Source organism: Telopea speciosissima, chromosome 4 (genome assembly GCF_018873765.1).
Source record: "Telopea speciosissima isolate NSW1024214 ecotype Mountain lineage chromosome 4, Tspe_v1, whole genome shotgun sequence".
Taxonomy (NCBI): Eukaryota; Viridiplantae; Streptophyta; class Magnoliopsida; order Proteales; family Proteaceae; genus Telopea; species Telopea speciosissima.
In genome coordinates this window covers 56,400,095-56,544,273 of record NC_057919.1, presented here as the reverse complement: position 1 = coordinate 56,544,273, position 144,179 = coordinate 56,400,095, and the positions used below count along the sequence as shown (strand labels likewise).

At 39.3% G+C, this 144,179-nt stretch overlaps 3 protein-coding genes and 1 long non-coding RNA gene across 5 annotated transcripts; 2 read left to right on the top strand and 2 right to left on the bottom strand.

The window, feature by feature from the left end:
• Window positions 1-6,380: 6,380 nt before the first annotated feature.
• On the bottom strand, window positions 6,381-20,658 carry LOC122659646 (CMP-sialic acid transporter 2-like). 2 transcript variants are annotated; one of them, XM_043854742.1, is made up of 16 exons: window positions 20,290-20,658; window positions 19,289-19,507; window positions 18,937-19,053; window positions 18,374-18,430; window positions 17,169-17,246; window positions 16,981-17,025; window positions 14,406-14,465; window positions 14,071-14,193; window positions 12,137-12,214; window positions 10,081-10,150; window positions 9,300-9,407; window positions 8,983-9,116; window positions 8,825-8,904; window positions 8,203-8,248; window positions 8,013-8,084; window positions 6,381-6,719 (listed from the first exon to the last, which is right to left on the bottom strand). In XM_043854742.1, the coding sequence occupies exons 1-15, from the start codon at window positions 20,326-20,328 to the stop codon at window positions 8,034-8,036; spliced, it is 1,305 nt and encodes a 434-aa protein (XP_043710677.1). In that variant the 5' UTR covers window positions 20,329-20,658; the 3' UTR covers window positions 6,381-6,719; window positions 8,013-8,033. The 2 variants fall into 2 exon arrangements, with proteins under 2 accessions (XP_043710677.1, XP_043710678.1); XM_043854743.1 differs by having other exon boundaries at window positions 8,024-8,084; window positions 19,289-19,562; window positions 20,290-20,656.
• Window positions 20,659-31,000: 10,342 nt separating this feature from the next.
• Window positions 31,001-91,331, top strand: LOC122660453 (U11/U12 small nuclear ribonucleoprotein 35 kDa protein). The gene is made up of 8 exons (XM_043855759.1): window positions 31,001-31,191; window positions 31,290-31,387; window positions 31,491-31,542; window positions 48,762-48,832; window positions 88,715-88,805; window positions 88,887-88,962; window positions 90,771-90,849; window positions 91,063-91,331. The coding sequence occupies exons 1-8, from the start codon at window positions 31,053-31,055 to the stop codon at window positions 91,192-91,194; spliced, it is 738 nt and encodes a 245-aa protein (XP_043711694.1). The 5' UTR covers window positions 31,001-31,052; the 3' UTR covers window positions 91,195-91,331.
• A 20,582-nt stretch (window positions 91,332-111,913) lies between these two features.
• Window positions 111,914-113,321, bottom strand: LOC122657841 (serine/threonine-protein kinase OXI1-like). The gene is made up of 2 exons (XM_043852634.1): window positions 112,921-113,321; window positions 111,914-112,814 (listed from the first exon to the last, which is right to left on the bottom strand). Exons 1-2 carry the CDS (start codon window positions 113,319-113,321, stop codon window positions 111,914-111,916), a joined length of 1,302 nt encoding a protein of 433 aa, XP_043708569.1.
• A 7,862-nt stretch (window positions 113,322-121,183) lies between these two features.
• Window positions 121,184-143,875, top strand: LOC122659959. Its single transcript, XR_006332588.1, has 3 exons — window positions 121,184-121,196; window positions 139,993-140,011; window positions 143,724-143,875. It is a non-coding gene; the product is annotated as an uncharacterized LOC122659959 (long non-coding RNA).
• The last annotated feature ends 304 nt before the right edge of the window (window positions 143,876-144,179 follow it).

Below are 144,179 nucleotides of genomic sequence, written 5' to 3'. Positions count from 1 at the left end.
AGTCCTCCAAAGAAGCCACACAAGGAGATCTCCCACCCAATTTCTCCTAAGGGGATGACACCATATTAAAATCCCCACACACGGCCCAAGGAGAAGAAACAACAGCAGCAAACTCACCAAGCTTTTCCCGCAGGCTTTGTCTTTCAAAAAGATTGCAAGAAGCATGAAGAGCAGAAAAAATCAAATTACAACCAGATCCAGAGAGATTACATGACAAGGTAATAAACTAAAAATGACACTCCAAAACCTCCACTTTCACATGATCTTTCCAAAATATCTAGATTATGTTAGCACCATCCTCCCTATTACTCGTGCAGTGGTGCATATTAATTTTCCTCATAATAAAGGAAGTTTTAGCAAAAGGAACTTTGGGTTCCGCTATGGCAACCAGATCCAAGGTAGAAACTTTAACCAAAGATTTTAACCGCCTAACAGTAGGCTTATTACCCAACCCTCAACAATTTCAAAATAAATAATTCATGATATATAGTGAGCGGGTTTTTTAATACCTGGGCCCATCGACCTAGTGATGCGTCTCCCTTCACGGTCGGGCCGTGAGGACCCGTCGCCAGAGGCACAATCTCCTCCCCTTTGGTGTTCTCTTGAATAATTTTGGTCTTCCTATTAACCCTGCATTGTAGAGAAGAGCTGAAAACTTTAAGAGATTGCATCGTAGATTGTCGGTCACAGGGTTGTTTTAAAAAATCCTCCACAAAGAAATCGTCTTTGGATTCGCCAAACAATCCAGCAAAACGATAAAGAGTACGCACAGGTAACATGCTCAAGTCATCCACACCACCCTTTTTAGATATCATTCCCAGAGAAAAACCTTTTCCCTTTTCCTCCTCGTTTGGGCTCTCCTCCTCCTCACTTTCACTGTCCTCGTCTGAAGAGACCACCGTGTTTAATACGTTAGCATCCTGGATCACCATGCCCGAGATAAAGGGATCCCCAACATGATCCTCCTCCAACAACCTACAGTAGGGCGCCAAATCGCCTTGGGCGCACCAGCCAAGGCTTCCACGTGAACAGTACTATGCAACGCTGCACCCCTATCATCATTAAGGCCAGTTGCAAACTATGCCTGCTCTCCCAGATTTTCCTACAGCCTAGTGAAAACATTGGCACGAGGGACTAAGTTTCCACCGATCTCTCCTTCCTTCAAAGCAAGCCCTTTTGTGGCAACAAAAATCTCCCCCTCCTTATCAATAGCCAAGGTCTGTGCCCCGTACTCTTAACCTCCAACGGCTCCACTGCACCAGCAGTTTTCGACGCCTCCTTACCTTGATCCCTTGATTTCTCTATAGCCTTCAAAGGCCTTTTTCTATAATTCTCGACAGCATGACCCACTTTGGAATAGCTAGTGCAGAAGAACGGTAGCCTTTCGTAAACAACCTTCTAAAAAATATCCTTCAGAACCACATCCAATCCATATTTTCTTAGGGTGTTGATCTCGCAGATCCAACTCAACACAGGCTTTGGCTACCACAGTTCTAGTGGAACCCATTGCTGCCCCATCCACACGAATCACCTTACCAATCGCACCTGCAATCGAGAGGAGGTAATTCCCTTGGTAAAGATTGACAGGCAAGCCGAGGAAAGAAACCCACACAGGCACAATAGGATACTCAAATCCAGATTTAAAATTGCGAGACCACTTTAAGAATCTGAATAGGAGTCCCTTAATATGAATCTGATCCTTCAACCAAACTTTAACGAAATCAGATTTGTCCACAAATCGAAGGATATGATGCTGATCCAGACTCGAAATCGCTACGTCTGCAGCCAGATAGAACAAAGCCATTAAACCAAACTTAATTTCAAATAAAGATGGCATTCCGTAAGTGCACTTCGCTATCAGAGAGAACTTGAATGGAGCTTCAGAACACACTATCTTATCTTGGGTGAAGAATATTGTTAGACAACCCATATGAGAAACAGGCGACTTGATCGGGATATCAGCAGGATTAAAAGAAAGGTTCTTAGAAACCATAGCCGCAAATGAGCGACTCTTGCCGTTGGCCTCATGAGGATCTTGAGGGCGATCCTCCAAGGGGGACAATGAAGTAATCAACGACTAGGGTATTTTGCGAGAGAATATGCTACCATGCGCCTGCAGAGCAAAACGATGCTTAGGATCAATAAAATGGGATTTTGATAACACTTGTGAGGGAGATAATGGTGTAAGGTATGATGTGGTAATGATGACTGAGATAGTGGTGAGGAAGATAATGGGGAGGGATGATGGGAGAATGATGGCTGGTATGATGGGGTAAAGATGAATTAGGAATAGTGGGAGAAAGATGGTTGGTATGATTGGATAATGATGAATGAGGAAAGGAATAAGAAAACCAGAAATTATGGAGAAAGATGGGTGGAATGAAGGTATTGATGAATGGAATGGGGTATTGAGAATGATGAAAGGATGTAGTTTGTGGTTAGGAAGAGGTGTGTGGTAAAGGCTTAATCCAGGCACAACACCAAAGAAACCTTCATGAACAAGGATTGGTCCTTCACGAACATGACACCAATTTCAAAGAGAACTCCTTGACCAGAATATTTCATTGCATCCAACCAAAGAACCCCCACATGAATCAAATCTCCAATACCATCAAAACCCTAGGCAAACCTCCACCGTAAAATCCTTCTGCAGCAACCAATTCGAAACTTCAAAAATCTTGAAACAAGACTAGAAACTCATCTTCAGAAAAGCGATGGCTTCTGCCGGCGACAGTATGAGACCTAAACCCAGCCCAACCGGTCATGTTTCCTCTCAGATTCCATCTCAGTTGGAAAACACTATCCAGGACATTTTATAACGTGCTTCCAAATTCTCTGACCCCTAAGGACTTGCTAACAAAATCATAGTGGGCTGCTTCTATGGACTTAGGCTCGAAAGGTTTCTTGTATAAATGTTGGAATAGTTCATAATGTTTGGTGCATCCAAGTCTGAACCCATGTGTCATGTGATATTTATTATGAGAGTATTCATAATGGGCTGCTTATATGGACTTCGACCTGGAAAGTTTCTTTGTAAAGGTCTAGAATGGTCCACAATGTTTGATGCGATCAAGTTTAAACCTATGGACCTAGTCTCCAATCTTGTCGACAGGATTCCATGACTTGAGTGACGATGCTTCCGTTCAACGGGCTAGTTCTCAGGGTATGGCACCGCGACCAATAATGTTTTATAGATTTTCCTCGAGGAGACCATATGACGAACGTCGTGATCTTGCCACCACAGATGAATCTTCATTTGGTCAATCCTGCTCGATCCAGTGAGGGTGATGTTGTTGTGCTTCACGGAATCGAGAGTCTTTGTCTTGCTACCATAGGTGACGGGAATTTCGAGGAAGTATTATTTCAGGCATCTCGTTTTGCTCAGAGAGTCCATTGCGTGATGGGGGATCTAGCCACCACAAGTGTAACCCCAATAATGTCGGATCTTTCATCCAATTCTTTTTTGTTTTTCTATTACTTTATTATGAAAACGAGACTACTAGAAATCTAATCAATTGCCCACTTGGTTAGGTTTATTTATTATTATTAGTGGTATCGTTGTAATATATGTTTGATTATGCATTTTGTTTGGTAAACTAATGTTTGTGTTTTCCAACTTTGACATCCCATCTTGTGTCTATCAAGGCACCCAATGCCACAAATTATGAGGAGTGGCTTGAATCTCTAACTATGACGCTAGAAATCATGCTATTAGATACTGTTTACTGACTGATGAGCCTCCCAAACGCACAGTTGAAAGTACTACTGAAGCAAAGGCTCTCTCTAAAGAATGGGAGGAATCAAACAGATTGTATATTATGATAACAATGCATGAAATTGACAAAACTACCAGAGATAGCATTACTGAACAAAAGAAATCAAAAGAATGCCTAGAGGCAATTTGCCAAGAAGTTTAAAAAACATGATAAGGTAAAAAGGGGAACATATTTGGAGATGTTTTCAATTACTCGGTATTATGGAGTGAGTAGTGTTCAAAATCATATTTTGAAAACGACTAAGTATGCCAACAAGCTATCAACTATGGAAGTAAACATTTAAGATGCATTCCTAGTCTAGCTCAGCTTGATGTCCACAATATTCTATAATGCAACTAGTCTGGAATGGAACATAGAGCAGGTGACTTCAATCCTTGTGTAAGAGGAGGATTCATATAAAGGAAAGGCAATATAGTGCAGTTGGTCACTCATGACACTAACAATACTCCGAAGTTTGATCAGAAAGACAAGAAACCTAGAGGAGATTTTGGAAAAGAACATTAGGCAGTTTTATAAATCTTGACAGGATAGCTTCAAAGGTCAAGGGTTCAAGGGTTTTCAAGGCAAGTGCAACTATTACAAGAAGATTGTCCACAAGAAAGCGGATTGTTATAGTTTAATTAACATGAATGAAAAGGTGGCCGCTACAGTGTATACTTAGCTTCAGGAAGTATTGAGAGAACTTCAGAAACAGAAAGAGACCAAGTATTGGGAAAGTAATTACGTAGAAGTAATTAATTTTGATTTATTTTATCTATTAATTTTATTTTGGAGTTGAACATTGTTGCCTATCACCATCAGTGAGACGAAAACTCATTTCATTTTTAACATTGCTAATAGTATTATGATATGCTAGTTTGGATTTCGCTTGATTGGTTCAACTTCATTATTTGATGACTTTTATAAATTTGTTTTTCATAGCCATGTTTTGTCTCTTTCATCAAAAAAAAAAAGGCCAAAACCCTTTTATGTCCACTCTAACACCTACAAGTTTGGGGATGTACAATGAAAGTGTGGTGGCCCTATAACCCGCAGGTCCTAGGACCAATAGTGGATATTTTATTGATTATTCCGAGAGCTAAGAGTGGACTCGTCAAACAATGGAATCTAAAATTCGATGAGGTTTTCACCTTTTGGTTTCAAGGAGAATGTTGTCGATCAATGGGAGTACTCGTTTCTTTATGTTAATGATATATTGTCATGATGGCTGGAGGCAATGTGTCATGGAAGATTTAATAACAAAGGATTAGTTGGATCCTTGATGTATTTTGGTAGTGGAAAGACAGTTTTACTGATACAGATAGTGTTTGTTATCTGTTGATTTCAATAATGTCTTGCTTTTTTGTTTTATTATTGTTGTTTGATGTTTATGGTCATATTATTTTTGTTTTTTGTGCATGCTCTTGTTATTTGCTTTGAATGATAATAATGACAACCTTAATAGATAATAAAGACAGTACACAGTATTATCCCCCTCATGTGCCAAAGGTTGTTTAGAAGATACACATTTCGTGCAAGTTAGTAAAGCTACTTAGTTTGAGGACTTGGGCTGGTTGAAGTAACTATAATGGGCTTTTGTATGAAGTAGCTAATTTCAGTAGTTCTAGTCGCAGTTTGCCATGTGAAAAATGACTCCATTAAGCTCCCAATGTTGGAGTAACTAGTGATTTCAATTGGAAGTTGGGACTAATTTAGATTTGATATGTTCGATCACTATGACATGCAACTTCCATATCATTTTTTTACACATGTAGCCCAAAAGCGGGTGAGAGTGTAGGCACTTTGACATCCAGTGTCTCATGTTGACTTAAGATGTGACACTGCTTACTGTTAGGTGTTTTGTGTTCTTACTATGACCAAAGGTATAATGTTTTAAGATAAAACCACTTTCAACACTCGTATATGTGATCACACTTTATCTAATCCAAGATTGGAACAATGACTTCCTCCTGCCCATTATTATTGAAGGGTTCCAACTGTACTATGTTTCAATGTTATTATGTTAGTCTGTGCTCCCATTTATATAAAGGAAACAATGCTCATTAATTGCAACCATTAATAAATTATACAGAGGAGCAGACAAAACTAACAAGAGAAGAAGAGCATTTGAAAATTTCTTCAACAAACGATGTGGATCCGAGTATGGTTCCAACCAAATACATTATTGTTATTTATGTTCTTTGATCTATCATGTTGATCCTATGACTCTTTTTTGCATTGAATTCATTCAAATATTATAAGTAGAACTTTCGGGAATCAAATATGATCTTAACTGTCTTCATTACTTCAGTATAATACCTTGATGGATTGGGTAGTTGTCTCCCCAAGACTCAAGATATGTTCCAATGAATTGTTACAGACAAAGTCATATTACAAGTTCAAATGGTAGCCTCCGTAGTTTTTGAGAGAGCAAAAATCATAGAACCACAAAAAACCAAAAAGGAAAATAACTGAACGGTTTTCCATTTCCTTCTCTCTTAACCCCCCCCCCCCCCCAACCCCCTCCCCCCTCCTCAACCATAACAAAAAAATTTGAGCAACAACTGCAATACTAGAGTCTGAAAGTAGAATATAAAACAAAGGGAAAGAGGCACCAAAAGGACATATAAGAACTAAGTAAATTTTGATTCCTCTATAACTGATCTAGGAAGAGTACATTTAACAGTAAAACAACCGCAACAGTATGTTCAAGGCCAGGAACAAACCCCTGCAGCAACTCTATTTAAATATATTTCTTCAACCAAAATGCTTGCTTGCTGGCCCCTGTACTCCAACATCATTTTCAAGCAGCCACATACCAAGGACAGGGATCCCAATGGCTAAAGAGAACCCAAAACAAAAGAATTTCGCTTACATCATCTGACTTATTGAGTATAGTGAGAACTGGCTTGTCTCCATACTGCACAGTAACCCAGCCAAAAGAATCTCTTTCAATGAACATTCCTGTTTTGAGAATTGAGAAATAATACAGCTTTGAATTTCTCCTTTCTCAATAGTCTTCAAAAGTGAAAATGGAGAATATTAAAAAGAATTAAAGTATCCACATCAAACAACCACATTCTACTCGTTCACCTTTGTAACACAAAGGAGATGAGAGGCGAATAAATAAAAACCACAAAAATGTAAAGACAACAAAATTATTAATAATGAAATTAACTTAAAAAATAAAAAGCTTAAATGTATTATGGATCGGTCTGATTATTTAGTTTCATTAACGTCATGCATCTTTCCTATTTACATCAATATGTTGTTATTCATTACTGACATAGTTGTTAAGGCATCACCTAGGCAACACCAAGGCGACGCCCAAATAACAAGGCACTCCTTGAGGTCCAAGCCAACCAAATGCCTATATATGCCAAGATGCCCGACAAACCTGATGATCTTGCCTTTCAAACACTATTAATTTCTAGGCAAAATGATCTTTGTGCAACCTGCTTAGGAAGGGGTTCTTGTTCTACCCACTCTCATTGTGCCATGTGGACAGATGATATGGGAATTCCAACTATTGGATAGAAAAAAAAAATGTTCTGGATTAGCCATGTGTAAATTGCAAACCCTAATTCCATCAAATACCCTCCCATGTGTATTGGCATGCATCCTTAGGTATGTCCCTAGTGACACACTCCCACAGTACTGATTTTCCAATGTTCTATTTTGCCACTTGGCAAACTCCAATTTAGGCTGAAAATTGATATGTGAGCAGGGGACCTTGAGGTCTAACTGTTCAATCCCTGTATGTTTCCATCATCTCACTTTTACCCCGTATGTTATATATATATATAAACACATTTATAGGATTAAAAAAATCTGGAAAACATGGCCTGGGATATAACATAAGGTGCTAACCTTGGGTGCTCTGGCCTCACCAGCATTAAGGCAGTTAGCCACCACTGTGGCTCACCTTGGTGCCAAGACAACTATGATTACTGCCCTCCAAAAGCTAAAATGATGATTATTTATATCAAATCTGTCTCAGTTTCTTGATTTTACTAGTTCATTGAGATTTTCTGTTCTCCAAATGACATTAACTACCTTACCATAGCATGCACACTCATCAAGCAGGAGACTAGAAGCCAAATATTTGGCACAATTTAAAGGTGGATTGTTCATATGAGCATCTACACAATAAACAAAACCAATCAAAGGTCCCAACCTTACTATGGATACATCTAGAGAGAGACCATGCAAGCAAACATTTTCCCCAATTTAAAATTTTAGGATTTAGTACGATACCTTAACAGTACCTCTAGAATTTTAGGTGGGAAGAAGTGGCTCTCTCTCATCGGATCCAACACGATGACTAGCCTGGAAATTTGCGAGAATAGAATATCAGAGGTGGAAGGATGAAATTCTCCCAATGAGATTGGAAGCCAGTAAATAATTTTCTCAGGAATCAGAAGAAGAAAAAAAAATTCAAACTCACTTCTTCATTAGCTCCAGCTGCCATATTTATGAAGGAATCCTTTGACCTGATGATGAAAATACCAATGTAAAAAACTCAAATGCAAGAAATTAAGCAGCAGATTCGAACATCAAGAAAAGAAAATTCAGACCAATAATATATTGCACTAAAAACAAACAAAAAATCCAAATTAGAAGACTAGAATCAGATTAAATAGAACTAGATCTTATTCCATGCCAATAATAAGTTGGACCCATACATGGGGATTCAGAGCCACCAATTAATGGGAACAATCTAGGATGCCTTTGTGCAGCCAGTATGACCAGGTTATCACAAAGCATCCAGTTTAGATCTTTAATCAGGAAAATTTACTATATTAGCATCCATATATATTGAATAGATTCAATGGTTGATATTTGTCAGATTAGTCTAATATTGGGTTCCACATAAGATGCATTTCAACAGTTGGGCACCAAATGGCACAGCACAGAGCAAGTCGGTTAATCCCATCTAAGAGCACACACCAAATAGGGGAAAAGATGCACAGGGAGAATAAGTTTCTGTCATGATGCAGGTATCTCTCTACCCTTTACAATATTGATCAGGCTAGTCCACAGAAGCCGAAGTATACTCAAAGACATACTTGTGATTATTGTGTACATCCATCATTTCCGTGGTCCCATTTTGTGGTTCATCCTTGACTTTCGAAAGAGGTGAAAAGAACTGAAGAGGAAAAGGTCGCATAAGTCTCACAAAAGGAAGTGATTAATAATAAATGAATTACAAATGTTCATGAAATACCTGGTGCATGGAGATAAAAACAATAGAGATACCCAAGACAAAGTTTATCGTCAGAGTATGACCAAATAAAGCTGCAGATGCTATGCCCGTAAAGATTGTGGCAACAGTTGACGAGTACTTCTTCAAAATTGCATCTGCATCAATGTCAATGAAAGAAATCCTTCAATAAAATATCTGCAGAAAAAATCGCTCTTAGGGAATATGAGAATAATAAAAGCCAAGGATGAAATAGGACAACAGTAGACACATTGTTTTCTCAAAAAATTTCCAGATAGATATTCAGGTTAGAGTATAGCAATTAAGCAGGAAGAAATAACCTGCATATTTGAAGAAAAAAGAGGACAGGATTCCTTGTGCTGCATTGTTGCATATTAAAAACATGGTGGCCTTTGAATGCCCTTCCAGAATATTGAAGCTACTGGGACCTGGAAACCATCAAGATATAAAAATTAAACATTAGTCTCACACTGAAATCTTTTATCTACACAAACAATAATAGGAAGAAAAATAAACTCATCTGCAGAACGCTACTATTAGTCCTCATCTTTGTTACTTCAAGAAGGAAAGTGCTCCCCCTCCCCCCCCCCCCCTCTCTCTCTCTCTCTCTCTCTCTCTCTCCAAGAAAAGTTCAAAAAAAATAAAGAAATACTGATTTCAGGTACCATTATCTAGAAATCTTACTCTCCAACTTGCATAAAGGGCGTACCTAGTGCACGAGGTGCACGAGGCTCTCGCCATTGTGGGGTCTAGGGAGGGTCATAATGTACACAGCCTTACCCCTGCTTTCATAGAGAGGCTGTTTCCAGACTCGAACCCGTGACCGCTTGATCACAATGGAGCAAACTTTACCATTGCACTAAGGCCCACCCTCGCTCTCCAACTTGCATATATAAGTAATATAAAGAACCAACAAAGAACTCCAAACACCGGAGGGTTAGGATAGGATTCCAGCGAGAATGAGCCCTTGTGGCAACTCACTAGAATCCAATATCAAATTATAAACAAGAAAAATACCAAAAAAAAAGTAGTACATTCTTTCTTTTCCCAATTCCAAACACTCACATAGGATTGCTTTGGACCAGCAATTAACTATCATACCTTTGAAAATGACAGTTACAAGGATGCCTAGAAAGTTGAAAATAGCACCATACCCATATAAGAATAGGTTCTGCAAAACAGAAAGAAATTCCCCAAGTTATCTAACATAAAACCGTTGGGGAAATGAAAATCACTGCACAGCTTCGAGAAGCTGTCCCAGGCAAAGCATGAACAGATAGCAATAAATGCAGCATCATCACTAGGGCAGATCAACCAGAAGACAAAATTCAAAGCCAGTGATAATCAATTTAAGGTTCAAATTGAGGTCTATGGCCCATGATGGGATCCACAGTGATGCATGTAGGAACTTCAATGTGAATTGAAATGATGGTGGATCATTCACAAATCAAACTATATAACAAGATGTCACAATGATTCTGTTATCACTTGCTAAGTAGGAACCAAGGTTCCAGGTTTCGGTTTCAAGCCAAATGCGAAACAGCGAAATTTCGGTTGAAACCTGGAAGGCCAGGTTTCATTCGATGGTTTCAAAGATCAAATGGCCAAATTTGGGGTCCCTAGGAAACCTTATTTTAGGCCCCTTTAAACATAGTGAAGCCCTCAGATTGTAAAAAAACACACTTGAAATGGTAGTTTGACTTCAGATCCTAAGTTGGTAGTATAAGCTATACGCTGTTGTATACATTCTCTAATAAGGTCTATTCCCACGACTTTGAATCTTGCACAAAACTTCCACAAATGCAACAAATCAATGCTTTCGATGCCTTCCACTACTTCCCTACAACTTGTCCATGCTTGTATGAGAGTGACTTGGCAAAAAATTACAAAAAAAAACAAGTTTTCATGAATCTTAAGAGTCGAAACCTGCAAAACCAACGAAATGGGTCAAATTTCGACCCATTTCATTTGAAACTATACATTTTATATATTAAAGGTTTGTATTGTTTCAGCGAAACCACACATCATTGAAATTTCACTGAAACAGTGAAAATTTCAACCGAAACCTTGCACTTTTTACATATCACATGGAGTCTTGTTTCGACATCTTGCGAAACCGAAATATTTAGCAAAATTTTGGCAAAACCTTGAACATTGGTAGGAACTGTGAACTCCATGGAGCATGTAGGTGGCATGAAATGTGTGCTGGACCAAACACTTCTGCACACAGCATCCACTTCATTCATTCATTCACATGTTCTATTTCAGACAAGGCCATCTAGCTGAATTAGATCTCTAATTCAATTGAATGAGACCAGAATAACAAAAGTATCTCATGAGAAACTACATTATTGAAAAGAAACCATAGTCCAGATCCCATAAAAGATAAATGAATCAATGATTTAAATATGAAACACAAGAACAGAAGCACAAGATAAAAAGATGGTCACATTCCAAAAACATTAGAACAATAAGGTTATAAGTGTCATATTAATATCTGCATGTTCTAGACAACATAGAAGCAACTGCAATTAAAGGTTTCCTAATCTGAAAACTAGTAAAAGAGTAGCTAAAACCTGAAAATAAAATAATTTATTCTAAGAGACATGTACAATTATGGCCCTGTTTCTGGGACACCTAAAAAATCCTAATTCTTACTTCTATTTCAACAGAAATCAATAGAAACTCGTTCCTAAGGGCACAACCTCTGCCAGATGCATTAGCCTTCTCTTAAAGAACAAGAGTAGGAATTTTTTTACTAGAAGAATTTTACAATTATCCATTGGGAGTAAAAACTTTGACAGTAACAAAATGATATTGGAATCCAAAAACGGCATGGCCCCATTATCCTAATATTTGAGACAAAAGGATCAGAAATAGTCAAACACGTCCACAATCTACAGAAAACCCATATAACAAGGTTTTTGATATTAGATAAAAAGAAGAAAAAAAAAAAAAAAAAAAACAGGTTCAACAGTGAGTGATATAAGATGTGGAAAAAGAGGTTATTACCAATCATATAAGATGAATTGGAGTCTGGAAGTAACGATAATTCCTTTCGCTCATAGAAAACAAGATGCAAATATACAACCACGGAATTCCAGCTTAATTCCTAGCACCCAACAGTGAGTGATACTAGTTATCATTGAAGAATCACCTGAAGATAAATGCTTGTCTCGAATTGGCTCTTCAGAGCATACTCATTGTAAACTGAGGCCAAAGACGGAACAGTCACCTGCACATGAATTTTCTAAAAATAAGTCTCCACCATACACTAGCAGTTCTTATTTCATGAGGATAGCAATAATACTGCTAAACAATGTCTCCTTCTAGTTCCCATTTGCCTCAGAAGTCATACCATATGAATTCTAATTGGTTCACTGGTTTTCCTGTTATATCTCTTAACATAGGGAGGAAAACAGAAATAACAAAAGAAAAGTAGTTGCTACTAAAAAAGTACCACATGCATCTATGTAAGGAACAAACTAGATATAGTTTAAGTTTAATAGGAATACAAAGAAGAAACTAAATATAGTGATGTTAGGGAGTACATAAACAATTTTCTTATGGGAGATTTATTCACCGTCGTGATCAAGCTCACCATAGAGGTGATGCAAATCATGTACAACTTTAAAACATACAAAGAGGCCATAAAGGCCTAGGCTAATGTACTTCCTTGGCAACATTTATTCACTCTTGAGAACTTAAGTGATGGCCAATGAAGTTGGAGGCAAGCAAGGGAGATATATGAACAGGAGGGGGAAAAAAAGGAATAGGTATGATGTATGCTTATGCAGTGGCACATGTAGTTGGAAGCTAACAAGGGAAATCCAAGGATCAGGAAGGTGAGGGAATGATTAGGTATCTATGACTGTCAGTTAAGAAATATTCTGAAGTACTGCTTCCATTACTGGAGTAAATACTATGTGCGGACCTTCACAGATAAATTTGCAGAATCTTGCCAGATAATAATTGGTAGCTGATAATGATGTTGACAAGTCTGATCCTGTACAGTACACATACTTGAAAGGATGGTCAAGTGTGGAATAAGAAGTCCATATAGCAAAGGCAGATGAACATGCGGTCGTCTTTTTCTTTTTTTTTTTAAATGTAACATGCAGCCCATATAAACAAACTAAGTGTAGATGAAATGAGGATGTTGAGATAGATGAGTGGTAAAAAGAAAAGCTAAAATAAGGAATGAACAAATTAGAGCTAATTTAAGAATAGCTAATAAGTTGCGAGAAAGTCATTTGAGGTGGCATGGACATATGCATCGGAGGCCTTTGAATGCTCCAGTATGGAGGGGTGATTTGATTCAGATTGAAGGAGCTAAAAGAGCTAGGGGTAGGCCTAAACTAACTCTAGGAGAAGTGGTGAGGAAAGACATACATAGCTTAGGAATTGTAACAAGTATGGCTTTGAATAAAGCTAATTGGAGAAAAAGGTTTTTATGTACCCAACCCCATTTAGTTAGTATAAGGCTGAGTTGAGTTGAGATTCCTCAGGTTGAAGCAAATGGCAATGAGTTTTACAGAAGATTGAAAAGGGGATTAGATTGAAGGAGACAATAGCTATGTTAAAACTGAGGATGTAGACAAGATGTCAAGGGAAGTTCTCTGGCTATTTTACTGGTGTGAAAGATTTTTGTCCATAAAAGCCAGCAATGGACCATTCTACAACACCCCCCCCCCCCAACAAAAAAAAAAGGAAGAAAAAGAAGAGTCACTCTTCAGTAATAAGATTTTTCAAGCAGATAAGCTCCAGATAGTGTCACCATGTTGGGATCCTGTTGTGGAAAAGTCATGTTTACTTTCTCCATGTTTTTCTGATGGTGAAGTTGAGCATGTAGTTTTAGTCTTTCTATTTTGTAGGGCTCATTTCTAGGTCAGAAGCACAACCATACCTTCTTCAGAGCTTTCAGGGATGTCTCATCCCTTGGACATGTTTTACTTATTCATCTTTTCTAATGTACTCTTGTTAAATATGTAAAAAGCGGTGGACAGGGTAGGGGGTAGGGCAGACAAACTATCCCGTAGAAAACCCACAACAAGCAACCATGACCAAAGAAACAGTGAGGTAGTCACTTACAAAAATTAACGTATATACGTATGCACCAGTTGCAACAGGAAGACCCAAAGCAGTTGTGCCCTCAGGAAGTGACCGAAGCTGGTTCACACTGATTCCGATGAGCAACAGGGCAAGAGCCTCCCACTGTCACAACACAATGAGTCAGATAACTCAAACAGGTTAAAGTAAAATTAGCATCTTAGAATGCACATGCTCATATGTACTCTCAAATGAATTCAGATGAATCAGACCTAAACTTCTCTATTTAATCAATATTCTCAATTCTCATAAAACTTGGACAGTAGACAATAATGCAAATTTAAAGAATGTCACTTAGCTGATTAGTTTCAACTGACCTGAATGATTGAAAACCGCCGTCTCATGACCATCTTTAATAAAATAGCAATAACCAAAACCTGCATATGTTCGCAGTTCCCAAAACAAATTATAGAATAATCAAGACAAAACAAAGAAGGGACTAATGTGTGAAAAAGATAATTCTTCTTCCACAGGTTCAAACTTTATGATTGAAAACAAGATGAATGTGTGAAAAAAGAAATGGGAGTCTTAAGATTTTGAAGCTAATAAACAAGAAGGAAGTTCTAAAGAACTGAAAAGGTTGAGTTTTTTAACCAATGTCTATGCCAAAAGACAATAAACAAATTAAAAAAAATGGAAGGTCTCTGGAAGAAGAAGAATTATTGGAAAAAATAACATATTCACGAGATAGTTCTGAGAGATAGTTCTGAGTAGATGGTGTGTTATTATTATTATTATTACTGCTATTGTCATGGTTATTATTATTATTATTATTGTTGTTGTTGTTAGGGAAAATTACACCCCCTCCCGTGTTTTCAACAATTGCACGAACCTTCCCTACAGTTTAAAATGCGATAAAAACAGCCCGAGTCTGTTACTGTGTCTCCGTTAAGTGATGACGTCAGTAAGGGCTAATTTATTTAATACCCAAAATACCCTCCTGCAACCCCACCCCTCTGCAATCCCACCCCCTTCCTACATTCATGCAGGAATGTATCCTCTTCGTCTTGGTCCTAATTACCAGCTCCTAATTACCAGCTGCAGATTGCCGTTGAAGAAGATTACCACCACTGCAGATTTCCGGTGTGTTTGGTTCAAGTCTTCAAGACAGAAGCAACGATTGCCTTGTCTCCAGGAAATCTCACCACCGCTGCAGATTTCCGCTATGTTTAGTTCAAGTCTTCAAGACAGGAGCAACGATTGCAGTGGTTCAAATCTGCAGCGGTGGTGAGATTCCCTATGGTAGCTGTGCGAACTACAGGGATGGTTTTGGTGGAGATAGGCCACAATAATGGACTCCATTTTCTCAATTCTCACTCACCTTCCATTTCTATTACTACAAATTACTGAAGTGGCTTCTGGTTCTTCCAATGCTTGGGATGTTTGGTGCACCGGTCATCCTTTAGACCGTAGTGCATAGAGTAGAGAACTTAGTAGCCCTCTTGCGAAAACCATAAATACAAATGGTGATTGTGCAGGCTGGCAGTCTCTCTCTCTCTCTCTCTCTCTCTCTCTCTCTCTCTCTCTCTCTCTCTCTCTCTCTCTCACACACACACACATACACACACACGCACATATCACAGAAGAAATGTAATGGAGAGTTCAGCAATGAAGATGTGGAGAAGTAGCAGCACGCACTGATTTCCCTCTTCCAAACTGGTTCATTTTTTTTTTCTCTTGCATTTTTTGAATTTCTGGCTGCTGCTTCTTTCCTTTCCTGTGATTTAGATTATTTTGAGATCTTTTTTTGAAGGAACAGACTTTAAGATTATCTGTTTAATTTGTTTTGCTCAATTCAGTTTTATAAATCTTGGGAATCATGGCCGATCCGGCATCCGTTTGTTCAAGCGGAATGGGGAAGAAGGGAAGCTGGTTCACGACTGTGAAGAAAGTATTCAAGCCGTCTTCTAAAGAGTTGCTGACTGGCTGAGTTCTACACGTCTCTTTCCCTTTCTCTTCAAAAGAAATTGAGAAGTGTTCGTTTGCCGCCTCCCATGCGATGATCCCCCTGTCGAAACTCATCATCACAGATTCAGGCTATGATAGGAATGAACACGGAACACCGGTCATCCTCCTGAACGCTGCCGATGAAGAACAGAGGTTGGGGCTGGGGCTGGGTAGCAGGGGTAGAGGTAAGGCGGTGGATTGGGATGAATAACAAGGATTGGGGGTGGGGCTGGGTTGCAGGGGTAGCAACTTTACAGGGTAACTCAAAGCCGATCTCTTGCGCCGGCAACAGGGGTGGGGGTGGGAATGGGATTGCACTACTACTACTACTACTACTACTATGGCTATTATTATTATTATTATAACCATACTAATAGTATCATTATAATTACAGAAATATGCCACTTCACTGCCCCATCAAGATAAGCTTCCTTGGATAGGCCACTTGTTTGTTGAGACATAGTAAATTTGAATGTGTTTTTGGGTGAGTCTAACTTGTGTTTGTTCGTGAAAAAGCCCAATAGCATTGGTAAATCTAACTACCCTTTCAAGCACCAAAGTATGCATGAATGCTACCAAAGCAAGTGGAAGATGTGTTGACAAGCTACATCAAATTGGAAGACTCAAGCTTGGTCAACATCTTTGGCATTAAGTGGTGTATTTATTGGAAGATCATAAGCCACCTCAGTCCATTAATGGCATGAAGAGGCAAATGCATTGGAAGATCATAAGCCTCTTCAATAAGTCCATTGGAGGCATGAAGTGTCTACACAAATTGAATATCAAGACATTTCAGTAAGCCCATCTGTGGCATGAAGTTGAGAAGTCAATTGGAAGAATCAAGTCCAGGAAGAAAAACTATAATACAATAGTGCCATCATACCATGAAAAATATACCTATCAAAAAAATATTGTGCAAAAATATCACACAAGGGAGAAAAATACCTTCAAGTTACTCAGCATCTTCACAGTTGCAGGATTAAAGTAAAGCTGCAAAGAATAACATAATTCATTAGTTGAACCAACCAGAAAGACACCACCTTCTTGTTTATAGAGTAAATGATTAACAATTTAACATAGTAAACACCTGTCTAAGAAGAAAAAGAAATTGAGATGTACAGAGAGACCTATACCTGCATGGTGAACTTCAAATAGTTATTGATAGCATACAGAAAAGCAGGAACAGCGAGAAGTGCATTGTTGCGAGCTGCCTATAAGAAAATTCAGAGAAATTTTCAGGATAAAAGGCAAAACTTGAAATTCCTGTCCTCGAGAATCTTTACCAAATGGTAATCAACATATCTCAGCTCACAAACTAGAAACCATGAAACCGAAATAACAAATACAACCTTTAAAAACAATGAATCTCACATTAGTTGTATACAAATTATAAGCCACAGTGTTCAGTATTAGATAGAAGGCACGTGGGTGTATCTACGTAGATGCAGTCTTGTACGAGGGCGTGCCCAGGAAAGGTCAATATCATTTGAATAGGTAGCTTCACTTCAAAGATTCATATCAGAAACCCTTCCTAGAAATCCTCCTTACAAAGAGCTAACATCCAGGCCTTAGGTTTTGAGCCACAAGGTCCACAACTTCAGGACTAGCTACAAAAGCCCTAGGAGTGGCTACTCCAATCCTTAGACCTCTTGTGTCTTGACTGCTTTTGTTTACGGGAATATGTTTGACCGTACAAATTTGACATCCATCACATGGGCCGACAAGCTCTCATGTATGTTCTGTTGAGTCGGAGCACCTTCAATTTTGTTAAGAGTCTTTTCATCCTTATTTTGAGTTGTAGGATTCAAACAGAATTAATAAAAAAAAGTATTGTTCCTTTAAGTCAGAGCCCATTACTAGTTACTTTGTAATTTTCCACAGGGGTCAAAACAGTTTCAGGCCTGGCCTAGCAGTTAAGTGCGGCCTAAACTTTGCAAAAAACTTGCTATCACCGAATAATACAATGGATTGAAGTTTGGTGCTTGATTAACAGCATCTGATGGCTTTCCATGTGCTTCTGGATGGCGTGCTTAAAAGGTAAAGGAAGTTCAGGAAATAAGGGGAATCAAGGCAATGAGTCAAGGTGAAGTGGTAACTGAACAGGTTGGCAAGGCACTTTACCCATAATGAGGCCCATTAATAGTACTCCCTTTAGGTATAGATTTATCATGATTGCAAAGAATTACTGACAAAGAAAATATCCAACTTTTGATATAAGATTAATTACAGAAATTATCCAAATGCAGAAAATATCCAACTTTAATATAAAAAAGTAAATTTACGTAGAAGACAATAGTGAAAACAGAGATTCTTTTTTCTGTAAGTGAGAATCTCATACCTGGATAAATGTAGAAATTGAGAGAAGCGGCTTCTCGCCAACCTTCTGACGCCTAGCCTGCAACACAAATAAAACCATAAGAAGGTTCCACCTGGCCTGGGCATGTCAACAAAAAAAATAAAAGTAAATTCTTGGCAAAATCAGCCAAAAAATTCTGACTATGACAGATATGGTCAACAAGCTACATAGAAAGGCTCAGGCTCAGCCAATGTCTGCCCTGAGGCCAGCTAAACTATAATTATGGGCATTAAAGGCCGGCCCTGGACATCCAGCCCAGCCCAGCCTGCTGAAACCTTGGTGTGTGAACCAAATTCCGGGCATCAACAGACATCAAGTGATAGGTTTTGTTACTATGGATGAACTCCAGTCAACCCTCTTGGTTCACCCTACGTACTTGAAAATGCTTGCAGAAGTATAGACCCAAAGCAAAATAAGAATTCATTTTCAGCAATTTATCCTTAGAGGGATATTACTTCTTGATTCCTCCAATGATGTTGAATCCATATAAAACACATGAACAAATAGAAAAGAAAACCACAGAACAGAAAAAGAAGTAAACAAACCTGCAACGAGAGCATTACAATTGCAAAGATAACCTTCGTAACTTCTGTCAAAAAGTTAACACTAATAGGGCTAAATTTAAAACTCCCATCAACCTTGGACATATAAACCAAAATGGGCTGCACCAAAAGGAAAAAGAGCATGTCAAAAATGTGCAATAACAGACAACCCATTAAGTAGCAGAATCAGACAATGTATGTATCAAGTATAAGTCGGATTATATGCTTAAACTATGCTTTCTTCCGGAAAAAATGGTCAAAACGGATGGAACTCTTTTTTATCATACTTTTCCTAAATTATATTGGGAACCAAAATTGGAAAATCAATGAGATAAGATTAGACAATATCAATCACCTGTAGACCAACCAACATGCAATCCCCAACAACCAAGAGAACATTGAGGGCTCTGTACTTTGATGATATCTTGCTTCTGTGCCGATCATATGCCTTAGATACCGTTTTGCTAGTTGGAGACACCAATTTGGAATGGCAGACACTGCATTCTACCATGCCATTCATTGTTGCCTCACTCCTCAAAATGCCACCAAGTATAGAACTATACGTACGATATACTTAGATGACCAGAATGAAGCAGAAAGAAAATCAGGAGAGCCCCTCAAGCCGCCATCTGATAAAAGGAATATCATAAAAATATTAAAGCTTGCCCACTGAAGTAAACCACCAAAGGAAAAGCACATGTAAGCAGCTAAACCGCTGAAAATTTGTATTTTACATTTTATTGAATAACAATTGAAGATGCATCTCTGTTCAAATAACAAAAGAGAATTAATAAAAGTACATATTCGACAAAAAGGAACTAGTTTTTGCGGGTATGTTTATAGATGCTAATAGATCCCAGAGAACCACGGGTCTTGGGACTGAAATACAGAATTCTCTCTACTGTAATTCAATAAACAAATGAGAAAGAAAATATGGTCGGAACTACGTACTAGCAGCAATCATCAAACAACTAAGTACTGAATTCAAACCAAGCATAAGCAAATCCACACAATGTTTCACTCCATAATCGAATATCACACGCAATTCAACCAGATCCCGTCATCAAAACTCAATAAACTACGTTCTCTAAAAGCTAAAACGATCTGAACCTACTCGTGATCATTCTAGCATTGAACAACCAAATTCAATAATGCGAGATTACATACAAAAAAACCGAGATCTTGTCACTTCGACTCCAAAATTGAAATTCTCAATAGATTCAAACCAAAAAAATACAATTAAAACAAAAAAAAAGCGCCATCCACCTAGTATGTGAATACCAAACGAGCATTGTCAAAGCTCAATTCAATCACCATAACACAAGAATTCATCATTTTGAGCCAAGATTCACGTACCTGGAGCGCAAGATTAGAATATAAGCAGTTAGATTTCATGAATTGAAGTAACGAAACACGGAAATTCTTCGATCCGGTCCGAAACTGAGTTCTGTGAAGGAAAACAGAAGCCGAGTTTCTGGATCTGATATAGAGATCTCTTTAGGTCATTGAAAATGGAGATATGGAAGACGCAGAGATGCGAAGAATATGCAGAGAGAAGCTTGCGAGGAATATTTATAGCGGAGACGTCTCTCTCTCTCTCTCTCTCTTTCTGTTTGCTTTAAATTTACAACACAGCACACATTGCAGGTGGGGATTGTATGTCACGGTAGTATTTCTTCTGTTTGGAATTGGAAGGATGACCAAAATAGAAAAATATTATCCCGAATATACACTTTATTATTTTCCATAGATGTGCCCTTCCTCTTTTGTTCCCCTTCACCTGTCGACAGTCGACACAACTCCCACCGCTTCGGTCCACCCATGGTTTTTGTGCATGGTATAAATGGTATTGGATCGGGTATCTATCACCTTCAAAACCGAGAAGATATCGATATACTACCGGCACAGGTCTGCCGTATCAGGCAAGTTTACCCCTGCTTTTTCTTAAAAAATTAATTTTTTTTATTATTTTATCTCTTGTTCATACCGCTTAATCGATAAAATATTGATCACCTTCAAAACCATGCAGTATCGGCGAGGGATCCAATACCAATACCTCAAACCATGGACCCACTCCATTTGATTAAGGCAAGTGACTACAGGTCTGATTGGACATTCAAGAGACAGACCGGGCTTTAAACCGACAAAGGAACTGGTTTGTTTGTTGTTCAACAATGGTTGGTTGAAATTTTAAAACCAGCTCAAGTCATCTAGTCATCTAATTTAAATGAACACTTTGGGCCAAATATTTTGCCATGGATGGGCACTTCCTATATGTCAGTATTATAAATCAAAATATTTCTTTCCCTTAATCCAAAATCTAAGAGAATCAGAGTGTATTTCTTTCTTTTTTTATTTCTAATTGATATAGAAATACCATTTTCCCTTTTTTCTAATTTTTATGGAAGTGGGTTGTATCATGTATGAGCTAGAGGGAGTATTTCTTCCCTTTTTTATTTCTAAGTGATATAAATATTTCATTTTCCCTCTTTTCTAATTTTTATGGGAGAGGGTTCTATGAGCAACAGGGTGGACCCAGCGCAATGGTAAGGTTGCTCTGTTATGACCTGATGGTTGTGGGTTCAAGTTGGAAAACAGTGTCTCCGTGAAAACAAAGGTAAGGCTGTGTACATTATGACCCTCCCAAACTGCGGGAGCCTCGTGCATTGGGTACACCATTTTTTTGGGTTTTATGAGTAAGCAGCCTAGAGGAATGCATCAATAAGGGGGACAAAACAATTTCGTACATAGGAGGGTAGTATGGTCATTTCATGTGAGGAGAAAAGAAAGAGAGAGATCCCTTAACAGCTGAATGAATATTTTCCCAATTTTTATTTAGTAGCATTGTAATTTCACTCTCCTTAACTTGTTTGTAAATGGTTTTAATATGTTCTTATCTTTCTTTTATTTTTTTCCTTTTGTAGTACTTGCCAAAGTACCATATTAAAATTGGAAAAGTTAGTTGTCAAAAGTGTTGTAACCTAATTTTAATTATTTAAATTACTCATGACAAATACATGATTGATCATAGAATAAATCATAAGGTAATTTCATAAGATGGAGAGAGAGAGAGAGACGAAGAGAATTTTCCCAATTTTTATTTAGTAGCATTATAATTCGGCAAAAGGTTTCATGCATAGTCGTGTACGGTATTGCACCGTGCAACATGCATAGTCATGTATCGTGCACGGTCCTGCCCCCCTCATTAAGGCTTCGTACATTATGACCCTCTCAAACTGTTAGAACCTCATGCACTAGGTACACCATTTTTTAACGTTTTATGGGCAAGCGGCATAGAGGAACGTATCAATGAGGGGGACAGAATGATGTCGTACATAGGAGAGTAGTGTGGCCATTTCATATGAGGAGAGAGAGAGAGAGAGAGAGAGAGATACTCTGACAGTTGAGCTAATATTTTCCCAGATTTTTTTTAGTAGCATTGTAGTTTCACATAATTTCTTTCTTTATCTTGTTTGTAAATGGTTTTAATATATTCTTATCCTTCCTGTTTTTTTTTGGGTAAAGTACACGTACCCTCTTATAATGCACCCAATATTCCTCGTATCCCCCTAAGCGATTCAATATTCCACGTACCACCCCTGCTTCACACCCCAAATGCCGGATAGGTCCAATCCGTTAATTACCATCGTTAGATGCCAAAATTTTGACCATTTTACCCTTTGCTCCATTTTCTTAAATCTGAAAAGACTTAATTACCCTCACTTATTTGTTGCCCTAAACTAATTAAAAATGACCATTTTACCTTTTGTTTTATTATTATAAATGAAAAGACCTAATTGCCCTAATTTATGTATTACCCTAACCTAATTTGAAAAGACTGTTTTACCCCTAAATATTTGTTCCTAAAAACCCCAAAATGCCCTCATCTTCCCCAAATCATCATCTTCTTTTACATACCCACCACCGCCACCACCACCACAACCACAGTTCAAACACCTGAACCGTCTTCAACCTCACGCTAATCTGTTCATCGTCGTTTGATTTGTGAAATTTCTCCATTTCATCGATTTGCATTTTGGATCCGATTTTACGGGATGCAATGATGGAGGAGGTTGGTGTGAATCTCCTCTGGACTTGGATATATGGTCACCAATGTCGACTGACTCAATCTGAAAGCTTGAAGCTTTGTCTTTCTGAATTCCTTAGCTCCTCCTCAAGTTCAGAACTTGGGTTTTGTGTTGAGAGAAAGTGAAAAGAGAAGAATGGTTTGGCAGAGTTGTGTGAAATGTCACGGGACGTTCAATTTGACTAATTGTGGTGTTTTGTTTTTTTTAATTGCAGGTTCGAGTGAACTAGAAGAAGGCTAGTTTGAGACTCTCTGGAATAATTGAGGAGAGGGAAAAAGGGAGGAAAGAGGAGCGTGAAACCCACTTGATTAAGAGAGAGATTCACGCACAAGCTTTGCCTTTTTCTCCTATTACGTCTTATTTTTAGGGTTTTCTTCTTCTCAGCCCTTTTTGGAGTTCGAAAAGTTGAGGATGGGATTAAAGGTCGGTGCGACTTATTTACATTGGTCGCAACCAGTAGGTTCTCACTCCCCCTTTCCAGCTCAGACTGTAGCCTTTGCAACCATCATTTAGCGTGAGGTTGAAGACGGTTCAGGTGTTTGAACTGTGGTGGTGGTGGTGGGTATGTAAAAGAAGATGATTTGGGGAAGATGAGGGCATTTTGGGGTTTTAAGGAACAAATATTTAGGGATAAAATAGTTTTTCAAATTAGGTTGGGGTAATACATAAATGAGGGCAATTAGATCTTTTCCTTTATAAAAACAAAGCAAGGGTAAAATAGTCATTTTCATTAGTTTAGGGTAACAAATAAGTGAGGATAATTAAGTCTTTTGAGATTTAAGAAAATGGAGCAAAGGGTAAAATGGTCAAAATTTTGGCATCTAACGGTGGTATTTAACGGATTGGACCGTGTAAAACAAGGGTGGTACGTGGAATATTGAACCGCTTAGGGGGGTACGAGGAATATTGGGTGCATTATAGGGGGGTACATGTACTTTATCCTTTTTTTTTTTTTCCCTTTTGTAGTACTTGCCATATTAAAATTGAAAAACCTACTTGTCAAAAGTGTTGTAACCTAATTTTAATTACGGCAAGAGATCTCTACTTGGTTGCATGGTCTCTACACAAGCATCTTGGCCAGTGGGTGAGCACACCTGGGTATCTACCCAGCGGGCAAAGGTGGATCATTATTTGTTCCATTTCCTTGCTTAGTCCATTTCCCCAAGTTCCTCTAATAGGGGATGAAAATGACCACCCTACCCCTACCCGAATGGGGTCCACTCCCCCCTATTAGAGGAACTTGGGGAAATGGACCAGATAGGAAATGGAGTAGATAATTTTTCGAACAGAAGTGTTATCTCACGGTGTCTGTGAGAGGACGTACGAAACACCACCAAGTAGAGATCTTTTTCCCTTTTAATTATTTAAAGTACTCATGACAAATACATGATTGATCATAGAATAAATCAAAAGGTAATTTCATAAGGGGGAGAGAGGGTACTCTGCTAACAACTGAGAGTGTTTTCCCAATTTTTATTTAGTAGTACTATAATTTGGCAAAAGTTTCCATGCACGGTCCTGTCCCCCTCACAAGAAGGGACTGAAATGACAAAGAGCCCCCTATTTGACGAATTCTTTTTTTTTTGGTAACATCTTTTTGACGAATTCATAACCCCTTCCTCCTCACGTGGCTGTGCATAAAAACCTCCCCGTTATAATCTCACATAATTTCTTTCCTTACTTTGTTTGTAAATGGTTTTAATATGTTCTTATCCTTCTTTTCTTTTTTCTCTTTTTGTAGTAATTACCATATTAAAATTGGAAAAAGCTAGTTGTCAAAAGTGTTGAAACCTAATTTTAATTACTTTTTTTATGCAAGAAATAAAAACTTTAACTAAGGGAGGAAAGAAGATAAATCATCTGACATACAAATACTATGCTTTTCTACCATAGCCCAATTTGCCATGATATGGCCTATTGATATAGGATCCCTACCCAACTTCAACACGTGAACATAATTTCAATTGCTTTTTTTTTTTGGTAAACAAATTTTAGTTACATAAAATACTTTAAGAAAGACATGATCGACCATAGAATAAATAAAAATGTAATTTCATACCTTATTGCCAAAATGGAATTATCTGGCTACTCTCCCTTATCTCTCTTGAACCATGGGTCCTCTCTCTCTCTCTCTCTTTAGAGGGATGTACGATTGATCTAGGATTTGTCCCAAAAAAAAAAGAGAGGATTTATCACAATCCTACAATGGTTTTTTTTTTTTAAATATAAAAAGATATGGACAAAAGTTTATGCAAGTGTCGTGTTGTTGGATTTCTTGTATTTGATTTATGTATCTATCAAACCCAATTTAATTTGATTAAATTAATTAATTACATTTCTTATTTAAGTGCATCTGTTTGTAACCAAGCAGGTTATAGTAACCGGACTTTTTAACTTTTGATATATCGACATGGTGATACAAGAAGAAAGTTATTGATAGGATTTCACAACTAGGGAGAGAGGGCGTCATGTGATACCCAACAAGATGGAGAGGGAAAGTTGAATGGGGAATGATGAGCACATTTATGTGTGAAATCTTAAGGCATAAATCATACATTTTATCACATTGGACAGAGTTACTCGGTGTTTTCTTGTGCTTTTCAGGTTTTAGGTGAATTCTTGAGAAAATGGAAGAGATGATGCTAAAGAAATGTTTTTAAGCTGTTTAAAGGTGTTAATGGCTTGGATGTGTAGCCCATCGAGTCAGCTTCGTAACGGTTCAAACGACACTTGATTCCGAGTTGAAACGAAGAAGTTACGGCCGTTTCCGTAACGAAGCGTGAAAATGGTCTGTAGGGGTTTATTTGCAATTATTGACAGTCGGCCGGAGATAAAGTGAAGCGAAAGTTCGGATTCTAGGGGCCTTAACGCAATAACCAGAAGTTATATTTCCTGTACCCGAAAGATTCCATTTGGAGGGTTCTGGACAGTCCAACTTCAACTTGAGATATCTTGGGCTCCCGAACTCCAAATTGGACAAAATTTGGGTCTATTTTGGGTGATTTTTCGTAAGGAACACAGTGGTGAGGCCTATATAAGCACCCCATGCTCCACGTTTTTTGAAGGACAGAATGGGTATTTTATTTATTGTTGAAGGAATCCTAGTCATCACCCTTACTCTCTCTCTCCTCCAACTTCTCAAGGGCACTTCTGAAATTCTATTTGGGATAGATTTATTTTGAAAGATATTCTCTCACCTATGGAAAGTTGAAAAATCAAAGATGCTTTGATTTTATTGCTTGGAGAAGATATTTACAAAGAAAATGAAGCACTTGTTAGAATTGGAAGTTTACTTTTCTAGAAATAGAAGGTCTATGTAAACAATTTTCTCTTATTCTTCTTTCTATTTTTTTCTTTTTTTTTAGGATTCAAGGCATTGTAAAAGAGGAAGGAGAAGAGAATATTCTCTTTTCTTAGGGAATATTTCTCCTATATTTCCCTCTTCTCTCTTCTTCTCTCTTCCTCTTATAAATACCCCTTACCCTCTGGGTTGTAAGGAGTGAGTAGTTTTAGTTCAGTTTTTAGTTAGTTTCTAGTTCAATTTTAATTCAGTTTTTTAGTGTAATTTTTATTTCATTCACTTAGTGAAATTTTCTCTTCTTTTCCTATTTTTGGCTTAAGTTCTTGGTTTTGATTTCAAGTTCTTAGTTTTGATTTCATAAGTCTAGTTTAATGATTGTAATAGTTTTAGTTTAAAGCTTCCTAGTCTAAGTTCCTATGTTGATGACAAGACATGGAGATTTAGAAGAGGAAGCCATGGTGAGTTTATTTAAGTATTCAAGCACATCAAGGTATCTCATTCTCTAAACCCTTAATCTTATTCTCCCTTTCCTCTATCTCTCTCTATCTTCTTCTTCTTCTCCCTCTATTTCTTTTATTTTTTTTATATGGTTGTGGTATGTGGATGCACTTTTATTCCCTTATTTCTTTTTATGTGATTATGAAGTGTGGCTGCACTTTTGTTATTCCTTTCAATTCGCTTGAGTTTGATAGGTTAGATGCTCATGTGTTAGGACGTCAATTTAATCCCTTAATTTTGTTAGATGCTTATAAGTTAGGATGCATTAATTTTCATTAGTTTAATTAGTTTAATTTAACATTTTAATTTGGTCCACTATGCATTACTTTTAAGTTAATTAAATAGAGTGGCGTATATCTCCTCGTGTTCGACCCGTAGCTACGATTGACCCGTACGCTTGCGGTATTATTTTAACTCAAACAGGGAAAAAGATGGGGATGGAGCGAACCGCAATAAGGTGGTGATAGGGGTAGCAGACTAGCAGAATCAAGAAAGTACCGTCGGATATCTGGGTCCCTACCTCTGCCACAATCTTTGCCTCCAAATCCGACATATATTACTCTCTGCCTGATATGATGGACTTCGAACATCATTGATCGTTGTCATTGCGTATGAGGTGGTTGTGGCGAGTCACGAAACCCAAATGACTGGCAAAATGACCTTATTTTTTGCATGCAAGACCAATCCACCCTTGTTTCTGCTCTCCCATAGCCCAGACAGGTAGAGAGACTAGAGGCTAGTTCAAGTCTGAGTTGGAATTATTGGAGTGAACAAGGCCATATAATTGGTGGGGTTGGAATGAGGAGAGCAGTTCCTGGTTCTCATAAGGCATGAAATTGCCTTTTTATTTATTAGGACACCCCTCAATCACACACCATTGATGATGAAGACTATAAGGTTTGAGAGGCTTTCAAAGAAAAGGACGCTTTGACGACCAATTATATTCTTAGCTACATTGACAAGAGCTTGTAAAGTACTTGTGATGATTTAGACTATGCTAAAGAGGTGCTGAAACACCTCGAGGATATTTTTGACATGCAAGATCATCGTGCATGATAGAAATTATCTTCGGCGTTGTTATCTACAAAGATGTTTGACATGAAACTTAGTAAGTAATTCTAGGAGCTTGAAGCATTTGGACACTTTTTGATATTCAGTTCAAGACTGAGATCATATTCGCCTCACTGCAGGAAGCATATAGTTCATTCATTAACTATCACATGAACAAGATAAGCGTCAACAATGTCCCTAAGTTGACCAATATGCTTACTGAAGCAAAAGGGACACTTAAGAGAAACAATGCACAAACACTTGTTATTGAGAAGAAGAAAGCTAAGAAGGGAAAGTCCAAGAGCAAGGGACAGGGTGTAAAAGAGGGTGGGGTATAGAAGAACAATGGCAAGGGTGCAAACGGAAATTGCTTCCATTGCAACAAACCAAGGCATTGGAAGACGAACTCCCGAGAGTACCTTGATACCTTAAAGAATGACAAGGTAGAGACAGTTACTTTTGAATCTTTTGTCTTGACTGAATCTCATATGTTGGTGGGACCAACTGACTTGTGGTGTGTAGACTTTGGGTCCACTGCACACGTTTGCAATATATTGCAGGGGTCAATATAGCAGAAGGACAAGAAAGAATGAGATCACCCTTCGAGTTGGAACTGGAGATGAGGTTGACGTTATTGTAGTCGTCACTTTTGTTATTTGTTTTAGTCATTATGGAACTTTAGCAAATATTTTATTTTGGTTTCATGACTCATTGATGATGATTCCAGTATTTCATCTAATGATGATTTGATCATTAGTTACTGTGGTGACTTTGTTGCTTCTGATTATAGAATTGGTGGACTATACTTTCTTAAATCTGTCCTAAATGAATCCAGTAGTTCCAGTATGACTGTTAATGTAATGAAATGAAAATGTTCTCCAGAAAACCAAACATACCTCTAGCATCTTAGGTAAGGCACCTTGGTGTAGATAGAGTTAACAGGTTAGTAAAAGATGACCACCTTGACTGTCTTGAGATGCAACCTTCTCCAACCTATGAATCATGTCTATAAAGAAAAATGACTAAGATGCCCTTCCTTGATAAGGGTGGAAGAGCCATCGATACATTGGATCTAATTCACTCAGATGGTTGTGGATCTATTAATGTCCCTGCTAGGCATGGATATCGGTACTTACATCACTTTTGTCGACGTCTATTTATGAAATGGATATATGTACCTAATGTATAAAAAATCGAAAACTTTTGAAAAGGTTCAAAGATTTCCAAGCGAGGTCAAGAACCAATTAGGTAAACGTATCAAATGCTTGAGATCTGATCGAAGTGGTGAATATTTGTCTAACGAGTTTTTGGACTATTTACACTTAAAGGGTATTGTATCTCATCTGAGTGCACCCAGAAACACCACAACAAAATGGTGTTTTAGAGAGAAGGAATAGAACATTGTTAGATATGGTACGATCCACACTCACCTACTCTCAATTTTCTCTATCTTTTCTGGTGATATGCCTTAGAAACGGTGGTCTACATTTTGAATAGGGTTACTAGCATGAAATCTATACCAAAGTCATCTTATGCGTTGTGGAATGAGCATAAGCCCAATTTTCAACACCTATGGGGTTGTTTGGCACATATTAAACAACAGTCGACAGATAAACTAGAACCTAGGACTGATAGATGTCTTTTCTTAGGGTACCCCAATGACACCATAGCTTATTACTTTTGTAACCCTATGAAGCAAAAGGTGTTTATTAGTAAACACACTACATTCCTTGAGGATGACCACATCCCCATGTTTGATCCTGTGATAATCCAAGAGTTGGAAAACCCTAATGTTCAGACAGTCCTAGTAGCATCGACCACTGATATTCCACCACTGGTGGATAAACCTGTAGATCCTAGGCGCAATAGGAGGATGGTTAGACCTCCAGACTATTTGACTTTCTACTGTGAAGAGTCAAATAAAGTAGGAAAGTTCTACATGGTCAGCGATTCTTCAAATTTGGATCCCAACACTTATAAGGAAGCTATAGGAGATGTAGATGTTAATAGATGGCTTGATGCTATGAAGATGATATTGGATTCCATGTATACCAACAACGTCTAGACTCTAGTGTATCTACCTGAAGGTGTTAGACCTATTGGGTGCAATTGGATTTAAAGAAGGAAGAGATGCACTGACAGAATCTTGAAATGATTCAAAACTAGACTGATTGCTAAAGGTTACACCCAACATGAGGATGTTGACTATGACGAAACCTTTTCTCCAGTTTCAAAGTAGAAATCTATTATGATTTTATTATCCATAGCAATATACTTAGATTATGAGATCTGACAGATGGATGTCCAAACAACTTTCTTAAGAGGACATCTAGAGAACATTTATATGTGTCAGTCTGAGGGGTTCACTTCTCCTAAGGAACAAAGTGTGCATGTTGTTGAAGTCCATATATGGACTCAAGCAAGCATCTAGGAGTTGGAACATCAGGTTCAATAAAACCTGGAGAAAAGGTTCGAGTGCACCAACGATGTGCAATAAAATGGCACTATGCTTTGGAGATACAATGAAATCATTTCAAGTAAATAAAAAAGAGAGGGAAAAGAATTCTGTCCGAGAGCATGGCTCTTGCCTCCTGCACCTAGACATAGGACGGGGCCAAATGAACACCCCACTCCTATGAATGGTGGAGATCCTGCCCCTCTTGATGGTTCTACATGTGCTCTCATTGGCCCCTGTGTTGGCATAGGGGCCACACTCCCATACAAAAAACTCTTCCCCATAAAAGAGAGATGGAGTGACGTTCTCTACCCGGAGTGCACGGGGGCACAGGCTGCGCCTAGACACATGGGGTGGGATAGGGCGGTCATTTTGCCCACTCCCATGTGTCTAGGCGCAAGTGCGGAGAACATTTTCCCAAGAGAGATACACAACAGTCATTTAAAGAAAGGGGCAAGTGATCTTTACTTGGTCGCATGGTCTCTACACAAGCGTCTGGGCCAATGGGTGAGCGTGCCTGGATATCTACATAGGGGGCAGAGGCGTCATCTCATGGTGCCCTGTGAGAGGGCGTAGGACACAACACCAAGTAGCGATCTTTTTTCCCGAAAGAAAATAAAAGAGGGTGCTAGCGTGCACCAGCGGCTCGGAGAACATTTTCCCTTCTCGTTAAATTAACAGACGAAGAGGACAGAGGAGAGAGGCAGAAGAGAACAGAGACGGAAAAATGAGTGGGAACAAAATAAATTCTGTGTTCTACGCAGTCGGCTACCATCCAATCCAATCAGGAAGCATCGACGGCACTGATATTGTTCTTCACGACAACGCTGTTTATAGAGCTCTTCTCTGCTCTTCTGCTGGCCTCTGTAAGTTTCCCGCCAAAAAAAAGAAGGAATTAGAGATTTTCCTAATTTTTCCGTGTCTTTGTTTTGATCATTGAACCTCTTTTGAGTTCGATTTGCAGATGACCCATTTGGGGATCCTAAGGTTATTGGAGACCCTTATTGCACTTTGTTTGTTGGACGCCTCTCAGACCTCACGACCGAAGAAACACTGCGGAAGGTGAAACTTCTTCCTATTTTTATGTTCTCCATTTTTCTTCTTCTTCTTTTCTTTAATTAGATACGGTGAATTTCTATTGTTTTTGTGTGTTTCATACTTGCAGGTTATGAGTAAGTATGGAAGGGTGAAGAACATGCGACTAGTTAGAGATATTGGTAATTTTTCATTTTCCGCATGGTCAAAGCTGAATTGTGCAGCCTAGGATTGGTTTTATGTATGTGGAAGTTGATTTGTGCTTTTCTTTATTTTATTTCCTTAACTGTAATACAGTTTATGCCCAGAGTTGGGTATTTCGAAGTTTTCTTATTTAAGCAGTCCTGCTTAAAATATTAAGCTTTGGATCATATTCTTACACGAGTGTATGTAATATGGATGGCTTGATTATTTGATTTCCGGTAAACAAGCAGATTTTTTTTTTTTTGCTATGGTCTGTTTTTTTTAATCTTCCCCCTCTCTTACCCATGTAACTTTGAAAAAAAGAGAGATTTGTCTGAAACTGATTCAAAGCTACAAAAAAGGGGGTTACAATGGCTATGAGGTCCTCAGGAAAAGAGGTCTCCATTACTCCAAAACGCGGAAAACCAAAGCCCATTAGCAATTCAATGGGCCTTGATATTTTCAGCTCTAGCTATATGGACAAAAACACAAGACACAAAGTTTTGTTGGACTTTCTTTATGTCCATGAGGATAGTGACAATTTCCATGGGAGGCTTTAGCTTCTCATCAGCTAAGCAGCCCACCAAGACCTGGCAATCTGAATGAATCAAAACGCGAGGAATTCTTGCAGCCTGAGCAGTTGTCAAACCAAGTCTTATTTCCAACGCCTTACCTACCAATGCAGAAGAAGGTAAAGGTGATCTGTGGCTATGGATACCAGCCTTTCTTGAGCATTTATGATTGCACTTCTCTGTCCCATTGCCTTTGGTTCAGTAGAGAGTGCAACATCCGTGAAGATAAGGTGGCAACCTTGTGTAGGAACAGATTTATGGGGATCAACAGATTTGGAGCTTGAGAAAATGAGCTAACTGAGATTAAGGATAGATCTTCTCTCACATGTCTATCAACCATCTTTATCCAAGCTTTGAAGTGTGGCACCGTCTTGCAGAATAATTTTGCATTTCGCTGCTTTCAAATTTCCCGTACAATAGTTGCATGTGCAGTGAAGATTTGCTGCTGCTCTCTCTTTGTTTGGGCTGGATCACTCCCCCATTTGATGACTCATTCAAAAAAAGGCCACCCGGGTTGTAGCTAGAGTGCATAGTAACACATGATGCAAACCATGCTTGTTGGGCATGGGGGCAATCTAAAAGAGAGTGTTTAACAGTCTCATGCCTCTGTCCTTAGCCTGGGCACAAGTCAGAAGGAGCTATATTCCTTCTTTTAAGGTTCACCTTAACTCCGATTGCGTTTATGAATGCTTTCCATAAGAACACCTGAATCTTTGGAGGGATTTTGGAAGTCTACAAGGTTTTCCAAACCATTTTGGGGATAATGCTGATTTGTGAAGCTAAATGCGGCCGTGGGGTGGTGAGGGATCATGCAAGGCGATATGCTGATTTACTGGAGAAAAACCTTCCGGATTTGGGCTCCAGTAGATCTTGTCATGGGTGTCCTCAATGGAAATCAGGATCTTGAGGATAACATCAACTTCTTGATGCGACAACAGAATACTCAGCTTTGTTACATTCCATTGCCCAGGGTAAGAAATGAGATCTGAAACCCATTTCTCTGTACAAATTTCTGGCTTCACAGATTGCAGGCTGTAGCCTTCCAAAAGTGGAAGTGGAACCCATGGGTCTTACCAAGTCTACACCAATACCAATCATCCATACCAAACATCGTTTTTAGGAGATTTCTGCCCTTTAATATACTTTGCCAGGCCCATGATGGTAGGGAGCCTGATTCAGCCCCAACCCAAAGGAAATAACCATTGGGAAGTAGATGCTTTTAAAGAGTTGTGCCCAAAGAGAGTTTGGTTTGCTTAACAAGAGCCACCCTAACTTGACCAGCATAGTTTCATTTTGGAGTTTATAGTCTCTATCCAATTCCCCCATCCAGTTTGGGCTTACAAAGGCAATGCCAAACAATCCAATAAACTTTTTTTTCTTCTTACTTGTCTCCACCAGAATCTGCAAGCTGTTTTGTCAAGGTCATCAAGGAGATCTTGAGGGAATTTGAAATGTGCCATAGAGTAAAGTGGTGTTGCTGCTGCTACCGACTTTAAGATAACTTCCCTCCCTGCCGGTGAGAGCAATTTTTCCTTCCATCCTACTGTTTTGGTAAGGGTCCTGTCCTTTATTCCTTGGAATGAAGCATTTTTATTTTTTCCCATCTCCGTTGGAAGCCCCAGTTATTTTCCTGGCTTGAGTAGACCTCTAATACCTACAATTCTGGCAAAAATTTTCCAGAGCCGAGAGGGGGTGTTTGGACTAGAGGTAGCTGAAGACTTTTGGAGATTTATAGATTGCCCAGATGCTCCATAATGTAATGCCAAGGTTTGTCTCAAGGCTCTCAAAGTATTAGAACCGGCCTTCATAAAAATTAGACAGTCATCTGCAAGAAAAGAGTAACTTGGGATCTCTGCCTTCAAACTATGATGCCCTGAGGGTTCAAGAAGTTGGTTTCGACCAGGGTTTTGGCTGATATTTAGTCGAAATTCTGCAGGGGTCGGTGGTTGGTTTCGTTTGACCATTTTGGTGATCAAACGACCATATTTTTGGTTGAAACTTGGCAAAGACCCTAATTAAGCATCCCTAAACACAGTGAAACCTTTAGATGGTTGGAAACACACTCAAATTGTTAATTTGATTTTGTACCCTAGGTTGGTATTGTACACTGTACCTTGCCTGTATATTTCTCAAAGATAGCCTATGTTACATATGGTTTAGTACTATAACATACAAAATATAAAGAAACCAATTAAAATATGCAATTGCAAGTGATAAATGGAGAAAAATCAATTATATTATTAAATTTTAGAATATTACATCAACGGTGCAAGTGTACAGTCACCGACTTCACAAGTTCACATTAAAGGTGCAAATAAGAAAAAGTCCCCTGCACTTCCTCCTAGTCTCCTACTCTACGTCATTACCACGTAGGGTTTCAGGCATACTCGAAAGATGAGGAAGATTGCTGCCGCCGGCAAAACCGTTCCTTCGATTCAATCACAAAAGATGTCCATGTCATGGTATGTTAGAAGAAATGCTCAAAGTCCATCATAACAGCCTGGTATATCTCATCATCCATATACTTTAGGATCCCCAACCTTGGATATAGATCACTGGGTCAGGAAGATGATGTGAACGTGCTTCCACTATAGTTCCTCTGTGGACCGGACTGATAGGGTTGCTGTGGGCCTAGGAAGGAGAAGATGCTATCCACGAATGATGCCACACCCTGTGACTGATCATCATGTGTAATGCGGAATGAAGATGATGAATAACCATGCTGACCATACCTACCGTACCCAATACTGGATGTGCCTATTGGAAATGATGGTGCATGCCACTGTCCCGGCTGCCTGCACCCATTACTGCGCTCCAGAGTGAGGCCTCCAAGTGTGTCAGACATGGAAGAAACATCTATCTCCATTTCAATACTGTCATGCTCCTCATCTAGTCTGAACCTGCGGCGTGGGCCTCTGGTATAACCTGTGTAAATAAATTAAGAAAAATGAAGAAGAAGAAGAGAAGCCGAGAGAGAAGAGGAGGCGAGAATCTGCAGAACTGTGAGAGTTTCACGATATGTGTTTCTCTCATCTAAACCTTCATTATGTAAATAACTTAAAGGGTAAAACAGTAAACATCCAAATAAAATAAAAGAAACAACTTAATGACTGATTAGACTAAAATACCCTCTTCACTGTGCTCTCGGTATTAGCTTCTTGCGCTAATACTAAGATCACGATAACATTCCCCCTCAAGCTGGAGCATAGATGTCAATCATGCCCAGATTGTTACAAATATAATCCACTCTTGCACTTCCCAATGACTTTGTGAACACGTCTGCGAGTTGTTCTCCTGTACGGACATGGCCAGGAGAAATCAAACCTTGTTGTAACTTTTCTCGAATGAAATGACAGTCAACTTCAATGTGTTTCGTCCTCTCATGAAACACCGGATTTGAAGCAATATGGACAGCGGCCTGATTATCACACCACAGTTTCATTGGAGCACCATCAACAAAGCCAAGTTCAGTCATTAATTGCTTTACCCACATCAACTCACAGGTAACATGTGCCATAGCCCTGTATTCTGACTTTGCACTGGAGCGGGCAACAACTGTCTGTTTCTTACTTTTCCAGGACACCAAATTTCCACCAACAAAGACACAGTAACCTGTAGTAGATCGCCTATCAACTGGAGATCCTGCCCAGTCAGCATCTGAAAAACCTACTATCCGCCCATAACCATGATCACTGTAGAGAAGACCACGTCCAGGAGCCTTTTTAAGATAGCGTAAAATATGCACAACAGCCTCCCAATGAGTCGTCCGAGGAGCAGACAGAAACTGACTCACCACACTAACCGGAAAAGCTATATCAGGCCTAGTCACTGTAAGATAATTCAATTTAACAACAAGCCTCCGATACTTTTCTGGATCACATAAAATCTCACCATCCTCTGCAACAAGTTTTAAGTTAGGATCCATAGGAGTATCTAGAGGTTTAGAACCTAGCATTCCTGTCTCTGACAAAAGATCAAGAACATATTTCCGCTGTGAGAGCGAGATCCCTTTCTTTGATTGAGCAACTTCTACACCCAAAAAATATTTCAGCTTTCCCAAGTCCTTGGTCTGAAATTTCTGCTGCAAGTGTACCTTCAAACCATCAATTCCAGAAACATCATCTCCTGTGATGACTATATCATCAACATAAACCACAAGAAACAATTTTCCACCTCCAGAACAGCAGAAAAATACAGAATGATCACTATCACACCGTGTCAGCCCAAACTCTAACACAACTTCAGTAAACCTGCCGAACCAAGCTCTAGGGGATTGTTTCAGGCCATAGAGAGATTTCTTCAATTTACACACCAAGCCAGACTCCCCCTGAGCAACAAACCCAGGAGGTTGCTCCATATAAACCTCTTCATGCAAATCGCCATGCAAGAATGCATTCTTGACATCAAGCTGATATAAGGGCCAATGATAAGTAGCAGCAAGAGATATCAAAATACGAACAGAAGTAAGCTTTGCCACGGGAGAAAAGGTATCCAAGTAATCCACACCATATACTTGGGCATACCCCTTAGCAACCAGACGGGCTTTCAAGTGAGCCAAGGACCCATCAGGATTCACCTTCACCACATACACCTAGCGACAACCAATAGCAGTCTTCCCCGAAGGTAAGGGAACAAGATCCCAAGTCTGATTTTCTGCCAATGCCGATAATTCCTCACCCATAGCAGCCCTCCAACCAGGACTAGACAATGCCTCTGCGACAGACTTAGGAACAGGATGGTTCTCAACAGTATGTAAACAAGAATGAAAGGTGGAAGACAAACCATCATATGAAACAAAGTTAGAAATGGGGTGTTGGGTACAAGCCCTAACCCCTTTACGACGAGCAATAGGAATATCAAGATCAGAAGAAGGTTCCAAAGAAGGAGGATCATTACCTATTACAGGATTTGCCGGCAAATTAGGAGATGGCATAGAAGTCGATGTAGCAGGGGTCCAAGGACATACTTTCCATTGGTGACGTTGATACACACTAGGTTGAGGTGCCGGTAATGAGGCAGCTTGCGGAGCATGGTGAACAGTAGACCGAACAACAATAACAGGAATATCATCATCCAAGTCAGACACAGTACTAGAAGAATGAACGAATGGTGTAGATTCAAAGAAAGATACATCAGCGGTAACAAAATATTTTCGCAAGTCAAAAGAATAACAACAATAACCCTTTTGAGTGCGAGAATAACCAACAAACATGCACTTGAGAGCCTTGGGATCCAACTTGGAAACACCTGGACGATGATCACAAATAAAGCAAACACTACCAAACACACGTGGTGGTAAAACAAACAGTGGCTCAGAAGGAAACAACAAAGAAAAAGGAATACCACCACGTAAAACCGAAGAAGGCATACGATTAATGAGATAACACGATGTTAGAACAGCATCTGCCCAAAAGGATTTAGGCACTTTCATCTCAAACAAGAGACAACGAGTAACCTCCATCAAATGTCTATTTTTCCTCTTAGCCACACCATTTTGCTGAGGGGTGTAGGCACAAGAGGACTGATGAATAATACCACGCTGAGTCATAAAATCAGCAAAAGGAGCAGAGAAATATTCCTTAGCATTATCACTACGAAGAACACGCAAAGAGTGTGAAAACTGATTATTCACTTCATTAAAAAATGCACAGAATATAGAAAATAACTCAGAACGATTTTTCATTAAATAGATCCAGGTAACCCTGGAATAATCATCAACAAAAGTTACAAAGTAACGAAAACCCAAAGTGGGAACGACAGGACATGGACCCCAAACATCTGAATGAACTAAAGACAAGTGGTTGGTCAGACCGTTTATTGACTCTAGGTGGATAACTCACACTGTGGAGTTTCCCAAACTGACACGACTCACAATTAAAACTAGAAATAGACCGAAAACGACCATCAAGAAGCTTCAAACTCTCCAACGAAGGATGACCTAAACGACAATGAATCTGGTGGGGTGACGCCACACCGGTACACGCCATAGATGAAGTGTCCTCAAGTATGTAAAGTCCCCCTGATGCACGACCTCTACCAATCATCCTCTTCGACGAAAGATCTTGAAATACACAAGAGTCAGAAGAAAAGGTTACAGAACAGTTATGGGATTTAATAAACCGACTAACTGAGAAAAGGTTAAACGGAAAATCAGGAACATAAAGAACGGAAGACAAAGAAAGAGAAGGTGTAATATGGACAGTACCAGTACCAGTCACCTTAGCCAAGGAACCATTAGCTAAAGTGACACTCGAAGAGGATTGCTGAAAAGAAGAAAGTATACCTGAAACGCCAGTCATGTGCTCGGAGGCCCCTGAATCAATGATCCAGGGACGGGAAGAGACAGTCAAAAGGCATGCAGTGGCATTACCTGTCTGAACAAAGGTCGTAGTTGGAGGCAGGGCTGGTTGAGAAATCTGAAACTGTGTATAACGGGCATACTCATCATCAGACATCTTCACAGTCTTACCCTTTGGCTGTGGAGAAACAGGAGAATCAGCTGTAGCAGAATTGGCAAACTGTTGCTGAGTTGGTTTGCCATGTAGTTTCCAACAGAAACGTTGGATATGTCCTGGACGACCACAATGATGACAAGTGCACACGGAACCACCAGAAACATCAGAGGTACCCTGAGTACCCAAGGTAGGTGCCTTACTAGAAACACCAGCCCCACCACCACGACCACGGCCGCCACCACCAGAACTGACATTACCACCACTACCAGCCCCACTGTTGGGCACACGGTTGGATGGAAAAGAAGCTAGGGCTGAAGTATCACCATCAGTAGTGTGTTCCCGAGAAACACGAAGAACCCTGGAAAAGGTTTCAGACAAAGTGGCTACCTTGTCACCACCAAGAACTTGGGAACGAACAGAGTCAAATTCCTTCCCAAGACCTCCCAAAAAACCCATAACAGCAAGTTGTTCCCGCTGGTTCTGCATCTGTTCCACATTGGCAGTGATAGGAAGTAAGGAATTAAACTCTTCATACATTCTCTTAAAATCAGCAAAGTACTGGGTCAAAGTACGACCCTTCCTATCAACCCTGTAGAACTCTTGGAACAAGTCATAAATGCGGGAAAGATTGTTTTGTCCAGAATACAAAACATTAAGATATTCCCACAACTCCTTCACTGTGTCAATGTGTGTCACCAGGTCCACAATTTGGTGATCCATAGAATTCAGCATCTGTCCCAAAATTCGAGCATCAACTGTCTCCCACGAAGGGTCATTCTCAGGCTTAGTGTCGAAGAGGTGCTTGTGCTGATCACGGCCAGTTAACACTAGCCGAACAATTTTCTTCCATTGCAAAAAATTGGTAACCCCTTCCAACTTCTTCTCGGTAATACGATTGGAAGAGGAAGAAAAAATCTCTGTGGTTACTGACTTAGAACCTTCAACAGATTTCAACTCATCACCCATGGTCTACTTGATGAAGTGAAGATAAAATAGAATGAAGAATGCTGAAAACAGGGACAGAAATCGATAGAGACTAAAGAACCTTGATAGAAGTCAATAGAGGCCGCAATCAATAGAAGTCAATAGAGGCCGCAATCAATCCCCTCAGATAAAACCCTGACAAAATCCGATACAAACAGTGGAGGCAGCAATCGACCTCCTCAACCAAAACCCTGACAAAATCTTCACTTCATCTAAAAACTTCTTCAAATATTCCTCAAACAAAAAGAGAGACCTAGTTCTTAATTCATAGCATGAACTAGTCTCTAAACAAATCCGAAAAACAGCATAGGGTGCTGTACCCCTTCAAACAAAAAATAGAAGAAACCGCAAGTGCTTCAAGTCTTCAAAAAATATTTAAAACTTCAATCGAATGCTGGAGATAAGGAAGCAGTGATCCACGAAATTTGTAGCAGTCCTTACAGCTCTGATACCATGTAAATAAATTAAGAAAAAGGAAGAAGAAGAAGAGAAGCCGAGACAGAAGAGGAGGCGAGAATCTGCAGAATTGTGAGAGTTTCACGATATGTGTTTCTCTCATCTAAACCTTCATTATGTAAATAACTTAAAGGGTAAAACAGTAAATATCCAAATAAAATAAAAGAAACAACTTAATGGCTGATTAGACTAAAATTCCCTCCTCACTGTGCTCTCGGTATTAGCTTCTTGCGCTAATACTAAGATCACGATAACAACCTGCACTTGTGGGGGCATGTGCACCATCGTCAGCATCCTGTGTAGCATGATCAAACTGAGTCTCTCCTGTGAATCGGATAGGCTCCACCTTTGCTTGGTCATACTCCTTTCGAAGGCTCGCATTTCTATCTCTATTTTTTGGCAGGAAAAATAAACATTGTGAGGCCGTAGATCGGCCAACGGTGACTAACTTATATAAAATTGAACTCCAACCATTATGTATTAATCTTGTTTTTTTCTTCAAAAATTTGTTGTAATAAAATCAATTTTTTAACAAGAGAAAAAATAATAATTTAGAAATAGAAAATTAAATCTGACTCCATGAAGTTGTAGATCAACTTATACTAGCATATAAAAAATTGAAGCCTAACCACTACATATTTACCCTATGTTTTTGCGAAAAATTACTTTAGGGAAAACCTCAAATTGCGAATCTTTAACCAATCTCCCTCAAATCCACCAAATGTTAGCTGTAGATGACTTGTACAAGCTCCTAATGACTTGTTCCACCGAGAGTTGGAAGTGGAATGACCAAAATCCAGGTAAAATTGATGTTTTTAGGCCCACAACAGGTTTCACACGAAACCTGTCAAAGTGCAAGTCGAAGTCGATCGAAACAGTAAATTTTTCGGCCAAACAAAATGGCATGACAGATACTTACTGAGATTCTGACTGAAACATGAAAGTTTCGGTCAAAACTTGGAATGTCTGGTGAGTCGCATTAGATTTCATCTCGGTCCATGTCGAAACCGATTTTTTTTTGATAAATTTCGATCAACTCCAACAACTTCAATTTGTGCTCTTCTTGAGATTGCAACTTATCTCTATTAAATTAAAGACATCAGGAAGAAAGTAGAGATTGGATATCATGATGGATGTATTCTCATCTTAGGCATTGATAGGAGGGTTAAGAAATGCACGAGTAATGAACTCCTCATTGTTACTTTATCATTGGCATCATAATTATCAAGCCTAGACTGGCCCAAGTGGTTGAACCTCTTGAACCATCTTGGACCATGGATAGGGGATGAGTACATTCACCTGAAGTCATTTATGTACTTTAAAATGGAACGCTAATTGGGCCAAAGGAGATTTTAACTCAAGAACTCTTAGAAACTAAGATCATTAGATGTCTAACCTTTGCACCACAAATAGTTTTACCCATATAACTTTATGCATATAAACCGAAAAGATCTTGGCCCCACCGAAGTTCTATGGTTGAGCCGACTAACCTAGGTTTGATGCATTTAAGGTATGGTCCTATTTCAGTAGATTGCTTGATGTGGAAGCAAGGTTTAAGATTTCGCGATATATCGATATCTCGGGCCTACCAAGATATCCGAAATATCCGAAATATTCCGAAATTTCGCCGAAATATTGCATTTTTTCTGCAATATTTCAGCAGTCAATCTCGGTGGGTTTTTGGCCATATCTAGGCCTGATACTTCATGAACACCCGTATTTAAGCTAAATAAACACATTTAAACTTTCATATTGCAAAAAAATGAACTCAAAGTGGTGTTTTGGGCTTGCACCCTTGATTGACAATATACGGTCGCCAACCCTAATGTATAAATAGTTAAATACACATTAATTAGGCAGTCAAAGACATAAAAGATATTTAAACAAACTAATTAAAAATCATAAGACATAATTCATAAATCATATTCTCATAAACTCCATAATAGTCAATGACTCAATACTCAATAGCTCAATACTTTAGTAGGCAATACACAAAGTCACAAGTTCACAAATCACAACTTACAACTTACAAGAGTGCAAGACTCACAAGACTCACAAGCCACCAGTGCTAATAATAATTGCTGTGCCTTCCTGGATCAACCCCACTCATGCTCTGCTGGAGTCGACGTCCATTGTTCTCTATTTGAAGGACATATGTGGACCACAGTATAGTTTCGGAGAAGAAACGAGTATAGTCATCCACAACTGTCATGTAAATGGAGTCACCAATCGGTCCAGCCCGGGAAGAAGATGATCCAGTATGATATGATGTCGGCGGAAGCAGCGTTGGCATTGGCTGCATGTATGGCTGGTGAGGTCGGTAGCTAGGGTATGCAAAGTTGTCATCCGCAAAAGATGATCCAGTATGTCCTTGGGACTGGGACTGGGAGTCATAGTCCCCTACCCCACTAAACTGCTCATATCCATACCCATATCCATATCCACCGTGAGGTTGTGATGCACTATAATCCGATGACAATGGAGTGGTATGTGCGTCAAAAGATGGGGCACGCCAATGCCCAGCCAATCCTCCCTCCCTATCACCCATACTCAAACCGCCAACAGAACTAGATAAGTCATCAATGGCCATATAATCAGCTTGTAACTGTGTTTGTCAACCCCTATGCTTCCTGCTGTATGGTTGTATAGGGGCTAGTGAGGGTGCGGGTGCGGGGTCACGTGCACTGTGGTCCGTATCCTGTGTGGCATGATCAAATTGTGTCTCTCAAGTGAATCGGACTGACTCTACAGGCACTGTATCCTCGCCTACCACATAACGCTCTCGCATTCCAACAAATGCTTCACCACCATCACCATCACCATCACCATCACCATCACCATCACCATCACCACACCACGATCATCATCAGAGTCACCTCCATCAGTTCCAATCTGAGTATGTGTCTGAGTTTGAGTCCTACCAGTACCACCTGAGGACTTAGACCAGTCATCATCATCAGCAACATTGCCACTAGTGGGCTGGAATGGTATGGGTGATGCTTCCCGTGCATGTATCTAACCCTCGTCAGCCATATAATCATCCACATCAACACCAATCTCGGAAGCTATCACGGGGTCTGGCCTACCTCCCTCCTGATCCAACACCGGCTCACCTCTATCCCTCACCCAATCCACAATAGGGTCCTCATCGTTTGAGTCAACTTGAAGATGTCGGCGAGGTCAATAGTGCCCCTTTGTCCCTCATGTCCAATGTGTCTGTGTTGCAGTTTCAGCCTCAAGTTGTAGTGCACATACACCATGTCGGATAGACGTCCGGACCTCAATCTGTTGCGCCTCTTGGAGTGGATGAGCGCAAACGTACTCCAGTTCCTCTCACAGCCAGATGCGGAACATGTTTGGGCAAGGACCTTGATTGCTATAATCCTTAAATTCTCAGCTGATTCCCCATACAACACCCACCATTCAGCTGCATTACAAGTTTACTACAAAAAAAGACCTGTGTCAAATGTTGTTTCAAGTTTGAACTTCAATACATATGTAATTTAAAAGAATTAGATATTAAATCGAGTACCAGCAGCACCGCGTACTTTGCCTTGTATTGCAGCATCGGTTCCAAAACTTCCTAATGCATCCCTAAACATCTTCATCTACACCCATGTGGAAAATTAGTAATTACTTATTACTAATTAGTAATTACTACTTACTAATTATATTCCAAATGACTTCTAAGATTCACCTCATTGTTGCAAATAGCTTGTAGTTGACTATCTGGCTCCAACTTCTTCACTACTTGTTTCACAACATCAATAAGTTGAGTTTCCAACCCAAGCCTATTATTATATTGATACTTAGGGTTCAGCTAGTATGCTGAAATTTGACATATAGAAATGAGATATTATCAAATACATAGGTAATTAGTAAATAGTAATACTATGAATTAGTTACATAAACAAATTTACTTACCAGCCTTATGTAGTGGATGAATAAGTTGATTCTCCCAGTGAGCATTGATGATATTCAAGAAGTGCTTGCTAGTACGAGGAGCCACACTGTTGACACTATCTTTCATCAAGTCCATTGTAGCATATAGGACTGGCATGATAAGGCCCTTGAGAGCGGAGTCAGCTATATGTAGAACTTTAACTACTGGCACCAAAACTTTCACCACTTTGCCTAGTTTTGTCCAGAAGTCCTTAGATGACATGGTTGCTTGTGCTTCCCTCCCACTTGCAGTATTAGAACCCTTCCATCCAAACCACTCCTCAGAAGCAAACATACTTCTCAGCCTGGCCTTCTTTGTCTCAATGCTTTTTAGGGCAATGTAGTTGGTGGCAAATCTTGTGATGCCCGACCTCACCAAGTCACCCCCACATTTTTCCCTTAATAGATTGAGTGCAAAGGAGTGGTTGTATACAAAGTTGGTGACTTGTCTTGCACTTTCAACAACAGTCTTCACCAACTTTAACTTCCCCATATCCTTTAATTAGATTAATGCAATGGGCTGCACATTGAGTCCAGAAGAGCCAGTACTTACTGTTGTTCATCATCTTCTCACCGGCTAGCTTGAAGTTACTTCCGTTATCCGTTACAATCTGGACAACATTCTCAATGCCCACATCCTTTTCAACCACTTCCTTCAACAATCTATAAATGTATTTTGCATCCCTTATCTCTTTGAAAGCATCTACAGATTTGAGGAAAACTGTCCTCCCATCACAATAGACCATAAAATTGATGGATTTTCTTAGGCCTAGTCCAACCATCTGCCATTACAGTTACCCCATATGTCTCCCACATATTCCTCATCTCCCCAATGTACTCATCAATCTCAGACTTCTGTTGACGTAAATAAACATTTATTACCTTATATGGGGTGGGGCCCTTGAACCCTGGGCCAGCCTCTGCAATTGTATCAATCATGGTATCATAATGGGGGCCTTGTGCAGTATTTGCTGGGATGGTATGGTATAGCATCCACTTAGCTATTGATTCTTTAACTAACCCCTTCATCCCCTTCCATGCTCCTTTGATTCTTGGTTGACTGCTTCCTTTCTTCCTATGTAGTTTAGGATCTGATGCTAATGGTGGTATTACTACTGATAGAGGTGTTGGGGTTGCCTTCACACTTTGTGATCTTTTAAAAGGATTGAAAGATCTAGCTCCAGATGTGCCACGTCCTCCACTACCCCCTACTCTCTGTCTCTGCTGATCATCTTGAAAACTAACTCTACTCCTTGAAACAGTCCGTCGAAAGTCCCTAGCCTCCTCTGCTGTTTGTATATCATCAGGTACTGTAATGTCCTCCTCCTCCTCCCATTGAACTCCTCACTGCATTGTCAAGTTGTTCACTTATTCTCTGCTTGTCAGCCTTCCTCTTCTTCTTTCCCCTCAAACTCTCACCAATCTTTCTAGCTACTTGCATAGGTGCCATATGGCAACCTACAACATCTTTAGATCCTCCAGTTAGATGTTGTTTAAGTCTACTGGACCCACCTCCCAAAAACTGCATGTGACAATAGTTATATTGGGATTTTCTCTTATCCCCATCAATTGGAGTGTCATGTAACCATGCAATGTCAGCCCTATGCTGCCTGGCTGGCCTCTGTTCTCTTTGCTCCCTCTGTTGACTACTTTCCCCTACCTTTTGCTTGCCCTTCGCACATTGTCTTTTACGATCCGCCATAATAATACTTGTTTACTGCAATGTAAGTAAAACAAATAATTAAAAACTTAATGTAGAAGCACTTCAATTGAGACTTTTAGAATACTAAAACAATTGTATAGCTATTTAATATTTTTCTCATAATTAAAAACAATTTTTTATATAGAATTTTAATATAAATATTGATCTAACACAACAAAATTGAAAATTATTAAACATAATATATATCTAATGCATTTCAAAACATGTAGAAATTACTTTCATATTTTTTCATGATTTTTCAAACCTAAAACTCATATTTTTCCTTATTTATTTATTTATTTATTTATTTTTAAATATTTTTCTTAATTTAAAAAAAAAATAATAATTATTTATGGGTAGAAAAAAAAGTTCGGCACCGTGAAGCCGTAGATCGGCCATTGGTGTCTAACATATATTTAATTGATCCCCATCTAAGTTATATTACCCCTAATTTTTTCCTAATTTAGTTGTAGGAAAATCAATTTTTAAAACTAGAAAATAAAAAATAGAAAATACATATGTAAAAAAAATTTTGACACCGTGAAGTTGTAGATCGGCCTCCGGTGTCTAACATATATAAATTTCATCACCATCCAACAACTCTTGTACATAGTATTTTAAAAAAAATAGTTTTAGAGGAAAAGGATTTACCTTAAATAATGAAAAAATGCTTGGAGGATGTGCTTAGATGAGCCTCCGACGTGTTTCCGGCGACAATCCGTCAAAAAAGAACTTGAACAATGCTTGGAGTCTTGGACTATGGCTTGGAAGAGTGGAAGAAGAAGAAAAATGGAGAAAAACTTCACCTTACAGCAGGTCTCGGTCGATATTTCGACTGAGACCTGCGAAATTTTGCATTATATGCAAGTGTTACGTGACACTTTAAGTCAAAAACTGATATTTCGTCGATATCTCATGAGGCCACGAAATATCGACGAAATATGTACATTTTTCATTTCGGTACTCCATTTCGTCTCAGCCCACTCGAAATATCCGAAATTTACCGATATTTCGCCAATATCTCACGAAATTTTGTACCATGTGAGGAAGTGATTCCATTCCAAGAGGTAAGAGAGCCAGAATCCTTTTTTGGATTTCCCAAGCAAGCAGGGTGGGTATCTGTGATTTTATTAGAGGTGTGGTGCCCCTCATTCATTGTGTGGGAACTTTGGAAGGAAAGAAACAATCGCCGCCATGATTCAGGTGTTAGACCGGCTGCGACGATTATAAAAAGATCAAAGATTGTATTAGGGAAATGCCTCTCCCTTCTAAATTTAGAAAGCAACCGACTATGAAGGACAATATAGTGTTTCAAATCCTGCAGATTGAGTTTCCAGGATGCTCTCAGAAAGCTCCCCAACCCATTTATTGGTGTCCCCCATTTAACTCTATTTTGCTCAATGTAGATGGAGCGAGTAACGATAACCCAAGTGCAGGTGGAGGTGGGGGCATCATCAGGGACTCTAGTGGCAACTTAATAGGGGCGTTTGCAAACTATTATGGTGTTTGTACTGACTCAGTGGCAGAGATGAGAGCTCTCTTGGACGGTTTGCGAATGTGCGCAAATTTTGGTTTCCTAGGATGTCATGTGAGTTCGGATTCCATGGCTATCGTTATGTTTGTGACAAAACGGAAATGCCCCCTGTGGCCCTGTGGAGTTGTTGGTACTGGTTTCAAGAAGTTCTATCTAGTTCTATCTTTGGTTGATTCTCTTGGCGTTAACTTGTTTTTCTCGTATCGAGAAAGCAACCGTGCAGCTGAGTCCTTAGCCAACTATGTTTGCTCTACTTTGGTTAACTCTGTGTTTTTTGCAGGGATAGACATTCCTCAGAACATTAGGAAAATCCTGCGTGAGGACAAAGCTGGTCTTCCAGTGTTCAGATTGTAATCCCCTTATGAGTTTGGGCGGTTTTAGTCTATTTTGAGTGAGCTCAAGTGCTTTCGGGTTTGGGGTAAGGCGGGCCAGCCCAGGTCCTAGATAATATTCGGGTTAAAAAAAAATGCAGGTAAGTCACAAAATTAGTTTTTTTTTTGAGGGAAATAAGTCTTGGGTTTGGTTTTATATGCGTCCAACCTTTGGTCTAATGGAATTTCATTGTAATGGGCCACTTTAATGGGCTTAAAATAGGGGAGGAGTTAAAAATATGGGATTTACTTTATTATTTAGTTTCAGTTGGAGTCCTAGTTAGAGTAGGAGTTGTTTTAAGTCTTTTATTGGTCAATTAAGTAGCTACTTTGATTACTAGTTTGTTTAGGCTATTTCTAGTCATTTTAGGAGTTGGATTTTGAGATCTATGTATATTTATGTACCTAAGCATTCAAACACAAATTTATGAAATATAGCTTTCAGTTTTTCTGAAGTTTTGCTGCTGTGGATTTAGTAGTGCGCTTGGTGGATTCCAAGTGGAGGTTAGGTGGATGCCTTAGTGGAAGAGTGGATTCTCTTTATAGGTTTTGGTAGATTTCCAAACTACTGCAGGTGGATTCCTTAGTGGAAGAGTGGATTCTCTTCATGGGTTTTGGTAGATTCCCAAACAACTGCAGGTGGATTCCTGTTCTAGTATCCATTATATCTTTCTATGAGGATCAAAGGTCAGATTTCTGTTAAATTCTTCACCCTGTGGAGCATCTGTTTTCTGTTTCCGTTCTGTTACTGTTGCTATATCATCAAATCTCTGATCTATTTGTCCTCAGATTTCATACATTAGGTCCTGATCATATCTCTGAAATTCTGGTTCTTATTACTTGAGGAATTACTGGTTGCAGCGAATTCTAGTTCTGCTATCAGTTTTTTTAGTAGCATTATAACAATTGCTTCAATAAAAATTTTGTTGTGTCGATTACACCTCTTGGTGTTTTTTTCTTCTTCTATTGAATCATGTTTTACTTGCTATACGACTTAAAACGGATAATGAATTCCATGCTTTTGGTCTTAGCGATGCCTTGAATTTTAAAGTTCTCTTTGTGCAAACAATGGCCTTGTGAGTTGTGACAATTAGAAGAAAAAGAAACTAATGAGATGAAGAGATAATTTAATCTCTTTCTCTGAATTTCTGTTTATTTGGAGATTTGCTTTTCTAACTTATTTTGTTGGGATTGATTTGCAGTAACTGGTGCTTCACGTCGTTATGCTTTTGTTGAGTATGAAACAGAAAAAGAGATGAGGCATGCATATGAGGTGCTTTCATTGCGTCCCCTTATTTTTCCTACACCTGTTTCATTTTGCAAAAATATGATAGAACTGTTTCATACATTCCGTATTTTCTGGAAATAATCATACTACTTATGTTAGATAAGAATTTTGGTGGTAAACATATGGACACATATACATATCTGGGTGTTGGCATGCAATTACCAATGTGGTCTGTGTAAGTTTTAGTTTGAGAGAATTGGGTTGATCATATTATTTCCCCCTTGCCTTCCATTATGCTGCGGCTAAATTTCACCCTTTTATTTTTAATTTCCTGAGTATCAACAATTTCGTTGCATCAGAAAAGAGGCCTGTGAGCAGGAGTACAGCAATACAAAGAAACAAAACGACCCAAATAATTAATATACAGTCACAGCTTATCCTATATCCAGAACACAAAATAGAAACTACTCAACTGGAAGAGGGGCCAACCTAAATCTGTTTCTTCAAAGCCCTATGCTTAACAAGCTCTTCAGCCATCCTGCAAATCTCTGTTGTTAGCTTTCAATGAAAAGATAATTATCTTTTGGGACGATCATAGTTCTATGAAATCTCATTTAAGTCTAGATTTAAAAAAAAAAAAAAAACTAATTAAACGAATAAATTGTAGCATTTACCTAAAAGGTCTTTTTGCGCTTATCATGGACAATATAACCAAGAACATTCAAGACGAGGTCCCATGGTGTATGCTCTTCGCCGATGATAACGTTTTGGTGGATGAGACAAAAGAAGGGATTAACTCTAAATTAGAGCTTTGGAGGTCAACCTTGGAAGCAAGTGGCTTTAAGATTAGTAGAACAAAGACAGAATATATTATGTGTAATTAATTTTAGTCACACTACGCTGGATACTGATATGTTGCGAATTGAGGAAAGAGAGATACCGGATATCGGGGGTCAATCATAAATAAAGATGGTGACAAGGATGATGTTTCATAGAGAATTAAAATGGGATGGTTGAAGTGGAGAGGGCGTCCGGAGTGCTGTGTGACTGAATATTCCTTTAAGGCTTAAAGGGAAGTTCTATAGGACTGTTGTTCGACCGGCCATGTTGTATGGGGCAGAATGTTGGGTAGTTAAGAAATATTATATTGATAAGCTTTGTGTAGTAGAGATGAGGATGTTAAGATGGATGTGTGGAAAAACAAGGAAGGATAAGGTATGGAATGAACATTTAAGAGCGGACTTGGGAGTTGCCCCGATTGATGACAAACTCCGAGAGAGTCGTTTAAGGTGGTATGGTCATATTCAACGGAGGCCTAGGGATGCCCCAGTAAGCAGGAGTGATATGATTACGATTGAAGGAGCCAAAAGAGCTAGGGGCAGGCCTAAAATGACCATAGAAGTGGTGAGGAAGGACATGCATAGGCTAGGTCTTGTACCAAATATAACCTCGAACAGAGCCTATTGGAGGATAAGGACTCATGTGGCAGATCCCATTTAGCTGAGAATCTCCTGACGTGCTGGGCTGTGCCTCTTTCCTCTTACTATCTTTCATCTTTCTACTTTTTTTCCCCATCTTTCATTTGTCTTTTTCTTTTTCCATTTCTCATCTCTTTCCCCATCTTTTCTTTCCCTTTTTGGTTAAACTCTGTTTTCCTTACTTTGTTTTGTTTGGATCCATGTAGCCGACCCCGTTAAGTTGGGATAAGACTGAGTTTGTTGTTGTTGTATTTACCTGAAAGGTCTTTGGGAGTGGGTCATTGTGATTATGCTTGGTTTTTGAGTTTTTGTTAGAAAGCAAAGTCAAGGTTGAGAAAGAGCTTGGGTGGGTGGAGATGCATCTATAAACTAGTTAGGAAATATGTTCATTACTGGATCAGTTTGAAATATAAAGTCTCAGCAAGATGATTGCAGAACCTCTTACTGTATGTGATGCAGTACAAGGCCACTGTCGGAGGAGAAAGAACCAGCCCAAGCAGCCCCCACGGTTTAGCAAAAACCAGTCCATACTAAGCCCATATTTTGGTTCACTCTAAGGTTCATATTTGGTTATAATATATTAATATGGCCTTGTAGCAGATCTAATGAAGATTGTGGGCCCCATGCGACTTGCTTGGAGAGGAGATCTTCTAGAAGTTGTTTTCTGGAGTATTATATTAGATATGGTACTATATAGTTTCTATTTTTGTAGCAGGCTTAGTTGCTAAGTCATTAGCAACATTGTAGTTTCTATTTTGGTGTTATTACTTTCCTTTTTGTGTTTTTAGTCGTTAGATCTTCTAGGAAGTTTCTATTTTATTTGATTATAGGCTACCTGGTAGCCAAGGCTTCTATTCTTGTACTACATCTACTCAAATTAATAAATAGAAGAGAAGGGAGACCCCTCCCATGATTTGGCAAACAATTTTGAGTCTTCTTCAATAAGGCAACAGCTCCTATGATGAAGTAGTAGTGACCAAGGTGGTGAATCCTGCCACAGGCCAGTGGTGGAAGCCCTGGTCATATCTCTATCCCTTTTCCTTCTTCTTCTTCCATATTGTTCTGTCAATTCCAGCAGCCATGAACCATCTTTGCTTCTATTATGGTCATCAGTAGGTAACCTATATCCCTCTTTGAATCCTTTATTATATCTATTTGCTAGTCACTTTTTCTGCAGGAATCTTCTCTGCTTTCCCCCCAGTCAACTACAGTTCGGTTTGTGGAGGACTGCCCGCCTCTCTCTCTCTCTCTCTCTCTCCAGGTTGTGGGATGAGAACTATCGGGGCAACACCCCCCAGTTTGGAGTTATACTTGTTTCTTTTCTGTTTCTAAGTTATGTCTTCCTTCGGTTTCTAATTTCTGTTTCTTACTGTTCTAGCAGATCCGACCAACGGATCAAGCTGATATTTGGAGGGGCTTAAACAACCTCTTTAGAGGTCTATTCAATTCAAATCGCAGCCCCATACGGCCATTAGATTCTGAGATATCATAGTTTCTATATTCTGGACTCATTGTGATTCTGTCCTGTGTACCTTTGTTCAATTATCTGTCCTACAGGTTATCATTCCTCATCAGTATGTGTCATGTGTTTCTTTTACTCCTCCAGAACTGTATCTGGTAAGGATTATAATCATACTTGATAGTGCTTGTCAAAATATGAGGCTTCTCCTTCCTTGACGTGATATTAGATCTGGATCTATTTTTTGAGACCTTAGAGGCAGGTTTTCATCCTCTTTCTTCTGATGGTATTTACTGTACTTGTGGCCAAGGATTTAAGTATCAGAATTGGGTATCTTATCGGAGGGGTGATTTTAAGATACACATCGTGTCATATCGTATAGGAGAGATGCAAGATACGCTAAAGATACACTTGAAAATAGTCAAGAAATGCATGATGTGCTTATGATACATATAAAATTTTGAAGCATAGAACACCTAATTATGCAATATGTAAATATATATCAGCTTGATGCAAGGATTTGAGTCGCTTTTTACCTAATCTAGTGATGCTAAAAAAAAAAAAACAGTTTTGAGCATTATAAGTCCTCAAAACTTGTTGCAATGGTGAAGATTATGGTTGTTTTTTATGTTATATGATTTTTCCCAACTCATATCGAAGAAAAAACAGGTTTCCAAGGCCTTTGGCTGCTCTCAATAATGTAAATTGGCCGTATAAAACCAGCTGCAGGTGTAGGGGAATCTCTACACCAGCAGTAAAAATCGTGGGCTGAGTTAGGAATTTTAATTTTTGTTATTTGTTAAGTCAATCTTTATTGAGTTGTAATTCTAATTAGGATTCCTAGTGCAAGTTTGAATCCTAGTTAGAAGTCCTAGTTAGTATTCCTATTTCAATTATGAGTCCTAGTTAAGTTATGAGTCATAGTTAGAATTTGATTTCTGTCCAGCCATAAAGCTATATATTGTAAGAGCTCTTGAGAGTCTCCCACGATTTATGAATAAGAAAATTGCTTTGTTGCATTCCACTATCCTGAGATAGGCTGTGAAGGTGAGGCTGAGATAGCCTTCACTAGTTCACTGTCTCTCTCCTTCGAGTGCATTCAAATCTGTTCAAGTTTATTACTGCCGATTGTTTGAAGATTCATAGCTCAGTTGTTCATATCTGCTACCAGTTCAAGTATCCATCCAACAGCAAGTAAGTACATAATCCCCATCCCCAAACCCTTCTGATTCTAATCCTCTAAACCAAACCCTAACATCCCTCCATCTCCAAACATCAATCCCATGACCTAAAACCTGCCCAGCCTGAATCCACCATCAGAAATAGCCCAAAGTTGGACCGAAGCTCCCTCTCACTGTTAGGGAAACTCGATCCAAGCCCCTGCCCACAATACCCAGTACAATCCGTAGATCCCTACACTATTCTCCTTTCAAAAACCCTAAACCCTAAACCTAATTTACCATCTACTCAAGTTTACACATCTAACTTCATTAGAACATCTCAGGACCTTCACTGGAAGGTCCCTTACATCAGCTTACCATAACCCATCCATCAAACCCTAGACCTCTCTAAACCCTAACCCTAATTTCACTATTTACCTAATTCTGCCCTAGCCGATTCCATTAAACCCTAGCAGATCTTGGTTCTGGTTCTAGTTGGCTTTACCCCACCTAGGATTACATTATTTGGTATCAGAGCAAGCTATGGGTTCTCCAAAATCAAGTGATCCAATCATCAACTGGCTGAAATAATCAAGGTTTTGCCTGAAGATGTGAAGACCATCAAACAACAGGTTGATGTACTGTCACAACAAGGTCCTACTGCACCTCCACAACAGATACCACAAATTGAAGCTGTTGCTTCTTACACCAACAACCAGCATCCACGTAGGTTACCACAAAGAGTTCTCACACAATAGACACACAGGATCATCAACAATTCTGCCTATGAAGAGGATGAAGATCACGATGGAAATCAGTATTACCGTGATGATAAGCATAAGGTAAAGCTGGATCTGAAAGAATATAATGGGAAACATGACCCTATTGCATTCCATGACTGGTTGAGTGCTTTAGATGACTACTTCAAGTGGTTTCGGTTGTTTGAAGACCGAAAGATGCAGCTGGCCAGTACTAACTTAACTGGAGGAGCTAGAGATTTGTGGCGTACACATGAAGACAGGTTTGATCCGTTGTCACGTGGAACCAGTTACATGGGCAGCTATGAAAGAGTTCTCAAAGAGAAGTACCTACCTCCTTATCAGAGGCGTTTGCATGATCGGCTGAACACTATACGACAAGGTACTTTAACAGTTGAGGAGTATATTGATAAATTTAATGATTTGCTCTCACGTACGGGTATAGATGAGAATGATGACCAGCTTGTATCCCGTTTCAAGTTGGGATTGAGGATTGACATTAAAGACAAGATGGGTGTGGTTGAAATATATAATTTGAATCACTGTTTTGAAAAGGCCATGGATACTGAAGACTTAATCAAAGCTGCCCCACGAAGGTTCACACCGCAGTCCGGTGACGCTAGGAGAGCTTTTACTCCTAACAGATCTAGTGGTTTCCCTACCTGAACTCCACCAACTACAGAGGAAAGAGGTAAGGCACCCATGGGTAGTAAAACACCCAACAAGTGTTTCCATTGCCAGCAAGAGGGTCATTATGCAAGGTACTGTCCACAAAGAGGAAAGTCCAATTCAATGATTGTAGCCATGGAAACTAGTCCAGATGTCCAAGTGTGTGACCCACAATTTAATGACAATTGGGCCATTTATGCTGCCCTTGAGGGAGACGACTATGATGACACTTTGGAAGACCAAACTTATGAGGTGAATGTAGTAACCCGCATTTTGGTTGCTGAATCTAAAGGAGAGGATTGGCATTGACATTACATCTTTTATACACTGACGGATAATGGATCAGCAACAGCACAAGTGATCATGGACAGTGGTAGTTGTGTCAATATGGTTTCCAAAGCTTTTGTCGTTGAAGAGAAGCTTAAAACTGAACCTCACCCACAACCATACAAGGTATCTTTACTTAATAGTGATACTTTAGAGGTTAATCAGCGATGCTCACTGCCACTTAAAATTTCTGGTTACGAGGAGAATGTCTGGTGTGATATAATTTCTATGATTCTGACTGATGTCTTACTTGGTGACCATGGTTGTATGATAGCAATGTATTGACGGGTGGTACAAAGAATCAGTGTTTCTTTGACTTCAAGGGGAAACCACTGTTTCTCAACCCACTCAATATACCATTGATGAAGCCAAGGCTTAGAGTTGCCCAGTTGAAGCGACAACAGGTTTTGAAGACTATTGACAATAAGCAGCAATGAAAGAAGGATCAAGCAACAAGGTAACACGTGCTAGTACAGGTACTATTAAAGCAAAACCCATGGAGCCACAACTTCTGTCCCTACCCCACTGAGAATTCCTTGCTACCAGTGAAGAGACAGGGTTGATATTAGCCTTGATCATGAAAGCAGTGTCACCAGCCACTACTACTAGTCATCCTAAGCCCATAAAAGATCTACTTGATGACTTCTCAGATCTAGTACCAGACGATCTTCCGGATGAGCTACCTCCTATGAGGGATATTCAGCATGCCATTGATTTAGTACTAGGTTCTGTGTTACCAAATCTGCTCACTTGTCGTCTCAGCCCTACTGAGCATGCTGAGCTCAAGAGACAAGTAGATGAGCTAATTCGCAAGGGGTTTATTGTTGAAAGCATGAGCCCATGTGCTGTCTCAGCATTACTTACTCCAAAGAAAGATAAAATACATGGTGGATGTGTGTTGATAGCAGGGCAATAAACAAGATCACCGTCAAGTACAGATTTCCTATTCCACGACTTGACAACATGTTAGATATACTTATGGGTGCTTCCTTCTTTTTGAAGATTGACTTGAAGAGCGGATACCATCAGATTCGGATCCGCCTAGGGGATGAGTGGAAGACTGCTTTCAAGACAAAGGATGGTCTATATGAATGGAAATTGATGCCTTTCAGTCTCACAAATGCACCAAGCACCTTCATGCGTGTAATGACAAATGTACTCCGTCCATTCATTGGCAAGTTTCTCGTGGTTTACTTTGATGACATTCTTATCTATAGCTACACCACTGAGGAACATCTTGATCATTTGAAACATGTGATGAGAGTGTTACGTACAGAGAAACTCTTCATCAACCTCACGAAGTGTTCTTTTATTCTTTTATGTTACCTAAGGATTTCTTCCTTGGGTTTATTTTATCTTCAGAAGGAGTTGAAGCTGATCCGGAGAAAGTGCAAAGCATAGTCGATTGGTCAGTACCATAAATTTTGACAAAGGTCAGGAGTTTCCACGACCTAGCATCCTTTTATCGGTGTTTTATCCGGAACTTTAGTGGCATCATGCCACCCATTACTGAATGCATGAAGGAAAGTAAGGGCAATTCCAATGGACACTGCCTGCTACCAAAGCTTTCCAATTGATCAAGCAAAAGATGACCGAGGCACCTGTTCTACGGCTTCCAAACTTTGATATCATATTTGAGGTGGCTACAAATGCATCCCATGTTGGGATTGGAGGAGTTCGCATGCAATCGAATCATCCCATTGCCTTCTACAGTGAGAAACTCAACGATGCTAGGCGGTGTTATTCTACCTATGATTTGGAGCTATATGCAGTGATCCAGATTCTAAAGTATTAGAGACACTACCTTGTGGGCAAGGAATTTATTCTATACTCTGACCATGAAGCCCTTAAGTATCTCCACTCTCAGCGATCCATAAGCAACCGACATGCTAAATGGATTGCCTATCTCTAAGAGTTTAATTTCGCTCTGAAATACAAAGTAGGCAAAGAGAACCAGGTAGCTGATGCACTAAGTAGGAAAGTACTCACCATGTCCACCTCTTCTACTCACAGTGCAGGCATCGGACATGTCAGAGATGAGTACACAGCTGATTCAGATTTTTCTCCCATTCATACTACATTACAGCATGGCGGAACTGATGCCAAATACTCCCTACATGATGCGTATCTCTTCTTCGGGACATGCCTATGTATCCTTAACACATCCCTTTGACAACACCTCATCAAGGAGCTACATGGCAGTTGTATGGGAGAGCATTTTGGCGTTAGCAAGACATATGCTGCAGTTGCTGATTTGTATTATTGGTCACATCTTCAGCACGATGTACAACAGGTGATACAACGTTGTCGTGCTTGTCATCTTGCCAAAGGTGATAAGCAAAACACAGGCCTCTATATACCTCTTCCAGTGCCTCATGCACCCTGGTTACATATGAGCATGGACTTTGTTCTAGGTTTACCATCTACACGGAAGCGTCATGATTCTATATTTGTAGTAGTAGACAGGTTTTTGAAGATGACTCATTTTATTCCCTGCCGGAAGACATTTGATGCAAGTCACATAGCCAAACTCTTCTTCAAAGAGGTGGTACGTATTCATGGGCTACCAGAGTCTATTGTTTCTGATCGTGATGTGAAATTAACTAGCTATGTTTGGAAGACCTCGCGGATGAAGACAAATACCAAGCTGAAGTTCTCCCCCGCCTTTCATCCTCAGACAGATGGACAGACTGAAGTGGTTAATCACAGCTTAAGCAATCTCCTCAGATGGATTATTCGTGACCATGAGAAAGGTTGGCCATCTATCCTTGGTATTGCAGAGTTTGCATACAACAATTTTGTTAATCGAACCACTGATCGTACCCTGTTTGAGATTGTTTTGGGTATGCAACCCAAGTGCTCTGTGGACTTGATTCCTCTTCCTCCTTGTGTTCGTGTTAGTGTGGAAGCTGATGAGTTCCTCCGCCACATCACTGAGGTCCATGCCGACGTTCGCCGACGCATTGCAATTAAAAATGAAGGATACAAGGCAGCAGCTGATCGTCATTGCTGATATGTGGAATTTCAACCTGGTGATTTAGTGATGGTTCGTATTTCTCCTGAGCGACTTCCTTCTGGGGCCAATCATAAGCTCCATCCTCGCAAGATGGGTCCTTTCAAGGTACTGCAACGCATTGGGACCAATGCCTATATGCTCGAGCTTCCCCCTTCCATAAACATTAACAATGTTTTCAATGTGGCTGATCTCACCCTCTATGTCGGCCACCATTTGGACAAAGTTGATACTGAACATGCTCTCCGACTCCCACAGTTTGCCACTCCTACTGCTGATGTCATTGAGAATGTGCTTGACAATAAGTTTACTACTATGCGGTGTGGTCGCACCTATTACTCTCTCCTTGTTAAATGCAAGGATCGTCCCGACAATGACAGTACATGGATTCACGCCGTCGACTTCAGGCGCCTTGATCCAGATTTCTATGAACATTACATGTCTTTCATCCATTCGTCGGAGACGAGTGTTTTTAAGAGAGGGGGGAGTTAATGTAAATTGGCTGTCTCAAACCAGCCGTAGGTGTAGGGATTCTTCCCTACACCAGCATAAGTAGCCATCGGGTAGGTGTAGGGGAATCTCCACACCAATAGTAAAATCATGGGCTGAGTTAGGAATTTTAATTTTTGTTATTTTTTAGGTCAATCTTTATTGAGTTGTAATTCTTATTAGGATTTCTAGTGCAAGTTTGAATCTTAGTTAGAAGTCCTAGTTAGTATTCCTATTTCAATTATGAGTCCTAGTTAAGTTATAAGTCATAGTTAGAATTTGATTTCTATCCAGCCATAAGGTGTTAGAGTTATGTAATAAGGGTAGTTTGGGTACTAGTCTAGTTTCTTACTTTCTTATATTGTATTTTCTGTTTTTACCTTTTACCTCCCGAGGGAGGTGTATGTAATTTCTTTTATCTCATTAGTGAAGTAATATAGGTGTGGTGGAGACAATACTCCAATACACAACATTGCACCAATTTCTCTTCTTCTCCAACCTCCTACTTCCATCCTTCTCCTTGTTCCCTTGCATTCTCTAACTTCCAACTTGGTATCAGAGCACTCTTTTTTGTTTGAGAGTCGAGTCACTTTCGTATCCCTTTCCTTTCCTCTCTTTGGAACCCTAGGTTACAAAGGGGTTCCAAGGAAGGAACTATTATGTAAAGTGTTTGAAGATCTCTTACAAGGAGCATGAATGAAGACCATGGAGACCATGAAGGAGGGTTTTAGTTGAAGAAATAAGGCTTGGAGCTCAAATCAGACCAACCCAGCTAGGCAGCAAGTTACCGCCAGCTTTTGGGCATTTTTTGCTTTCTCATCTCCATCCGTTTGCATTTGGAGCTGGAGTTCGGCCCTTTTGGATCGCCCAAGGGACTGTTTGCAACCCCTCATGGTCTTGGTTCAAGTTTCTAAGAGTTGCTGGTCCACAACTCTTCTTTCTCTTGGTTTTTAAGGTACTGCCAGACTCTGTTTTTTACCCTGTGGTGTTTATAATGATGGTTTGTGATAAGTATGCTGTTTGTTCTTGGTGATTTGTGCTGTATGAGCCCTTAATGTGGTTGTATGAGGTCATTGAGCCTTGAAGTATATGGTGGAATTGGATATTGTTGAAGTATTAGCTTGGTTTACTACCTGGACTGCAATTACCAGTGTTTACAAGCTTTTTTGGATTGAGCAGTGACTCCACATTTCACTTTTATCGTTGTGGGTGTATTTCGAGTTGATGCTACCCTTTGGAGGGTATGTTTAAGTGGAGGTTCATCAATTTGGTGCTTGTTTTCCTTGGCTGGAAGGTTTTTTCCTGTATTGGACTCTGTATTTGGGTTGTGTGTGATTTCCCCATTTGATTTAGACATTCTTCTCGAAGTGGGACTGCTTGGTGTTAGTGAGGAATGTGGTTTGAACTTCTCTAGTGGTTGTCTGATGAAGCTACACCTACAAGGATGTCGTGGTGGTGACTTTCTTTGAGCTGTTTGCCTTGTTTGGTTGCTGGAGTATATTCACCAGTGTCTAAAAATTTCTTTTTGGGTTGAGAATATACTCCCCACTGGATTTGGGTATCATCCCCTTTGTTTGTGCATTCCTACATTATGTCAGCTATTGGAGGAAATAGGTTTAGCTGTGACCATTGTGGGAAATCTGGACACACGAGAGAGAGATGTTGGATACTTTATGGCTGTCGCCCTGGCGTGCACGGCAACAGGAGAGGGGGAGCCAAAGCATGCTCCTTAATGACTGAAGTTGCACCTATGGGATCTCCATATGGACTACAGACAGACACCACATCCCTCACTCAGGATGATATTGCAGCATTTTGCAGGGTTTTGTCATATCTGGATAGCCCTACTTTTTCACCTGTAGTGCCAAATTCTTCAACTTTCACTTTACAAGCCTCTACATCTGGCCCTTCCACTACCTCTGCGTGGGTCATTGACTCTGGAGCCACTGACCATATGACCGACATATCCCAGTGTTATGACTCCTACTCTATCTGCTCTGGTAAGAAAAAGGTTAGAGTTGCTGATGGTTCCCTTTCCTCTATTTCTGGTAAAGGTAATGTTCGTGTCACTTCTTCTATTTCCCTTGACTCTGTTCTTCATGTTCCTCAGTTTCATGCTAACCTCTTATTTGTGAGGCACCTAACCAAATCCTTGAATTGTTCTGTTACTTTTTTTCCATCTCACTGTGTTTTTCAGGATTTGGTGACAAAGAGGGTAATTGGCAGAGGACGTGAGGAAAAGAGTTTTTACCTTGATCAAAGAACATCCCCTTTACCTACTGCTCAGTCCTACGCATGTGGGCGTAATAACAATAGTACTATTGATTATGTGATGTTGTGGCATCAACGTTTGGGCCACCCTTCTTTTGGTGTTATGAGGACAAAATTGCCGCACTTGTTTTCTTCCATTCCCTCTTCCCATGTGTTTCAGTGTGAACCCTGCTTGTTTGCTAAACATTGTCGTTCTCCTTATCCTTATCAGGGTAATAGATCCACTGTTCCTTTCCAGTGCACTCTGATGTTTGGGGGCCTTCCCCCATTACTTCTTTGTTTTGCTATCGCTATTTTGTTTCCTTTGTTGATGACTATTCCCGGTCAACTTGGACCTTTTTGATGAAACAAAAAAGTGAGGTCTATGATGCCTTTAAAAAATTTTATCAACTCATTTATACCCAGTTTCGTACTTGTATTCAAACTGTTCGTTCTGATAAAGGGGGGGGGGGAAGTATATGTATGGGAGGCTTTGTTAAGAATAGGAGTTTCAGGGGTATTCTTGTACATAACCCCATGTATTTTATGTTTCTTCTGTTATTTGTATAAGGCTAGGGGCCCCTGTGTAATTTCTAATTCTTTTCAATATAAGCAAGTTAGTCTCTAGTTTGAGACATAACAAATTAAGCACCAAACCGTGTTTGCTCCTCTCTCTCCTCTCTTCTTCTCCTCCTTCCTTTCTAAAACTGAACATGGTATTAGAGCATCTTGCTCCTGGAGTTTGAAGGTGATAGAAGGCTGCTTGGAAGGTGAAGAGCAAACCCTTTTCCTCATTTCTTGTTGGTCTTTGAAGGAAAACCTAGAATACCTTCTCAGATCTGTTTCTCTCTTGTTTGCAATCCAAATGGAGAGCAACCAACTGCTCTAGTTTCGTTTGGAAGACCTCTTCCTTCCCTTTGTATCCCCTCAAGCCTCTTGGAAGCTGCTGAAGGTCAAAACTGCATTTCGGCCAGGCCATTTCTGCTGTTTTTTTCCGCCAGCCAGAGTTGTTGATTCCATAGAGCACTTCAATAGAGCTTGGATTGGGAGTTTTTTTGGGCTATCTACTATCGTTTTTTTGGTAAGGAAGGTTATTCCTTTTTACTCCGCTGCTGTTTGATGATTGTGTGAAGTTCTACAAGCTATTTCAAGTTTTTTGGTCTAGTTTGTCTCTGTTTTTTGCTGCTGTTTCTTGGGAACCAATTGTTTTTGCTTGTGGTGCTGTTGTTTGCTCCTCCCAAGTGTTTGTTTTGAAGTCACAATGGGTGAAAAAACTGTTGAAACATCTGAAATCCCAACTGTTGCAGCACCCTTGCCTTTAACCCCCTCATATGAGAATCCAAATGTTTAGCTCCCCATTGTCAAGCTTGACAATCATAATTACTTAGATTGGTCACGGTCTATGAAGCTCATTCTTCGGAGTAGGGGGAAGTTGGGCTATATATTTGGGAGCTTTAAGGCCCCTTCCTCCACTGATCCAGGTTACTCCAAATGGGAAACCGAGAACTTCCTTGTGATGACTTGGCTTATTTTTTCGATGAAGCTGGAGATTGGAAGAAGGTTTATGAGCAAAGGGACTGCCAAAGACATTTGGGATAGTGTTGCTCGTATTTTTGATAGAGTGGGGGACTCTACAATGGTTTATCAACTTCTCCAACAGATTGTTAGCCTGCGCCAGGGTGACAAAAGAATCTCTGAGTACTATAGTCTTGTTGTGGGACTTTGGGAGGAGTATGATCACTACAGAGACCTCCAGCTGTGTCCGGTTGATGAGCCTAAAGTGCATCAGTTGTTTGAGAAGGAGAGGGTCTTGTTCCTTCTTGGAGGTCTTAACCCTGAGTTTGAACCCTTAAGGGTGTAGATCCTTGGCAGACCAAGTCTTCCCTCCCTGGAGGAGGTGTGTGGTTATTTACAGAGTGAGGAGACCCATAGGGGAGCTATGGAGACCACCCCCATTGTTGAGCGCTTTGCTCTTGTTTCATCCACTCCACAGGACCGTCCTCCCTTCACTAAGGGGGCTGGTAAAGGTCGTTTCTCCTGTGACTATTGTGGCAAGTCTTGGCATAAGAAGGAGTTTTGCTGGGATCTTCATGGCAAACCATCCTCTACTGCATCTGGAGGCCAGAAAGGACAAAAGAAGTATGAGCCTAAGGCCCATGTTGGGGTTCATGAGTCTGATCCATCCTCCCTCTCCAAGGAAGACATAGCTGCTTTTCGTTGGATTGTAGCTCACTTGGATGGTTCCTCCTCTACTGCTACCACTACTTCCACTGCTCTACAGGTCTCTACCTCTTCTGGCACCACTCTATGGGTCATTGGCTCAGGGACCACAGACCATATGACTGGTAGGTCTCAACTTTTTCATTCCTACTCTGTTTGTTCTGGGAAAGATAAGGTAAAAATTGCTGATGGTTCTCTTTCTTCCATCTTGGGTAAGGGAGATGTCCAAGTTACTCCATTTATCCCTTTGAAGTCTGTCTTTCATGTTCCCAACTTTGCTACTAATCTTCTTTCCGTTAGCCAATTGACTAAATCTTTGAATTGCTTTGTCACCTTTTTTCCTACCCATTGTCTCTTTCAGGATTTGGTGACGAAGAGGGTGATTGGCAGTGGACGTGAGGCTGATGGATTTTATGTTCTAGACACTTGTGCTTCTCCTGTGGCGAAAGCTCATTCTTATGTGTGTGGGCAACATAGCGGACGTACACAAGAGGATATTTTGCTTTGGCATCAGCGTTTGGGACACCCTTCTTTTTCTGTTATGAGGAAACTGGTGCCACATTTATTTACCTCTTTTCCTGTCAATCATGTTTTTCATTGTGAGCCTCGTCTTTTTGCAAAAAGTTGTAAGACAGTTTATCCATCTTCTGGTAATAGATCTATTTCACCTTTTCACATTGTTCACACTGATGTTTGGGGTCCTTCCCCCGTTACTTTTTTACGTGGCTTCCGCTACTTTGTCTCCTTTATTGATGACTTCTCTCGGGTTACTTGGGTTTATCTCTTGAAACAAAAGAGTGATATCTATGCTGCGTTTAAAAATTTTTATGAGTTGGTGTATACCCAGTTTCAAACTCGTATTCAGATTGTCCGTTTTGATAAAGGTGGAGAGTATATGTATGGTGGTTTGGAGTCCATTTTTTCTGACCATGGCATTATCCACCAGGTGGCTTGTGTTGATACCCCTCAACAAAATGGGGTTGCTGAAAGAAAAAACCGCCACCTGCTGGAAGTGGCCCGGTCCCTTTGGTTTACTATGCATGTTCCAAAAACCTTTTGGTCCGATGCCTTACTGCTGTCTTTCTTATCAATCATATGCCCTCCAGTGTCTTGAACTTCAGAGTCCCTCTTGAGGTCTTACCCTCACTTTCTTCTTCTTTCTCCCTTCCCCCAAGGGTCTTTGGTTGCATCTGCTATGTCCTTATTAGCAAATCTGCCCGCACTAAATTGGATCCTAAGTCCTTGAAGTGCCTCTTTCTTGGGTATTCCTCTACCTCCAAAGGATACTCATGTTATCACCCTCCTACCCGTCGGTGGCTTATCTCCAAAGATGTCCATTTCTTTGAAACCATCCCGTATTTTCAGTTACCTCTTCAGGGAGAGTGTTCATCTCTTGGTGGTGAGGTTGAAGAGGTTCCTGAGTTTGTTTCGTTTCCTTCCTCCTCTCTTGTTCCTATTTCCCCATTTCAGATTGACAAGGGAAAGAAAAGTTCTGAGGATACTGTTGTTGAGGGGGAGTCTTCGAGTGCACAGGTGAACAGAGAACAGGGGGAGCTACTGGTGTATACGAAGGACAAGAGAAACCCTTCTTCATGGCTTCCTATAAAGAAGACCTGCCAAAATCCTTCTTCGTCTCCTCATCCTGAGCCTCCATCCATTGAAACATGTATACCTTCCTCTACTCCTACATCCTCAGACTTAGATCTTCCTATTGCTCACCGCAAGGGAACTTGGGCTTGTACTAATCCCATTGCCAAGTTTGTCTCCTATGATTCTATCTCCTCTGCAGGTGTTGCCCTCACTGTGGCCATCTCCTCCATCTCTATTCCTAAGAATGTAGTAGAGGCTATGGCTGATCCAAAATGGAGAGAAGCAATGAATACAGAGATGGTGGCCCTTGAGAAGAATCACACTTGGGATTTTGTTGAACTCCCAAAGGGGAGAGTTCCTGTTGGATGCAGATGGGTATTCACCGTCAAGTTCAAGTCTGATGGTACTGTAGAGAGATATAAGGCAAGACTGGTTGCCAAGGGCTATACCCAGGTGTATGGCATTGATTATCAGGAAACCTTTGCTCCAGTGGCCAAGCATAACTCCATTCGGGTACTCTTGTCAATGGCTGCAAATCTTGATTGGCCATTGTACCAGCTTGATGTAAAGAATGCATTCTTACATGGTGACTTAGAAGAAGAGATCTACATGCACTTTTCTCCTGGGTTCAAGCATCCTAGTGGCAATGGAAAAGTGTGTCGTCTTAGGAAGGCTCTTTATGGCCTTAAACAAACTCCTAAGGTTTGGTTTGAGAGGTTTAGACAAGCTATCCTACATAATGGATATACCCAAAGTCAAGCCGATCACACTTTGTTTGTACAGGGCAGCACTATTACAGCTCTTATTGTATATGTTGATGACATTGTGGTCACGGGAAACAGCGAGGCTGAAATCTCAAAGCTTAAACTTTACTTAGCTCAGCAGTTTGAGATCAAAGATCTTGGTCCATTGAAGTATTTTCTGGGGATTGAAGTTTCAAGATCCAAGCAAGGGATCAATGTTTGTTAGAGGAAGTTTGTCCTTGATCTACTTACTGAGACAGGGTACTTAGGATGTAAACCAGTCTCCTCCCCTATTGATCAGAACCACAAACTAGGGGAAGATTGTGGTGAACCCCTTGTAGATGCTGAAAAATATTAGAGATTAGTAGGCAATCTATCTTTCCCTTACCCGACCTGACATAGCCTATGCTGTTGGAGTGGTAAGTCAGTTTATGCATGCACCCAAAATGGGACATCTTGATGCAGTTTATAGGATCCTCAGATATTTGAAGTCATGCCCTGGAAAAGGTCTTCTCTTCTCTAGAAATGGTCACTTGAGGATTGAAGCATACACTGATGCTGATTGGGCTGGATCTATTTCTGATCGAAGATCCACTTCAGGATACTATACTTTTGTTGGTGGAAATTTGGTTACTTGGAGAAGTAAGAAGCAACCTGTGGTGGCTAGGTCGAGCGCTGAGGCAGAATTTAGAGCCATGGCTCACGGAGACGGAGTGTGTGAAATCTTGTGGCTGAAGAGACTTGTTTAAGAATTGGGATTTGAGACTGTTATACCTATAAGTTTATATTGTGACAACAAAGCAGCCATAAGTATTGCCCACAATCCAGTGCAACATGACAAGACAAAGCATGTTGAGGTTGATAGACATTTTATCAAGGAAAAGATTGAGTCAAAGACCATCTGCACTCCTTTTGTGAAGACAAATGAAAAAGTGGCCGACATCTTCACTAAAGGACTTAGCACTCATCACTTTGACTGTTTGTTGAACAAGCTGGGCATGTATGACATATACCACCCAGCTTGAGGGGGAGTGGTAAGAATAGGAGTTCAGGGGTATTCTTGTACATAACCCCATGTATTTTATGTTTCTTTTGTTATTTGTATAAGGCCAGGGGCCCCTGTGTAATTTCTAATTCTTTTCAATATAAGCAAGTTAGTCTCTAGTTTGAGACATAACAGATTAAGCACCAAACCGTGTTTGCTCCTCTCTTCTCCTCTCTTCTTCTCCTTCTTCTTCCTTTCTAAAACTGAACATGCTTCAACAGTTTTTTACTGATCATGGCATTATTCATCAAGTTGCTTGTGTTGGCACCCCTCAACAAAATGGGGTGGCTGAAAGGAAAAATTGTCATTTGTTGGAAGTCACTAGGAGTCTCCTATTTGGCATGCATGTTCCCAAAACCTTTTGGTCTGAAGCCCTTCTTACTGCTGCCTTTTTAATCAATCGCATGCTCACTAAACTTCTTGGCTCCAAATCTCCTTTAGACTTGTTGTCTCCTCAGACTTCTGCTTTCTCTCTTCCTCCCAAGGTGTTTGGGTGTGTCTGCTATGTTCATGTCAATAAATGTGCTTGGACTAAGCTTGACCCCAAGGCACTCAAATGTATTTTCCTTGGATATTCCTCCTCTACCAAGGGGTATAAATGCTATCATCCCTCTTCCCGAAGACGCCTTCTCTCCAAAGATGTTACCTTCTTTGAATCTATACCTTTCTTCACTCCTCAACATCCTTTTCAAGGGGAGAACAGTAGAAATGAAGAGGCTTTTTCTATCCCTTTCCTCCCACCTTTGCCTACTTCTCCATTTCTGTTTGATATTGAGAAACACAAAGAAGGGGCTGTTGTTGATAGTGATACTCATTCAGGTGTTGATGCTAGCAATGAAAATGAGGTTGTTGTGAAAAGTGGCTCTGGTAATGAGAAGGATTACCACATTCAGTACAAAAAAGGTGAATGCTTGAAGAGTAAAGAAAAGAAGACCTGCCAAGAGCCCTCTTTGGATCCACATCCTAAGATACATCCTCCACAGTCAGGTAACATTCCTTCTCTTCCATCTGATTTAAACCTTCCTATTGCTGCTAAAAAAGGAAAGAGAGCTTGCACTAATCCTGTAGCCCAGTTTGTTTCCTATGATGCTCTCTCTCCTACAGGTGTTGCCTTCACTGTTGCCCTCTCTTCTATTTCCATTCCAAAAAATGTCACTGAGGCCATGTCTGACCCAAAGTGGAAGCAAGTCATGTCTGAGGAAATGATGGCTCTTGAGAAGAACTGTACTTGGAAACTGGTTGATCTTCCCAGGGGGAGGGTTCCAGTTGGATGCAGATGGGTCTACACAGTCAAGTACCGATCAGATGGTACAGTTGAGAGATACAAGGCCCGGTTGGTGGCTAAAGGCTACAATCAGGTGTATGGGATTGATTATCAGGAGACATTTGCTCCTGTGGTGAAGCACAACTCAGTAAGAGTTCTTTTATCTTTGGCGGCTAATAAAGATTGGCCATTGTATCAGTTGGATGTGAAGAACGCTTTCTTCCATGGTGACCTAGAAGAGGAAGTGTACATGCAGACTCCACCTGGCTTCAAGTGTCCCTTAGCCGAAGGGAAAGTGTGCCTGCTAAAAAAGGCACTATATGGTCTCAAGCAGTCTCCGAAGGCTTGGTTTGAGAGGTTTAGACAAGCCATTTTGAAGAATGGTTATTTCCAGAGCCAAGCTGACCACACTTTATTTACCCGGTGAGGTAATGGTACCATCACATCCCTTATTGTTTATGTTGATGACATTGTAGTAACTGGAGATGACAGGGCTGAGATAGTTAGGCTGAAGACCTACTTGGCTCAACAGTTTGAGATTAAAGATTTGGATCTCTTAAAGTACTTCTTGGGGGTTGAAGTGTCAAGATCTAAGAAGGGAATAAATATATGTCAAAGGAAGTTTGTCCTAGACTTGTTGAAAGAGATAGGGAGGTTGGGTTGCAAACCACAAACTCTCCTATTGATCAGAATCATAAGCTAGGAGAAGACTGTGGACCTTCCCTTGTTGATGCCGGGAAATACCAGAGGCTTGTAGGGAAGTGGATTTATCTCTCCTCGACTCGCCCAGATATGACCTATGTAGTTGGGGTGATGAGTCAGCTTATGCATGCCCCCAAGAGTGGGCACTTGGATGTTGTTTACCGGATCCTCAGGTACTTGAAGTCCTCTCCAGGAAAAGGTCTCCTATATGCCAAGTACAAACATTTGAGAATTGAAGGCTACACTGATGTTGATTGGGCTGGTTCAGTTTCTGACAGGCGATACACATTTGGCTATTGTACTTTTGTGGGTGGTAATATGGTCACATGGAAGAGTAAAAAGCAACCAGTTGTGGCTCGGTCAAGTGCAGAGGCAGAATTTAGAGCTATGGCTCATGGAGTATGTAAAGTCCTATGGTTGAGACGGCTGGTCCAAGAGTTGGGATTTGATACTGAGGCATCTATGAGACTCTATTGTGATAACAAGGCTGCCAATAGCATAGCACACAACCTTGTGCAACATGACAAAACAAAGCACATTGAAGTGGACCGACATTTCATCAAGGAGAAGATTGACTCCAGCTACATTTGTACTCCTTTTGTTAAGACAGGCGATCAATTAGCTGACATCTTTACCAAGGGGCTCATCCCTCATCAGTTTAGTTAGTACCCTATTATGTAAGCTGGGAATGTTGACATTTATTCTCCAGCTTGAGGGGGAGTGTTAGAGTTATGTAATAAGGGTAGTTTGGTTACTAGTTTAGTTTCTTACTTTCTTATATTGTATTTTTTGTTATTACCTTTTACCTCCTGAGGGAGGTGTATGTAATTTTCTTTTATCTCATTAGTGAAGTAATATAGTTGTGGTGGAGACAATACTCCAACACACAACATTGCACCAATTTCTCTTCTTCTCCAACCTCCTACTTCCATCCTCCTCCTTGTTCCCTTGCACTCTCTAACTTCCAACTTACGGCTATATATTGTAAGAGCTCTTGAGAGCCTCCCACGATTTATGAATAAGAAAATTGCTTTGTTGCATTCCGCTGTCCTGAGATAGGCTGTGAAGGTGAGGCTGAGATAGCCTTCACTAGTTCATTGTCTCTCTCCTTCGAGTGCATTCAAATCTGTTCAAGTTTATTACTGCCGATTATTTGAAGATTCATAGCTCAGTTGTTCAGATCTGCTACCAGTTCAAGGATCCATCCAACAAGAAGTAAGTATATAATCCCCATCCCCAAACCCTTGTGATTCTAATCCTCTAAATCAAACCCTAACATCCCTCCATCTCCAAACATCAATCCCATAACCTAAAACCTGCCCAGCCTGAATCCACCATCAGAAATAGCCCAAACTTGGACCGAAGCTCCCTCTCACTGTTAGGGTAACTTGATCCAAGCCCCTGCCTACAATACCCATTATAAACCCTAGATCCCTACATTATCCTCCTTTCAAAAACCCTAAACCCTAAACCTAATTTACCATCTACTTAAGTTTACACATCTAACTCCATTGGAACATCTCAGGACCTTCACTGGAAGGTTCCCCTACATCATCTTACCATAACCTATCCATCAAACTCTAGACCTCTCTAAACCCTACCCTAATTTCACTATTTACCTAATTCTGCCCTAGCCGATTCCATTAAACCTTAGCAGATCCTGGTTCTGGTTTCAGTTGGCTTTATCCCACCTAGGATTACATTACTCAGTTTTGTATCTCATTCACAGTTTCTGTTATGCAGGTTTAAAGTAGGCATTTCAAGCGTATCTTAACTGTATCGGCCCTGTATCGTATCATAGCGATACCCACCGATACCGAAACGTATTGGCCGATACGATATGATACTTACCAATACTTAAACCCTGCTTGTGGTGCTCTGTAGGCTGGTGCTGGGTTGTTGCTTAGCTCCTTTCTTGAAAACATTGATAGGCAGGCTGCCACCAATTATCTTTGAATGCTTTTGTGTTGTCATCTCTTGATTCATCTATTTTCTTTTCTGTTGGGTAGATTGGTGTAGACTCACTTCCTTGCCTCTTTCCCTCTTTCTTTTCTTTTCTTTTTACCCTTTTGTGGCTCGTTTAGGCTAATTGGTTCTATTACTTTACCACTTGTGGAATAATGAAATGACTTATTTGGTTTCCGAGGACTATTTTGTTTTTTTTTGGATACAACGATAATTCCCCTCCTGCCCAAAACCCAATCCTCCATATGAAGCAGGATCCGATGCCTGGTTTCTGCCCTCAACAGCTGGATACCTTGCTACCAAGCCAAGGGTGGTACCTCAATTATGAAGGATTACCATTTGTTTCTCCCTTGTAAACATCGTGCTTTTCAGGATCTATCAGTTCCTGCATTGTGTACCCCAAAATATAAAATCAGTTCCTGCAATCAAACTTGTGAATAAATTTACAGTGCTGCTGGAATATGAAGCAAGTTTTAGCATATAGATTACTGGTCAGGGGTAGGCCAGGATTTTCAACAGGGGTGATAGCCAATGAAAATTGTAAATTTGTCAATAACAAAAGAGTTGGCCTGTGTTTGTTCTCAGTTATTTGGTCTTGGAAAAAAAAAACTGACCTACTGGAAGGTTATTATCTATTGCTTTGGTATATTAAACCAACAGGTGAGTTGCTCAAATATTATGATCGGACCACCATAACGATTCTGTTTGTAATGGGATATATCACAACTGCCATTTCTTGGGCAAGAGATGCTAGCTCCATCGCTTACTGGGAGGTTATTATCTATTGCTTTGGTATATTAAACCAACCGGTGAGTTGCTCAAATATTATGATCGGACCGCTATAACCATTCTCTTTGTAATGGGATATATCACAACTGCCATTTCTTGGGCAAGAGATGCTAGTTCCATCACTTACTGCCCTTTGAGAACATATCCATTACTTAGCAGGGAGATTGGCTACGTGGAGATGAGGGGTAACATGATTGATTTATGAAGAGAGACTGAGATCACTTAATGAGAGACATACAAAAGGAGTTGGGAGGAGTGTAGCCACAATATTTCCCCTTTTTCAAATTCCATGAAGTTTCATTTGTGGTAGGTTCTAAAGTGAGAGAGAGAGAGTGAGAGGAGGTGATGCAATTTCTGTAATGATTTGGAACCTGGCCCAACTTATTTTGACAAGGTACATCCCATAAAATAATTATGGAATGTTCCTCATTGCAACTTACTGATGTGGATCAAGAGAGGTTCCAGCACAAGTATTCACGCCAGAACAGGTCCAAATCCTAGTTTAATGGGTTAAATAAATATCCCAATGGGTTATATGGGCCATGGGCTTAGTATTTTTTTATGTTTTCTATTGTAATGGACCTATTTTGAAAGCTCATATATGAGGGATAAGTGGCCCATACGAATTTAACTAGTTAATAATTGTATGTAGTCCTCTAAAGTTGTGAAGTCTTGGGTATATCAATAGGTTCTTGGGGATGTCAATAGGTTAGTTTCATTGTTAGTCGTGAAAGACCTTGAAAATGTAAAGTTCATTAAATATCTTGAAAAGAGTCCCAATAAATCCTCGGAAATATACAGGACATTAAGTTTAGGAGAAAGTTATGAGGGTGTGAAACCTTCCCAACCTCTCAATAAAAGGGCTGCTTGTAAGCATTCTGAAAAAAGTTAAAAATTTAAATGAAACTGAGTTTATACAATTCTTCTGTGAGAAACAGAGCTGCAATGAGATTCTGTTCCTTGTGAGAGGCTAGTTTGGTTGGTGAGATTCTAGACTAGGCTTGGGGTGAGACTTTTTGAGTCATATTAAAGTATGCTAGCATGTGGTCTTAAAAGTTGCTTGGGGGTGCAAACCCTCTGTGGCCCTCTACTCTTGAACTTTGGGTTATGGTTGTTAGCTGTGGACTGTGTTGGGTGCCTTGCCTCACCCTCAAGAGGTGCAAACTGCCTTGTATAGGGGCAACAAGTCGGTTCTCCAGTGTTGTCATTCGATCATTCATATATATATTTTTTAATTTGAAGTAAACTGTTGTAACATCTCAACAATCCTATTGTAAGGCTCAGGAGGTTGTCCCGGAGTCCTTGAACTGTCCTCTACCATAGGTCTTATACCACTTAATGTAGTTCTGATTTAAGGGCTAAAACAGTACTAAAAACATAATCGAACAAAGAGATAAAATTCCAGCAATAAGAAAAAACATATAAGAAAAATCAAACCATCAGATCAGGCTGAAAGCCTGGTCGGGTTCTCCTCTTAACTGGTATAAACCTTGTTGAAAGTTCCAGAAAGATCCAAGTGCTGGGTTTGAAGATATGACTAATTCCTAGTGGCACTAGATAGGGACAAATTTATCAAACTTAACAAAGAACAAATAAAGAACAATGGCACCTGGGCTTCCCATCGCAAGGTGTTGACTGGATTCACACCAATCAAATCTTGATTCGCACAAGGAAGAGCTCTCCACACAAAGGAGCAGAAACAAAGTTTTTTCAGCAACAAAATCCTAGGTAAATGACCCCCACACCTCTAATTTATAAAGGCCATAAAAAGCAATGCCTGAATCTTCCTATTACAACTCACCATTCCTTTTTAAAGTCTTAGTAGTGTATGCAGTCTTTAAAAAGGTTGTGAACCAATCTTAAAATAGTTAAAGACAATGAAAAAAATATCTAACTTAAACTGAACCAAATAAACCACCGGTTCAACCAAGACTGACTTAAACAACTTAAGACATAAAACAAATTGGCTAAAAACAAAATGGACCTGAGCCTTAAAATAGGCTGGGCCACCCTAAGTAAATCAAAAGTCGACCTCGAACCAGGAAAAACCAGCAAGAGATCAATTGCAGCCAGGATCAACACAATAAGGATGAACAAATTGAATAACTGAAACTTTTATTGCATTTTTTTTCCTGTTTACATATGAAAGAACATAAAAAAAAAGGGATAAGAAGAAGAAGGGGGGATAGGGATAGGAGGAGGTAGGCTATCTCATCCTTGGGTCTCTCACCCACAGCTATCTCAGCTGTTGAACACAAGTCTTCTCAGACCAAACACTTGCAAGCAAGCAATAGAAATTCCATTAATCAAGTCTGAATTTAAGTACAATTGATGGGGCCTATTTATAGCTTGGCCTAAGCGTCACAAAATATAAAGTCTCAAAAATAGAAACCAAACGAAAATAGAAACTAAATCTAACTAAAATGAAACAAAGGGCTGAAATAGAAACTTAAGAAAATACAGACTTCTAAATAAAAGCTAAGCCTACTTTCTAAATTTGAAATTAGAAACTAGTACTAACTTGCTAAAACTAAATTTAGAAACTATCTAATCTCCTATTACATTCAAACTGGAAAATAGAAACAAGGTAAACTAACATAGCTAAACAAAAATAGGAACAAAGTTGTCCATAAGTGCCCCCAAATCACTGTTCACGCGAACAGTAACTCGGGTACTGTTCATGTGAACAGTAACTTGTTTTTTTTTTTTTAAAAGTTTGTCTTGGTCTCTTATCTTCTTCATGCTTCTCTTGGGGCTGGGTCTGCCTTAGGTGATGCTCCATCGAACCAACAAAAACTTGCCACATAATCAGATCAGGCTGATTCTCACAGCAGTCGAATCCCACAATCTTGCTGGGCTGGTTTTGGGGCTTGTTCCTGCGGGTACATATGGACTTGTGATCTACATCACTAAGTTTGGGCTTTCTTGGACCTTCTGCATTGATATTTCTTCAGTGTGGCATCAACCTCGTAAAACCATCGGGCTCAAAACCTAACTCTTGGATTAAAATTTTTAGCCAGAGTAGTTCATAAACTCCATGAGCCATGGCCCTAAATTCTGCTTCAGCACTTGATCTGGCAACCACAAACTGTTTCTTGCTCCTATGCATTAAGTTTCCACTTACAAAGGTGCAATACTTTGATGTCAATCTTCTATCAGTAACCAATATAGCCCTATCTTCGTCTTTATATGTCCCCAATTTTAAGTGGCTGTTTTCGGTGAACAACAACCCTTCACCTAGACGTGATTTCAGATACTTGAGAATGCGGTACACTCCTTCCATCTTGGAGCATGTGGGATCGGTATGCAATCCAAGAGGGGGTAAATTGGGTGTTGCAGAATGATATGCCAAAATAAGAACTTGTTACCCAAATCAACCTATGAATGCAATTGTTGTAACAAAACTACTAATGCACAATTGGGAGACAGGGCGAAAGATACAAAGGATGACCCAATAGGATTTAGAATGGTTCGGCACTTGTCTTACATCCACTACCAAGTGATACTGACACACTTGGACTTTTCATTAATGATAGATTTCAAAATGGCATTGATCAAGACTTCTCACAAATATTTTCCCGGGATCACAATAAACCCTTACATTTAGTTTTTCACATGGCTCGCTACAAACCGTCGGTTGTTTTCCCGGCTCACACTCAAACCTTACAACAATGGAAACACCCTATCTCCAACTACAATTCTCATTGAAGAATGTTTGAGTATTTCCACTCAAGTTACAAAGCCTCAGAGACTTTTTCCTCCATGTCCCGTCCCTTAAGCTCTCTTCTCCTCTGCCGGCTCCTCCGGCAGGTCTGATTTCCCGTCTATTTCTCTCGCATTCCTCTCTGCTGCCCCTCCGTTGGATGGAATGCCATCACCTCTACCTTCCCCTTCCCCTGCCGGCCCTTCTTCTCCTTCTCTTCTGGCCCCCTGGAATTCTTTGTTTGGTGCTGGCTCTGCTTCTCAATCTGATGGGCTTCCACTTCATTTTGTCCCCCCCACCCTGGTTAGTTCTTCAAAGGTGGCCTTTTGCCCTACTGATTACCTGGAGTCTGAAGCTCAACTTTGGGAAAATTGCCTTGTGGGGAATTTCCTTGGCTCTCGACCACCTTTCCACCTGGTCAAGCAGTCTCTCTCCAAGCAATGGTGACCTCAGGGAATGCTGGACACGTTCTTGTTGGACAATGGTTTTTTCATCTTCAAATTCTCCTCTTCACCGGATAAGATTCGTGCCCTTGAAGGCGGCCCGTGGCTGGTGGGGAAGAAACCAGTCTTCTTGCGTCAATGGCATTGTCAGCTTCAACTCCGGCGTTTGGACCTTTCCTCCATTCCTCTATGGGTCGCCCTCCTAGGGTTACCTCTTTACTATTGGTGCTCCGATGGACTTAGTACCCTTAACTCTGTTCTTGGGAAGCCTTTATTTTTTGATGTGAGAACCATGCGTAAGGATCGGCTGGCATATGTGAGGTTATGTATTGAAGTCTCAGCGCATGAAGCTCTGCCTTCCTTCATCAAGGTGAATGAAGGAGATGCTTACTCCTTCAAGCAAGAGGTGCACTACGACTGGAAACCACTGCAATGCTTGGTGTGGTGTGTAAAGTTTTCGGCCACAACTCCCACCTTTGTTCCTCTGGCCAAGTCGGACGAAGCCTTAATTTTTCCAGATGCTTCTGCTGCTGCTCCTTGCCGTGATGCTGTTCCAACTGTCCATCGCAAGCCTCCTACTCGATCTCCTCGTGGCAGAACAAGAACCAGACTCTGGCACCGGAAGCAGCGTTGGTCGGAGAAAAGCTTTGCGGCTACCTCTCAGGTCCTGTCGCAATCAATTCTGCCACCCTCGAATGATGGGCAGAATCGTTTCAATCTTTTGTCGCCTGCTGAAGACTCTGAGATTTTCTCTTGCCCCGAAAAGCTCCAATTTGAGGTTTCCCCTAGAAGCAGATCGCATATGTCTGAAAACCCCTCTGTGGATGTTTCCATTCTGAGCTCTGAAAGACTCGACGCTGCTTCCAACACTTTGGCGCTGGCGACTTCTCAGTCGAACCCCTCTTTGTCCTCTGAAGGTTGCGATTTTGACTCTTCTCAGCTTTTGCCTGCAAGAGAACCTTTTAACCCCTTGGTTTGTCCTGCCCTTGTTGACGCTATTTTGGTGGGCCCCTCTTCTTTTGGCACTACTACCTCTCTAGGTATTTGTGCTTCTTCTGTGGCATTGGACTCTTTTGCACCTGGGTTGCTTTCTCTCCCCCCCACTTCTAATTCCCCTTTACCTGTTCCGTGTTCTGGGTCGGGTGACTTACCGACCAAAAACCATTCCCTTGACCTGATGGTGAACCTTTCTCTTAATCCGACTGAGAACCCTTCTCCTTCGCCCGTTTCTCTTCTGTCTTCAACCCCCCGGGTAGCTCGCAAGGTTCCCCTCGGTCCTTCCTCCTCGTCTGTTACCCCTCTTGGTAGTTCTTACCATCGTCGTCATCATAGTGTTACCAGATCCAAGTCTATCCTGGCTCATCTAGATGAGTCTTTGCTGCCGCTTCTCCCCCTTCCCCAATGATTCACAGCCTCATCTGGAATACTTGAGGTCTGAATTCTGCCTCGAAGCACGCTGCTGTTCGCTCCCGCCTTCGCTCCTCTCGTTCCAGCTTTTGTTGTCTTTTGGAAACTCACATTAAAGAGCAAAATTCTTCTAAAATCCAAAGCTCCATCGCCCCTGGCTGGTTCCTCCTCTCCAATTACTCTCACCATCCAAACGGCCGCATCTGGATCCTGTGGGATCCAAAATGATCTCCATTACCTCTTTATCATCTTCTTCCCAATTCTTGCGTCTTTCTATCTCTGATTGCCTGGGTCATTTTTCTTGCTTTTTCTCTGTGGTTTATGCCTCTAATTGTCCTTCTCAGAGGACCTCCTTATGGGCTGACCTCTCCTCCATTGCAAACCTTGTTGGTTCTCAGCCTTGGGGATTGGGAGGTGACTTTAATGTCATCAGGTACTGTTCTGAAAAACAGGGGTGGTGGATAACTTGGACATGGAAGTTGTGGCTGCTTTCAATGATTGCATTGAGGGCATCGGTGTTAATGATCTTAGATGGTCGGGATTCCCTTTTACCTGGAGCAACAAAAGAGTAGGGTCTAATCGCATTGCCTGTAAACTTGACCGAGTGTTGGTTAATGAAGAGTGGTTAGCTACCTTCTCTTCATCCCATGCCACCTTTGACAACCCTGATATCTCAGATCACTCCCCCATCTCCCTTTCCATCCATCCTTTCACCTCATTTGGCCTTAAACCTTTCAAGTACTTCGACATGTGGTCTTCTCATCACACCTTTCTGCCCCTTATCAAAGAAGCTTGAGATCAGTCAGTTTATGCTTTCTCCATCCCTCTCATTGCTTTCTCAAGGAAGCTCAAAGTGTCAAAGCTGCTCTTAAAGATTCGAACCTCAAAACTTTTGGCAATATTTCTCTTCAAGTTGTGGATTGTAAAGACAACTTGCCTCCATTCAGACTCGGCTTCAGTCAGACCTTCTAAATGGCCAACTAGTTGAAGAAGAGAAAGATAAAACCTTGGAGCTCTCCTCCCTCCTTGCTCGTGAAGAAAGTTTTCTCAAGCAAAAATCCAGAATCAAATGGTTGAACTTGGGAGATTCAAATACAACCTATTTTGATCGCTCTGTGAAAGCTAGAGTAAATGCAAACTCCATTACTTAGCTCTCTCACCCAGATAGCTCCATGGCCAATACTGTGAAGGATATTAAAAACATGGTAGTGCAGCATTTTGAAGGCATCTTCTGTGGTCCTCAAGGGGAATCTGTTCCTTTGCCGAGCCCTCTGCTCAATAAGTTCATTGCTCCTGAACACGGTTTAATATTTCTCGATATCTCGGTATCTCGGGCCTACCGAGATATCCGAGATACGCGAAATATGACTGAAATATTGCATTTTTTCTGCAATATTTCGGGGGTCCATCTCGGAGGGTATTTGGCCATATCTAGGCCTGAAACTTTATGGACAGCCTTATTTAAGCTTAATAAACACATTTAAACCATAAAATTTGCAAAAATATGAATTCAAATTGGTGTTTTGGGTTTGCACCCTTGATTGACATACGGTCGCCGACCCTAATGTATAAATAGTTAAATACATATAGAGTCATAGATTAGGCAGTTAATATTTAATAATAGTATTTAACTTCATCACATATCAAGTTAAAGCCAATACATATTGATGAGTACCATGATTCTCATAAACTCCATAATATTCAATAACTCAAAACTCAATAGCTCAAATGCTTAAAGCCTTAAAGGTAATACACTAAGTGTCAAAGTCACAAGACTCGCAAGTCACAACTCACAAGTTCATAGATCAATGAAATCACAACTTAAGTTACAAATTACAAGTGCTAAACTACTAATAGTAGTTGCTGTGCCTCCCTGGATCAATCCCACTCATGCCTCGCTGGAGTCGACGTCCATTGCTCTTTGTTTGAAGGACATATGTGGACCACGGTACAGAATCGGAGAAGAAACGAGTGTAGTCATCCACAAGTGTCACGTAAATGGAATCATCAACATACTGTAGGTAACCTATCCTAGGATATAAGCTAGGGTTACCAATCGATCCAATCAGTGAAGAAGATGATCCTGTGATATGATGTTGGCGCCGGTCCAAGAGGCGATGGCATTGGCTGCATGTATGGCTGGTGAGGTTGGTAGCTAGGTCTGCTTAGGGTATGCAAAGATGTTATCTACAAAAGATGATCCAAGTATGTCCCTGGGATGGGGCTGTAGTCATAGTCCCCTACCCACTAAACGCCCATATGATGATGATTCATATCCATATCCACCGTAAGGATGTGATGCACCATAATCCGATGCCAATGGAGTGGTGTGTGCGTCAAAAGATGGGGCACGCCAATGTCCAGTCGGTCCTCCCTCCCTATCACCCATACTCAAACCACCAACAGAGCTAGATAGGTTATCAATGTCCATGTGATCAGGTTGCAACTGTGTTTGTCGACCCCTACGCTTCTTGTTGTATGTATGTAGGGGGCCTCTTGAGGGTGGGGGTGCGGGGGTACGTGCTCCGTGGTCCGTATCTTGTGTGGCATGATCAAACTGTGTCTCTCCAGTGAATCGGAGTGGCTCTACAGGTGCTGTATCCTGGGCCTCCTGGCCTACCACATAACGCTCTCGCATGCCGTCAAATTCTTCACCAGCATCACCACCACCAACATCACCACCACCACCATCACCACCACCAGCATCACCATCACCACTACCAGCATCACCATCATCACCATCATCATCATTTGAGGACTTAGACCAGTCTTCATCATCAACAACATTGCTACCAGTGGGCTGGAATGGTATGGGTGAGGCTTCCCTTGCATGTATCTGACCCTCGTCAGCCATATACTCGTCCACATCAGCACCAATCTCAGAAGCTATCATGGGGTCGGGCCTACCTCCCTCCTCATCCAACATTGGCTCACCTCTATCCCTCACCCAATCCACAATAGGGTCCTCATCGTCTGAGTCAACTTGAAAGATGTCAGCTAGATCAATGGTGTCCCTCATGTCCCATATGTATGTGTTGCAGTTTCAGCCTCAAGTTGTAGTGCACATACATCATGTCAGATAAACGTTGAGACCCCAATCTGTTGCGCCTCTTGGAGTGGATGAGTGCAAAGGTACTCCAGTTCCTCTCACAACCAAAAATTAGTAAACATAATATACATGTTATGCATTTCAAAACATATAGAAATAACTTTCATATTTTTTCATTATTTTTTAAACTTAAAACTCATATTTTTCCTTATTTATTTCTGTTTTTTTAATTTTTTATATATTTTTCTTAATTTTCGAAAATTAAAATAATTATTTAAGAGTAGAAAAATAAATCCGACACTGTGAAGCCGTAGATCGGCCATTGGTGTCTAAATATATTTAATTCATTACCATCTAAGTCATATTACCCCTAATTATTTCCTATTTTAGTTGTAGGAAAATGAATTTTTAAAACCAGAAAAAAAAAAAAATAATACATATGGGAAAAAAATTTCGACACCGTGAGGCTGTAGATCGGGCTCCAGTGTCTAACATATATTAATATCATCAACATCCAACAACATTTGTACAAAGTATTTTAAAAAAAAATAGTTTTAGAGAAATAGAATTTACCTTAAATAATGAAAATAGGCTTGGATGATGAGCTTAGATGACCCTCTGACGTCTTCCCAGCGATAAGGAGCTTCAACAATGCTTGGATGAGGCTTGGAAGGGAGGAAGAAGATCAAAAAATGAGGAAGAAGAGAGAAAAATAGAGTTTCAGCAGCTCTCGGTCGAAATATCGACCAAGAGCTGCGAAATATGGTATAAAATGGCCCCTCACGTGACACTATTTGTCACTTTTTCAATATCTCGCTATATATCGTGAGATCCACGAATTATCGTCGATATCTCACGATATATCGACGAAATATTGTATTTTTTGGTTTCGGATTGGTTTCGTATCTCGGACATGTCGAGATATATGAAATTTGGCGATATATCGCCGAAATTTCGCGAGATTTTAAACCATGCTCCTGAATACTTTGATTCCTTGAGCTCCATTCCCAAAGAAGATGAAATTGTTGCAGCTATACATTCTCTTAAGGTGAATGGTGCTCCAGGGCCAGATGGCTTTAGTATGGGTTTCTTCTTAGCTACTTGGGACATCATCAAAGGATCTTATCATTGCCATTGAGAGCTTCTTCTTCAACCCAAGTCAGATCAAAGGTGTAAATCACACTTTCCTTTGCCTCATCCCGAAAAAAGGAGCTTCTGCTATGAATGACTTCAGGTCCATTGCCCTCTGCAACCTTCTATATAAGTTCATTGCCAAGATTCTGGCTCGAAGACTTAAGAACGTGGTAGACCTTATTGTCAGCAACAACCAATTGGCCTTCATTCCGCATAGGAATATTTTTGACAATATTCTCCTTTGCAGTGATATTGTCAGAGGTTTTGATAGGAAAAATCATGCCCCAGTTATTCTCCTCAAGATTGACATCCACAAGGCGTTTGATTCATTGAGATGGGATTTTATTGCTCAAGTTATGACTAAGGTGGGGTTTCCTTTGGTATTTGTCAACTGGATTAGCTCTTGCATCTCTTCTCCAAAGTTCTCAGTCTTGGTCAATGGTAGTCTGGCAAGTTATTTTGGAGCTACTGTGGGGATTCGTCAAGGCTGCCCTCTTTCCCCTTATTTGTTCACTTTGGCAATGGAAGTCCTCTCTAGAAAAATCCAAATTAGTACTGATCAGCTGCACATCTCTCCTATGCCTAAGTGTAAAGCTCTCAAGCTTACTCACTTATCTTTTACTGATGACTTGATGATCTTCTCAAAGGCTTCGATTGCCTTGCTTGAAGCTATTATGTCCTGTCTCCAGCACTTCCATGAGCTTTCAGGCCATCGCATCAACCCCTCTAAGTCTTTGCTTTTCTTTGCTGGGGTTTCAAAGTTGGACAAAATTGCATTCCTTGACAAGTCTGGCTTTCTTGAGGGGCAGCTGCCTGTCAAGTATTTGGGTCACCCTTTGATTCCTGCAAGGCTCTTTGCTCACCATTGCACCCCAATATTGGACCTCATGCGGAAAAGACTTCAACTGTGGAAGGGCAAGCTCCTCTCCTATGCAGGCAGGTTGGTTCTTATCAAATCAGTCTTGGAGGCATCTTACATTTACTGGTCTGGCATTTATGGTTTGCCTCAATCAACTCTCAGGTCTTGAATCCCTTTTAGCCTCTTTCCTTTGGAAGGGCAATGAATCCTCTAGATTCCTTCATCCTCTTAGTTGGGCTGCAGTGTGTCTTCCCAAGAAGGAAGGTGGTTTAGGCATCAGAAGAATCAAAGATGTGAACTTTGCTGGTATCATCAAGCTTATCTGGAAGATTGTCTCTAAGAAGCAAATCATCTGGGTTGATTGGATATATTCAGGTCTTCTCCGGCATGACTCTATTTGGACTGCCTCAGTCTTATCTGATGCCTCTTGGGTTTGGCGCAAAATTCTTGCTAACCGGCACCTAGTTCTTCAGGCTATTCGTACTCATATTAGTGATGGCATCTCCTCCTACCTTTGGTTGGACCATTGGCATCCAAAAGGGATTTTACTTCACTTGGTCACCCCGAGGGCTATTTATGCTTCTGGCCTCCATATGCTCTCCTTGGTTGCTGATATCCTGGATCACACTGGTTGGGCCCCTCCTCACTCCTAGAAGGCCTGTGTCTAGAGGTGATTATGTTACTTGGTCGTCTTTCAACTGTAGCTCCTTCTCCTCCAAAGCAGCTTGGAATCTCATTTGATCAAATGGCTCTGTGGTTCCTTGGAGGAAGCTTCTTTGGTTCAAGCATCACATTCCTCGGCACTGCTTCACAGCTTGGAGAGTCTTCACCAATTGCCTCCCAACCCAGGATTTTCTTCGTAGTCGTCAGATCTCTGTTCCTTCTGCTTGCTGCCTCTGTTGGAATAATGTTGAAGACCTGAATCACCTATTCTTTGATTGCCCTACGTCAGCTGCCATTTGGAAGGGCATTCTCATCAAATGCTGGCCTGCCCAAAGAAGAATTTTGCCTTTCTCTAGAGAGTGGATCTGGATTGATATGACATATGCTGGTTCCTCTATTTGTGACTCAGTTGGGAAGATGGCTTTTTGTGCAGCCCTTAATCATATTTGGATGGAGCGCAATATTAGGAAATGGACCTCCAATTCTCGATCTTACCGGATGATTTGGGATTCCATTTCTTTTGAAGTTAAAGCAAAGTTATTGCTTGCTTCCCCCTCCTTTTGTTCAGACTCCCCAAGGAACAGGCTCATTGTTGATTCCTGGGGTCTCTCTAATGTATCTTTTGTTGCTCCAGCCCCTTAGCCTTAGCTTTGGCTGGCTGTTTTTATTTTTCTCTCTTTCTTTCCCCCTTTGGGGCTCTCTGTATTTTTCCTTCTTTGGTAATGAAATTTTCACCCAAAAAAAAAAGTTACAAAGCCTCTCTAAGGCAAGATATACAATTAAAGGCACAAATCTAAAACCTCTAGAAGGTAGAATAAGCAAGTTAAAGTGCTACTCTGTGATTCTCAAAAACCTTTTAAACCAAGACTAAAATATGTGCAAAGTGTGTGCAAGTCTTGTAAAAGGATGTCCCAAAATTCCTTATAGGCCAAGCAAACCTTTCATCCCAGATTCTGTTTAGCCTTTCAGGAAGGGTCCATTATTGTCCTGAAATTACAATTCTGCCCCTGTTCCTCAAATCTTTCTAAACAGATCCTGGTTAAGTGTGGTTCCAGCCTGTACGGTTCTTTAGATGCCATTTGGGACTGTTGACCCCACCAAAAGTTAGCTTTGACCTCTGCATTATTGGGGGCCTAGTCTGGAACCAAGTGATCAGATCATGGATTGGAGGCCGGAGCAAGAGCATAGAGTGGGACTAAAGCTGCTGGAAGTATGGTATGGGAGCAAACTTTCTAGCATGACAATCATGTGTGTGTGTGTGTTTGGGGGGGGGGGGGATGATGATCAAAATCATCTTAATTTTTTTTTTTAAAGACTGGATGTTATTTTATTGTCAAACAATTTGTTTATCAGTTACCTGTTAGCATATTCTTTTGAAACCTCTCATGTACTTGTACAAAATTAGGGATGTGAGAAACTGGCATTCATGGAGGGGAAAGGGAGATTATTTTCTCATGTAAATCAAGGAAAAAGTAAGTATTTTCTAAATATTTTAAAGAGATGCTTAGTGCATGTTTGGTTAAGCTTCTAGGCAGATTATTTTCTTATGTAAATCAAGGAAAAATTAAGTATTTACTAAATATTTTAAAGAGATGCTTAGTGCATGTTTGGTTAAGCTTCTAGGCAGCTTCTGGGATTTAAAAAGATGTGGCCAATCAGAATGACATTTGGAATCTTTATCACATAAGCCTGAATAGCTGCACAGATTGGGCTTCTGATGCAGATCAAGGAGTCTATAGTGCATGAAATACTGTTCATGTAAACAGTACCACTGTTCACGTGAACAGTTTTGTGAGCCCATTTGTCAATTGTTTAGGACATTTAAAGCCCTATATTCTGTTTAGAATAAGCCCATATTCTCCCCCATAACATGGCCTATGATCTGCAGTTTCTTGGTAGATTGTGTAGGCCTCATATTGTTGTTTGCGTGGCGAATAATCAGCGGTGATTTTCCAGATTTATCCTGGAGTCAAGATGCTATTGCATGGGAATGATTTAAGAAGCTATCTGTGGGCCCATGGACAGCTTGTAAAGAGAAGAACTTGAGGAGAATATATGTCAAGATCTGGTGGGTCCCATTCCAGCCTTGCGTCTTGGGTATATTCTGGAATGGATGGCCATAGTGTGGAGGATTTTTAGGGGTAGGTTTCTGCCTTTGCATGGAGAGGGATATTAGAAGATTTTACAGTTAGCACATGGGTCCACCTGGACAGCTGGCATAGAATATTGGCTGCTGAGATTTTTGTTACTATTTTGTTACTTTCTATTTCATTGTGATAGCTAGCTAGTTAGATAGTTTCTATCTTCGGTTTTAGAAAGTAGGATTTAGGAGTTCTATTTTATTTGGGTTTCTAATTTGTAAGGGGGGAGGAATCCAGTCACGATTTGGGCAGTCCATTGAAGTCCACACATAGCAAGTACTAGAGAAGAGAAGTGTTTCAAGTAAATTTGTGGGCATAATTAAAGATATGTATGATGGTGCGGTGACAAGTGTAAGAACTGTGGGGGGCCAAGGTAGTGAATTACCAAGTACAATTGGGTTACATCAAGAATAAGTTTTAAGCCCTTATTTGTTTACGCTTATCATGGATGATTTAATCAAAGACATTCAAGATGAGGTTATTTGGTGTATGCTTTTTGCTAATGATATTGTTTTGGTGGATGAGACAAAAGCAGGGATTAACGCCAAGTTAGAATTATGGAGATCAACCTTGGAATCAAAAGGTTTTAAGATAAGTAAAATGAAGACGGAGTATATGGTGTGTAACTTTGGTTATAGTAGGACGGATAATGAGGTGGTGAAAATTGATCAGAGGGAGATTCCGCCAAGTGACTATTTTAGGTATCTTGGCTCAATCATAAATAACGAAGGTGATATAGAAAATGATGTTTATCAGAGAATAAAATAGATGAAGTAGAGAGGTGCGTCCGGAGTGTTGTGTATCGGTGTATTCCTTTAAAACTTAAAGGAAAATTTCATAGGACAGTCATACGACCGTCTATGATGTATGATGCGGAATGTTGGGCAGTTAAGAAGCATCATAGAGATAAAATTTGTGTAGCAGAGATGAGGATGTTGAGATAGATGAGTGGCAAAATTAGGAAGGATAAGGTAAGGAATGATCATTTAAAGCTGGTTTGGGAGTAGCTCCGATAAATGATTAGCTGAGAGAAAGTCGTTTGAGGTGGTATGGCCATGTTCAACAGAGACCTTTGGATGCTCCAGTACGGTGGAGTGATTTGATTCAGATTGAAGGAACTAAAAGAGCCAGGGGCAGACCTAAAATGACCTTAGGAGAAGTGATGAGGAAAGACATACATAGTTTAGGCCTTATATCAAGTGTGACCTCGAATAGAGCTGATTGGAAGGCAAGTATCCATGTAGCCGACCCCATTTAGTTGGGATAAGGCTGAGTCTTTGTTGTGTTGAAGCCCACACGTGTAATTCCTTTTCTCCTTGTAATTGCAAGATTATAACTAAAAGGAAGGGGCTATATTTTCAACCACCAACGATTTGAATAAAACAGAACTGAAAGCTATGCTTTGCTGAGTGAGTCAGTTGCTCTGTGAGAGTATGGTGAGAGGCCCTTCCCTATTTCCCTTCTTCCTCTATGATTTCTTTATTCCTATTTAATTGTCCTGCAATTATCAAGTACTTGCGAAGCAATCAAAGCAGTATTATTACTCCTGTGGGTGCTGTTGGTATTTTGAAGACAGTGCTGTTAGGATCCAACTGAAGCAGATCCATATTCTGTTATTTTAACCACTACGATCCTGAAATTCTGTAGGTTAGTTAGTGTTGATCCTGCTCAGCCTAGCCTTTCTTCATTAGCTTCTGGGTTTCTTGTGCTAAATGTGTGGTCAATCAAAATATAATATTTGGAATCTTTACCGCATATCCAAAAAATCCTGAGAAGCTGCCCAAAGAGGGTTATGGACTTCAAGTACTTCAACCGTTAATGATTCTAAACATTTTGGTTCTACTGGTCACATGTTTTCAAATATGAGAAGCTGGTTTTTGGAATCCCAGAATATACAGAATATACTGTTAGTTCTTTTTTTCCGGGGAGGATGGGGTGTACAGGGCTGATCCATTTTTTTGCTAAAACAGGAAATACAAGACACAAACCACAATACCAAGGTTTTTGGGTTTGGTTCAGGAATTCTTGGAGTTCAATTCGAGGGTTTTTCTACTCTAGAACCATAAAACTGTGATTTTGACTTGAAATTTTGCCTTAATTGATGGCTCTGGGCCTTGCTGATTAAGTAATGCTCAACTAAATTTTAATTGTGTGTTTTTTTCAATTTTTTATGCCGCTTATCTCCTGTTTGTTAGTTTCCTTTTTCTTTTTCAGACGCCAGAATTTTACTTATGAAAGAAATCGTATCCCTCTTGTAACAATATCAGAACCGAATACCAAACCACACACAGATTACATATAGTAGGCTCCCCTCCATATCATTATATAAGAATCAGGTTACATATAGTTTCTTAATCAAACTAGAATTCTAGGAAAGTAAATCAGTAGCCTAATCTAGAGACAACGTATTCTAATCTAATAAGGAAACAACTAAAGAGATAATTAATAAACACATAAGCAATCTAGAATACTATCGCTGGGACATATCAATAATGATCCACAATAGAGGGACTCCCCCTATCGTGGTATACAATAACATAACCAATCCCACGGTTTAACACTCCCCCTCAAGCTGGAGTATATATCAAAGGCTCGAACTTGGACCAACAAGAACAGATATTAAAGGCAGCACCAGTCTGGAATAATAATTGTAGACACCAATGAGCATGGAGAGAACTTCATTCATGTAGTAATATCAGCTCAAGCACACAAATCATCAGTAGCATCAGTAGTTAATAATCTTCGTGTCGAGCAAATCCAATCAGCACAAGCACAATAAGCAGTAGTGAACACTAACCGCAATCCACAGTATCATAACAACAACAACAACAATATCAAATGCACTTCTCAAAGAAGGCAGGTAGTAAGTAGTAATCTTCCCAACGAAAGATAAAAAAATGCACCATCCAATAGCTACATCATAAGTGGCAGGTAGTAGGTAGGGGAAGATAAAAGTGCAAAATCCAACAGTTACATCAACAGTCCTTCCCAATGAAGGCAAGTAGTAAATAGTATTAGTAACTTACTCAAACAAAGACAAATAAAGTGCAGCTCCAATAGCTACACATAAGACAGATAAAAGTGCAGTTCTAATAGCTACACATAAGCAAGGAAGGCACTCCAATCAACATGGTAACAATGATGTGACTAACAAAGATCACATAATTAAAGGTTTGATTAGTAAAGATCAGATCTACTGAAAAATAGATAGTATAGGTTACTGCGAACCAAGTAGCAGCATCAGGTTACTGGGGACCAGATGACATCAGGTTGTTATAGACCAAATAACTATGCATTGTTGCTGAAAAAGTAGGCAGTATAGGTTACTGTGAACCAAGTAGCAGCATTAGGTTGTTGAGGATACAAATAATATAAATAATAATAATAATCTTCAACTGATGAGCAGCTAACAACGCGAACAGATAAATCTTCAAGTGATGACTTGAGCAGATAAGAATAATAATCTTCAATCTCCCCTTCACAGTTTAGATATTGATACCATGTAACAATATCAGAATAGAAACCAGTAACCATAGTTATTTGCTGAGGGAGGGAGGGAGGGAGAGAGAGAGAGAATAAATCAATTCTTAAGCAATCTAGAATACTACCATTGGGACCTATCAATAATGATCCACGATAGAGGGACTCCCCCAATCCAATGGTTTAATGCTTCCCTTATATGCACCTTACCCCCTTTATTTTATCTTTTTACCATCATAAGGTTTAGCAATTTAGCTCGTGAATTGGATGATGTATAGCATCTCACTAGTGCAACTTTTTATGTGGTATTCCATAGGACAGGTGTTTCCTGCCATTTATCAGTTTATAATGGTGCATGGTTATTAAATCCATATTAAAGAATAGTACACATTGGATGCATTCTCCATTCTCCATAAGTCGACAGCAGACAAATTCTGGAAAGCATTATTCCATCTTTTGTTTCCTCTGAAACCTTTTAAATTGGGGCCTTACTATTTAGACACCAAGTCAAGGGCACCACTTTGAAGAGTTGATATTGGAAAAGTGCATAGTTGTCAAGGTGTCGCCTAGGTGACTGCCTTGTCATCTAGGTGCCTTGACAACTAGCGTTTCCTTGGTCGCCTTGCATCTAGGCCCCCACTAATACCTTGGTTCGCCTAGATGCCGTGACACGTATGGAAAAAAGGTTAATTCACTTCAGTGAGAGTATTTTTTCTAAGAGTTTGGCATCATTCCGATTTGCTGACACATGAAACTTAGAAGCCTGTCTTCCTTAGGGATTAATTGTATAAAGCTTCTGGGATCAGTGAGGGATGTTTCTCTAAATAATTGGGAATTATCAGCTTTGGTTGATTGTATAAAGCTTAATATATTTTTAGGAGAAAAGTTCTCTGTGGGGGACACAAGGGCCATGCTCAGACACAGTGGGGTGGGGGGGAGGGTTGAAGTGACCGCCCTGCCCCCGAGATGCCAGCGTACGCTCTCATTGGCTGCCGCGTATGCGTGGACTCGGTGCTCCCTCATATTTTTGATAATTGGAAAATTTCAGATTTCCTGCTGAATACTATGCTCGTAGAAAACCAGTATTATATAGTGAACCTGCTGCATTATTATCTCCTGATGTGTAGGATGCCCATCATTCGATCATTGATGGCTCTGAAATTATAGTCGACTACAACAGGCAGCAATTGATGCCAGGATGGATCCCACGAAGGTTAGGTCAGTTAAACATCCACCTTCTCAATCTTTAAATGTCCTTATGGAAATTAGTTCACTCTTGTAGTTCTTTTCCTTTTACAGGAGGCGGCCTTGGTGGTCTGAAGGAGTCTGGCCAGCTTCGTTTTGGAGGACGAGAAAGACCATTCAAAGCTCCCTTGTATGAACCCTCAGACTTTTTTTTTCCCCCATATATCCGCTCTACACTCTTCTCAAACACTCCCTTTCCCCAAAAGAGTGAAAGATCATCGACCAATTAATTCTTGGATGTCCAACCTGTGAAGTTTTGTGATTGAGGATGATATGGCCACATATTCGAGTTCAGTGAGGGGGCAGCATTCGTGTGAGCAACCATTACTAGTTTCACTTGAGGATTTATGAACTGCTTTACCCTATAATGTTCCTTCTCAATTGTTTGTACACCATTTTTCTCCATTTTTAGACCAATACATCTTTGGGTTAAATGAGGATTTTTTTTTTCAGGTGTGGGGAGGGGGGGGGGGATAAGGAATCAGAATTTGATCGGTGGTCCCTGATCCTCATTCAACACACTTCATTTTGGATCGGGTGATCTGATCCAGAGCAATCTGGATTGTCCGATCCCAGCGGTCCTGCAATTTAGCTGCCGCCACCACCACGGCTGCTGCCCTCACCCCTAATCCTTCCTCTAGACGCCTCCCTCCCCCTATGTTGGTCCCTTGAAGAAACCATAGTCCTTATTGACTCCTACCGTGAGAAATGGTGCTCCCTCTGCTGCCGCAATCTCAAGGCCCCCCACTGGCAAGAAGTTGCTGACGCCGTTGCTTGCGGCTGCTGTTTTGCCATCCCTTTGAAGACCTCTGTCCATTGCTGCCACAAGCTCAAGAAGCTTTGCCAGCGTTACTCTACAGAAAAGCAAAAAGCCCTATCAACTCTGTTACCATATGGAGTGCAATGCTGTCCATCACCATGTCATGAGGATTCAAGTCATTCAACTGCTCTGCCTCGTCTTCACCTGGTTTTCTTGTGCGGAGTGCTCTGCCGCCTGTCACCGCATCACGGAGTTCTGGTCCAAGGGCTTCGATAGGATTGTTGATGAAAACCCTAATGCAAACTTTAACCATAACCCTAGGTACTTGAATGGTTGTTTCCATTTGGGGAGGACTAAGGAGGGCAAGGACGAGACATTAAGACGAAGCAGAGTAAGTAAATCCTCGTCCCAATGTCACACCATGAGCAGGATACTCTGCCTGATGTCAGGCAAGTTCTTTGGTACAAAATCTAAGGCTGAAACTCTGACGAGGTTGACGAGCTCTAGCACGCCTGACTGAACATGCATGACAGATGAAACCCCTTTGAGCTCTGCTGCTGCTCAATACCAAACAATTGGTCATCTTCTTTAATATATAGCGACTCTACCATTTCTGAAGAAGGAGTTGCATGAAGCAAATGATAAGAATTGAGAAGTTCTGGAAACTGAGGGTAGAGGGAGACCTACAGATATCTCCATTTCCCCTCTGTGGTTCTTGAGGTTGTTGTGCTGAGGGAGGAGTTGATCAGGGGAGCTGTCGTCCATGCTCGATTCTGCAGCGGAGGAAGAGAGAGCTAGAGAGGGAGGGGGAGGGAGAGCAGGAGAGGAAGAGGCAGAGCTGGAGAAGGTGAGGGTAGAAGAGAGAGAGAGAGAGAGAGAGAGAGAGCTGGAGAGAGAGGGGGAGGGAAAGTCGAAGAGGGAGGGAGAGGGAGAGCCAGAGAGGGCAAGGGCGGAAGAGAGTTGCAGGGGGTGGGGAGAATATTTTTAAAAAATTTATTATTTTATTACTTTATTCACCAATTCTTAAGCCAATCCAAAATTTGGGATCGTTCGGCCAGAATCTGGCAATCCCTGACGATTCTGTCGCCAGGGACTGATTCTGGATACTAAAACCTTAAGGTAATTAATGCTTCACATTCAAATTAGTGTATTCCTCCGCTTGTCTTTTGTGTATGCAGGCGATCAATTCCTTTGGATGATTTGAAGAGACTTGGCATACCGCCTCCCCCAGAAGGAAGATACATGTCACGTTACCAGGTATCTTTTCTTTACTAACCATTTAACAAGATGGGGATAATTAGCGGCTTTATCAGGTGAGGGTGAAACAAATCCACCCGGTATTATATGGGTTCCAAAATGAACATGTTAAACTAGCACTCCTAACTATCTAGCCATGTGCCACTGCATCTGTTACGATAAATTTAGTTTAATCAACAGTTGTAATTTCACCTCTTCCCTTACGATTTACAGGTACCATCTCCCCCAAGAAGACCAAGGAACTCCGTGGACAGGGAGGAACGCTCACATAAGCGCCATAAACACAGTAGACATTCCCATCGACATGAGAGGGGGTCTTCCAGTAGAGATTATCTTTCTGATTGATTGTTAAAAAGCAGCCAGTTCTCTACTTGCCGTACACTGGAGACAGGGGCCAAGGTGCAATATGAACTCGAAAAGAAGGGCTTTGTGTAAATGATTCTTGCATTATCAAGGATTCTCAGTACCGATTAAGTGCTTTGATGCACATGCGTCCCACTCGAGCTGGTTGCAAGACCTAAAACTTGATTAATGACCAGATCTGCCATACTTTTGTTCAATTAGCAGTAAAATATTTCTGATAGTTACCAAATTTACCTTGAAACATTTTGTTCATTTTCTGTCAGATATGGTTTGTTGACTTGATTTTATAGCACCAATGTTCTCTGAGATGGTGATCCATTGAAAGATATGGGATGTTTACCTTTCACTATCATTGTTCCTTGTCCTGTGTTCATTTCTGCCTGGTGTGTGTATAAAAGGGTTAGCAATGTGGAACTGGGTTCACAGAAAGAATACCAATTTTCATGGCTTCTTGGTTACCTTGCATTCTTTTGTTTTCAGGGCAGATCCATTCCCTTCAAAATAAAGACTTATTAGGGCCAAAACTAGCAAGTTGACCTTGGATTAATTAGATCCTTGGGGTGCTCACATTGTGTATTCAAGTCCGAAATGTTAGTCAAATCATGAAACATCCTTTCTTTGAATAATTGGTATAGCCCAGTGTAGGGGTCAAATGAGTTCCTGTGGAGGGTTCATGAGAAGTTTTGCTGGGCAGAGAAGCCATGACTGTTACCTCACTCCCGCCATCCTATTTGAAGGCTGTATATGGTAGTCCCGGCATAAGAAATCTCATAAAAGAGAAGGGGAAGGTTTTTGTGCATGATGAGGGTCTATAGTGAACCCACCGCAACTCCATCCAACGATTGTGTGTATGATCGTGTATCGTCATGCATGACCGTTGCGTGCACTTTTGCCAAAGAGAAATGTCGGAGAAAGCTTGAGCTAAAATTGGATGATCATAGCTCCAGCCCTCTCCTTTTGATTAGAGAGAGATCCCACTCCCCAAAAATAGAAACTCCCCACCTTAAAACTAGGAACTATTAGGCTGTGTTTGGTGTGCATTTTTTGAAATGCATTCTAGGTTGATTTCGCATTCTTGAACAATTATTTTATTGTTCGAAAATGCAAAATTGACATACAATGCATTCTTTGCATTCCGAAAAATGCATACCAAATACAACCTTAATTAGAAGAGAAAACACTTGCACGATGACTAGAGTAAAATATATATAAAAAAAATAAAAATAGAAAAGAATGGAATCTCCCTCAATCACTACGGTTTAATTGTATAAAAGAGAGAATTTATTATGGAAAAAAGAACAGCCTTTTCCATTATTTTTTTTTGGGGAAAAAGATTTTTCACTTATATACAGACAACCCCTTTCCCTTGGGCAAGCGAAGTACCTTACTTCCTTTTTGCTTTTTAAATATTTTTGTTTTTGCTTTTTGGTTTTTGGTTTTTGGTTTTCACATGTCTAGTTTAATCCATTTTCGTTGTCTCATTAGAAAGGGAACAAAAAATTATATTTTAAATTTTTTTTATGATGAAAACCAAAAATTTATTAACAGAATAAAAGCTTTTCTACATCGACATCAACTGATATTAACCCTAGCTATATTAGCTAACCTAATAGCAACACAAACTATGTAGTTATCCATACATATTATAGATACGTCTAGCTTAGTCAATTATGGTAATGTTTAAAGGGTGACAATTGGTTTGATTTTGGTTATTTGGTTCGGTTAAAGATATAAAATATAAAAAAAAAAACGAACCAAATCGAGAATAGGAACACATTTTCAAAACTAAAACGAACCGATTTGGTTCGGGTCGGTTTTATCTTCAGTTTAGGTTTTATTTTAAGCGTTTGGGCCAACTTTTTACTTCTTTACTAATACAAAAACCCGTATTTGAGAGGGTCATAATTCACCAAACTCTTTCCAATATGAAAAGTTTGGGCACAGGAGTTACACTCTCGGATAGTCATTTTTTACTAAAAAGAATATAGCATTACTCAGTTCCTTATTCGGTTTGGAAATAAGTAATTCGGTTTGGTTTAACAGTTTTAGTAATGAAACCGAAACCAAACCGATTTAAATGGATAGTTGCCGTTTTAGTTCTAAATTGACACGCTTACAGTCTAATAGAATATCAAATAAGTCTCAAAGCCACCCTCAAATAGCTATCTACCCACACTTTTATCACTCAGAATCTTTTTGCCATTGCTTGATGCAGACCTTGTATGACACCTTTGGCCTTCGGTTCCAACATACTCCCCGAAAAATCATGATTAAAAAAAAAAAAAACATAGTGAAATTGTGATTTAAACATAACAATAGAAGCCCAGCCACTGCAATTAGATTCTAAATCAATGCAAACATCACAAATAATGATTAGGTGATCCCCATATTAGATTGCTTGGTATTCATCTGAGGGACATAAGAGAATCATTAACAGAAATGGGTAAGGGGCCGGGATACAAAACTAGATCCATAACCCATTTAAGAATGATTCTATTAACATGAAATGATAAAAAACAGGTTAACTCAAGGGCATGCATTTATTGTTAAAAAAAACAAAATGAAGAATATAGTTATGGCTGCAATAGATAGAACACGCGAGAAATCTGATGAAGATAGATATTGATAAAAAATCAAAGATTAAAAAAAAACCCAAACAATGATGAATATCAAAGGTGTTCCGTGCGTAACCCCAATGGTCCTGCAACCCAAAGACGTTTAGAAATAATGCAAGATAAAGAAATATTCCAAAGTGACTTGTTCATTAAGCACATTTTGATCAAACAGGGATGAATTAGGGAAATATTTAGCTTTTATAACATGAACCCACAAATCCTTAGGACTATTCACAAGTCTCTCAGAAAGTTTATTTATGAGGGCCTCATTGTGAATAAAAGAACTCTTAAATCCCAACCCACCCAAAGGTTGAGGAAGACTCAAACAACAACAAACACAGCCTTATCCCAACTTACTGGGGGTCGATTAGATGGATCCAAACAAACACAATAGAGAAAACATAGGCATACTCAGAAAAGGGAGGATTGGAGAAGAGGGGTGGTGACAGATATGAGAAAAGACATAGGAAAATGAGAAATGGAAGATAGGAAGTAAATAGAAAAATAAAAGATAGTAAGAGGCAAAAGGCACAACCCAATACGTTCAGGATAATCTCAACTAAATGGGGTCTGCGACGTGGATCCTTGTCCTCTAATAGGCTTTGTCCGAGGTCATACTTGGGACTAGATCTAGACTATGCATGTCCTTCCTCACCACTTCTCCTATAGTCATTTTAGGTCTCTCCCTAGCTCTTTTGGCTCCTTTAATCGGAATCATATCACTCCTTCTTACTGGGGCGTCCCTAGGTCTCCTTTGAATGTAACCATATCACCTTAAGCGACTCTCTCGGACCTTATCATTGATTGGGGCAACTCCCAAGTTCGCTCTTATATGTTCATTCCGTACTTTATCCTTCCTTGTGTTAGGAAAATCCAAATGACCCTATACACTCCAAGTCATCTCCCTGATGATATAGATGTTTTGATGATAACAAATACGACCATCCTTGGACTAATCCTTGTGCTTAAGTTATTTAGATTTGAAGCATAGCTCCAAGTGAGGGAGAGCATACACAAGAATAAACACAAGAGTGTATACAAGATGATTCCAAAGATATAGAAATCAACAAGTCAAACTTTGAAGACTAAAACACTTTAAAGATTGAAGATTTGAAGACTTTGTATTTCAACATGTGTAATAGTTAAGTCACAATTGATGTAATGCACACACGCACGCATTCATCCATTTAGAATGTCCTTAGGAGGTGATTTGACCCCTTAGACATGTGACTATTGAGTTTTGGAACCCCCCAAACCAAACCCTTTTGGAATCTTCCAAGTAAGTCCAAATAAAGGACTTAAATTTCAGCAGAAATTTGATGAACCAGCATGTCGGATCAGTGTTGGTCTCAGGGAAATGGCCACAGTAGGCCTCCGGAGTACGCTGGATTATGATCCAGCATACTGGATCCTTTTTGGCTTAGTTTTGCCCTGATCTGGCATACCGCATAGCCATCCAGCATACTCGATTAGTGTATTACTGTTATAATTTGACAGTTAATCCCCTGTTCTATATGGGAATTAGGTGATCTGGCATACCGGATTAACATCCAGCATACCGGATTATTTATGGCTTGTGGAATCCGATCCATACTTAGATTCCTAATCAATTCAAGCCTCTTTGCTTATAAATAATTACTTGTTTTAGGCTCTAATCACCACAATTAATTATAATCAAGAGCCTCCAAGAACAAGTCACTGCCAAGTGAGATTTCAAGCACCAATCCAAGGCATTCAATCTCACTTAGCTCCATACATATTTGCATTCAAGCTGCATAGTTTGAAAGGTAGCACATATGTTTACTAAGGTTTGAGGTAATTCTAAATCCCTTAGTATTTCATTTTTACTTTGCATAAGTAGTTGTTGAGTCCTCTTGCTCGGAATCAAGAGAAGATCGAATCCTCTTGCTCATTAACTCAAGAGTAGTTTTTTTTTGAGTTCTTTTGCTTGTTTCTCAAGAGTAGTTGTACGAGTCCTCTTGCTCTTACTCAAGATTTGTTATAGTAAAATTCTCTCTAAGTTGAGAGGAGTGGACGTAGGCACGTGTTGGTCGAACCACTATAAATTTCTTGTGTCACTCTTCTAATTATTACTTGTTTATTAGTTGCCTTTACTTGGTTATTTTCGCATAATTTTTAATTTTTCAACCTTCACCTATTCACCCCCCTCTAGGTGAATTCACATTTGGTATCAGAGCGGGAGCTCAAGACCGTGATTTTTTAATCTAACAAAGAGTTTTAAGACCATGGGATCCTCTGTCAATCGCAAGGTTGAAAGATATAACATTACTCGACCTCCCTTCTTTGAAAGTGAAGGATTCTCCTGTTGGAAGAATCGTTTCAAGAACTTCGTATGTGCCAATAACATTGACGCATGAGAAGTAATTGAAAATAGACCAAATACCATAGACAAGCCCAAAGAAGAATAGATCCCAGCTGAAAAAGTAAAAAATGCAACTCAACTATGTAGCTATAAGCTATATTCAATATACCTTAGGAGAAAAAGAATATAACCGGACATGTATGTGTGACTCTGCTAAGGAGATGTTTGATAAACTTGTTGTTACTTATGAAGGTACTTCCGAAGTAAAACAATTTAAAATTGATATGTTAGTTAATGAATATGAGCTGTTTAAAATAAAAAATGATGAAGACATATGCCATGTTCACTCGCTGTACTAACATTGTGAACAAGTTGAAAGGTTTAGGAAAGGTGTACTCCCATGGTCAGAACGTTCGAAAGATTTTGAGATCTCTCTCAAAAGAATGGAGACCCAAGACTACAGCAATAAAAGAATCAAAGGACATCGAAAAGCTAAGTCTAGATGAGCTGTTGGGATCACTCCAAACTCATGAGATAGAGCTCAAACAAGACACCAAGGGGGATGAACCTAAAGAATCAAAGAAGAAAGTTGTTGCATTCAAAACTTATGACATCAGCGATGATGATGAAGAACTTTCGGATGATGAAATTGCCTGTTTGTCCAAGTAGTTTTCAAGATTCTTGAAGAATAAGGGCAAAACCTCATTCAATAAAAGAAGATTTTCTAAGGACAAAAAATGTAAGAATATTTCTAAGGATAACACTGACACTTCTTTAAAAGATATTGTGTGCTATGAATGTAGGAAGCCAGGACATTACAAAGGAGATTGTCCAAAGACAAAAAAATATAAGAAGGCCTACAAAGCTGAACATACCTTTGATTCAAGTGATGAAGAAGAAGATAATGAAGAATCACAAGAAGAAGAAGAGCAAACAAATTTGGCACTCATGGCTACTGAAGAAGAAGAAACCCAAGATGAGGTAAATCCCACTTCCCATTCTCATAAAGATAAAGATTTTTTAGAGTTAGAAGAGGCCTTTGAAGACTTATACCAAAGTAGCATGAAATTAGCTACTATCAAGAAAAATCTTTTAAAAGAGGTAAACATCCTCAAAGATCAAAACACAACTCTAACTTTTCAAGTGAATATCTTGGAAGAAGAAAAAGAAAAATTGTATAAAGCCTTAGAGTCCTTTACAAATGATAAAAAGGCCCTTGATATCTTATTTGAAAATGCCTTCAAAGCATCCTTAAAAAAGGAAGGAGTAGGTTATGATATGAACAAATGTTCAAATCACACCAAAGAGACAAGTTCAAGTAAAAAAATAAGTAAGAAAGTAAAGAAGAAATTTTACAATTATTGTAAAAAGAAAGGACATTCAATTGAGGAATGTTATGCTAAAAAGAAAACTCCTCAATTTAGCAAACCAAATCCCAAAAGGAAGACTCCATATAACCCTAAAATTATTGTATGTAACAATTGTAACAAAAAGGAACATACTATTTGGGAATGTCATCATATGAATCAATCCTTCCACTATCCTAAAAGTCCTAATTATGGTTAAAATAGGAGGAGTCATCTAAAGATACCAAAACCAACTAGAATTCCAACTAAGGTGCAAAGACCACACAACAACCAAGGCTCATATAGAATATCTTAAAATCAAAGACCTTGAAACCCTCAACCATACACAAGTTGGTATGAAAATCAAAAGACAAATGGTCACCAAATGATATGGAGACCAAGAGGAAAGTATAATATTAACAATGATGGACCCAACACTCAATGGGGACCAAAGTTTTATTAAACATTTCTGTCTTGTAGGTGCACTTAAGCAACAAGGAATGGTATATTGATAGTGGTTGCTCGAAGCATATGACATTCAACCTAAAGTTATTTTTAAAACTCAAAAAATAAAAAGGAGGATGGGTGTCCTTCAGAGACAATAGTAAAGGAAGAATCATTGAAAATGGATCGATAAAGTTTGGAGGTGCAGTAATCTCTAACGTCAACCTAGTTGATAATCTTAAGTACAATTTGCTTAGTGTAAGTTAACTATGCAATTATGGATATTGTGTTAACTTTAATGCTTCCAAGTGTGAGATTAAAGATTCTAATGAGAACATGATTCTTGAGGATTGTAAGAAAAATAATGTTTATATTTATACATTCAATGTAATCTCTCATGATGCCTGTCTCATATCTAAGTTTGATGATGCAACCCTATGGCATAGAAAATTGAGACATATTAATCCTAAGATTATTAAATCTCTCTGTTCTAAGAACCTAGTGAGAAATCTACCTAAGTTAAAATTTGAGAAGCAACACTTTTGTGGGGCATGTCAAAGAAGTAAACTTATAAAAAGTTTCTCATAAGGTCATTAATTCTTTTGCTACCTCAAGACCTTTACAATTACTTCACTTAGACTTGTTTTGACCTATACAAACCACTAGCTTGGGAGGAAAGAAATATACTTTTGTTATTGTAGATGATTACTCCCGATTCACATGGACCCTCTTTCTCAAGTATAAAATTGATGCATTTGAAGAATTTATAGATCTTTGCAAGAGAATACAAAATCAAAAGGGTTACTTGATCACTTCTATAAAAAGTGACCATGAAGGTGAATTTGATAATATAGAAGAATTTGGTGAGTTTTATCGAAAATAAGATATAACTCATAACTTTTCGGTCCCTAGAACACCACAATCAAATGGTGCGGTTGAAAGAAAGAACAGAACGATCCAAGAAACTGCAAGGACAATGCTCAATGAGTACTCTTTGCCAAAATATTTTTGGGCTGAAACTGTTCATACAGCTTATTATGTGTTAAACCGGGTTTTGATAAGAGCTATCTTGTTAAAGACCCCCTATGAACTATTTCATAACAAATTGCCTAAAGTTGATTACTTCAAAGTTTTTTATTGTACTTGTTTTATTCTTAATACTAAGGATAACTTAGAAAAATTTGAAGAAAAGGCTGATGATGGTATATTCCTAGGCTACTCCACAAATAGTAGAGCATATAGAGTGTTTAATAAAAGAGCTCTAGTTGTGGAAGAGTCTATGAATGTTAGATTTGATGAATCTACGGCAAAAGAAAGGTACAAAGACCTAGAAGAAGATGATGAAGATGAAGTACTTGAAATTAGAAAAAGAGTTGAAAAAGTTATTCTAGATGAACCTAATGATCAAGTACATCAACTTCCTAAAGAGATTAGAACTGTTAAACACCATCCCCTTGACCTTGTCATTGGAGACCTAAATAAAGGTATACAAACTAGGAGTAAAATCTAAAATGATTGGTCCAACGTGGCTTTCATTTTTACAATTGAACCCAAGAACATTAAAGAAGCACTTTTGGATAGTAATTGGATAATTGCTATGCAAGAAGAACTTAACCAATTTAAAAGAAATCAAGTTTAGGATTTAGTGCCTAGACTCTCGAATTCCAAGATTATTGGAACTAGATGGGTATTTAAAAATAAACTTGATGAAGATGGTAACATAACATGAAACAAGGCTAGATTAGTTGTCCAAGGCTATAAACAACAAGAAGGCATCGACTTCGATAAGACCTATGCTCCTGTAGCCAGACTTGAATTAATTAGAATGTTGCTTGCATTTGCTTGTCATAAGAATTTCAGGTTAAACCAAATGGATGTGAAGAGCACATTTTTAAATGACTTCATCAATGAAGAAGTACACGTCATCCAACCACCTGGATTCGAAGACCCAAAGTTTTCAGACCATGTTTACAAGCTGAAGAAAGCCTTGTATGACTTGAAACAAGCTCCAAGAGCATGGTACGATAGGCTAAGAAAGTTTCTAATCGATGATGGTTTTACAATGGGTAAGATGGATACAACTCTCTTTGTGAAACATAAGAATAATGACTTAATTATTGTTCAAATATGTGTAGATGACATCATATTTGGATCTACAAATGAATCTCTCTGTCTTGATTTTAGTAAGAGTATGAATAGTGAATTTGAGATGAGTCTTATGGGTGAATTGAACTTCTTTCTAGAACTTCAAATAAAACAAACCCCTAATTGAATTTTCATCAGTCAAATTAAATATCTTAAGGAATTATTAAAGAAGTTTGACATTAATGGACAGAAGTCATCTAGTACTCCAATGAGTACATCTGTAACTCTGTCTAAGGATGAAGATGGAATCCCAGTTGACCCGACTAAATATAGAGGTATGATAGGTAGTTTACTCTATCTAACGGCTAGTAAATCGAACATAATGTTTAGTGTCTATGCTTGTGCTAGGTTCCAAGCCAAACCTATGCATTCCCATTTGAGTACTGTGAAGAGAATCTTTAAGTACTTGAAAGGAACTCCAAGCATTGGCCTATGGTACCCTATGGACAATGACTTTAACCTTATTAGCTTCTCTGACGCTGACTTTGCCGATTGTCATGTTGATCGTAAGAGTACAAGTGGATCTTGTCACTTCTTAGGATCATGCTTGGTTTCGTGGTTTAGTAAGAAGCAAAACTCAGTTACTCTATTTACCACCGAAGCTGAATACATCGCCGCAAGACAATGTTGTGCACAAGTGCTATGGATGAGGCAAACTCTCCAAGACTATGGAGTTAAGTTTGACACTTCCTCAATCCAATGTGATAACACAAGTGCAATTAATCTTAGCAAGAATCCGATTTTACACTCTCGAGCTAAGCATATTGACATTCGTCATCAGTTTCTACGTCATACAGCTCAAAGAGGTGAAATCCGACTTGACTATATTGAAACCGAGAAGCAACTTGCGGATATCTTCACAAAACCCTTAAGTGAAGAAAGATTCTGCTCTTTTAGAAAAGAACTTGGCTTGTGTGACCCATTTGAATAACTGAAAATGATTTTTTTCAAAATGCTATTCATTCACTTGCTTTCAATCTTGGTCATCTCTCTCTTGACACACCGGGAGCCACTCCTCAAGGAGTTCGACTACCTTTTCCCGATGCCTCAAGCTCTATTTCACCCCTTCCACCTTTTGATCCTAGTGCATGATGTGAAATGCGCCTCTTTTTGACAATGACAAAGGGGGAGAAGTATTGAGCTTGGAACAAATTAAAATGGAATGTTTTGGTGTATTCCACATATTTTGATATGAATGATGAAATTAATTGTTTGTTCTTATTTTTATTCATTGTCTCTTGTTTTGTTATTCATTTGAATTATTTGTCATCATAAAAAAGGGGGAGATTGTTAGGGAAATACAAATAACCCTATACACTCCAAGTCATCTCCATGATGATATAGATGTTTTAATGATAACAAATACGACCATCCTTGGACTAATGCTTACGTTTAAGTTATTTAGATTTGAAGTATAGCACCAAGTGAGGGGGAGCATACACAAGAATAAATGCAAGAGTGTATATAAGATGATTCCAAAGATATAGAAGTCAACAAGTCAAATTTTGAAGACTAAAGCACTTTGAAGATTGAAGATTGAAGACTTTGTATTTAAACATGTGTAATAGTTAAGTCACAATTGATGTAATGCACACACGCACGCATTCATCCATTTAGAATGTCCTTAGGAGGTGATTTGACTCCTTAGACATACGACTATTGAGTTTTGGAACCCCCCCAAACCAAACCCTTTTGGAATCTCCCAAGTAAGTCCAAATAAAGGACTTAAATTTCAGCAGAAATTTGATGAACCAGCATGCCGGATCAAAATCCAGCATACCGAATCAGTGTTGGTCTCACGGAAATGGCCATAGTAGGCCTCCGGAGTACGCTGGATTATGTCCAGCATACCGGATCCTTTTTGGCTTAGTTTTGCCCTGATCCGGCATACCGGATAGCCATCCAGCATACCGGATCAATGTATTACTGTTATGATTTGATCGTTAATCCCCTGTTCTATATGGAAATTAGCTGATCCGATATACCGAATTAACATCCAGCAGACCGGATCATTTATGGCTTGTGGAATCTAATCCATACATAGATTCCTAATCAATTAAAGCCTCTTTGCCTGTAAATAATCACTTGTTTTAGGCTCTAATCATCACAATTAATCATAATCAAGAGCCTCCAAGAACAAGTCACTCCCAAGTGAGATTTCAAGCACCAATCCAAGGCATTCAATCTCACTTAGCTCCCTTCATACATATTTGCATTCAAGCTTCATAGTTTGAAAGGTAGCACATATTTTACTAAAGTTTGAGGTAATTCTAAACCCCTTAGTATTTCATTTTTACTTTGCATAAGTAGTTGTTGAGTCCTCTTACTCGGAATCAAGAGAAGATCGAGTCCTCTTGCTCATTAACTCAAGAGTAGTTTTTTTTTGAGTTCTCTTAGTCGTTTCTCAAGAGTAGTTGTACGAGTCCTCTTGCTCTTACTCAAGATTTGTTATAGTGAAATTCTCTTTAAGTTGAGAGGAGTGGACGTAGGCACGTGTCGGCCGAACCACTATAAATCTCTTATGTCACTCTTCTAATTATTGTTTGTTTATTGGTTATCTTTACTTGGTTGTTTTAACATAATTTTTAATTTTCCAATCTTCACCTATTCTCCCCCCTCTAGGTGAACTCACACATTGTTTTTCCACGCATCTAACGTAATATCCTCATCTTTGTTGCACAAAGCTTATCAATATGACACTTCTTAACTACCCAACATTCTGTCTTGTACATCATGACCGAGTGAACAACAGTCGTATAGAACTTTCCTTTAAGTTTTAGAGGAATATGTCGGTCACACAGCATACTAGACGCACCTCTTTACTTCATCCAACCCACTTTAATTCTCTGGGAAACATCATCCTCTATGTCACCTTCTTTATTTATGATTGATCTCAGGTATCTATCACTTTGCGGTATCCCTCTTTCCTTAATTCGCATCATATCAGTATCCATCAAGGTGTGACTAAAATTACACATCATATACTCCGTCTTCGTTCTACTAATCTTAAAACCTCTTGCTTCCAAGGTTGACCTCCATAGCTCTAACTTAGAGTTAATCCCTTCTTTTGTCTCATCCACCAAAACAATATCATCAACAAAGGGCATACACCATGGGACCTCATCTTGAATGTTCTTGGTTATATCGTCCATGATAAGTGCAAAGAGGTAAAGGCTTAAGGCTGAGTCTTGATGTAATCCAATCGTAATTGGGAATTCTTTGCCCTAGCCTCCCACAGAGCTCACTCTAGTCACCACACCCTCATACATATCTTTAATGACATCCACATATTTACTTGATACCCCCCTCTTCACTAGGACATTTCTGATTATATCTCTAAGGACTCAGTCATAGGCTTTTTCCAAGTCAGTGAAGACCATATGGAGATCCTTCTTGCTATCTCTATATCTTTTCATAAGCCTCATCAATAAGTAGATAGCTTCTATCGTGGATCTACCTGACATAAAGCCAAATTGGTTCATCGAGATAAGAGTCTTTTATCAATCGAGCTTCAATAACCTTCTCTTAAATTTTTATTGTGTGACTCATTAGCTTTATGTTTCTGTAGTTATTGCAGCTTTGAATATCACCTTTATTTTTATAGACCGGGACTACAATGCTTCTCCTCCATTCATCTGGCATATTCCTGGTGTTCATAATCCTATTAAACAACTTGGTTAGCCAGCAAAGCCCACACCATCCTAATGATTTCCACATTTCTATTGGAATCTCATCAGGGCCTGTTGTCTTACTTGGTTTCATCTTTCTTAGGGCTTCTTTAACTTCTGCCACACTAATCTTTGGAACATATCTATGATGTGTGGTATTATGATGAATAGGGTATTCGTGTGGGTCACTTCTACTCGGCCTATCTCCATTTAGTAGGTCATAGATATACTCGTTCCATCTCTTCACAATGTCCTCATCCCTTACTAACGCTCTTCCTTCATCATCCTTGATACACCTCACCTGATCGAAATCTCTATTCTTCCTTTCTCTCATCTTAGCAATCTTATATATAGCCTTCTTTTGTGTTTAGGTTGATATAGAGATCCTCATATTTCTTTGTCCTATCCCCACAATCTTCCTAGCTTTATTTCTAGCATCATAATACCTCATTTTATCCTTCGTTTCCTTAGTTCTTTGCCAAGTCCTAAAATACACTTTCTTGGTTTTAATAGCTGTCTCTCTAGGGGTCTGGCGACTACCTTTCGCCTCCCCTAGTACATCTTTGGCAATCCTCTTAATTCAAGTCATCATCTCCTGCTACATCACATTGGTATCTCCTTTGAAGTCCCACATTCCTTGCTTGACCATATTATCAATAAAAGTCTTAAGGTCCTCCCCTTTTAATCTCCACCACATATCCAAGGTCACCAATCTATGTTGGGTTGTTAAGCTCTCCCCAGAAAATAACCTTACAATCCTTACACACCAATCTGTCAGCCTTTCTTGTTAGGAAGAAGTCAATTTGACTAGCGTGAATCCCACTTTTATAGGTAACTTTCTAGCCCTGCTCCTACTACTAATGGTTCTCCTACTGCTACCACTTCCACCAAGGAGCCTGTTAAATGTGAATATTGTAACAAACCTTATCAGACGAAGGCTACTTGCCGAAAACTATATGGGAAACCTATTGATTTTGAAGCCAAACGTGGTCGTCGTAAAACTAAAAATAAGGCTAATCACACTGAAAGTGTAACTACAACCCCACTTCTGAACACAACCTCTCCCAGGAAGAAGTACAGGCTTTCAGGTGTATGTTAAAGGCTTCTGCTGCTTCTTCTACATCTCTTCCTGCTAGTTCTTCCACTCCATCAGGTTCCCACTTTGCGCATTCAGGTATTCTGTTTGCTGGTCATTGTGCATCAGTTGTCTCTTCCCCATAGATTATAGACTTTGATGCCACTAATCACACGACAAGTTCTTCTAGCCTCTTTCATACATATTCTCCTATACTTCTGGCAACGATAAAGTCAGGGTGGTTGATGGCTCCCTCTCCTCCATTTCAGGAAAGGGTTCCATTAGTTGCCCATCATCGCTTACATTGTCTTCAGTATTACATATTCTCAATTTTATTACTAATTTTCTTTCCATTAGTAGTTTTTCTAAAGATCTGAATTGCAAGGTAACATTTTTTTCCCACTCATTGTGTTTTTCAGTTATTGGACATGGGGTGAACGATTGGATGTGGTAAAGTTCATGGTGAATTTTACCTACTTGATGATGGTTGCCTTCCTCCTACAACAGTACCTTCCCAATTGCGTCAGCCTTCTTCCTTCTCCTTTGAATTGCACTAATGACATTGATTATTAGGAGACCTTTGCCCTTGTTGTAAAGCTGAATACTGTCTGAGTTCTATTATCCTATACAGTTAATCTTGGATGAGATTTACAACAACTAGATGTGAAGAATGCTTTTATCAATGGAGAACTTGATGAGGAGGTGTACATGGATATTCCACCAGGGTTCTCTTGTGACAAGACCCAAGGTAAAGTCTGTAGATTAAAGCGTGCACTTTATGGATTGAAGCAGTCACCTCGAGCATAGTTTGATAGGTTTCACAGGGCCATGATTTTTGTAGGTTATAAATAGAGTAATGCTTATCACACTCTTTTTATTATAAGAGTTGGTGAAAAAATCACTGTTATTATAGTCTACGTTGATGATATTGTGGTAGCCGGTAATGATGGTGATGAAATTAGCAATCTAAAGAATTTTTTGGGACAAGAATTTGAGATTAAAGATCGAGGAAAGTTAAGGTACTTCTTTGGAATTGAAATTGCTAGGTCTTCTAAGGTCAAGTTTCTCTCCCAACGGAAGTATATCCTAGATTTGTTGACAGAAACTAGTTTGTTAGGATGTCACCCTTCAGATACTCCTATGGATGCTAATGTTCGTTTCAAAAAAAAGGAAGGTGAACCTGTTGATAAAGGCCAGTACCAAAGGCTGGTAGGGAAGTTGATTTATCTCTCTCACACACACGTCCTAACATTGCTATAGAAGTGAGTACTGTGAGTCAGTTATGCATGATCCCTACTCTTCCCATATGGAGGTTATTCATCGTATTCTTCATTACTTGAAGTCAACTCCAGGGAAAGGTATACTCTTGTCTCCTTATGATCACCTACGGATAGAAGCCTATAATGATGTTGATTGGGTTGGTTCTCCTGACTATAAATCTATCTGTAGGTATTGTACATGTTATGCTCGTGCCTAAAAATCTGGGCTAATTTGAAATTTTGATAATAGGTGTTTTGAACCGGCAACTGTCGACATCGGTGACCTTAGACTGTAGCAGTCAAGGATAGAACTATTTATGGTAAGGTCGGAGAATATAATTAATGTGATAGAATTGTCGACTACCCTCTGTGTATGTATCGTGGTGTGAAGTCAGTCGGGTGGGGTACCTGAATCCCCACCCGGATAACTAGTGATAAGTGGCTAACCATGAATAATTAGCTTCAACCATGCTTGATAGCTAATGGCAATCGATGCGTATGATCTATAGCATTAATGCCCTCAAAGGTGTACGAGTGTAATGGAGAAAGTCCCGGCTCGATTCGAGCCAAAATAGGCCATTTAAGCCTTAAAACTAAATTAAATGGTTGTGGGTCCCACCTAATCCTAATTGGGACCTGCCCTTACTTAATGCTAACTTGGTCTAGGGCACTAAGGTCAACTCACTCTAAGTCATGCTTGTAATGAAGGCTTATAGGGGTTATTGTTCAGAGAGTATGCATGTACGCTACCTAGACCGAGTGGGACCTACCTACCCGTATCTGACATTAACTGGACTTAGGGGCACTGTGGTCATTATACTCTGGATAGTGTTGGGCTGTGGGCCTAAGTGTATGAAATGGCCCAATAAGCTGAATCAGACCTTAAGACTTTATGTCTGGCCAAACAAGCCCTAACCCATTTGGACCTAAGGATTTATTGCTTAGCCAAAGAAGCTCCAAGGCCAAGAGACTTTTAGTTAAAATCCTCATGACCATTTCATTTGGGCATTTCACCCATTTGAGAAGCTAAAATCATGGAGTAAAAGAGAAGAAAAAGAAGAAGTAGAAGAAGAGGATGAGAAGAAGAGAAGGAGAAGAAGAAGGAAAGGAGCTACCCTTCCTCAAGCTCACCCTACCCTCTTGGTGAGTTTATCTCTCTTTTCACCTTCCTAATTTAGAATTTCATTTTAGGGCAGTATTTATATCAAGGATTCATGGGGTAGGACCTTAGGATTTCTGTTGAGACATGTGTAATGCCTTAATTGGGGTGTGTTCACTCCCTTAAACATCTTCCAACCTTCTTCCATTGAAAACTAACGCCTTCCATGGAGGAAACCATTCAAAAATGAAGTTTGAACCAAAATCCAATTGGTTTCGCACCCACTTCAAATTGGGGCTAATCAAGGGATGGATAACCATCCTATAGGGGTATGAAGACCACCCAAACACCCCTCATAGCTCAAAAGAGCTTGAAAGTGACCCAAGACCCAAGCCCTAGCTATTTCATAGTTTCTCGGGTATGACCGGGTTGCACCGGCAGGAAGCTCCTGGACATCTTCCTGCTGGAGCAACTTGTTGTTCCTTCTGGTGAGCTTATGTTCTCCACCGGCAGGAAGGACCGGCAGGAACACCCTATAGATTGTTCCTGGCACTGGGCACAATTGTTCCTGCCGGTCAGATTGACCTTTGCCCACTATTTCGACCATAACTTGGTCGATATATAATCAATCGACATGATTCAAAATGTGTTGTAAACTAGACTTAAAGGGATACATTTTATATGAAGAAACCTTTGACCCAATCGGAGTGGAAGGACATATAAAGTGGGTTCAAATCTGGTTGTTGTGCATTGATAACTTTAGTAGAACTGAAATTACTCCGGCGACCTTGCCTACTTCAAGGATGTTTAAGTAGGGGTTTTAAGGGATTTTAATGGGGGTTGCATAAAACTATTAACAACTTCTAAACATATTAAATTAGACAATTACAACCGCCCGGAGAGGTCGTACTGGTACACGTGGGAATCAGATTTTGGTTAGAATCATCGATTCGAAGAACAAGGTGAGTGGATTAGATACTCGACTTAATTTTTTGAAATGTTTCTCACTCATTGTGTGTGAATGTCATTCATGCATATGCTCTGCTTATTTTTTCAATGATGTGAATCATTATGTTTATCTAATTAGAATCTCATATGCTATACAAATGATAATCTAGGATTAGCTATGTAGGATTCTATCTTGTTGAATGTTAGATGCTTAAGAATTATGTTTACTTTTGAATTGTTATGGCGAGATTATGAATATGAATATGGACATGTGTTAAGATTATGAATATGAATGTGGATATGTGTTAAGACATGCATGTGAATGGTGAATGGATGATGGTTATGTGATAAGTTGTGGAAATGAATGTGATTGTGAGATCGATTTGATCAATGGGATCCAAGTACCGTAAGTGTGCTCCAGATTTGGGATCGCCATGTGATATAAAATTTTATATCCATGTGTAAGCTAGAGGGGGTAAGAGGATAGCGATTTTGATGTGGGTACTATGGACTCGATCTTTGGCCTACACATGTACGTATCCTAATATGCATTTAGTTGAATGCTGATTAGGATGACATTATACCCAGTGCTACGACCCTAGCCAACATGGGTTTATGTGTTGGATAATCCTTTCAGAAAAACCAACGATTCAGATATAGGTGCGAGGAACGGCGATTCCAATATAGGACTGGAACCGTGGTAATGGGATTAACATTGGGAGTTAGCTGGGTAAACCAGCGATTTTGATATAGGTACTGGGACCGACGATTCTCATGTAGGAACCGAGACCGATAGGCTCCCAGCGTAACTCGGGGTCGACCATCCGCGTGTGAGTGATGGAGAGCCGGGAATGCTACTTAGGGTCTTACAGTAGCACTAGACCAGACTTAGGCATTTGGTTGTTAGGTGGATAATAATAAAATTGAACTCATTCATGTGACATGATTGTAAATCGGACTTGGTGTACGAATTATCTTGGTGGTATGGGACGCTGTGGGATTCGTCTATCATGTTTGGGTTGCGTCATTGTGATTGCATTGATGGGCTATGTTGTGTGTGTTTGCATGTTCTAATTGCTCACTGGGTTTAGTGAATCTCATTCCATGTGGATACCCACTTTTTAGATTGTGATGCATGGGTACTTATGCTGGATAATATTGTTGGGACTCCTCTGGTGGTGCATCCTAGTTATGATCGATGGCCACCAGGCTCTAGTGGACATGAGGCTGGACGCACATGCAATTGTTGTGCCAGTGGGGCATTTTAACTGAGGGCTTGGTATTCATTTTGATACATTGATGTATTACTTTTCTTTCTGCCATCGATGTATATTTTGGAATATGATAATCATATCTTGTCTCAAACACTTGGGTGAAAAAATAATGGATAATTGAAACACAATTAATTACTATGATATAACTGATAGATTTCCTCTCTACTGATTCTTTTATATTTTAACTTGTTTTCCGCTGCTCTGATTTTGATTATTTTGATTATGGATTGTGAGTGTTAGTCACTGCATCCACGATCCTGGTAGGTGTTGGGATATAAGCATATATCCTAGTAACATTCCTATGATATTTTGGGGAGGGGTGTTACAGTATTTTTGTAGGTGGCAATTTTGTCACTTGGTGTAGCAAGAAACAGAATGTAGTAGCTCGTTCTAGTGCGAAAGCAGAGTTTCGTGTTATAGCACAAGGAATTTTTGAGCTACTATGACTGAAGGGTTTAATACAAGACATTGGTATTCCTATTCGTCTCCCTATAATATTGTATTGTGACAACAAGGCTGCAATCAACATTGCACATAATCCAGTACAACATGATCGTACCTAGCATGTTGAGGTGAATAGACATTTCATTAAGGAAAAGTTGGAAGAAGGACTGATTTGTGTTCCCTTTGTGAAGTCTGTTGATCAGTTTGCTGATATTTTCACCAAGGGACATTCTGGAAAGATGTTTCATCCTGTTTTAGTCAAATTGGACATGTTTGATATTTTCGCTCCAACTTGAAGGGGAGTGTTGAATAATATACACCAGAATACCCATGGTCCTTTTTGGGTTTATATTTTTATGCTTTTATGTACTACTAACTCTCTTGCTAGAGTCGGCTAGAGTAGGGACAATTATGTCTTTTAAGTTGTAATTTTGATTTTATAAATATAAGAGTTTGCTTGGTCTAATTGATCATTCAAGCATTCAAAAAAATCTGTTTTGTTAACAATTTTATCCCTCATATACCAAAGTTTAAAGTCATCCAACTCCTTAGTTTTTTTACCCTTCCATCATGTCTCTTAAATACAAGCTATTTTAATGTTTATTCTCCTCATAAAACATCATAAAAGTCATGATATTGTCTTTCTTAATGTTTATATATATATTTAAAAATTGAAAAAACAAGACTCGCCCTTTAAGAGATTGACTTGTTTGAGTCAACAAGTTCTGAGGACTTCAAGTCGAGTTAAAAAACCTGATTTTCCAATGAGTGTTCCTTTTATATATATATATTTTTTCCACATCAAATGTAACAATTGCAAAATTGAAAAATCTTATGGTCCTTTTTTTAAGATAAACTTCTATCCATTTACCTTCAAGCAAAGGAAACTTGAATATTTCAAAGTTGTGATGAAACGATTTCATACCATATTCCTAATTCCACATTGAAATTTACTCAAGGGAAAAGGAATGCCACTCGATCATGTGCTGTGGCATGTACATGCACACAGACACAGTTGGGCATGAAATGTACACCTTGGCCCCATGAAAAGACAAAGGGTGTGCTAATCATTTTACCCTCAGACTGTATCTGGGCATAGGTACATGCCACAACACAAGATGGGGTGGCCTTCTTTCTCCCTTAATTATTTATGAAAAAAAGAGAAAAGGATCTCGATGACGTTGAAGTGGAATGGAAACAACACGTTCTCTCACATAAATGATCCATGAGATTCCACACACACACAAAAAACAAAAAATCCATGAGGTGTCTCCTACTAAACATGCGATTTCCCTGCAATTTCCCTCTTTGGTTCCAAACATTATTTATATTTAAAGTGACTTGTACAAGGACACTTCCACCCTCCATAATAGAAACAAGTATAAATGGCATGCAACATACCAGTTGCGGCCATGGAACGTACTATAAATATTCGTCCAAATCAAATTGCATTTGGAATTCATTCATCTTAAAGGGGAAACAAACAAAAATTACATTATTAATAATGAATGAAAGTGAAACAAATAATGAATTATAATATAAAGAATACATTGTTAATTTATGTATTTACAAAGAAAAAAACGAAAAAAACAAAAAAACAAAAAAATTCTCAGTACAGTAAAGCCTCAACTTCATTTGTCTACTCTGTTGTCTTACTTGATTGTATATTCTAGATTAAAAAATATTTCTTACCAAAAAAAACAAAGATTAAAAGTTATTAAAGGCAAATTCCCTTGACCCTGTATATCTCTCCTTGAGCATGTAAGCTTCCCATATTATGGGTTTCCTTTGTAAATAGTGAGAAGCAGATGGGTTCGCCGGATCCTGCGGCGATCCCGGTTCCCCTATAGGTAATCATCCCATGTTATCTCACACCATCCATAAGGTATGAAGAAGAACCCCATCTCACACCGTCCATGAGAAATGTAAAAGATCAAGACTCGTGAAAGAGTCCCTCCCATGCACCAATTGGGTTAGCGTGACTATGTCAATAAAACTAATTAGAAAACAGAAAAGTCAGGACCTTTTTGAAGAATTTTTCAAAGCCTCCACCAAGACTAATTAGAAAACAGAAAAGTCAGGACCTTTTGAAGAATTTTTCAAAGCCTCCACCAAGACTTCTTTATCATCTTCATCTTTCTTCTTGTTATTCTCGTCCAAATTTACTGAACCTTTAATACTCCCAACAACTTCATCAGCAAAAATCCCGTGTACAAATAACTCCACATCAATTGCCTTAATCCCTTGCATATCCCTTTCAGGTCGTAAGGGAATAAACGGTGGCCTAGATATCTGAGAAATAGATTCCCAATCTACGCCTCTAAAGTAATCATGACCCTTGATTCCCTCAACGGAGATTCTCTTCGTCGGATCCTTTTCCAGCAGTTTTCCGATCAAATCCCTTAGAGCCGTTTGTTCTCCAACAAGCTCCGGCGACTTTACCAGAACACGAAAGAACGTCTCTTTGCGATTGGCCCCTCGAAATGGTGTCCGTCCATAAAGCATCTCGTAGAGGACAACCCCTAAGCACCAAGAATCTACTGTGAAATCGTGACCGTTCCCTTGGATGATCTCAGGAGAGACGTACTCCTCTGTGCCAACAAACGAGTTAGATTTCTCAGTTTCACATGTGGACATCGAATCGGGACTCTGACTCGTTGTATCTCGTGACTCGGTAAAACAAGAGTCCGAGTCCACATGCGAAATACCAGAACCAAAGCAGTGGAAAAGCGATAGAGATCGTTTGTAAGTGATGGATTTGGTTTCAGAATTCGTTGTGTTCAATCGAAGAATCTGACGAGGTTCAGGAGATTTCGCAGAAAGTTTCGTTGAGAGATCGAAATCAACGAGCATCAGGTGACCATTTTCTTGAATCATTACGTTTTCTGGCTTCAAATCTCTGTAAACAATCCCTAATCCGTGCAAGTACTCCAATGCAAGAACTAATTCTGCTCCATAAAACCTGAAATTAAAATGGAAAAACCCCCAACAAAAGAAAATCAATACTTGAAATTTATACAAAAAAAGAGCAAGCAAAAGCTGAAATTTAGTAATGATCATTGTCTTACCTGATAATTTCGTCGGAGAACATCTTCTCAGTCTGTTTCTTCCGAAGAGAGTTAAGATCTCCACCAGGACAGTAATCCATGGCCAAACCAATGATCTTATCTGTTTCCACAAATCCTCTCAGTCTCGGAAGCAATGGATGCTGAAACGACTTCAATACATCTCGTTCGAACCAGATCCGTTTGTAAACAGAAGACCCATCTTCTTTATCTCCATTTTCTTTGCTCTTCTTCTCGATCAAAGCCTTCAAGATTACCTTCAAAGCTAGATTTTCCCCTGTTTCTTCATTTCTAACAAGAAAAGCTACACCTTTCGCTCCTCTACCGATAACAGAAATCACTTTCAAGGTTTTCAGATCTAACAACCCTGGTTCTTGTTCTTTTCGATTATCTTCTGCGCCCATATCGAGATTGTCGCTTGCATACGACGAGGATCAGTAGCTTTCAAGCAAATTTATAGTGAAAGTTTTGGTTCTTTGTTCTTCACTAGAGTTTTCTTGGCAAGCAAGATTTAAGATTTCTTGGAGAGAGAGTGAAAGAATTTCCGAGAAAGTGAGAAATTTTTTGTGTATAAAGTCTGGCTTTGTAGTTCAAAAGAAAACGTTTTGGACTTTTTCAGTTTTGGAGGTATTACTTTTACACCGTTGGATTGGAATCTATCATTCATAAGGAAATAAAATACCAATCACATGGTGAATGATTTCGATTGCATATCTCATCAATGACGCAACGTGGTATGACAGTACGGCGTTGGTCACTAGTGACGTTACACCCTTCACGGGTCATTTATGATTAATAATAATGATTATGTATGGTTTTATATTTCTAAATAGAGAGATTAATTAAGCATTAAGGGGATCTTTCTAAGTATTATATAATCCTAGAAGGGTACGGAGAAGGAATATTTTACATTCTCCACCAAAAGATTCGAGTTTATACTTTTTCTGCGATTTTCCCGGCCTTAATACTTATTTACATTCTTACGTAAGGGATGATGTTTTAATTTAAAAATCCCAAATTATTTAAAGGGTTTTTTGGTTTCTTGAAGCCCTTGAATCTAACACGTGTATATTAAGTTGACCTAAGATTAGATGCGAGAGTATATATATATATTTTTATTCTACCCAAAAAAAAAAAACGAGTATATATATATATTTTTTTAAAAATTTCAAACTTGAAAATAATTTAACTATTAAAAATAAAAGGGAAAAGTGGCATTGCCATGGGTGGATATGTTGATGGATTTAGCTCTAATTAAGCATGCTTTTTTTTTTTTTTTATGAGAATTTAGCATGCTGTTAGTCTAGACAACAAGACAATATAATAATTAATGGTATAAAAGGAAAGATATAAAATCGAAATTAGTTATCTATAATGTATGGGGAAAGTTTTCATACGCAGCTGTGTAAGCCGTGTATGTGAGAGAGTAGGAGTTTCAAGGCATTAATTAATGAGTGGGGTTTTATGACTTTTTCAACTCTTTGTGAGAGGGGATACAATCGTGCATGCTTACACGGCCGTGTATGAAAACTTCCCCCTGTATGTATTTCATCATTTAATATTTTGTTTAAGACGAGATATTATTGTCATAGGGGTCCACTTCCTTCCAAACCTCAAATAACACCTATTATGCCATGGTAGAAGTGTCCATTTTGACAGTTGGATAAAGAGGGCATGGTCTAGATTAGTCACATTTCAAATTTTAAAGTCTAATTCAATTAAGGGAGAAAGAACCCCACCCGATCGCACAAGACATGCCGCCCTTGTGCACTGATATAGGGGGCGCACAAAATGACTGCCATACTCTTTCTGATCATTTCCGGGGTTCCAGGAAGGTGGGCTAGCATAGTCCAATATCAATGGTTTAAATATTACCGTTGCTATTTGATAATTTTACTAAAGCTACTTTTTATTTTGTTATTATGAAATATTGCCAATATCAATGGTTTATTGTTACCGATGCTATTTTAAAAGACGATTGTTCTCTAGCTGGGAGCGCAGGTAGCGTCCAGACACATGGGCGGTCATTTCGGCCATTCAAGAGGGCGGGGTGATCATTTCGCCTACCCTCCATGTGTCTGGGCGCATCCTGCGCCTCCGGTTCAAAGAACATTTTGTCATATTTTAATATTAAAATACATTCCAATTAGCGACGGTTTTGATTATCATTGCTAATTGTAAATGTTTAATTAAATTAAAACCCTATGGATCACTCCTACCCTATCCGGTGACCCCCGCCCCTACGCATCTCTCCCTCCACCACTCTGCCTCTTCTCCACGCGACCACCCACCCCCTTCCTTCCTTGAAAAGACCCTCTTCATGGCCTTATTTTGATTGCCCAAAACTCAAGGAGGTAGCACTAATTTCAGCCTTTCAGAAGAGCTTGTTTCGGTCTATCGATGAAAACCCCAGCTGCAACCACAAGCTCCACATCTTCCTTTTGCAAAATTTGAAAAAACTAAACTATATCAGTTGTTGTTCTAGCTTGGAGAAGGAAAAAATTGTAGAAGGAAGAGGAGAGGAGTGGGAATAGGAAAGAACAGGGCTGGTTTTTTTTTGTTCATTCCATTTTCACATATAGCCTCGTCAGATATACTAGCGGTATACCACAAGGAAACATCTTATGCATCTATCTTTCTCTTCCTCCCTTTGAGGGGTAAGGGAGTCATTTCAAAGGAGGGGGGGGGACGAGAGTGATAGACACATAAGGTGCTAGCTTACGGTATATCATCCCTCACCCTAACCCAATGGGAAAAGATTGGATATGCTAATGGTATATTGTAAGGTAGCACCTTGTGTGTCTATCTCTCTCTTCTTCCCTTTGAAGGTAAAGGAATCATTTCAAAGGGGGGGGGGGGAGAGATTGCTAACTTACTGTATACCGCATTACCACTAGCATACCCAACCCTCTCCCTTATCCCATAATGTGTCAATTTTCCATTGCCTTGGTAACATATATACAAGTATACAATGACGCCTTTTTTTAAAATTGCTGTCATTTTAAAGTAAACATCAGGTGGGTGATCATTTCCTCCTTTTCATAGGGTTTGCTCTCGTCCGTGTCTGGATGTGAGCAGTACACTCCTCCAAAGGAAACATTTATTTATTATTTTATTATACAAACTGACGTTAGTGGAGACAAAAAATTACCTTCGCTTAAAGCTTACAATTAAAAAATTAAGGGAATGACGTTGAAAGTCACGTTTTAGAGGCGCTTATTTCTACGGCCATATTTCTATCCACAAAAAAAAAAAAAAAAATTCTACGACCATATTATACCAAAGATTTGAAAAAAAAAAATTTCTATGACCATAGAATATATAATCCTGACCTTCTTAGAGGCACTTTTTTATAGTCTAACATAGATATCACATCAGATTTTTTCAGTTATACTTTAAACCATCAGTTTTTGTTTGTTTGTTTATCTCAGCAAGAAGAGTGTATAATTAAATCACTATCACAACAGAATCTTGTGATTAATCTTACTTTTCCATGAAGCCCGTGATACCTGAGAGTTCAGAAAATTAGGGAGTCTTTTTGAACTTTTCTTTGTTTGGCCTAAGTGCCTAACAAAGTAAACATTTGATAATGGAATTTTAAGGACCTTTGTTCACATTCACAATAGTAATATGATTTAGAAAAAAGGAGTCTGAGTGGGGCATCCCTTATATTTCTTTGGTAAAAAAAACGTTTCATGTACCAAAACCCACCCTTATGTACGGAAAAAAAAAAAACAAGAATACGTGAATTTACCATCCTACCCTCTGTGAAATCAAAAACCTTATTTATATTAATACAGGACACATTTTCATTAGCACCAACACTGGTGCAGGGGCTACATGACGACGCAATGATCACTTGCCTTACATTCATGGTTTTAGTGTATAGTATTGGATCGGGTATTGATCATTGTCGATACCTCAAACCCAATTTGGATCCTCTACTATCGAGCTACTCGGCAGGACTGTGCTGCCAAGACACGATGAGGCGTGCAGTGTCCACCTCACCCCCACTCGGGCAAGGTGCTCAGGCAAAGGCCAGAGGGGCGTTACACGCCTCACCTTGTCTTGGCAGCACTGTCCTACTGCACAGTTCGACAATAGAGGATCTGAATCCCCTCAAACCATGCCAAAAAAACAGCTACCAAAAAACACATGCCATAAAAGCACAATATGTGGCACCCCATGGATTGACTTGATTAATTCTGAACATCTCTTTCATACACACACACACCCCTAATTTTCTCTTACATTTATATAATGTCTGTCGTTATATATTGAAAGTAAATGGTGAGACTACCTCATTCATGTACCCTTCAGTGATTTGCCTATGTATGGAATCAAAGTAGTGCACAAGTGGTTAAGGAATAAAGATAGGTTTCCCTACCATTGTTCCTTGTATTATGACAATGGATAGTTGGAGTAGCACTGATTCCTCAGTTGGAACAATTATTGGTCCTAATAAAGATGCCAAACTGGTCATGGGCATATGGTTTCTTTAGGTCTGATGGTTTGATTCGAGGATCACCAGGGCTCCAAAGGCATTTAAGAATTACATATTAATAAATCCAATTTTCATTATAAAGATCATATAAATTATGGAAAGCCTTGTAGATTTCTTGGTGGGTTTAATTAATTATACTCTAGCCTATTGATGTGGATCTATGGGTATAAACCAAGTTTGGAACCACTTTAAGGTTAATAAATCCAATTTCCATTGTAGGGTGGGTGAGGATTATGGTTTTGTATTATAAATACTTGGTTTTGGTCTCTACAGTCTCTTGATCTCATTCTCTATTCTTTCCATCAAGAATTTGAGAAGTACAAGTGGAAGAAAAAGAGTTTTGTTTGCGTTCGTCGTGAAGAAGCTTTATGAAGTCTTTTTCAATATATTTGGGTGCAAGGTACACACCATTTCCCCTGTATTCATTGTTCAACCGTGTTTTAGTTTTCTGTATTGAATTTTTTTAAAGTTTTGTGCAAAACCAAAGATTACTCTAACAGTTGATATTAGAGACATCCATATAGGCCTAGAATCAATTGAATACAAAGTTTAAACACTTAAATCGAACTTTAAGCATGAAAAACAAATTTTCCGTAAGGTTTTTGGCAAACCCTGTATAGTTTTTGTCCACTGCAGGAATAATCCAGTGGTTAAATTTTAGTTTCTTTATATCGGATTAAAGGGCTCGATGAGACGATGTGTGGATTGCCGTCGACGACGGTCGGACGCTTTGGCCAAAGTAGCGAGAGTGATCCACTGGCCGATAGGTTTAATTTAAAAAAAAATTCTAGGCGGTGACTCAGTAGGGTTTTCGAGTTGACTCAAACGAGTCATCGAGAACCCGGACGGACCGACTCGGTCAACCCAGGCTCGGGTGCACGTGCGAGCTCGCACATGTTATCTAGATCCAAATCATAACCCATTGACGTGATAGACCCGACCCAGTTTCTGACATGGTGACCCAACCTGTTGACTTGATAACCCGACCCACGTGTCCGAAAAGTGAGCCAAAAACTATTGGACCAATTAGTCTGGGTCAAATAGAGGTTGAACCGAACCAGTTCGACCATAGACCGAATCGTTTGAACCATTTCATATCGGATATCGAGTGGTTTCACACGCCATCTTTGGGCAGCACTTGTGGGCACGTGGGAGCTCTGTTTGAGCTCTGGTTTGGCTCATTGTATTCATCTTTTCACGATCTACACCCTAGTACCTTGTTTCAGTATTTTTGACACTTCAAGGGGCTTGTTTGACTGTTTTTGTCTATTCTGGTACATACATTCTCAGTTTTTTCATTTTTAAAATTGCAGTATATTGTGGGTGTCCCAATTTTAGACATGTGGGATACTTAAGTATCAAAGTGACTTTAATGTCAAAGTTATTTATCATTCATAATTTGTGCATAAAATTTTTTATTAATGTCAAAGTTATTTATCATTCAAACTTATTTAGTAAAAAACATTTCTCAACTAAATATCTTAGCTTCTAAATAATAAACAGATCTTTCCACCACTATAGTGAAATGTAAAATACATCACTATTTGGAATTATTCCAAAAAATATCACCATCATCAAAATCCAAAACCTTGATTAATATGGATTTTCTGTCATTTTATCAATTTATAAGTAATTCAGAATTACTTGAAACCGACAACCAAAATCACTAACAAAGATTCACTTCTCAATAATTCTTAACTGCTGGATATGAAATTGACACTAATCCAACTTATTTATTTTGAATATTTCTTACAAACAAGTTCATACAGAACAAGACAATTGTTTGCTCTTCCACTAAACACATGGTCTAACCAAAATCTGACCCAAACAAACAATTTGATATTTGATCAAAGAAAGTTCCGGACAATAAAAATTGCATGAGATCGAAATTACACTAAAAGAAACAAGGTCTACAACGACACTTTGAAGAGGTACATTTGACAGAAGACTCTTCAGCACAACGGAATTACTTTATGAAAATTCTCATAATAACTCACCACAAAAGAAGCCAATTGTGATTGATCAAAAATCACCGAATCATCCTCCTTTTTTAAAGATCCAATCAAATTCTTTCATTTTCTAATTTTTATAGAGAGATGGAAGAACTTAGAGTTTCTGTCACCTACAGTCAATCACCGAATATGCGACTTCTCCACCCTTTATTTTCTCATGGGAATGTAAGGCCTTTAAAATTGACGTCTTTATATTAGCCTCAAGACCAAAAAGCTGATCATCCATACCCTCTCTTTCAATTTGAGCCTGAACTTCATCTAATCTCTCTTTAGCCTCCTTAAGAGCCACATCAAATTTGGAAAGGTAGATCTAGCCCAAGAGCGAAGCAAAGGTTTAAGGCGTTTTAATTTTTGTGCCAAGCAAAAAATCGAGTTCCCCTAATTTCTGCTCTCCAAGACTGAGAACATGTGTAAACATCTCATGTAACAAGAATAATCAAGTGTCAATTAATTATAACTGGCATTACTATTGGATCATGTCTCAATTTAGTTTGATAGTCTCTCAAACAATCATCAAGTTGACTTGAGTCACTATGAAGCAATAAAAAAAGGGGAAAATATCACGTACCTCCCTTGAGGTATGACTTATGTACACTGTCACCCGTGAGTTTTGGGAAATTCCACGTACCTCCCTTGCTTTTCAAACTAAATAACAAAAACACCCACTTCGACCCACTTCGTTAATTGTAGACGTTAAACTTTAGACTTTTGATTTAAATGGCCAAATTGCGCGCCCTCATCTTCTTCCCCAAATCGTTTCTCCAAAATGTAAAACCCTAAACCCATTTTAGGGTTTCAAAACCCCACTGCCGCCTTTAGCAGCGGCCAAACCAGAGGGCCGGCCGCCAAACAGTGTTGATCTCAGGTAGCATTTCATTAGGATTTTGTCCAAAGATAAAACGAAATCCACAAACCTTAATTGAAAATACAAATATGCAGCACCTGCAGATTTGCAGATCTCTCCTTAGTCCTAAGAGTAGACGAGGCTGGTAAGAATCTTAAGTCGCCGTTATCGCTTAAGGAAAGAGTTAGGGTTCTAGATGCGCATGCAAAAATCGAACCATGAGTGTCTTTCAAGAAAACATAATTGTAGAAGAGAAATTGCAGAAAAGAATGGAGTAAAAAGTATACCTGATGCTTAGCCTGCAAGACGTCCCAATCCTCAAAACTGAAAAGGGAATCAGCTCTATGGAAACTCGGAAAGAACACAAATGAAAAATTTTAGAGCTCAGAGAAACAGAGAAAGGAAACAAATAAGAACGAAGCGTACGATCCTTCTCTGGTTCCCCAAATTTCAAAGTTCAAATTGAGCTTCGCTCTCCCTCTCTCTGCTTGTCTTCACTTCAGTCGTCGTATGGTCATGGACGACGAATTGTATGATGGACAAACCACAGATCGTTTTCTTACAAAATTGAAAATCCGAAACTCACAGTTGGCTTCACTCTCCAAAACCCTAACTTTGTCCGCCTGAAACCGTTCTCCTCTTCTTTCATTCCTCGATTTCAACCTCCGTCGAAGGCCCAAGCTCACGAATTGAAAAGCGGTGAGGGTTTGGGAGATGGAGCGAACAGGTTGATAGAAAATTTGGGGAAGTCGGAGAGAACTTTGAGATGGGTGGTGAGGCACCATGGCCGTGGCTGGCGTCGATAAGCAACTATCAAAGGGGATTTTCCCCTGTTTTCCTTTCTGGTTCCTTATTTCACGTTTAGGATTGAAGGGTTTCAAACCCTAAACAATTTGGGAAAGAAGATGAGGGCAATTTGGTCATTTAAATCAAAATTCAAATGTTTAACGTCTACAATTAATGGAGTGGGTGTTTTTGTTACTTAGTTTGAAAAGCAAGGGAAGTACGTGAAATTTTCCAAACCTTACGGGTGAAAGTGTGCATAAGTCATACCTTAGGGGAGTTATGTGATATTTTTCCCTAAAAAGAAAGAGTAAACTTCTAATGGATAAATTTAACATCATACAATGATAATTACATTCCTGTATGGAACATAATGAGATTGTTGCTCCTTGCTTCCACTACACCACCCAAATGCATCACATGTGATATATTTAGGTTGTGTTTGGTTGAAGGTGTCGTACGAGTCGGATTCTTAAATTGGATCAGCTTCTTAAGAATCTGGTGCATGTGGATTGGATTATGATAAAAAACCTGTTTGGTTACCCAAATTCTGTTAGGTGGAATTCAGCTGAAAAACTGTTTGGTTGCCCTAATTCTGTCAGGTGGAATCCAGCTGAATCCATATATAAGACTGTTTGGTTACCCTGAGTCTGACAGTTGGATTCTTCCTGAATCCATATTCAAAATTGTTTGGTTACCCATGAATCCATTAGTTGGATTCTACTTGAAATATGTTATTTTTAAATAACTTTAAAATTTTTTTTTAGTATACAACATATGCATAAATTTAATTATACTTTATTAAAAATTAGATTAAAAAAATGATTAAAATTGTAAGTGGTGATATGACACTGCAATATAAGGTCTTTCCCAAATTTTCTTATATCCATACTAATATAAAAATTTGTAGTAAGCGGTGATATGATACTTCAAGTCCACAAAACGCATGGAAAATAATTCACAACCAAATATGGAATACATTGTATTAAATTGAAGTACATATATATGGAAAAAATACATATTCATCTTCTCATAATACGTCACTTGTTAAGATCTAATGTTTTTACAGCATCAAGGATCTCCTCCAATGTCTTTGTATGCTGCTCACATAATCTTGTTTGTTGTTTTGAATATTTGATTTTACTAGTTATGATTCTCTCCAGATTTTCTTTGGATTGACTTGAAGTTGGTAGGATGGTTGGTTCATGTTTGTCAGTATTCCCCGCTTTGTTGTTTGAGAAGGATGTTTCTCCATCATCTATAAATTTAAAGAAAACCCACAACCAGTATATTTTCCTTGCTAGAAAATGAAAATTTTTTTTTTGTTAAAAGTGAGTAAGAATAAATTATTACAATGATAATAATATTAAAAAGAAAAATTGTATGATAGCTATACTGCCGTGGAATTGGGGCAACACAAAAAATCTCACCCTATGTCTGGTCTTCTTGTGCACCTACGGACCTTGCACTGACCTTTTCCACAGTCACGCATTCTTAAGTGATCCACCCACATAAATAAAGACATCTGAACAGGACATTTGAAGAATTTTCTTCCCGAATTATTTATTGTAGTTGATGTAAATATGTTACATCGACTTTGACAAATTTCGCATATACCAATAATGTCCATTTGGGTACATTGAAAATTGAAGAACATAAGTAAATAGCAAATGGTCCAATGACAGATTAAGAAATGAGAATTAAAAAATCAAAATCTGAGATTACATCTAATATTTGAGGAGATTTTTTAAAACCCCAGATAATAACAGGCTTGGATCAACCTCAAATAAAGGTCGAAGGACCTTATTAGGGAGGGCAATAATGCCTCAATATATTAGAAAATAATCAATATTATCACCTCTATGTCAAGCATAAAACAATGATAGAAACAGAAATGAAATAAATACACAGAGCTGTTCTTAAAATGAAGCAGACAATACCAAAAGTAATATTGTTCCAAGATACCATTCTAAAGACAACTACTAAAGAAATATAAACACAAAGTCATAAGTTCATAAACACAAAGTCACAAAACATCCATGTCAAGCTTAATATCTTCTCAGAAATACAAAGTCATAAATTCATAAACCATTCTTGCACATAAAGTATCAAATAAAATTGCCCTTCTACCCCATCAGTCGAAGATAATACTCAATCATTTGAGATCTCTTTTCAAAAAGGACAGTAAAGAATAGATTAGCCTTATCCTTCTTGTTCAGCAAAAACTCTTTTATAACCATTTATTTCTCAAAGTCAATCCCTGGAATGACATCAATTGCTTTATGTAACTTGGTTGCTAAATTACTCTCCCTGGTTGATATAATAGATATTGTCTTAGCTATCATTTTTAATGGACTAGCAACCTTATCAACACCTGCTTTCTTTTTCTTTAAGTAGGTTTGTCTTTGACCAGATATAGAAGCCCTTTTCTGTGAACGGCTAGTACTCTGATTGAGAGTGGAATTACCTTCTCCTTCTTTAAGATCAATGTCTTCATTCTCAAGGTTAATATTATCAAATACCATTTCTTAGAAAGGCAACTCAAGATCTTCATCATGGGCTACATCAGCAAGGTGTAAGGATTCTGCCCCTGTGGCTACTTCATTGTCCAGCTAAATAACTACGTGTACATGAATTGGTAGAACTCTATGCTCTTTCCAATATCGTTGCTCCTTCTTCTGCCAAACATTCAAATATATTATTATTACAGCTTACCATATACATAAGTTTATAAGCTTTGAAATGATCACCAATATCACATTGAATTCATTCCAAACATGTTGACCTGCATCAAACCTATTCTCTTGAGCATTCCAACCCATGCCACTATTTTTCTGCAAATTACTAAGCGCTTTGAATCTTGCCTTCCAAATCTTGAAATGGATTCGGTATTGTTCCCAATCATATGTCATCCCATACTTCTCATTTAACTTTTTAGATATGTCAAGCCATATCTCCTTCCTTAATCCATTGTCTTCACCCTTTTCACTTTTATGTTGTGTGTTTGAGATAAAATAATACCGCAAGCGTACGGGTCAATCGTAGCTACGGGTCGAACACGAGGAGATATACGCCACTTTATTTAACTAACTTAAAAGTAATGCAAAGTAAACCAAATTAAAGTGTTAAATTAAACTAATGAAACTAATGAAAATTAATGCATCCTAACTCATAAGCATCTCACAAAATTAAGGGATTAAGTTGGCGTCCTAACACATGAGCATATAATCTATCAAACTATCGTAAATTGGAAGGAATAACAAAAATGCAGCCACACTTCATAATCACATAGAAATAAGGGAATAAAAGTGCATCCACATACCACAACCATATAAAAAAAATAAAAGAAATAGAAGGAGAAGAAGAAGAAGATAGAGAGAGATAGAGGAGAGGGAGAATGAGATTGAGAATTTAGATAGTAAAACCTGAATGTGCTTGCATGAATGTAATTGAAAAGCTTGAATATTTGCATAAACTTACCATGGCCTCCTCTTCTAAATCTTCAAGTCTTGTCATCAACTTAAGAACTTAGACTAGAAGGCTTAAAACCTAAACTAGAATTAAGAAATTACAACCCAATTGAAGACTTAAATTGAAATTAAAGTATAAACTAAACCTATTACAACCATTAAATGAAAATCAAAAAGCAAACTAGAACTTAGAAAAGCCAAAAACCACAACTTAGAAGGAGAAGAAGAAAAGAAATTTTATTAAGTGAATGAACTAAAAATTACACTAAAAACTGAATTAAAATTGAACTAGAAACTAACTAAAAACTGAACTAAAAAAAACTAACTTCTTACAACCTAGAGGGCAAGGGGTATTTATAAGGGGAAGAGAGGAGAAGAGAGAAGAGGGAAGTATAGGAGAAATATTCCCTAAGAAAAGAGAATATTCTCTTCTCCTTCCTCTTTTACAATGCCTTGAATCCTAAGAAAAAAGAAAAAAATAGAAAGAAGAAGAAGAGAAGATTGTTTACATAGACTTTCTATTTCTAGAAAAGTAAACTTCCAATTCTAACAAGTGCTTCCTTTTCTTTGTAGATATCTTCTCCAAGTAATAAAATCAAAGCATCTTTGATTTTTCAACTTTCCATAGGTGAGAGAATATCTTTCAAAATAAATCTATCCCAAGTAGAATTTCAGAAGTGCCCTTGAGAAGTTAGAGGAGAGAGAGAGTAAGGGTGATGACTAGGATTCCTTCAAGAATAAATAAAATACCCATTATGTCCTTCAGAAAACGTGGAGCATGGGGTGCTTATATAGGTCTCACCATTGTGTTCCTTACGAAAAATCACACAAAATAGACCCAGATTTCATCCAATTCGGAGTTGGGGAGCCCAAGATATCTCAAGTTGAAGTTGGACTATCCAGAGCCTTCCAAATGGAATCTTTCGGGTACAGTAAAGTAACTTCTGATAATTGCATTAAGGCCCCTAAAATCCGAACTTTTGCTTCACTTTATCTCCATCCGACTGTCAATAATTATAAATAAACCCCTACAGACCATTTTCACGCGTCGTTACGGAAACGACCATAACTTCTTCGTTTCAACTCGGAATTAAGTGCCGTTTGAACCATTGCGAAGCTGACTCGATGGGTTATGCATCCATTTACACTTCTAAAAAGCTTAAAAACATCTCCTTAGCCTCATCTCCTTCATTCTCACAAGAATTCACCTAAACCCTGAAAAGCACAAGAAAGCACCGAGTAACTCTGTTCAATGTGGTAAAATGTATAATTTATGCCCTAAAATTTCACACATAAATGTGCTCATCAGATTCCCCCACACTTGAACGTTACTTGTCCTTAAGTAAAGCAAAAAGAAAAACTAACCTAGAATGCAGAAAATCCTAACTCACTTTCGTAGGAATCACGGTTGCACTTAGCATGTGCAACAAGCCTGTAAACCCCTAGGTTACCCCTAGTGGACGAGTTGTGTCTCGTGGGTGTTTGCAGTGAATATACATCCAAAATTCAATTGTAAATGAATGCTGTAAATTTTAATCATGGCATAAGTAGGACAGTGCACATAATCCCAAAAAGTGTTCAACTAAAGATCAAGGAGCCAAAGGTTCCCCCACACTTGAATTTTATCACCCCACATCAATTCAAATAATAAGCATGCATCAAGATTAAGGGATCTCCTCATATTTTCTGAACACTACTCACCTTCAAGTAAACCACTCATAATATCAATGGAACCAAAGACTTAGGCTTTGAGTATTTTTTACCATACTTTCTTTTTCAGGCATTAAAGCAAAAGCTTTTTTTTTTTCTTTCTCAACAACAAACTCTTTTTCTACTCCACTACTGTTCCCTGAATGATATGGTGGAGCATATACCAGACACCCAAATACTTGGTAGCTTCACTTTTTGCATATATCCATAAGACATTGAGACATTGATGCAAGAGTTTTTTTTTTTTTTTTTTAAGTTTTCTTCCAAGGAATTTCGATCAAGTCACCTTGCTTCATGAGGCATAATGCCCTGTCTAGTCCCAAGGAATTCCACTTTCTTTTCTGGTCCTTATTTTTTTTTTTTTTTTCATTCACTTCCACATTCATGCCTTGCCTTGCCACAAACAAATTGGTCTCAACTACTAGCCAAAAGATCAAAGGGTCCATAAAACACATAGAGTAATCTAGCCATCAAATGAAATAACGCTCATATTTTCAAACTCAATCCCCATCACCGGATACAAACCAACTACCGTCCTTAAAAAGGGATTTTTTATTATTTTGCATGCTACGACACCTAATTCCCTCTCTCTCTCGTTTTGCAATCAAAGAGACATATGCACAAAACCAAACTATTGCCACAATCAAAATTCACCAATTAAGCCCAACATCCCCCCCTGCACTTAATTCATGCAGTGTCCTCAATGCATGCATAAAAGAAAAAAATATAAGGACAAGGGAGGAGATGAAGGGGCTTACCAGATATAATCAACAAAGAGGATCATGAAGAGTCATGAGCTCTACAAAAAGTGCTAGGAGCAGTAATAGAAATCTCAATCCATAGCCAGTAAATGGAGAAATAGCTTTCGAACCAGAAAACACTCGACCATGAATTTTAGTAAAGCAAGAAATAATACGTAAGTTAAGCACAACTGAGAAATATCCAATAGAAAAATCTATCCTTATGGGACAGTGAAAAATGAAGGCAATAAAACTCAGGCCATAAATCATTCCCTTCTCTCCCATTTGCAATGTAAAACACCTATCATTCTTTGAAAAATCAACCAAAAACGGATCACAATAAGCATAAAAAAGATTATGAATAACCGCATCTAAATAATCATAAAAAATTGGAGGTTTACTCAAATCAATCCTAGCAATACAACTATCCGCTCTTTGCATAACTTGGTTTGTCAAATAAGGATCATGAAAATATGCTTGAAAGGCATTATGACTAACATTGTCCTCCTCAATAAAATCGTCAAACCTAGGAGGTTTGAAAAAATCAATATGTGAGACAATGGAATCCTCAAAATGACAATTATCTAAGTTTTCCAAAGAGAGAGGGGGAGATCGAATTTCCTGGCTTTCTATGTTATCATGAAAATCTGATTCTAAATCAATAAATTCACTAGGCTCACTAAAATCAGAAATTTCAGGCAAAAGGTGGACTTCCCCAGGTAGCTCATCAAACCTCGCTTCACTAATATCTTGAGGAGACTCAATCTCAACAAATAAATCATCATGAAAAGCAGCTTGTTGGGAAGGACTCTCATTAACCTCAAACTGGGGTGGTGGACTTTCAATATCATTAAATTGGGGATGGGGCGGTTCAGGCTGACTAGGTAATGTACCCGTTTCCTCCTCCTATAACATGGTTATCAGTTGAGAGAGTTGCTTCTCCATGGTATTTTGGCTTATTGTGAGAAGGTCTATGTATTTCTCAAGGTCATTCAGTCTGGCCTCCTCACCCATGTTTTGAAACTCAAGGGGTTGGTGATATGGTTCAAGGAGAGGTGGCCCATTGAGGTTTAATGGAGGGTTGGGCATTGGAGGACCAAACTGACCATGATATTGGAAATTGGGTGGTCCAGCTTGATTATTCCATTGATTCCACAAGAAATCGGGATGATCACTCCACCCCTGATTGTAAGTGCCAAAAGAATTGTATTGAAATTGAAGACTCACATTCTCTTCACCATAGGTACCCCCATAAAGATTAGGGCATCCTTCCATAACATGGATTGTTTGGGGATGTGACCAATCAAAATTTTTGAAAAACCCATAGTTGGGTTGGGGAGCAAAATTGTACTGAGGTGGTGCAAAATTGTTCTCTATCTCACTACTTTTGGCTTCCCTAACCTGTTTAAACATTTCCTCCAAAATCATGGTTGCCTTAGCATAGGTCCATCTTTCCCCCAAAGTCTTATTTGAAAGTGTATCTGCCATAATTCTAAACTAACCACCTATCCCAAATTGAGGTCTCCCATAAAAAAAAAAAATTTAAAGAAAAATAAAAGACTAGAAAAAAAAAATACTAAAAACAAGAGGGAGCCCAAGGTAGATAGTGTATCTATTCCTCAGAAATCGAAACAATGATTCCAAAGCTGTAAGGTTGCCATATAGGTTGACAGCAAGGGAACTCGTATAGTCTTCACGAGCCACCTACGGGTTACTCCAAATGGATTCTGATGTAGGGTGGAGGACTACTATACGTTTATGTTTCCAACGCTCTCACTATGTCGCTTTCCTGTTATCAAGAGTGGTCACCTCCAAATATAAGTCACATGCCAATCCAAACCACCCAACGAATCAAGGGGCACCAATATTGGCTGGGTTTGGGCATATGAAAGACTTTAGATTGGGCGCACACTATTTGAAACAGAAGAGAGAAACAAGAAAAGGTTTTCAAAAACCTTTTTTTTTTTTTTTAAAGAGAAGAGGAGAAAGAGAAGAAACTAAAGCACTTCGAATTACCTAAGAATCAGAATAATAAAGTGGTCAATAATCTCCCCGACAACGGTGCCAAAAACTTGTTTGAGATAAAATAATACCGTAAGCGTACGAGTCAATCGTAGCTACGGGTCGAACACGAAGAGATATACGCCACTCTATTTAACTAACTTAAAAGTAATGCAAAGTAAACCAAATTAAAGTGTTAAATTAAACTAATGAAACTAATGAAAATTAATGCATCCTAACTCATAAGTATCTCACAAAATTAAGGGATTAAGTTGGCGTCCTATCACATGAGCATATAACCTATCAAACTATCGTAAATTGGAAGGAATAATAAAAATGCAGCCACACTTCATAATCACATAAAAAGAAATAAGGGAATAAAAGTGCATCCACATACCACAACCATATAAAAAAAATAAAAGAAATAGAAGGAGAAGAAGAAGAAGATAGAGAGAGATAGAGGAGAGGGAGAATGAGATTGAGAATTTAGATAGTAAAACCTGAATGTGCTTGCATGAATGTAATTGAAAAGCTTGAATATTTGCATAAACTTACCATGGCCTCCTCTTCTAAATCTTCAAGTCTTGTCATCAACTTAAGAACTTAGACTAGAAGGCTTAAAACCTAAACTAGAATTAAGAAATTACAACCCAATTGAAGACTTAAATTGAAATTAAAGCATAAACTAAACCTATTACAACCATTAAATGAAAATCAAAAAGCAAACTAGAACTTAGAAAAGCCAAAAACCACAACTTAGAAGGAGAAGAAGAAAAGAAATTTTACTAAGTGAATGAACTAAAAATTACACTAAAAACTGAATTAAAATTGAACTAGAAACTAACTAAAAACTGAACTAAAAAAAACTAACTTCTTACAACCTAGAGGGCAAAGGGTATTTATAAGGGGAAGAGAGGAGAAGAGAGAAGAGGGAAGTGTCGGAAAAATGTTCCTTAAGAAAAGAGAATATTCTCTTCTCCTTCCTCTTTTACAATGCCTTGAATCCTAAGAAAAAAGAAAAAAATAGAAAGAAGAAGAAGAGAAGATTGTTTACATAGACCTTCTATTTCTAAAAAAGTAAACTGCCAATTCTAACAAGTGTTTCCTTTTCTTTGTAGATATCTTCTCCAAGCAATAAAATCAAAGCATCTTTGATTTTTCAACTTTTCATAGGTGAGAGAATATCTTTCAAAATAAATCTATCCCAAGTAGAATTTCAGAAGTGCCCTTGAGAAGTTGGAGGAGAGAGAGAGTAAGGGTGATGACTAGGATTCCTTCAAGAATAAATAAAATACCCATTATATCCTTCAGAAAACGTAGAGCATAGGGTGCTTATATAGGTCTCACCATTGTGTTCGTTGCGAAAAATCACACAAAATAGACCCAGATTTCATCCAATTCGGAGTTGGGGAGCCCAAGATATCTCAAGTTGAAGTTGGACTGTCCAGAGCCTTCCAAATAGAATCTTTCGGGTACAGTAAAGTAACTTTTAATAATTGCATTAAGGCCCCTAAAATCCGAACTTCCGCTTCACTTTATCCCCATCCGACTGTCAATAATTATAAATAAACCCCTGCAGACCATTTTCACGCGTCGTTACGAAAACGGCCATAACTTCTTCGTTTCAACTCGGAATTAAGTGCCGTTTGAACCATTACGAAGCTGACTCGATGGGCTATGCATCCATTTACACTTCTAAAAAGCTTAAAAACATCTCCTTAGCATCATCTCCTTCATTCTCACAAGAATTCACCTAAACCCTGAAAAGCACAAGAAAGCACCGAGTAACTCTATCCAATGTGGTAAAATGTATAATTTATGTCTTAAAATTTCACACATAAATATGCTCATCATTGTGCAACATATAATTCCAACATATGATGAGATACATCAAGTGGCCAACTTGCAATGGATTGTGATCTAGACTGGATTCCCTCTTGTGTAGCCATTGTTTATGCCATGTTGTTCACTTTCAATGCAACAACTCAACTTTAAGTATGACTAATAATGAAATTAATATACAAAAAATATAAAATCTTCAAACACAAAACAATAATTGCATGATATATTGTGTTAATACAATCATTCCTCCTTGAGATCCAATCATCCATTCAACATTGAGATCATGAAACATAATAAACATAAAACTTAACACAACATGACATAAGTCCATACACCAAATATAAAAGAAACATGTCAAAAGTTTAAACACCAATACAACACAAAAACATGTCTTAAGTTTATAATCCAATACATTACAATATCAATCAAACTAATCTACAGAAACAGAAGTTTCTTCATCATCCGTATCGCCTGTCATCCAGTCAGTCCACAAGTTGTCAGCTATTTCTTCTCTAAATTGATCAACATCAACTTCATCACCACTATGATCATCATCAACTTCATCTTCAGTATATGTGTCAATATGTTGGTTTGGTTGAACACTGGAACTAGGCCCTGCAGCTGAGACAGCTGCAGCTAACCACTCATCTTCTTCATCAGCACTGTGCTGTGTAAGGATATGGCCATAGGCCCACTTCAATATTCTGGAAATTAATACCCTTTAACTAGCCAATACATAATATCTTCTCCAAATAAGCTGGGTTGATGGGGGGATGAACCTGGACAGGTTGCTGTTCTCTTCTCTCAACCACCATTGATCTACATCACACAGGTGTTCCAAAATTGATAAATTTAAGTAAAAGCAGTAAATTCTAGTCTTAGGTTTGAAAATTAGAAAGACTTCATAGAACTTTTAGTGCTTAGTAATTTAGAAAATCTAAAGCTTATAAGGTTGTTGTTTTGCTCAAAGAGGAAGTCAACTTTTGGGTGTTATAAAATCAGAGGAGTTTTATATTTTAAAGCATTTCGGATGTGGGACAAACTATATAATTGTTGCGTCAAGAAATCGTCGAGCGGTCCTGCGAGTGCCGTCACCTGCAAGTGGACCAAGGGGTCAATAGAGAGAACCGGTGTGGTTCCGGCCTAGGGCTCTCCGATGCCAAAGTTAGATCTCCTGAGCAAACAGATGAATAGTGATTATTCAGTATGAGTTTTCATGTCCTCTGATGGGGTTGTGTACCTTGCCTTTTATAGTAGTGTATGGCGGTGTGGAGAGTCCCAGTTTGATGGCGATTGTGCCGTTGAGTGGATAGAGACCCTGGGTAACGGGGCTCTATCCTGATTGGCCATCTCCCCGCGGGAGGGGGTGTCCTGGTGGTATCAAGATCCTTGGTGGATAGATACCCGCGTGTGGTGATAACGTCATTGGTGCTTGAATCCGTTTGGGTGACGTGACTTCTAAGCGGTGGCCTAGAGTCCTGGTGGTGACATGAGTCTGCAGTGATACGATCGGGTCATAGATGAGTAGCCCCGATGTCCGTGCACCTCACGTCTGTGTCCACGATGCCGTGCCTGGGTGCAGGCCGCGCCTGGGTGAGAGGCCGCGCCTAGGTGTGGCCACGCCTAGGTGAGGCCGCGCCTGAGTGGTGGCCTCGCCTGGGTGCAGGCCTCGCTTGGGTGAGGCCGTGCCTGGGTGTGGCCGCGCCTAGGTGGGGCCGCGCTTGGGTGAGAGGCCGCCTGGGTGTGGCCTCGCCTAGGTGAGGCCGCGCCTGAGTGGTGGCCGCTGGGTGCAGGCCGCGCCTGGGTGAGGCTGCGCCTGGGTGAGGCCGCGCCTGGGTGTGGCCGTGCCTGGTGCAGGCCGCGCCTGGGTGGTGGGACCCCGGTTCGTTCCCCTTGGTTCTGGAGTGGGTTGCCCTGTGACATGTGGCGGCCGCTGATTGGTCCATTGAATCTTGGATGTATCAATAATTAAATTGTTACTTGCTTTATTGAATTGAAGTTGAGTTATTGCCCATCGTGGCTCTTGTATTGGAGCCTTAATTTCTAATGCTAGTTGTAGATTCCACTAAACTCTTTGATCTTCTTTTTCCTATTCTCTCTCTCTCTCTCTCTCTCTCTATTTTCTTCTCTTTGGTATTTGGGTGTGGTACTTGTTTGACCCTTCCTTGCTGTTCCAATTCACCACATGTCCATCATAGTTTATAGTTCCCACTCCTACTTTGACTATAACTTCAAACTTAAAACAAAATACAGACAAGCTGATATAAATGTTGGGTCTTGGGTCTCTGTTCCACCTGACCAGAACTCCTTCTTTATCAATGTTGTTGATTCCCTGCAGGTACTGAGACTCTAATTCTAAGTGTGTATTGCTTTCTCCATCATCTCTTTTTCCAATTTCAGTAACTGATTCAGTCCATAAACTGGGTGAATTCAAATTTTTTTTCCTTTCTTTGGAAAGAGGGGGTGGGTTTAAAGGGAACAGAGCAGATGTTTGGAGTAACTCTTCCAAACATCCAATACAACCACCACCAGGTCCACTCTCCCCCCCCCCCCCCCCACTAGCTTCATTAATTCAACTAAGAAAGATTTATTGACGGGTTGACTTCAATGTTTTGTTTTTGAATTTCTTTAATGGGTCTTCTTTAATGGTATTTGGAACATCTTTAATGGGCTGTTTTGCAATGATTTTTTGAAATGTATTTAATGGGACCCTTTTCCCTACTTTAGTAGATTTTCTACACACTTTTCAACATGAACTGAAACTGTCACCTTCTCCCCCTCTTCTTTTTTTTTGATCTTGCAGGTTATGACTAATGGGAGGTTTAAGAGTGTGAAGCATAGGGTTTTGGCAAATGGTTCAAAGTCTAGAGTTTCAATGATCTTCTTTGGCAACAGCTGCAGATGGACTCTAGACCACATTTTAGTGTTTGAAAAAGACACTTGGTAGAATGGATTGGTCAAAGTAGGTTGGACCTTTCTCTGAGCCATAACCAGCTCACAGGTAGAATCCCAGATCAGATTGGGAACATTAAATCTCTTACCACCCTTTCTCTGAGTGATAATCAGCTCACTGGTCAAATCCCAGTTTCAGTTTCAAGCCTACAGAAACTTTGGCAACTTAACCTGTCAAGAAATGGGTTTTCAGATCCTTCACCAAGAATCCTTCCAAATGGCATCCCATCTCTACTGTCAATAGACTTATCCTACAACAAACTCCATTTAGCAAATGTTCCTGACTGGATTAGAAATAAACCCCTCACAGATGTGCAACTTGCTGGTTGTAACCTCAAAGGCCTCTTACCAAACTTTCTAATGCCAGAATCTTTGTATTTCACTAATGATCGGATAATTTGATTAGTATTCCCAAACAAATAAGAACAGAACAAATGTAATTCATCCCCCTCCATCACATGATTGCAATCTACACTAGATGTCAGGCAGGGATATGCCTCAGTTCAAAAACTAGAAAAACATTTAGGAAAGAAATTACTGAAACAAATGAGCAAAACAGCATAAACCACAAATTAATCAGTTTACTAATTAGTGTGAGCATTATAGGACTCATAATAAATGGCAAGGATCTTTGCCACGAGGAGAAGCTTAACAGATTATATCCCCTAGAAGGTCTATTTGTTCCAAGTTTCACAAAACCAGACCAGTCCAACTTCCTGATCTGTTCACGTTTGAAATTCTTATCTTAAATCCAATCTTCATCTTATCACCATAAGAACATCTCAAGACATAACTATACCTCTCTCTTGGCCTATAAAAGTTATAAACATTGAAAACAATCAGAAGGTGACCCTTGTCTTCACAGGGCCTTTAAGGTGTACTAATCTGTAACCAAGAGACAACTGGAAAAAAAACACACACCAAAAACAACAAAGAGATATAACCATATGGAACAGTTTTCCATCAGAAAACCCGTGTCAAAATCAGCTTCAATGGCTTCCATTGCATCCTTTTTATCTATGCCAATCCATCATCTACTAGCCTTCAAATAAAATATTCGAATCCATAACAACAACAGACAAGCTAAACACTCTTGAAAACTAAAAGAACAGTATAGCGCATGGTAGTTGAGTTGAAACTTTCTGCTAAAGACAGCAATAAAGACACTTTTAATTTTCCTCTCTTGTACTTACAAACCTACTAGTCTTCAAATAAAATATTTGAATTCATCCTTCATAAAGTCCAATCCATCATCTACTATCCCAACCCATATATTCAAATAAATTCGGCAAAGTTCTTGACATCCTGTGGACTTGTATAAAATGAAAAAACATCACCAGCAAATCAACCCTTTCTTTAATCTTATTCTTAAAATCTTTGATAAAGTCCTAGTGCTACACAAATATGTTTGAAAGAATGAAAGTGTTTCATTCATAAGACTCACCTAGGATTGTAGGGTATGAACTATAGATTTGTTCACCACTGATCCAACTTTCTCTTCTATTTTCCCTGCAAAAGTGAAATTAAATAGTTGCTTATTCCATCTTCATCTGCATAACAGTTTTTCATTTTTTTTTAAAAAAAACCCTTCAACAGATTTGTAAGTTTGATCCTTAAAGGAATGGAATGCCTAAGTTGCAAACTAACGATATGTATATGAGGATGAATAAAACTTGGTTTGACATACTGTTATGTGTAACAGTCCTACATCGGTCCCATAAGGGATTGGATGTGGGCATATATGATATTGGGTTCCCTCCCCTTGTAGACCGGTTTATGAGGGTGAGTTCTTCCAATCGTAACATTGGTGCTTTTATTGACCCGTCTTTTATGGTTGCCTACTCGGGAGGGGCGACCTGGTGCCAGAGTGCGAGCCACTAGGAAAGGGCCACCTGCCAAAGGTCCATGAGCGAAAGGGTCCTGGAGGCAGTGGAGCCTCCTAGAAAGGGCTACTCGTATGTTGGGTAACGATGGCCGATGCGAGGGCACGTGGATCGGGCGCCGACGAGGACGTCGGCCGTTAAAAGGTGGGGTAATGTTATGTGCAATAGTCCCACATCGGTCCCATAAGGGATTGGATGTGGGCATATATGATATTGGGTTCCCTCCCCTTGTAGACCGGTTTATGAGGGTGAATTCTTCCAATCGTAACACATACATTTTGGGGATTTAAGGGTTTGGGGTTGAAAATGATGGGAAATGAGAAAACTTTGGTTTGTGGAACAAGGATGGGGAGAAGTACGGTTCCCCTATTTGGCCATTCACTTGAACTTTCAGTGAATAGTAACCTAGGCTATAGGGAGAAAGCAAGAAAGAGAGAGATAGAGAGGGAGAGCCAGAGCGACAGAGTGAGAAGAGGGGTGAAGATAGAGTGAGGAGCAACAGTTTCAAAGCTATACCTGGACACTCGGATGCCTAGTTGAGCAAGTTGATTGAGTTGCAGAGAGAAAGAGATTCAGCTTTGCGTGTGTATTCTCGAGTAGTAGAGAGTTGCAGAAGGTTTTCGTGCCTTGCAATGGAGTCGATTTGCCAGGGCTTTGAGTTGCAGCTAGGCTGGAGAAGAAAACGAGATGGTTGAAGACGAGACAAACCCTAGCAATAGAGCTGAAGTTCATTCCTGATTTTTGGAGTCCACTGGAATCTTGTGGATTCTAAAAATTACACAAAAAGTTGGATTCTTACAGAACTGTGTTCCGAGAAACCAAACACACGAAAAATTACGGAATCCAGATTCTTAAGAATCTGACTCCTCAGAATCCTTCAACCAAACACGATCTTAAATAAAGGGAGAATGTTCTCTGTGCCGCAGCGTAGGCTACGCCCAGGCACATGGGCAGCCTGTGCATGGGGGTAGGGTGGTCATTGTACCCACCTCCATGTGCCTGGGCACACCTTGTGCTGAGGCACAGAGAACAGTACCCCTTAAATAAAATTTACATTCTAGTTAAAGAAATCTTGGGAAACCAACCTACCAACTTGACCAGGGTTTTAGTAATTGGTATTGGTATTGGTCTCAATTGATACCGATCCTATAGTGATCCGGATTGGTCCGTATCGAACAGATTTACCTTTGTATTCTTAGAATGTTTCGTACCGATCCACTAATACGGATCGGTCAGGAATCATTATCGATCTCTACTGATACCGAAACGAATCGACCGATTCAATATTGATTCCTCAAACCATGAACTTGGCTACCAAGAGTACCTAAATTCTAGAGAGATAGAGAGAGAGAGAACTACACATAACATGCATCTTATCCATATTAACATATGTATCTCAAACACAATAATATTTAATTTAATATTCCCATATCCATATCCAAAGAAATAATTAGATTAAAATGCAAAATTTTCAACTTTCCAAGAATGAATTCTCACTATGTTCAAAGTACAATTCCAATAAACTCCATCTCTGCATCAATGGATTTTGGATGTACAGGTATAGCACAGGAAGCAAAAACCCGGGGAATCCGATAGGGAATCAAAAGTGCAATTTCACCCTAAGGGGTCAGCTCAGTTGGCAAAAGGCCAACTCCTCAAATAAGAGGTCATGAGTTCAAACCACCTTGGGGCCTATCCTCATCCCCTATCCCCCCCCCCCCTCCTCCCCCCTTATTAAAGCTATCCAATTCCAAAAAAAATGCAATTTCATTGGGAAGAAGGAGCATAGAGATATGGACGGATTCGATGAACCTTACCCAGTGGTTGACGAACCAGAAGGACAATCCATGGCCGTGTCAAATGTTCACTTTGTTATTAGATATTAAAACTGCATTATTCCAGTTTGATGATGTTTGTATCCAAACAAAACCAAGACATTATGTTTACATTGCACACCAATTAGCACGATCAGCACGAACACACTGCCACCAGGGCGATGTAAGTGATGATATTTCACTCTTTCTTTAATTTGAATTTCCATAAAAAAAAAAAAAGTATAATTCGAATGGTAGAAAGGTAATTAACTAACTCCCAATAAGTGCCATGAAACAATTTATTGGTCCATCAAAATTTGTTTCACAAGCTGGCCCAACTTATTAGACCAAGTATTAATCAATGTGGGCCAAAAACACCAAGTCTCACTTGCGGGCCCAATGTGTAAGAACCTAATAAAAGGTTAAAAGAAAAATGAGACGGGCCATAAAAATAGGTCCACAACCCTTCAAAATAAATACTTTAATTGTTAGGGTTAAAGTAATACTAATTTGTGGGTAGGCCTACTTGCCATAGGTCCAATTTGGGTTGGGCAACTAAGGGTTGGATTGAGGTGGCCAAGCCAGTAGGCCAAACAAGGTTTTATTAATTAAAAGTGTCATAAAGCCCAAATGGGCTTCAGTTATAAAATTTATTTTATTCTACCCCCTCAAAAAAATTCTTTTATTAAATAAAAGAGGCCCAAACGCCCATATGGACCAACTTTAAAACACTTAAAAAGTTTTAAGACAAGTGGAGTGGGCTTACGAGACCGCGGCCCATTAGGGCATGGTTTTAGTGCACGGTATCGGCAACATGCAAAACCGATACGATACTGATACAGTATCAGCCTGGATCGGTTGTATTGGACAAAGTTATCCCTAAAATTCCTAAAACAATGAGTTTTCTAACCATTTTATCCCTTATCCGTACCGTGCTATCGATATGATATTGACACAGTATCAATATCGGTGACGAGCAAAACCGATATGTATCGCCCAATACGATAGAACCATGCATTAGGGACCCCACGTCCCTACTCCCAGCTCCCTTTCTTCTTCTTCATCTACCTCCAGCTGCCAAGAGTTCTGGTGTAATACCACCTTGAAGGGCGGCAGGATCCAGAAGAAGGAAGGCAGAAACTGGCAGTAGTGGCTAGCAGCTGCATAAGCACACATGCAGCAGACCCACGAGTCTCGTACACGTGAAGCTTGCCGTGCGCGTGGTCTACTCTATGGCGCAGCCATCTAAGACCAGATTTTTTGTTTATTTTAGTGAATCACTATTCATAATAATGAACATATAAAAGACAAATACATGTGGGAAAGGCCCTGATTGATAACAATTCCACTCTCAATTCCTCGATTTTGGGTGGAATTGATTTTTTTTTATTCCAAGATTTTTGAGAGCAAAATCGCCGCTTAGTAAAATTTCGGAATTGGTTTTGGAATATACTAAAAATCGTTTCCTTGAATAGAGAGGTAAAGTTAAACATAATCGTGACCCAAATTTAACCCAATCGTAACCAATTCCACTTAAGAGAGATTTAAAAATAAATCTAACCATGAACAGTTTAACATAAAAGCAACAAAATTGGGGTTGGAAGGATTCTAGTTTTTTTTTCTTGAAGCTACATTATTGTGCTTATTTTATATAAAAAAGTTAGTTTCAAAGTATCCCCTTATATTTGATAGTGTAAAAGGTAGCTAAAACTTGTGTAGAGTTTTAGTCCCACATTAGAAGTGGAAGAGAGAAAAGATGGGCATATATATAGATTTGTTTATCAAAGGTGTAAGCCCTTTTGTTTGGGACTCACCCTCCTCACTCATGTGTAGGGTTTTCCCAGGTTGCCGAGATTCTATCTTTTTACACCTAAATTCAAACTCAAAGCACCCATGAGTCATAGTGCTTCCTTTCATTCGAGTTCCATTGGATGCTGATGAATTGAATGGTTTGGGTAGAAAATTTTCGGGCATCAGGGCTTTTTGCTTCCCGCTTTTTGATTCGGGATTGTAAAATCATGAAAGGGAAATTAAACGCTACCTAGTTGCGTGCAGTGTGTGGCCCTTGCACCAAGATGCAGGGTCGCACAAAATGACTATTGCGCCCCTAGGGATTTTCGCTTTTCCATGGGGATGCGACGGTCATTTCTTGCAGCCTCGTGTCTGGGTGCAGGGGCTATGCGCCGTGTAGGGGGTTCCCGGGTTGCTTTTGAATTACGCGCGAGCCGAGCCGAGATTGTGGTCAAGGATTCTATCTTTTTACACCTAAATTCAAATTCAAAGCACCCAACGTATAGGTACATAATGTACCCATATGTCTATACATACACCCATTCGGGTACTCGTTTACTACATACATTGTTGATTGTAGTGAAGAAGAAGAGGAAGGTTCAGGAAGATGACATGTCAGTTGCAGAGTCATAGTCATACTGCTTCCTTTCATTCGAGTTCCATCGGGTGTTGATGATTTGAACAGTTTGGGTAGAAAACTATCGGGCATCAGGGATTTTTGTTTTTCAGTACTTTTCGATTTGGGATTGTAAAATCATAAAAGGGAAAGAAAACGCTACTTGGTTGCGTGCGGTGCATGGCCCGGCCTTGCGCCCAGATGTAGGGCCGCACACAATGATTGTTGCGCCCCTAGGGATTTCAGATTTTCCATGGGGATGTGACGGTCATTACTCGCAGCCTCGTGTCTGGGCGCAGGGGCTGTGCGCCGCACGCGACCAGTTAGCATTCTTTCTCCCTCATAAAAAATATGCTATGTAAAACTTGTTCTGGGAGCATATTTGAGGGCAGATTTGATTCCTAGGAGCATGAAATCAAACCAGTGCAGCCAAGGGGAATTCTACTCCCAATCTACTCCCGTGAATAAAAAATCACTGGAATCAAGAATTGAGAGTATTATGAATCAGACCAATTATTAACTTAGTAGGAAAATTCCAGATTTTCCAAGGAACTGTTAATTGATCAAAATTGGTAGGGAAAGATAGAGAATTGCAAAGGGAGACACTTCACCTATTACATTGCAAAATCCTAATATTTAAGAGGAGTTGCTTTGATACCACTAGCTTGTTGGGTGATGAGGAAAAATTTGGCATAGGATCTAATCCTTGCATGCATTAGATTATTTCAAAAATAACCAAAGTAGCTAGGGTGTATGATTAGCTATTTAGTGTCACAAGCATAACACACCTAAGGATTTCAACAGTTGTACAGGTGTCTCCTCTTAGCAGTTTGAGTCTTCCTTGATCAATGGCGACAAGGGTTCAATACCTAATAGTAGGAGAAGAAGAGAAAGAGAGAAAAAATCAAATACGATTTTCTTACATTGCCTTCTTCCCCATAGCAACAATATAGAGATAGGAAACCCTAATCCTAAATAGGACCCATCCAAGTGGGCTTATTGGGTGATCTTGGAAGGGTTGTTGCAGTCTCCTTTTTATTTACAAAAAAATATTGCATCTTAAGTGATAAGTTTACTTATTTCCATTATTCTAAGCAGGTAGGTAATACAAAACCCACAAATTGGTAAAAGCATTTACCTTGTGGTTCCTCTAATTTACAATATCATCCGACAAGTCAATAGGTATTACACCGTTATAACCATAATTTGTTGGAAGCATAATCAGGGAGTTTCGACCATGGATTGGACACAAATTTTTTCATTAAATAGTTTTAAATAATAATAATAATAATAATATTTAAAAAACATGTGAACACTTTACAAAATTGACATTGAGCTTGGAATTAGTCCAATCACAGTATAAATTTCCACTTTATATTCTCCTTGTACAGAAAGTGGATTCGTTATTGATAATCTCTCCCTTTCACAGATGAATGTTGTGAATCTAGTGCACCGATAATTGCTAGTATTAGCATTAAAATTTTGTACGCCAAAATGCACAAAGCTCAATTGCAACAATAATGACCTCTTAGGTCTGTAGACTAGAGTACTAATGATGAGCATCTTGTGACTAAATAATAACGAACGTCATTCAATGCAAGACTAGTTCGATACACATACATATGAGTACTTACATTTATGTTTCTTTAATCTCGTTCACTAGAAATATACATTGTAAATACCATATGAACTGATCGAATGCCTAATTTAGTCCCTAGCTAGTTGCAAATAATGTAAAGGACTAAACCTTGAGGCATATTTAAAAATACAAAAATTGACAAAAATTAATTCAAATTGGGTTTTGATGGACACATATTCAATATAACCAACTTTCGTAAGTCACTTAATAGATTGTAGGGATTGTCCATCTATAGGATACTATTTATTTAGACATTTCAACCCCTTTTTCTCTAAGGATCCATTATAAGGGTTTGGAAATCATCCTAGAAAAAAATCTTAAAATCTAGACTTTCCTTTTCCTTTATTCAAAAAAAACAAAAAAACAAAAAAACAAAAAAAAACAAAATTTTTTTTTCTAGACCCATGTGTAATTGTTTGCAAGTTTCTATGTGCGTGTATATGTGTTTTCGAATCTCTTTGAAATTTCATTTCATTTCCAGTAAGGGTTTTCCTTCCTATTTTATGTTTCTTTGTATCGTCTGGGTATGCTTGGACGTTAAAACACTTGTATTTTTTTTTTTTTTTTTTGTTTTTGATTTTTCTCTATTTAAAGTTTTGCTGACCGTAAGGAAAAGAATTAGTCTTCTACGCAAAATGAGATTAGCTTCTAGTGATCACAATCAGTTTCAGATAACTCGGGTTGTTTCAAGCTTCTCTAAAGACCCATTACAAGGATTTGCATGCAAGTGTGTATGTTTGTGTCTCGCTGAGAGAGAGAGAGAGAGAGAGAGAGAGAATCCATATATAATGGGACATATATTGTTAAATGAAATCCCTTTAGTGATTAAAAGAAGCTTTCACAATATATAAGTTGTTTGGATACGAGAACTACGTAGGACTTCGGGGAAGGAAGATCTTTTCAAAATAAGTAAGTATCTTCCATGCACTTCTCGAATCTCAGCTTTATTCTTAACAATTGACTGGCTAGTACTCCCTTTTGTCCTTTCTCCCTAAAAAGAAAGAAAATATTGTCACGTGAGGCCTCTCTGTTGAGGCCAAGGTCAGTCAAACATAGGGACATTCAAAACCCTTGAAATCATAATTAAGAAAAGAAAGGAAGGCCAAGCATGAGGTGGTTATCTCCCCAAATATGTATTTTATAAGGAAATCTTATCCTCCTTCCTTACCTCTTTTTTTATGATCCATTTTGGTGGCATGATGACCACCTCAGCAACCTCCCCCTCCCCACCTACCCACCACCACTGTTTAAGAATATAATTCTACTAGAGCTGGCTTGTGTCCTGACCCCCTTATGTGTGATCAGAGAACATGAAAAAAATCCTCTCAAGATAACCCAATATCTATGTTTTGTCTTAATGATAAATTGTATAATGCATTCACCAAGCTACTACTTTTAGGGAAGTCATTGTCATGAAACTATGGATAACATGCTCTGGCTTAATGGGTCCATCAAGCCTTTATAGAAATTTATATATGGAAGAAGGTTGAACATGCCACCAGTTTTTGATAAGTTAATGGTATAAATTAATCACAGGGTTGGCCACAGAAAGGCAAGAGGATCTTTCAAAATGGAGGAAAGAGAATGACACTTGCTCGGCACCCTGGTAATGTGCCCAGTCTTTTTCATATATATATATATATGTATAAGGGAAAGATACTGCCTGAGCGTGTGCGATGTGCTGTCTCTATGCCCAAATATAAGGGCAGGCAAAATGATTGTCGCATCCCAATAGAATGTAGTTGTTTACAGTTTAAGAAGAGAAATGTTTTTTTTTTTTCACTGCAAGGTTCAAGGATCCACAAGAGATCATACAAGACCCACTGAGGGACCAGTAGGGCCCAAAGGGGCCACATTTCTTGGAAATCAATTAAATTAGTATTAATAATATTGTGACTTAGATGTCGTCAAAGGGACTTGATCTATTGAGCACTGTTCTAAGGAAGCAATGTCAAACCACCAGAGCAAGCCTTGGATCAGGTTGAAGAGAAAAGGGTACATGTGCGAAAAAATCAAAATATTACTCAAAGAGAGATAAAGAGATGTTAAACAATCAAACCTTCTATGCATACATATAATAGCAACCAATGGGTAGAATTTACTTCGTTCATGACAATGGTTCCTAATGTTCGGGGTATGATGTCTTGTATTCCGTCGCTTGCATTAGTGGGCTGATTCTGAAGGGCCATTAAGAGTTCGTATAAGGTTTCACTATATATTTGTAGTGAAGGTTTTTTTCTCTGTAATCAATCTAAGAGAGGTGTGAGGACGAACGACTGTAACCATATTCTCCATTGATAGTGAAGCAGATCTCATCTCACAGTGGACATAGATAATCTTGCCGAATCACAAATACTTTTGTGCATTATGTGATTGTTGTTTGCGATTTCCTTTTCTTTCCTGCATCATTTTAGGTTCTCGTTTTCTACACCTACTCAATGTACAATGTGTATGTGTGTGGGCCGGGGATGTTGCACGTGTACATATGCCAGAGAGGATCAACTTCGACCAATGGATTCGAGGTGTACACAATTACACATGAGTTTTGCAACTTCTAGGATTAGGGTTCATCTTCTTTACTTTCTTTTGTGAAAGAGTGAGTTATGGGGTAATTGGGTGGAGTGTTTTCAAGTCAAAAGGTTTGAATCCCAAACACTATGC

What these genes read in the sequence shown, in the direction of transcription:
- LOC122659646 (XM_043854742.1), bottom strand. Translation starts at nt 20,328, where the DNA reads ATGAAATCTAACTGCTTATATTCTAATCTTGCGCTCCAG. An exon ending in ACGTATATACGTTAATTTTT is followed by an intron (nt 12,215 to 14,070) that starts GTAAGTGACTAC and finishes ATTCATGTGCAG; the next exon opens with GTGACTGTTCCGTCTTTGGC. An exon ending in CAGCTGGAGCTAATGAAGAA is followed by an intron (nt 8,085 to 8,202) that starts GTGAGTTTGAAT and finishes GCAAATTTCCAG; the next exon opens with GCTAGTCATCGTGTTGGATC.
- LOC122660453 (XM_043855759.1), top strand. Translation starts at nt 31,053, where the DNA reads ATGAGTGGGAACAAAATAAATTCTGTGTTCTACGCAGTCGGCTACCAT. An exon ending in CCGAAGAAACACTGCGGAAG is followed by an intron (nt 31,388 to 31,490) that starts GTGAAACTTCTT and finishes TCATACTTGCAG; the next exon opens with GTTATGAGTAAGTATGGAAG. An exon ending in GCGACTAGTTAGAGATATTG is followed by an intron (nt 31,543 to 48,761) that starts GTAATTTTTCAT and finishes ATTGATTTGCAG; the next exon opens with TAACTGGTGCTTCACGTCGT.
- LOC122657841 (XM_043852634.1), bottom strand. Translation starts at nt 113,321, where the DNA reads ATGGGCGCAGAAGATAATCGAAAAGAACAAGAACCAGGGTTGTTAGAT. An exon ending in TTCTCCGACGAAATTATCAG is followed by an intron (nt 112,815 to 112,920) that starts GTAAGACAATGA and finishes TTTTAATTTCAG; the next exon opens with GTTTTATGGAGCAGAATTAG.